The following is a 137,408-nucleotide window of genomic DNA, read 5'->3' on the forward strand; positions in this document are numbered from 1 at the left end:
GGAGCGCTCAACCAATCACAGGCCGGGACCACCCCGGCCTGTAATTGGCTGAGTGGCCTGTCAGCTGACAGGCCATTCTGAAGCCAGAGCGTGCGGGACCCGGGGAGGAAGACAGAGTGGAGGAGAAGCCCTGCAGGTAATGTATGCTGCAAGGACATCTGTAACGATGTCCCTGCAGCCCTCGCTCAACGATCATCGGGCCGTGGAATAGGCCCAGTAAACGAGCGGCGATCTAGCAGATCGGCGCTCATTTACATAGTTGATCGAGCCCTACTTGGCCCGTGGAATAGGGCCCTTAGGCCAATGAATAGATCTGCCATTGCTGATAATGTGGACTGGTTATTTATCACTGGTCCGATCTGCTGGGACTGGTGCCGTTACTACTGTCCCTATGGAGCCGCACATTTTCTGCTCTCTTGGTCTTTAAGAGTCTGAAAGGAGATGGATATCATCCAAGGAAACCTCCTCCATACATGACTTCTCAAGACAATCAGGTACCTTTGAATCTGAATTGGCTCCAAATCTGGATCAAACTGGACCCAGACGGAATCTTGGGCAATCTTCTCATCTCTAGTTTTTAAACCTAAAGCAACAGTCGGTATTTTTCCTACTTGGATTCAGTAAGATGAATATTATAATAAGAAACATGAACCAATGAACATAAGAAATATGAACTTTTATTGATATAATTTTTCTAAGTTTCTGCTAATTGGAACATCCTTGCTGCGACAGCTCTTCTTCAAAACGGTATAACTCTTCACAGGCCTCCATGGAATCCGGCTCCTGGCATTTCATGTCATTTGGCCACCACTCAATCCACGTTTCCTTACTTATCATGTAGGAAAATCTATAGAAGAAAAAGATTAAAAGTATTGGCCATTAGGGTCTTTTAAAGGGGTTATCCAGCGCTACAAAAACAGGGCCACTTTTCCCCTACTGTTGTCTCCAGTTTGGTTGGGGTTTTCAAATTCAGTTCCATTGAAGTAAATGGAGCTTAATTGGAAACCGCACCTGAACTGGAGACAAAGGTAGGGGGAAAAGTGGCCATGTTTTTGTAGGTCTGGATAACTCCTTTAACCTTATATTGTGCTACAGTACATACATGCTGATTTATTTCACTAGGATGTAGTGGATTCAGATGTGTATTTGGCAGGGGCCGGGGACCCACTTATATGGTGGGTCCTATGTACCGTATTTCCCGGGCCCCTGCGGCCCGCTCCCAGCCTCCTGTTCCATTCCCGGTGCAGGCAGTGTGACGTACACTGACTGCGAAGCTCTCCTAAGCAGCCGAGCGTCTCATCGGAGAAGCTCGGAGATGCTCGGCTGCCATGAAGCTTCTGTCATTCTTCCAAAGCTCTCCCGGCAGCCGAGCGTCCTCGACGCAGTCAGTGTACGTCAGTGTACTTTTTTTTTTTTAATTTGGCTGCAATTAACCCCTGCCTGACCGCAGCCCTGCTGTTGTTGACATTTTCCGGCGTATAAGGCGAACCCCTGACAATCTTCTTGAAAGTCAGGGGTCGCCTTATACGCCAGAAAATGCGGGTATATACTGTAGATCACTAATAACAATGGTCTAATGTCCAGCAGACAGATTTGTAACCTGCATATAAATGTTGGCTGGGATGGATAAACCATGTCCTTGCAGTTTTTTCCAGCTCTGGGCAATGTCTAGATAGAGGAATATCAGTGTAGTTTTATCAGTCGGATGGTGCACCTCCACATTTCCATTTGGATGTATAATAAAATTGTACCGGAACTACAGGCTAACGCCGGAAACACTAGTTCACTAATGTTGTGCTGGCCTCCACAATCTAAGGGTTCTATTAGACAAAGTGATTTTTAACGATTAACGATTAATGATTGCAAACAAGATTGTGTATCGTTAACCTGAAAGCGTACACCATATTACACAGAACAATAGTCGTAAGTTATGATCGTTACACCGATCATCTGATCCCAACAGAAGAAGGAACAATGTGGAATTACACTGAACGATTAGTGAATAAATGTGGAATTACAGCGAACGATTAACAATGACTACATCAGACCTACATCAACGATCAATGACACATGAATGATTTTTCCACCGACCCTTCTCCCTGCACAACAGCGCATGAGAGACCGTATTGCCTGAGGAAGGTCCATAGCGGACCGAAACGTCGCACCATATGTTATTTGGTCTCATCTCTTGCATTTCTTATGTACGGTCGGAGTAAATAGCTTGTATCTATTTGCTAAATGAAAATCCTCACTTATTCTTGCAACATCGAGTGCCGTGGTTTCCTCCTATACTGGACTACCACAGAGACTACTGTCGCGTCACTGGGAAATGACCATAAGCCAATTCTCTGCCGATGTTTTCTCCATTTCTCTCACTCTGTTGCTACTGTAAATGATGCTGATTTTCTACACGGAAATTGTAAAATTGAAAAAGATGGCAGCCATGCTTCACTAAAAATTAAGTCCCTCTGTACTTGTACCTGGCTTGAGGGACCTCTCAGTATTTTGCACCCCTTTAGTAAACCCCTAGTTACACCTCTGTACGGAATATATCTAGTCAGTACGATGGTCAGTACACACACAGTCGTTACAATGGTCGTACCTATCCCGAGGTTCGTTATAGGACCCTATGGTCTCTGTATGTGGCCATTATCACTGGTCCCATGTGCCCCAGCTTCATGTCACTTACCCAGAGCCGGTGTTCCACAGATCTTGTCTCACTCCCCAGATCACATAGTCTCGGCCTATCTCCAAGTTTAAGGCTTTTCTACATTTGGTGTGACTGATAAAATTACGTGTGGTGTTCACAGCAGGAACATCCGTGCCTGGAAATGGAAAATTGGAATTGTGATAGATACTGTAGTAGCAGGTCAGGGACGCCATGTTCCTGCAGAGCTGGTGTTAATATTGTAAATCTCTGTGGCCTCAGATAACAAATGAGATTGTCAGCCTCCACATTTAAGGCTCTATTACACCAAAAGATTATTGGCCGTACTTGGCCATATTTGTTTGGTGTAATAGGACATGTTAAAAGACCACGATCAGCTGGAATGCACAATGTTGGCTGATCGTGGTTTTTTAACACGTTGAAAAGCAATGACCATGCACCCCCCACCCCGCCCAAGGACCCTTGTAAAGCAGCCTAGAACCACTTTCCCTATGGCAGGCCTTAGATCTTTGGGTAGACTTGGAACTGATGGACTGGATTTTACCCTGATCTTGTCAACTACTTAGGAGAATACAACAGGAGAGAAAGAAAAGATGATTGGTCTAGTCACTGGGAATAGGAGGATTCTTCTAGTCATTGCTATTCTATATATTGCCAAAGAGTTATCCATATCTTTAGTCAAGGAAACCACCCAAGAAAAGTATCCATCCACAGACAGTTGTTTTGGGGTATTTGCCCCTCATCAGTGTGTAGTAGGATTTTGGCTAGTGGGAGCAATGCCTAGTAAGTGCATGTACTTACTAGGCATTGCTCCCACTAGCCAGAATCCTACTCAACACTGATGAGGGGCAAATACCCCGAAACAGTTGTCTGTGGATGAATACCTTGCTTGGGTGGTTTCCTTGACTGGAGACATTCCTTGGCTTGGTTGTTCCTTCCCAGAGGAAGGTCTGGCTAGCTCATTGACATCGAGAGAGTTTTTTGCATATTATCCATATCTTTGTCTACTCCACCAAATAAAGACTGTGTTAATCCACACCTCCCCACCAAAGCACCCCCCCCACACACACACACACTACCATCACATAGGCAATAGGGAGTGCCCGGGGGAACCCTTATTCCTTTCACAGCACAGACGAAATTGGGGATTTCTATACTACAGTCTTTTTTATGTTACCCACAGTAACCAAAAATACATCAATACCATAAAACACATGTTATGACTTACCTATTTTAATGATTTTCTCAATTTTCATAATATGGGTGTCATACCTGTCAGCCTTCTCAATGTCGGTCAGTTTTACCTTATAGACTAGAAATAAAACACATTTATTAACTTCATGAGGATTTTACATGGTAGACTAACCACAAAAGCTGCGTATAAAGGCAGTCGAAATTTAACAACTAATTTGTTTGTTGTGTTTAAAATTTTTATTTGTGACCTTGATGATGGCATTATAACGGTCTCACCGTAATCCACGCTAGGTTCACAGGCCTTCTTTAATCGAACTAAAGCAGTCACTCCATCTAGCCTTTGCTGCATATAGCAATTCTCTGCAAAAAAAAGGACAATTAATAAATAAATAAATGCATGTACTAAGAAACCGATGGGAGAATTAATTTTTTTTTTTAAAATTTTAAAATCAACATAAAAAATTCTACACTAAATCCTTCACATAAGATAAGAATGAAGAAAAAAAGTTAGAATGTGCAATGTATCAAGCAATAAGTCTTGATTCAGGTTAAAAAACCACTACTAGTACAGGATTGTTACGGTATGATGGTGTTACCTTCTACACAGCGGCACACTTCTCCTTGGCAGATTTTGCCCAGAAGGTGGCTGCCCTCATCCACGTGGTAGAACTTTGTGCAACGGTTCTCTGTTAGGTAAAAAGGAAAATATTTAAAAAAAAATTTAGATCATTTCTTAAAGAGTTGATAGGTAGAGACTGTTTGTCCTCTTATATAGGGCATCAAGTCCCTATATACACTATACTTTTGTTGGCTTGTAACAGGTTTGTATGTCGATATAAGGTGGATATAGAGGTTAGGTGTGATGGGAAATCTCCACCCAACCCTTTTACACTTCCAACTTAACAGCTGACCCCACAATGTAACTAGGGAAAGATTAAACCCCACTGGGGCACTTGTCTCCATATTAATTATCAAATATATTCACTTTGCCTATACTTTATCTTGGCAACCACCACTCTTGGGCGGTGTGGATAAATGTTCTATTGTTGTACCTGCAAAATGATTTACACTGCCTCATTGACTTTCTCTAAAATGCCTGGATGCTCCTGAAATCATTCTAACAACGTTTATAGCATCATTTTCAGTAACTTTTGCAATCAGACATATAAAAGTTACTGATTCCAGTGGGTCTCACTCCTGTGACCTGCTGTAATTCTAGGGTACAGCTGGGGGGAGTGTGTGGCAGTGTGCTCCACTCCCAAACTTGCAGAACTTTGACTCAATCCATAGGTTTTATTGAAGCGAACAAGTCAAAGAGAGACAGGCGCCATCACTGGATCTTGGGCCTCAGTGGGTCTCAGGAGAGAGGTCTGGTGAAATCAGTAACTTTTTACATGTCTGTTGACATATCAACAGTTACTGCAAATGACAGTAAAGTTTTAACTGTGTGTTTCTAGAAGATGACATGTTTATATATAGAGGTCTTAACTTCTTAATAACAGATGATGGGTATACCCTCATGCGGTCATTAAGAGATAGCAGCAGCCGAGTAGCGCTAGGTTTAAATAGTGTGTGTTTAAAGTGGTTACTGAAGCTTGGATCTTACCGGGTGAATAGTAGTCGTACAATGTGACAGATCCGGGGTGAATAAGTCCCACTTCAAAATACTGGTGCAAGTTGAATTTTACTATATAGTCCTCCTTACTGAAAACCTATGATAGAGTAAAAAACAAAACACCTAAAAAAAACATTTTTATGATTTTTTTTATGAGGAGTGACTATTAAGAAATCAAATGCCAATATGGTCTATAGCGCTATAGTTGTGGGGAGGGTGATGTTAATTTCGTGCTGGTATTAGCCTGATATAAATAAATGTACGTTTGTAGAAACTGCATAGGATGTTGCTGGTGAATACTGGTGAATGCTCCAAGTTAGTATAATAAGGTAGTGAATGTTCAAAATACAAAATCCTGATGTATCCATCTCTGACGAGGGCGACCGCAAGCTCGCTGAAACGCGTTAGATGTTCTTTTTTCCTCATCGGCCTCCGTATCCATCATAGTGACGTCACTGAACTGTGGATTCTCCTTGATCTACACTACCACGCCGGGTGATAGGTAGTAGCAGAGCCGCCGGCCGGGGCTCGCTCCCTACCCCGACAAAAAACTTCCGCACCTCCCTCCAACTTTTTGGATGATATCTGCTTTACAATAAGATCGCAACTTAAGGATATATGAATGAGACATCACCACAGCGCAAGACAGGTAGGATTAACTATACCATCTAAGTAGCCACGATCAGCACCACATCAGGATTTTGTATTTTGAACATTCACTACCTTATTATACTAACTTGGAGCATTCACCAGTATTCACCAGCAACATCCTATGCAGTTTCTACAAACGTACATTTATTTATATCAGGCTAATACCAGCACGAAATTAACATCACCCTCCCCACAACTAGAGCGCTATAGACCATATTGGCATTTGATTTTTAGATTATTACTGAGGATGCAGCAAAATAGTTATATATCTGCAGTGCAGTGCTGAGGAGTGTAAAACTCTACGGAGTGCACACTTTTTTATATGACTATTAAGAAATGTTTTCTCTACCCTTCTAAACTGCTTCCAAATTAATGTTTTTCCAGTTTTAATAATTTTTTTCAAAGGCCGGAGATGTTCATTGTGTCTATGCCTGTGAGGCTTGCCATTAAGCATGTCACTAAATGTTGATAAAAAAAACAACAACCTTAGGCAAGATGGTTGCCCCCATGATAATATTTTACAAACAAAATTAAACAAATTACAACCAGAAAAAAAAGGTTCAATACAGTACATGGCTCTAATTAGAAGAAACAAATCTAGGCGATACATTTTGTTTAAAGGGCCTATACAGTGTCATTATCTCTCCCAACCTCCCCATACACATAACCATTCGGCACAGCTGAACATTCATGTATTGCCTATGGGGACAGGAGGGGGAAGCCATGACCAGACAGCTCCAGCTTATTCCATTCAGGACAAAAGGATAAAGCAGTAAAAATCCATCATGCCTGACCCTTCTCTCCACTCTGAGTTGGGAGGCCCCCATACACTTTAAACTGTTGCTGATGACGGGTTTGGGAGACTTCAGTATAAGGTGTTTTGACACCTTTAGACTAAAGTTGGCCAAACTTGCCACATTTTGACTGTATGGCTGCCTCCTGACTCTCCACCAACAGATCATGTCAGTCAAGAAAAAGAGTTGGATTTGTGGTGTCCCACTAGGGATGTTGCGTGTATATATACACCTTTCGGAAAAGTCTGTAATTGTGCTGTTATGGTAATTAAAGTAGTACTAAAGTTCGCCATATTATGTATGTGTATATAGAAGCTGCACAGCTGAAGGATTGCAAAGGGTTATTGTTTTCATGTGTCACCTGAATCTGTAGACCAGTAGTAGTCTAGCTTTCTTTTTTCCTATCATCTCCTCTCTTTCTTCTTCTATTGCACTCTTTCACCCACTCACATCGCACCTAACACGCTGGGGAGGAAGTAGGTAACATGGGTGGAGGAGGAGCTAGGCCTTTTCGTTATGGACATTGTGGAGGAAGGACACACACTAGATAGCTCTCCACAGTGGTCCTATCTGGGCCCTGGCCCTCTGCCAGGTCCTCGTACCTGAAGTCAGTCTTAGTCAGTACCCCGTATGGAAAGCAGCACACTGCTAACAACTTCTTCACTAGTAACACTCCAAAGCACTATGCACTGTTAAAATCCTCTTGAGAGGACTAGACAGAGACAACCTCAACCCAAGCAGTGGACAAGGAGAAGTCACAGAACAGGACAGTATCCACAACAGAGCCAAAGAGCTAGGAACTGATCCAGATAGAGCAAAGTTGCAGTAGCCTATGAACTCTGTCTCGCAGCTTGGGTGTCAGCAGGGAACCCTCAGCATTCCGCTCATCCCAGGTAACAAGGTCTGGGACCTGTGTCACCCTCATAGGATGGGTCACCCGACACTGGTGGGCATAAGGTGGTGTGAAGACTAAAGTAAAGGTCAATACATGGGCACAGGTGTTCTTCTTCTAAGTATTCTACCTCATCCTCCAACATCCTGGCAGAGCACAGTACTACATGGGTTGAGACCCTCACGGCATCCTTCTCTCTGCTACTCTACTTCTTGTATCACTCAGTACAACTCGACCAACACGACTATATCCTACACTGCACTTATACTACAGATCTGGTTGTTCTATTGCCAAGTGTTTATTGGAACTTTGTCAAGTGTGTCTCAGAGACTTTATCTAAAGGAACCTTATGCTGTTGAACCTGCTGCACATTTACAAGTAGTAAACCAAATTAACTATAACCAGAGACTCTGTGATTATTCGTAGGAACAATTGACACAGCACACACCGCAACCTTGAGACATTCTCCCCTTTCTGTGGGTGGTGAGTCCTACTATCCGGGAGGGTCACTATACCACTCTGGCCGTCCGTGACATAACCCCAAGGGACCCAGTAGCAACCCGGCAGGACACTGACCACAGGGGAAAATAAAAGCAGGCGTGCCATCACACCTGTGTGCCCCTCCGGCACTGGCATCACGTGACAACATCCCGGCTGTATCTTGGCCATCCACCACCGGAGTGGTGTCACACTACAACACCTAACAAGTGACCATCCGCTCCTCCGATATAACATCACACCGGGGGTACACCACAGATTTCCACCACACGACCCTCTTGCTTTGGGGGGAATACTCTGGCACCAGAGAAGTCTGGCTGTAGCTTAAAGAGGTTGTCCGAGCAAAATCAACTTTTGAACTTGTAAACTGCGGCTCTATTCATTCCTATGGAGGTGCCATAGAGAGCCGAGTACAGCGTTTTTCCGGCTTACTCGGATCTTTCTGGTGGCTCCATAGGAATTAATAGAGCTGCAGTGGTAGCTGGCAGCTCTATTCATAACAAAGAAGCCAGGCCCTGTAATGAACATAACCTGTATTGAAAAAGCAGCAACAATTCTCAGCTCTGATGGGGCTTTCTCATGTTCATGGCCTTTTGGGGGCATAAAGAAGTCATATAGCGTGGTCCCCCTCTACTAAATGGAATGGAGGGTCATTCCCACAGAGGAGCTCCTGCTCTGGTGGATCCATGGAAAGGAGAGGACTTCTTACCTTGTCAAGGTACAGAATCAAGGTGCCATTGATCATCTCAGAGTTGGAGATGTATCTGTCCTTTCTCTTTTGAAGCTGAAAATAGAGGAAATATTTACTTTTTACAAATCTTGGGAACATCTCAGAAAACATTCAAGAAAATTAAAAAAACAGGCCAATGGATAAAGCTATAGTTCCAAGATAATTGAATTCATTTGCATCTAAGCAGTAAACTGGTCAATCATCAAACGGTATTTAAAGAGAGACATATGATAACTAGATGTCTGCCATCCACACCCTAAGGGTCGTGCGGTGTCCCACCACGGGTGTTGCTATTGGTTACACCCTTTGTAAAAGCCTGTACTTTTAAGATTAAGTGGTAATGTAGTAGTACCAGAGTTTTACCACAAGATGTCATTGCTACAAGTTTGTATATCTAGCTATTGCACAGCTGTAGTACCTGAAGGGTTATTGTTTATTTGTGTACCACATGGGTCTGCATGCCAATGAGAGTTCTTTCTTCTTCTCACTTAACATCTCTCTCTTTACTTTTGCATACACATTCCTCACCCAATCACAGCACACCTTATATGCGCTGTAGGAAGGAAGTCACATGGGTTGAGAAAGTGTAGGGTCTTTTGCCTTTGGATTCTGTAGAGGAAGGACATCAGCCAGAACGCTCTCCACAGCGGTACAGTCGGGCCCTGGCTCCTGCCAGGTCCCCGGTCTAGGTTGTGGTCTAGACGAAGAGCACATGTATCTAGACATATTTTCTTCTCAAAAAAACCTCACTACACACTATGCAGTGTTAGGCTTCCACAAGAGAGGACAAGTCATGGATCACCCTAACCCACACCGTAGACAAGGAGAGACACAATGCAGGACAGTATCCATAGAAAAGCTAAGGAACTGATCCGGATAGAGCAGAGAACCCTTAGCATTCTGCTCATCCCAGGTAACAAGGTCTGGGGCTTGTGTCACCCTCTAGGACGATAGGTGGGCAATAGGTGGTGCAAAGACCAAAAAGTCAAAACACGGGCACAAGTATTCTCTCTACTCTCAAGTATTCTTCTATTTCTACCTCTGAAGTTCCGGCAGAGCACAGTACTACTTGGGTTGGGACTCTCTCAACATCCTCCTCTCTACTTCTCTGATCCTCCCTTCCACCTCTCATCACGCAACTCAGTCAGCACGACTGTATCACTCCATCTACTCTCAGTGCAGATCTGGATTCTAAAGTATTAAGTAACTTATCAAGTGTAAAGTATTGTATCCAGGCAAAGCTGTATGATCTGTTGCCTACCTCAAGTATCCTGAAAGTAAACCAGATTATATTTATGTTAAAGAGGCTCTGTTGTTCCTCGTCAAGCACTGACACAGCACACACATACTCCTTGGGTCATCTCCCCTTTCTGTGAGTGGCAGTACCAATAGTCCAGGTGTGTCACTACTCCACTCCTGACCACCGTGATAAGTACCCAAGGGACTCCGAAACAGCCAGGCAGGTCACTGTCAACAGGGGAACAAAGTATAGCTAGCCCTTTAAAATAAAAGCAGGTGTGCCACAATACCGGTGTGCCCAACCGTCACTGGCGTCACAACAAGTTACCATCACTGGGCAAGGCTATATCTCGGCCAACCACCATAGGACTGGCATCACGCTTAACCATCTGGCAAGTGACTGGCCATACTTCCACATTGGGGGTCACCACAGCTGGTTCACCAAAAACATGTTTAGGGTTTGTGGCTACTCTATGTCAGTATTATTTTCACATTGCATGGAATAAACATTTTGTGTATTCATTGTATGTATTAGCCATGGTGCCTGACAGGAGAGGACTGTGCAGCTATCAGTTGGCCACCCTGTCTGTCAAATATAAGATGCAGTCACATTTTAGCATTAAAAAGTGTGTCTAAATACAGTGTGTGTGCAGTATATTGACTATTGATATGTAGTTATGTGTGCAATATATGTGTGGTGTACCCCCAGAGGTGTTGTGTCAGAGGAGCGGCTCATCACTTGCTAGCTGTTGAGGTGTGACGCCACCTCTGTGGTGGTTGGACGCGATACAGTCGGACCTTGGACTGTTACTTTGTGACGCCAGTGCCTAGTGGGCACACAGATATGATGGCATGCCTGCTTTTATTTTTGAAGGCCGGATGTACCCTTTTCCCCTGTGGTCAGTGTCCTGCTGGGTTGCTACTCGGTCCCTTGGGTTAGAGTGATCACAGTCGGCCAGTGTGGTATAGTGACTCTCCCGGATGATCAGAACCGCCACCCACAGAAAGGGGAAATGTTCCCAGGTTGCGGTGTGTGCTGTGTCAGTGGATAGTGATATAAGAAGCAGAGTAGCAGAGAGGAGGATGCCGTGAAAGTCTCAATCCATGTAGTACTGTCGCAGGAAGAGGAGGGTGTGGAAGTCGGCACTCCTGGACATAGTGAATTAAAATATAACTTTTATTTGTGCATTTAAAATTTATTGGTGGGCATAGCGGGACCCACCACATGGCGCCTGGCCAGCGCTCTGATGATCAAGCACCCTCCCTTGTACTCCATTTGCTGCTGCTGTATTCATCTATCTATTGATCTATCTATCTATCAGCTGTATCTTCTTTTGTTTTTTTTCATATATGCCATGTAGTACTGTGCTCTATTGGGATGTTGGAGGATGAGGTAGAATACCTAGAAGAAGAAGAAGTGCCCGTGTATTGACCTTGAATAGTCTTCACACCACCTTATGCCCACTAGACTCGGCTGAACCTTCCTAGAGGGTGACACAGGCCCCAGACCTTGTTACCTGGGATGAGTGGAATGCTGAGGGTTCCCTGCTGACACCCATGCTGCAAGATAGAGTTCGTAGGCTTATCACAACTTTGCTCTATCTGGATCAGCTCCTAAGTCTTTGGCTTAAGTTGTGGATACTGTCCTGCTCTGTGACACTCCTTGTCCTCGGCGTGGGTTGAGGTTGTCTCTCCTAAGAGGGTTTAACAGTGCATAGTGCTGTGTAGCATTACTAGTAAGAAAGTTGATAGAGGTGTACTGTCTTGCTTCCTTCCCATACTGGGTACTAGCTAAGACTAAACTTTGAGGGTACAGGAACCTGGCAGAGGCCAGGGCCCAGATAGGACCACTGTGAAGAGCTATCTGGCTTGCGTCCTTCCTCCACAATGCCTAACACCTCCTCCACCCATGTGACCTACTTCCCTAGCATAACTCACGTGTGTTGTTAGTGGGTGAACAGTGCAACAGAAGAAATAAAGAGAAAGGTGATAGGAGAGAAGAAAAACTGATTCCTACTGGTCTGCAGATTCTGGTGACGCATAAAGAAACAATAACCCTTTACATCACTCAGCTGTGCTGCTTCCAAATACATATATACGATACAGCGGCATCTAGTGGCAAAACTTTAGTTCTACTTTCATCACCACACAAGTACAATAAGTACAGACTTTTGCGAGGGGTGTATACAACTGTAACACCCCTGGTAGGACACCACATATGCACTGCTTATATTTCGCTTTGTGTAAAGCCACTGCCGGTATAGAGCAATTGGTGAAATATAGTCACTGCTGGTATATAATTATGTGTGCAATATTTTACTGCTGATATATAATTCTGTGTGCAGTAAACACACTGCTGGTATATAGTAATGTGTGCAATATATTTACTGTCTGTATATAATTCTGTGTACAGTATATACACTGCTGGTATATAGCAATGTGTGAAATATTCACTGCTGGTAAATAGTTATGTGTGCTGACATAGGAATATTTAATTGAGACTGGCACCGATTGGCTAATGCTCAGCACCCAGTGTCAGGGAACTGGTCAGCTCACTTTAACTATGGACTTACCTATGTTTGTACATTGAAATGGACTGTGATATATATATATATATATATATATATATATATATATATATATATATATGTATATATATGGTCATTTGTTTGATCGAAATGTCACAATACGTTCGGATGTATTTTGCACCTCTTGTGGATGTTTGAAATCAACATTTCATATTCACTTGAAGCTGTGTGCTGTGGATTCCTCAAAATGGTCAAAAAGAAGGTTCCTCCAACTATTTTTACTGTACGTCAAATGTAATCTTCAAGTAATCTTTGAGTTGTCTCCAAACACTCATACTCACCCTATTTAGGTCATCTATATCTGGTGCAAAACCAGTCATCATAGAAATATCAAGGATAGACATGGTGGAATTATAATCCTTAAGGTATCTGAAAAAAATGTACAAATCTTAGGTTTAGAATATTGCAATGAAAATTTGATTTGTATTTAAAGAGTCACTACCATTAAAAATAACTTTTGAGATGTCATCAGGCATGTCAATAGCATGGCAGAGACCCAATGTGATCAGGAGATATAGCCAGGGAGAAAGCATGGGGGCAGCATGTTGCTCTCCCTGGCTGTACTCAATAATGGGTTGGTCCAACCTTTTGGGCAATTGTGGCTTGTAGACATCAGGGAATATATTCCACAAGGTAAACACTCTCTATAACCAACTTGATTCATACCAGCTTCATTTTTGAGTAGATCTTACTGACTGTTTCAGCACATTTTAAGCATTTTCAATATAGTTACAATCCGGTGAGTTTGGGGACAAAGGCAATGTGAATTCATTGTCATTTTCTTCTAACCATTCCCTAGTCATTTGAGTCCTGTAACATGGAGCCCTGACCTCTTAAAAGATGGCACTGTGGTTCGGAAAGACCTCCTGAAGATATAGTATGGGTGCACATGGTTAACTAACAGTTCCCTATAAAGAATTGTGATATCATGACCAATGTCTTCTAGTAAATTAGGAAAATGCTCCTGATGGCCAGGACACCACCAGCCTGTTGAACCCCACAGACTATAGTAATGGTGCCCCCTTATTACCCCTTCTTGGAAATAATGCCCTTTTTTTGTTGGTATACTGAGGATAGACTTAGGAAATCTCTTAGGTGGGTGACTTGGGAATAGACCACAGCGGACTACCTAGAGGGGCACTGTCCTATATGCACGGCACTCTGTCGGTAGGGAGTCCTGACAACCTTGGTTCAGTTGCAATTACTAGAAGACTTTGAAAAGAAAACCCATACAATGAGAAGAGATCTTTCAAGCTGACATGAGCACATGCAGAAGTACAGGCCCCAGGTAGAACACTAGGAGGAGCTGACCTTCAACATTAGCTGATAGGTCCAGCAAAATGCAGTGGGACATGCTGGCAAGAACCGCTGATTTAAGATGGAAGCACTGCGGGCTTGCAGGACTTTAAAGCGACTCTGTACCCACAATCTGACCCCCCCAAACCACTTGTACCTTCGGATAGCTGCTTTTAATCCAAGATCTGTCCTGGGGTCTGTTCGGCAGGGGATGCAGTTATTGTCATAAAAACAACTTTTAATCCTGCAGCGCTGTGTCTAACGGCCGAGGCTTACATTTGTATATGCATTAGACTGGCACACCCTCTCTGTCCTTCCTCCCCACCTTCCTCATCATTAGGAATGCTCCAGGCAGATTGCTTTCTGTAACCGGATGGGTTTATTTCAGATAGTTAAAGTGTCTTATTCATGTGATAGGAAGGAATGTAGTGTTTTCATGTCTTATTTGTATCTATCTATCTATCTATCTATCTATCTATCTATCTATCTATCTATCTATCTATCCTTAGCTGGCTGTGTAAGTGGGATTGGTTTGTATTTAGCTATGTGCATGGGAATAGGTAGATGTATTGTTATGTCAACTGTTCGGCCATAAACCTCCCCAGTAGTGTCAACATTGGAGGACACAGTTGTTGTTATTGCCCAAATGCATGTAGCTGAAATTGAACAACCACATTGTGCTTGATAAACATGTACAAAGCCTGGGAAACTTCCATTCATGGTCATCAGTGGTCTACATAGACATTTCTGGAAGCACATCACCCCCCACCCAAACTTACTATAAAGATCGGGGGTATGTAGCTTCTAGTCAGCCTCAGCTGGGACCATGGATGGAAGGTGCCCAGCACCCTGTCATCGAGCGAGATGGGTGTATATTAGTCCATAATATACAATGGGGCTCCCCATTTCATTGTGGAAGGAACATCTATGCATCTGTACCATCTGTAACTGCAGCTAAGTATTGTTTTCTGTAATAAATCTCTTCTTTTTCTATAATTCTGTGTGGTTATGGCCTTCTCAGACTATTATCAAAAGCAACCGGTTACATAATGGTGTCAGAAGTGGGATAATAGTCCAGGAATTGCTATAACTATATAATAGAAATATAATGTATGTGTTAGCTGAGATGTGTAGTTGTGGGGTAGATGACAAAGCGAGTCCAGTCCCCTGGTGGGTGTATAGTTCGCGACCCTGGGCACCCAGCACTCGAGATGGTGACACCATTTCAGCTGACAGACCCCAGTCGGCTGGTAGTGCCTTGTTATGTCTCTTGAATGGCGGAAGACCGCAGCAGATGTGGGATGGATCTGTCTGCTGGTGCGAATTGAGAGAGACATACAAGAAAAAGAAGTGAGGCAAGTGGGCTTCATGGATGTGGAGATTGTAGGGTGGGAGCAGGCTCCTCACCAGGTTTTGGCCAATGAGTGGTAGCAGTGTGTTGGTTTATAGGTTTGAAGTAACTCATGTTAAGAGTTTGAGGGATGTGAAACCTGTAGTAATGTGTGCTAAGAGGATGAGTAGAAGTTGTGTGTTATTGGCAGGTAAGAATGGATGTTATTGTATTACCCGTATTGGAACGACGAATGTGTAGAAGGTAACAGTGTGATAGTGAAAAGTGTAACTTCCAGCCATAAATGACGGCTTGTATATGTGTGTTGTAATGGTCCGTATATGACATTGCATGTGTATTTGCACTGCAGAAAAGTTTTTTCTCTCTGTATCTAGGAGAGCAGAGTGAGCAGCAGCTTGTCAGGTAACAGTCTGTATTCAGCCCCTGAAGCTGATGTATGGATTGTAGTAGTAGCATGGAGTTGGTCAAGTTTTAAGTGTAAATATTACTAGATATTCACATTTGAAACTAATGAAGATCATAAATATATTGGCTAAAAAGATATCAGTTGGGGACTCTGTCATTTGAAGGAAAGTTGATGGCTATCTGGTGGTGAGATTTATAGACTTAATCTCTGTACAAAGTGTTGTCCTCTGTCCATTGTTTTAGTGTTTGTATTTTCTGTATGTGGTCCAGTCAGATAAAGGATATAGTCTGATGGAACATGAGGACTTCATGGGATTATTTAATCTATGATATAACTAATATGTCTGTGTTTTATCTGCAGGTTCTTGGAGCATCGCTATATATAGTATGTGTATAACCTGGGATGTAATGGATATCCTTTAACATTAATTTAAATCCACATGGTAACAAATTGGCCAAATGTCAGTACTTTTGTATTGTGTACATGTTGTGTTTTCCTTATTGTTTTGTATTCTGCAGCTGTTGAGAGAAGAACAGAAGTGAAGAGACACCTCCTGCTAATGTATTTCTTCCCCTAATTACAACTAATGATTTGTTTGTTTGCAGGAGTAAGTGGCCATCCTAGCAGAGAAGCCAGGTTTGGTATCACCTGTTGAGTCCTGGCCAGAGTAAAACTTAATGTTCTTTTTTGTAGTACTACCCACATGTGTTTTTTGGGTATACTGGGGATTGTAGTTCAGTGAGACACCAGACTGAATAAAAATGCGCATTTAGGTTTTTGGTTTTTGTTTGGAGCTCCAGTTAGAGTTGATAAGAACTCTTTTGTTTTTTTTGGAAGTGACTTTTGCGCTTCCTGTGAGACTGTTGCGAATGGGCCCATGTATGTCTATTGTTTGTCTGTACTGCCATATGTTATATGTTTCTAAACGTTTGCGCAGCGATTTTGAACTCAGCTGAAAGCAATAGAGTGATCTATTTAGATCATTCTATGAGCTGTATGTATAGTTGTATTACCTGTATGTATAGATGGCTGAGACTGATGTAGAGTTCTATGAGTTGTATGTTGGGGTTATATGACAGATAAAAAATGTAAAAGTAACCTGCCTGCATTGTGAAAATTTATATATGATATGATCTAAAATGAAATGTACTAAATTGAATCAAATTTGACAGATGGTAAAAGAAAGTTGACATATTCTTTATACTCCCTCTTGCTAGAATAGAAATATGTACATGATATTAATGAGATACCTGAAATGCGAGCCTAAGAGTATTTAGCAATAATAGTAGAATGACTAGAGACATATAGGAGGACAATATGTGTTTGTCTTGTTTGTTCTAGAACAGAAATCCTCAGGTGCTGACTGGGCAATGTTACTACAAGAAGGTGTTGGATTGACAAAATTAGAGTGTGACATTTGTTACTGTTGTTTCATTCATGTAATGAAGGGGTGGTGAAGAACAAACAGTATAAAGAGATACAAGAGCCATCAAGGACGCTGCAAGTCATGCTATTCTGCTCTTGTGTGACTGAGACTGAGTTGCTGAGCCCACCCCATACAGCTTGAATGTTTGTTATCTGCTATGGTCTGTCTCTAACTCCATCTTCAGAGGAGGTGCAGAGGAGCCTGAAGAGGCGACAACCTGAGATGACTGTCTGCCGAGGTGCCAAGATGATGGAGAAAGATGACCCTCACCCGGCACAGCACTGCCACAGAAAGGGGCTCTAGAGTCTGCTCCTCCAGCCATATCTGCAACCCCCCTGACCTGAGAGAGAGGAGGGGGAAGGACTGAGACAGACCAATCAACTTGCAAAGACTGTAACAAAAGAGACTTTCAACAACTAAAGAGACATTTTTTCAATGCTATGACTGATAATCCAGCACACCAGTCTTTTCCAGTTTGGGTTTTTAGTTCAGTCAGTGCCAAGGTAATTTCTGTGATAGACAAATAAGAAATAGTGAAATACAGCAACCTCATGTCCATTATGGACCAAGGGGTGGGAAGTGTCATTACTGATATGTACTTGTCATTGTCTCAAGTTTAGTGTATTACACAAAGGTTTAGAAACAGGAGGTGAAGTATAAAATGAAGGGAGAATAGTAAGTGAACAATTAAATGTTTCAATGTTGGTGAAAGAATATTTCTATGACATCACAAATAATGTTTTGTAACTTCCTTAAATCACATCAATAAGACAAGGGGTGGAGTGTAACCGGATGGGTTTATTTCAGATAGTTAAAGTGTCTTATTCATGTGATAGGAAGGAATGTAGTGTTTTCATGTCTTATTTGTATCTATCTATCTATCTCCTATCTATCTATCCATCCATCTATCCATCTATCCATCTATCTATCTTAGCTGGCTGTGTAAGTGGGATTGGTTTGTATTTAGCTATGTGCATGGGAATAGGTAGATGTATTGTTATGTCAACTGTTCGGCCATAAACCTCCCCAGTAGTGTCAACATTGGAGGACACAGTTGTTGTTATTGTCCAAATGCATGTAGCTGAAATTGAACAACCACATTTTGCTTGATAAACATGTACAAAGCCTGGGAAACTTCCATTCATGGTCATCAGTGGTCTACATAGACATTTCTGGAAGCACATCACCCCCCACCCAAACTTACTATAAAGATCGGGGGTATGTAGCTTCTAGTCAGCCTCAGCTGGGACCATAGATGGAAGGTGCCCAGCACCCTGTCATCGAGCGAGATGGGTGTATATTAGTCCATAATATACAATGGGGTTCCCCATTTCATTGTGGAAGGAATATCTATGCATCTGTACCATCTGTAACTGCAGCTAAGTATTGTTTTCTGTAATAAATCTCTTCTTTTTCTATAATTCTGTGTGGTTATAGCCTTCTCAGACTATTATCAAAAGCAACCGGTTACACTTTCTGTTTCCCATGAACATGGGCTGGATCGTGCAAAGCTCAAACAGCAGTAAATGTTCCTGGATCATTCCTAATGATGAGGAGGGTGGGGAGGAAGGATGGAGAGGTGGTGCCAGCCTAATGCATATACAAAAGTAAGCCCCGGCCGTTAGACACAGCGCTGCAGGATTAAAAGTTGTTTTTATGACAATAACTGCATCCCCTGCCGAACGGACCCCAGGACAGATCTTGGATTAAAAGCATCTATCCAAAGGTACAAGTGGTTTGGGGGGGACAGATTGTGGGTACAGAGTTGCTTTAAAGACTAGTGGTTTAGCAGGCCATAGTAAGTGGTCTCTCAGAAACACTTGGAGCTGGAACGATAGCCTGGCCGAAGTACAGCAGCACAGCATCAGGCACTGGCCAGAGGACAAGGTCCCGTGTAAGACACATTCTGGCTTTGATACGACTGGAAACTACTGTCAGTAAAACAGGAACACAGAAGAACTGACTAAGACCCCTAGCATGACACTCTTCACCCTTTTATCTTGCAGGGAGAGGGCTTCCATTGGTGGAAGAGGTCTGTGGAACTTTGATGGTTGCCCTTTACTGGCATTGGCTAACCTAATTCTTCTGGAAGGGCTTAGCAGCAACACAAGCGGGCTCTTAATTTTGTCAAGAGATCTGAAGCAAAGTTTTGTCACTACACAAATTTACCATATGCAAGACAATCACTTATCCATCTACCAAAGAGGGGAAGCTCCTTGCCAATGCTTAGAGCAGAAGTTACTTACATTTCTGTATACAATGATACTATGGTAACAGTTTTATAAATTGTTGAACTTACCTGGCACGGATAGTCATGGATACAGTTGACTTAGCCCCCTCAGGTCTCTTAGCTGTGGAGAAATCGTAAGAGTAAATTACATTTTATCTGATTTCAGATAACAGAGACTGTGGCGCAGGAATAAGTCTGGACCCTACTCAGAGGTCCTCAGAGCGCGTTCACGCCACGCTTTCCAAAGCGTGTCTATGGCAGAGTGCGACTTCCGGCCTTTAATCGACAAGAGACAGAAGAGTGGTCACAGGAGTGGAGGAAGTGAATGGATGCCCCGTGGGACCAGAAGGAATTTGCGACGCGGGTCACCGATCACCAGCGTGTCGGGGGGGGGGGGCAATCAAATAAAAAAAAAAATTGTGAACTGCCTCTTTAAGCTTGGAGATAAGATCCAGCCAAGAGTCCTGAGGCAACAAAGGAGAATGCACCATCGTGAAAGAAAGAGGGAGGATCTGGAGAGCTGGAGACACCACCACAATGCAATGAAAATGTACTACACAACTTCCTGTCAGGGGTAAATCAAGCAAAAATATTCTGAAGCCAGTACTACTAGTGGCAACACTGTATCAGTTAGTTATATGTTTTGATGTGATTTACGTAAACATAGTTTTCTGTTACTGGAATCCCCCTTTGATTTGTTTTGTGGTTGAGTAAACAGAGCAGAAGTCCATAATAGTGACTGGTAGAGTTTTCCATTGAATTGTGCAGATTTCTTACCCTGAGTCTCATCTTCTATTGTCACCGACAGATCGAAATTGTTGCATTCTATCTCCTTCTCTGTTTCAAGAACGTGGTATACGGACAACACCTGGCGGTCAAATGGAATTAAACTTCATCATAAGCAAGATCATAATTATAAAAATTATTGGGAATTGATCATGATGCTGTTCATAGTGGCTTTATATCAAAGGGGCATATGAGAAATCTTTATTAAAGGGGCATTCCAGAAAAAAAAATTTGTGATGTTAAAAATTGCTGAGGGGTAAATGATAGCGTACGGTCCCCACTAGTGATGAACAAACTTGTTGAATGTTTAGGTTCGAATGGACCTGAACACCCAGCATTTGACTTAGTGTAGCTGGAAAAGTTGGATGCATCCCTAGGGAGTCTGGAAGAATATACATACAGCTTTTGGCCATGATCAGATGCTGTATGAACATTGGCCATTGTCTGAGATGTTCACCCGTCTGATACTACAGTATCGGCCAGATGAACATGACTTTATTTGAATTGGAATGTGGACACATTCGGGTCTGCCCGTACTCCAATTAGCCATAGAGCACAATGTAAAGTACAGCCAGGAGCCATACTTTACATTGTGAGAACAGGCTGTTCTGTATGGCTGTTGTTCACTAAATAGCGGCCGCAAAAAATAGATCTGTCAGTTATTTCATGCGGCCGCATACAACACCGGCCGTAGTGTACTGTATACAGCGGCTGTTGTTCTATACACTACACTGTAATTGCGCATTGTTAAAAAATAGCAGCCGTTGTTGCAACTTAATTTGTTGTAAAAATACAGAGTGTAAACATGGCCATAGGATGTATCCGTGTTTTTCAGGACTCTGTAGGGCTGCATCCAAATTCTTCAGCCACTGGGAGTCAAACGCAGAATGATAAGTTTCAGATGGACCAGAACGTTCAGCAAGTTTGCCTATCACTGGTTCCAACCATTAGCTATTACCTCCTTAGGGCACCGGTCATTTATAAACCTATTTAATCATTAATAAAATTTATTTTCCCCTTACGGTCAAAGTGGCCTGACCCCTTCCATTTGCGGTGACTGTAAAGTCTCCAACGATAGAAGTCTGCGAAGAAATAAATTAACCAAGTCAAAGGAGTCCATGTTATTTCTATACAACAAACACGAGTCTCGTTACATCAGTCACCATCACATCCCTGGGTTCTTACCTCCTCTGATCGGGACAGCAGGGCGTTCTGTAGGTTGAGTCGATGAGTTGTACTTTGGGTTCTTCCTGGAAGCTTAAAAGTGATATCCATACTCGTGTCTTTGAACCTTGGTACATCTATCAGGTACTGGGCAAGGGCTTCAAACTGCATTATAGTAGACTACAACCAATAAGAAGAACATAGACGTGGTTAGTACGCCACCCATAACCCCAGCATATAGAATTGTGATCACTTAATCAGAAGAAAGTTTCTATTAAAGGGGTACACCAGCCATGTAGACTTTTTGGTATAGTGCTGGGGCTTTACACAAAAAAAATAATCATCCTATTCTTACATATTAGCCGCCAGTACTGAGAGGGACAAGTCTCGACAGTGGCAGCCCGGTCAGGCCGTTACTGACAGAAGCGGGACAGCACCGCGGCCAGTGATTGGTTGAACTCTGTGGCAGAGAAAAGTCCACCTCAGTGGTTGGTGGTGGGAGAGTTCAGCAGGCATTACAAAGATGCCACATGGCGATCCCAGTGGAGTGCAGGTAGTTATTATTTTCTATGAAGCCCAAGCACTTTTTTTGTTGTTGTTGCTTTTCTTCATTTACGGCGCTCATTGTCCGGGATCGGTGATCATAGATTTTAAAATTTCCATTTACACCGATTTTATTTATATTTATTTAGTTATTTTTTTTACTTATTTTATAATTTTTCCTTTTTATTTTTAGTCCCTTAATTAGAAGAATGTGTTAAGGAGTTTACAGAGGTTTAGAGGCTTTGAGAAAATTCTGGAAACCCATGAAAAAATAAACAAAAACAGATTTTTTATAATAACTAGATTTGCATTTCCAGGAAAATACATAGTGCTTGAAAAGAGCGCCCCTTTACCAGTGACTTCCCTTTAAGAGAAACTTGGATCCCATTCCTTTAAGAGCGACATGGGTCCCGTCCCTATAAGAGTGACTTGGGTCCCATACCTTTAAGAGCGACTTGGGTCCCTTTAAGAGTGACTTGGGTCCCGTCCCTTTAAGAGCTACATGGATCCCTTTAAGAGTTATATGGATCCCTTTAAGAGCGACTTGGATCCCTTTAAGAGCGACCTGGGTCCCTTAAAGGGACCCAGGTCGCTCTTAAAGGGACCCAGGTCGCTCTTTAAAGGGAATCATTTCGCTCATAAAGGGACCCAGGTCGCTCTTAAAGGGACCCATTTAGCTCTTAAAGGGACCTATTTCGCTCTTAAAGGGACCCAGGTCGCTCTTAAAGGGACCCAGGTCGCTCTTAAAGGGACCCATTTCGCTCTTAAAGGGGCCCAGGTCACTCTTAAAGGCACCCATTTTGCTCTTAAAGGGACATATTTCGCTCTTAAAGGGACATATTTTGCTCTTAAAGGGACCAAGGTCGCTCTTAAAGGGACCGATTCATCTCTTAAAGGGACATATTTCGCTCTTAAAGGGACCCATTTTGCTCTTAAAGGGACACATTTCTCTCTTAAAGGGACATATTTTGCTCTTAAAGGGACCAAGGTCGCTCTTAAAGGGACCGATTTTGCTCTTAAAGGGACATATTTCGCTCTAAAGGAACATATTTCGCTCTTAAAGGGACCCATTTTGCTCTTAAAGGGACCCAGGTTGCTCTTAAAGGGACATATTTCGCTCGTAAAGGGACCTATTTTGCTCTTAAAGGGACATATTTTGCTCTTAAAGGGACCCAGGTCGCTCTTAAAGGGACCCAGGTTGCTCTTAAAGGGACCCATTTTGCCCTTAAAGGGAAATATTTTGCTCTTAAAGGGACCAAGGTCGCTCTTCAAGGGACCCATTTTGCTCTTAAAGGGACATATTTCGCTCTTAAAGGGACCCAGGTCGCTCTTGAAGGGACACAGGTCGCTCTTAAAGGGACACAGGTTGCTCTTAAAGGGACCCATTTTGCCCTTAAAGAGACATATTTAGCTCTTAAAGGGACCAAGGTCGCTCTTAAAGGGACGGATTTTGCTCTTAAAGGGACATATTTCGCTCTAAAAGGGACATATTTCGCTCTTAAAGGGACCCATTTTGCTCTTAAAGGGGCCCAGGTAACTCTTATAGGGGCTGAGGTCGCTCCTAAACGGACCCATTTCGCTCTTAAAGGGGCCCAGGTCGCTCTTAAAGGGACCCATTTTGCTCTTAAAGGGACATATTTCGCTCTAAAAGGGACCCAGGTTGCTCTTAAAGGGACCCATTTTGCTCTTAAAGGGACATATTTCGCTCTTAAAGGGACCCAGGTTGCTCTTAAAGGGACCCATTTTGCCCTTAAAGGGACATATTTCGCTCTTAAAGGGACCAAGGTCGCTCTTAAAGGGACCGATTTTGCTCTTAAAGGGACATATTTCGCTCTAAAAGGGACATATTTTGCTCTTAAAGGGACATATTTTGCTCTTAAAGGGACCCAGGTTGCTCTTAAAGGGACCCATTTTGCTCTTAAAGGGACATATTTCGCTCTTAAAGGGACCCAGGTCGCTCTTAAAGGGACCCAGGTCGCTCTTAAAGGGACACAGGTCGCTCTTAAAGGGACCCAGGTCGCTCTTAAAGGGACCGATTTTGCTCTTAAAAGGACATATTTCGCTCTAAAAGGGACATATTTCGCTCTTAAAGGGACCCATTTTGCTCTTAAAGGGGCCCAGGTAACTCTTATAGGGGCTGAGGTCGCTCCTAAACGGACCCATTTCGCTCTTAAAGGGGCCAAGGTCGCTCTTAAAGGGACCCATTTTGCTCTTAAAGGGACATATTTCGCTCTTAAAGGGACATATTTTGCTCTTAAAGGGACCAAGGTCGCTCTTAAAGGGACTGATTTATCTCTTAAAGAGACATATTTCGCTCTTAAAGGGACCTATTTTGCTCTTAAAGGGACACATTTAGCTCTTAAAGGGACATATTTCGCTCTTAAAGGCTCCAAGGTCGCTCTTAAAGGGACCAATTTTGCTCTTAAAGGGACATATTTCGCTCTTAAAGGGACCCAGGTCGCTCTTAAAGGGACATATTTTGCTCTTAAAGGGACCAAGGTCGCTTTTAAAGGGACCGATTTTGCTCTTAAAAGGACCCAGGTTGCTCTTAAAGGGACATTTTTCGCTCTTAAAGAGACCCATTTTGCTCTTAAAGGGACATATTTCGCTCTTAGAGGGACCCAGGTCGCTCTTAAAGGGACCGATTTTGCTCTTAAAGGGACATATTTCGCTCTTAAAGGGACCCATTTTGCTCTTAAAGGGACCCAGGTCGCTCTTAAAGGGACTTAGGTCGCTCTTAAAGGGACATATTTTGCTCTTACAGGGACCCAGGTTGCTCTTAAAGGGACCCATTTTGCTCTTAAAGGGACATATTTCGCTCTTAAAGGGACCCAGGCTGCTCTTAAAGGGACACAGGTCGCTCTAAGAAGGAACCCAGGTTGCTCTTAAAGGGACCCATTTTGCCCTTAAAGGGACATATTTCGCTCTTAAAGGGACCAAAGTCGCTCTTAAAGGGACTGATTTTGCTCTTAAAGGGACATATTTCGCTCTTAAAGGGACATATTTTGCTCTTAAAGGGACCAAAGTCGCTCTTAAAGGGACCGATTTTGCTCTTAAAGGGACATATTTCGCTCTTAAAGGGACCTATTTCGCTCTTAAAGGGACCCATTTTGCTCTTAAAGGGACCCAGGTCGCTCTTAAAGGGACCCAGGTCGCTCTTAAAGGGACCCATTTTGCTCTTAAAGGGGCCCAGGTAACTCTTATAGGGGCTGAGGTCGCTCCTAAACGGACCCATTTTGCTCTTAAAGGGACATATTTCGCTCTTAAAGGGACATATTTTGCTCTTAAAGGGACCAAGGTCGCTCTTAAAGGGACTGATTTATCTCTTAAAGAGACATATTTCGCTCTTAAAGGGACCTATTTTGCTCTTAAAGGGACACATTTAGCTCTTAAAGGGACATATTTCGCTCTTAAAGGCTCCAAGGTCGCTCTTAAAGGGACCAATTATGCTCTTAAAGGGACATATTTCGCTCTTAAAGGGACCCAGGTCGCTCTTAAAGGGACATATTTTGCTCTTAAAGGGACCAAGGTCGCTTTTAAAGGGACCGATTTTGCTCTTAAAAGGACCCAGGTTGCTCTTAAAGGGACATTTTTCGCTCTTAAAGAGACCCATTTTGCTCTTAAAGGGACATATTTCGCTCTTAGAGGGACCCAGGTCGCTCTTAAAGGGACCGATTTTGCTCTTAAAGGGACATATTTCGCTCTTAAAGGGACCCATTTTGCTCTTAAAGGGACCCAGGTCGCTCTTAAAGGGACTTAGGTCGCTCTTAAAGGGACATATTTTGCTCTTACAGGGACCCAGGTTGCTCTTAAAGGGACCCATTTTGCTCTTAAAGGGACATATTTCGCTCTTAAAGGGACCCAGGCTGCTCTTAAAGGGACACAGGTCGCTCTAAGAAGGAACCCAGGTTGCTCTTAAAGGGACCCATTTTGCCCTTAAAGGGACATATTTCGCTCTTAAAGGGACCAAAGTCGCTCTTAAAGGGACTGATTTTGCTCTTAAAGGGACATATTTCGCTCTTAAAGGGACATATTTTGCTCTTAAAGGGACCAAAGTCGCTCTTAAAGGGACCGATTTTGCTCTTAAAGGGACATATTTCGCTCTTAAAGGGACCTATTTCGCTCTTAAAGGGACCCATTTTGCTCTTAAAGGGACCCAGGTCGCTCTTAAAGGGACCCAGGTTGCTCTTAAAGGGACCTATTTTGCTCTTAAAGGGACCCAGGTCGCTCTTAAAGGGACCAAGGTCGCTCTTAAAGGGACCTATTTTGCTCTTAAAGGGACATATTTCGCTCTTAAAGGGACCAAGGTCGCTCTTAAAGGGACCGATTTTTGCTCCTAAAGGGACATATTTCTCTCTTAAAGGGACCCAGGTTGCTCTTAGAAGGAACCCAAGTTGCTCTTAAAGGGATCCATTTTGCCCTTAACCCCTTAAAGACAGAGCCAATTTCGATTTTTGCGTTTTCGTTTTTTCCTCCTTGTGCTTAAAAGGCCATAACACTTGCATTTTTCCACCTAGAAACCCACATGAGCCCTTATTTTTTGCGTCACTAATTGTACTTTGCAATGACAGGCTGAATTTTTGCATAAAGTACACTGCGAAACCAGAAAAAAATGCAAAGTGTGGTGAAATTGAAAAAAAAAAAGCATTTTGTTTATTTGGGGGAAATGTGTTTTTACGCCATTCGCCTTGGGGTAAAACTGACTTGTTATGCATGTTCCTCAAGTCGTTACGATTAAAACGATATATAACATGTATAACTTATATTGTATCGGATGGCCTGTAAAAAATTCAAACCATTGTCAACAAATATACGTCACTTAAAATCGCTCCATTCCCAGGCTTATAGCGCTTTTATCCTTTGGTCTATGGGGCTGTGTCAGGTGTCATTTTTGCGCCATGATGTGATCTTTTCTATCAGTACCTTGATTGCGCATATACGACTTTTTGATCGCTTTTTATTACAATTTTTCTGGATTTGATGCGACCAAAAATGCGCAATTTCGCACTTTGGGATTTTTTTGCGCTGACGCAGTTTACCGTGCGAGATCAGGAATGTGATTAATAGTTCGGGCGATTACGCACGCGGCGATAGCAAACATGTTTATTTATTTATTTATTTATTTACTTTTATTTATAACCTGGGAAAAGGGGGGTGATTCAGACTTTTATTAGGGGAGGGGGCTTTTTACTATTAACAACACTTTTTTTTTTACTTTAACACTTATACTAGAAGCCCCCCTGGGGTTAGGGTTATTCCCCCTGGGGTTAGGGTTATGTTCCCCTGGGGTTAGGGTTATTCCCCCTGGGGGACTTCTAGTATAAGTGCTTTGATCTCTCATAGAGATCTCTGCAGCATAGATATGCTGCAGAGATCCATGAGATCGGCACTCGTTTACTTCAGGCTGCTGCAGCCGGAAGTAAACGAGTGCCGAGCCGGGGACGGCGCCATCTTGGAGCAGTCCCCAGCCGGCTTCAGAAATGGAGATCGCTCCTCCGGGATAAAATCCCGGGGGAGCGATCTCCGCCACTAGACACCAGGGAACGGCTGAATCCAGTAATCGGATGCAGCTGTCATGTTTGACAGCTGCATCTGATTACTGTATTAGCAGGCACGGCGATTGGACCGTGCCCGCTAATACCTATGGTCCCGGGCTACAAGCGGCACCCGGGACCGCCGCGGTTCAGAGCGGGGTCGCCGCGCGGCCTCGCTCTGAACGTCCTTACCGGCATCAGGGCGTAAATTTACGCCCGAAGTCGTTAAGGGGTTAAAGGGACATATTTCGCTCTTAAAGGGACCAAAGTCGCTCTTAAAGGGACCGATTTTGCTCTTAAAGGGACATATTTCGCTCTTAAAGGGACCCATTTTGCTCTTAAAGGGACCCAGGTCGCTTTTAAAGGGACCCAGGTCGCTCTTAAAGGGACATATTTCGCTCTTAAAAGGACCCAGGTCGCTCTTAAAGGGACCAAGGTCGCTCTTAAAGGGACCTATTTTGCTCTTAAAGGGACATATTTCGCTCTTAAAGGGACCAAGGTCGCTCTTAAAGGGACCGATTTTTGCTCCTAAAGGGACATATTTCTCTCTTAAAGGGACCCAGTTCGCTCTTAAAGGGACATATTTCGCTCTTAAAAGGAACCCATTTTGCCCTTAAAGGGACATATTTCGCTCTTAAAGGGACCAAGGTCGCTCTTAAAGGGACATATTTCGCTCTTATAGGGACCCAGGTCGCTCTTAAAGGACCCAGGTTGCTCTTAAAGGGACATATTTCACTCTTAAAGGGACCCAGGTCGCTCTTTAAGAGCGAAATGGGTCTCTTTAAGAGTGAAATATTTCCTTTAAAGGGACCCAGATCACTCTTAAAGGGACCCATTTCGCTCTTAAAGGGACCCAGGTTGCTCTTAAAGGGACATATTTTGCTCTTAAAGGGACCCATTTCCCCCCTCAAGGGACCCAGGTCGCTCTTAAAGGGACCAAGGTCGCTCTTAAAGGGACCAAGGTCACTCTTAAAGGGACCAATTTATCTCTTAAAAGGACATATTTTGCTCTTAAAGGGACATATTTCGCTCTTAAATGGACCCAGGTCGGTCTTAAAGGGACCCATTTTGCTCTTAAAGGGACCAAGGTCGCTCTTAAAGGGATATATTTTGCTCTTAAAGGGACCCATTTACCCCCTCAAGGGACCCAGGTCGCCCTTAAAGGGACCCGGGTCGCTCTTACAGGTACTTAGTTCGCTCTTAAAGGGACCCATTTAGAGCGGCTTGGGTCCCTTTAAGAGCGACTTGGGTACCGTTCCTTTAAGAGCGGCTTGGGTACCGTCCCTTTAAGAGCAGCTTGGATCCCGTACCTGCTACATGGCTGCCTCAGCTCTATTTTACTGACTGACCTCTGCTACTTATAATGGTAAAGATCATTACTCGGTTACCATGACAATCTTACTCATGTCAGGGAGACAAAATGGTTAAGGACCTTCCATATATTACATCTTCTATTGGCCAATAGTGGACATGTGACTGTGGATGGTGTGATACAATGCATGACGAGACCTTAGAGTTCCTATTGGCTGCTATATCTCAGCTATTTGCATATGTGCTGTGATTGGCTGTCAGCGGTTAGAGTGTGGCCATTATTTGCAATGGGCCATTATTTTCTATGGGAATTTAGGGGTCTTTAAACGTAAATTTCTTAAAAACGACAAATCCGATCGAAACGAAAAATAGATAGCACACCACACACCGCCGAGGGCTTCGAAACGCAGTTTGAACGGAGTCTGTGCGCAAAGCGGTTCGGGCTGTATTACGCGCAGAAAAATGGCTGGAAGAAGAAGAAGAAGAAGAAGGGGCGTGGCTTAGCTATGGGTCTGTGAGGTCGCACATTGCCGGAGCTCCGGGCCACCTCGCACAGACCAAAGCACCTTTCAGACGGTTACCGCACTTGCCGCATGTCACGACGGGGAGAAAAGAAGGCTGGGACCCCCCGCCACCCGATGACCCGGTCCGGAGTGACATCCACTCGCATTGACCGCTTCCTCCAGCCTCCCGGAGTCGGCGCGCGGGACGCCGGCGGCAACATGGCGCCGACCGCACCACCCACACGCTCCTCACAGGACACAGAGGGCCAGCATCAGACCCAGAATATCCCCCCGGTGACCTGGGCGGATTCGGATGATGGCGGCGGGGACTCACCCGACTGGCAGCTGACTCCGGGTCCAGCCGGCCGGGACACGAGCACCACGAGGGATCCGGCCCCCTCACAAGGTACCCCAGGCCCCACTGACTGCCAGCTCCTGCGGGAGCTTATTCAGGCGCTCCCCACAAAGCGGGACCTAGACGCTGTTGTGCAGCGTATCGAGACTTCCCAGCAGCAAGCTATCGCTGCAGTGCGGCATGAGGTTGAAGATCTGGCCCAACGCACTGCGGCCACAGAGGACGCCTCCGCCATTTTAACTACAAGGGTTGAGGCCCTGGAGCGTGACATGGCGCGCTCACGACAGCACACTCAGCGCCTGGCGGTTCTCCTGGATGACCAGGAGAATCGCGGGCGCCGGAACAACATCCGCATTAAAGGGTTGCCCGAGCTCCAAGGAGGTGATGATCTGCCCCGGCGGGTGTCTGAGCTCTTTAACCTAGCTGTTGGGAGACCCCTGGACTCTACACACGTCATTGACAGGGTCCATAGAGTAGCAAGGATGCCTTCCCGAGATACCACTGTCCCCCGAGATGTCCTGTGTAGGTTACATTACTACACTGAAAAGGAGAATGTGCTAGCTGCTGTCCGGAACTCCGGGTCGGTGCAGTATGAGGGGGCTATGGTGCGCCTCTTCCCTGATGTCTCAGCTCGCACCCTCTTCATGAGACGCCTGCTGCAACCTGTGCTGGCGGCGATTAAGGATGCAGGTGCCACATACCGCTGGGGGCACCCCTTTCAAGTTATCGTTCGGAAGTCCTCATCTGTGTTTTTCCTTAAGTGCTATGATGACCTCCCCCAACTGTTTGCCTTCCTAGAGACGCAGCCGGTCTCGGTCCCTGACTGGTTGGCCGCCGAGATGCAGATGGTCCCGTCCCAGAACCGACGTCGCCGTTCCAGAGTCCCTTCCCTCTCCGACCATGCCCGGGATGGTCCTTCTCCGGAACGGATTGATCTCTCCCAAGGTCTCCCAATGGAGGCGTAAGAGGTCCCTGGACTCTGCTTACACCCCGGCTTCTGCATAGAGGACTGTTGAGCCCTCATATATCTGACAATCAGGTGGACGTCCTCCTCTGGCCCTCGATATGCTGTGGCTGTGGGTAACCCACGGTTTCTGGTTCCCTGGCGGTTAGCCAGAGACTATTGCCCTTTCATGCTACCGTGAGGGCCCCCCTTCAGCTCGGCCCCTAGGCCCACCAATGGCTGTTTGTCTGTTTTGACCGTTGCACTGGCCTGGGGTGCTCCACTCCAGCCTCTCTATCCCTACAAATACGGATGACTGGGATTCCCGTGTGTGTGTCCGCGGTTGTGCTGCCCTTCTATCTTCCCGCTTGCAGTAGATACACCCATCCCTATGGGTGTGGATGGGCTTGCATTTTGCGCCTCGGCGGGCACACGCAGGGATCCCTCACCATAGTGCCTTACTTTGATTCCCTGTTTGTGTTAACGTTTTTTCTTTCTCTCTGTTCCTCTCAGTAACCTAAGTGTTTACCCTGGGTTCGACTTCCCCCGAGCAATTTGTTCCGTTTGGGGGTCGGGGAACCCAGTGATTGTTCTTTTGCTTTCATATGGTCTGTGCGTTGCGGCCTGGGGCCCCCACCCTGTGGTTTTCTGTGCTCCCAACTTTCTTCCTCTCTTCCTTTCCATTTCCTCCTTCCCTCTTTTTTCTTTGGAGCTTGCTCTCTGTTTATTTAGCATATTTGTGCTATCCAGGCTTTCCCTCTTCCTTCACCACTCTACCTTTCCCGGACTCTTTCTCTTCTATACTCCCAGTTTCCCCGTCTACCGCAGTCTCTTTTCCCTTCTTCTCCGCCACCCTCCCCCCCCCCTCTTTTCCTTCATTTCCCCCCTCCACCCTCCCCTACCTCCCCTCTCTCCCCCACTCCCTTCCCACCAGCCAGATGGCCTCCCGAACTCAAAACCAAATTAGATTGGGGTCACTCAATGTGAAAGGGTTCCATGACAGTGGGAAACGCTCCATTATGATGAACCTGTTTAAGAAACAGAATGTACATATTGCCTTTGTTCAAGAAACGCATATGCTTACCTCTCACAAATTCTCTTTAACTAACTCTTGGTTCCCCTTTGCTTACCATAGTTTCTCTCCAGTTCAGAAAGCCAGGGGTACCAGCATCTTGGTCTCCCGCTCCTTGCCTTGGGAGTTCCTGGAATCTCGGTGTGATGACGAGGGTCGTTTGATCATGGTAAAGGGTCGCATCAACTCTCAGGTACACACCTTTGCATCCCTATACCTCCCCAACTCGGGTCAGTCGCATGCATTGCAGACGTTCCTGGACGACATCGATGAATTTGCTGAGGGGGTCCTGGTCGTGGGGGGTGACCTCAATATAGCTCTCGATCCCACCCTAGACACTTCACGGGGTTTCTCCCACATAAACCGCTCGCAGTTGGCCCGCATTGGTACACTCTTACACGAACACCAGTTGATAGATACCTGGAGACTAGATCACCCAGGAGACAGGGACTTCTCTTTTTACTCTCCTGTCCACGACGTTTACTCCAGACTGGACTATTTCCTCCTTAAACACCGAAACCTTCCCCTGCTTAGCGCGACATCTATTGACAGTATTACTTTCTCGGACCACGCAATGGTCTCTCTAGTCACCACGCTTCCCGACCCGTACCCCACACAATGGCAGTGGCAACTAAACACATCCTTGATACGGGACGTGGTGGTACTAGCCGACCTTAAGCAGACCCTGACGGAATACTTCACCTGTAACACCCCCGGGGAGACTTCGGCCGCGGTGGTCTGGGAGGCGCATAAATGTGTGGCTAGGGGGATCCTGGTGAAACACGGGGCTAGATTTAAGAAAGAGAAAGCGGCCAAAACTACCCGACTGTTGGGAGAACTGCGGGACCTTGAACAGGCCACAAAACGGCCCCGACAGATGACTTGCGTGGGAGACTGCTGGCGGCAAGGGACGCGCTCAAAACCCACCTAATTGATAAAGCAAAAGCCTCTTTGACCAAATGTAGACGTCATTTTTATGAGTTTGGAAACAAGTGTAGCCGCACACTAGAGCGAGCACTACTGGGCCAACGTGCACGCACATATGTGCCCCACATCACCACAGCTGCTGGTGCTAAGGAACACCTCCCGGTGGGCATTGCGGGCGTCTTTAGGGACTTTTACTCCTCTCTATACTCCACCGACCAAACCAACCCCCTGACACTAAGCCACTCCTTCAGGTCTCGCATACAGGATTACATCTCTAGGTCCGGGCTCCCACGCCTCACTGAAGAGGCCTTGTCCTCTTTAGAGGAACCCCTTTCCTCGGGGGAGTTTGGCGCAGCCCTTAAGGCAATGCATACGGGTAAAGCTCCCGGGCCGGACGGCTTTTCGCTCCCGTATTATAAATCCCTGGAAGCCCTCCTTACGCCTCACTTCCTAGCTGCCTTCAACTCCCTGGCCGACCAGACCTCGCCCCCTCCAGACATGACCAGGGCTGTTATCTCTGTTATCCCCAAAGAGGGGAAGGACCACTCCCTATGCGCCAACTACCGGCCAATATCCTTGTTGAACGTGGACTTGAAACTTTTTTCAAAGATATTGGCCTCTAGATTGTCTCCTTTCTTGGGCGAGGTCATTCACCCGGACCAATCCGGGTTCCTCCCGGGTCGAGAGGCCCGCGATAATACCATACGTGCAGTTGACCTGGTCCACAAGGCCTCGATTCAGGGGACTCCCCTCATGCTTCTTTCTACAGACGCTGAGAAGGCCTTCGACCGGGTCAACTGGACGTTCATGGAAGAAACCCTGAAGGCGATTGGCCTGAGGTCCACCTTCTTGGCGTGGATTATGGCTCTCTATTCTAACCCAACGGCGGCTGTCCGGGTGAATGGCGTCCTCTCGGAACGCTTTGCCATTCACAATGGTACGAGACAGGGCTGCCCCTTATCCCCCCTCATCTTTGTGTTGACCTTGGAGCCCTTCCTGAGAGTCATACGAGACTCCGGTGATATACGGGGACTGGGAGTAGGGGACACCACTCACAAGCTTGCCGCGTATGCAGATGATCTGTTGTTCTTTGTAACAAACCCGATCGTGACACTCCCAGTTCTCATGAGAGAACTGGAACTGTTCGCCGCGCTGTCCAACTTCAAGATTAATTATTCGAAGTCGGAGGCGCTGAACATCTCTTTGCCCGTGCCTGTGGTGTCCTCTATACGCAGTTCCTTTAGATTCCGCTGGGCTCCTAGAGCCCTTAAATATCTGGGAATATACCTGACTGCTGACCTGAAGGACCTATACACTGCCAACTTTCCCCCAATACTTGCTGCAATCCAATCATGCTGCGCTGCATGGAGCAAGGGCCTATTCACCTGGTTTGGCCGCTGCGCAATTTTTAAAATGAACCTTCTTCCCAAACTGCTCTACGCCTTTCAGTGCCTGCCGGTTGGAATTCCGAAGTCCTTCTTCCGCGCGGTAGCTTCTACGCAATCCAAATTTATCTGGGGCTCTAAGCCTGCTAGGGTTAAGAGAGCGCTCCTTTGCCGCCCAAAGTCTAGCGGTGGGGTGGCCCTTCCTGACATGTATTCATACTACCTGGCCTCCATCCTCACCAGAGTGGTGGATTGGTGTCGCCACTCCTCACTGAAGCCCTGGGTGAAATTAGAGCAATCATTCACCGATGTTCCCCTGCCTTGCATCCCATGGCTGCCCGGCCTTACTCTGACTGCGCTTAAGTCTCACCCCACGATTGGCCCAACCATCAAGGTCTGCGATGACCCTTACATCCGTACTCACTTTCTTCCTCTACTCTCACCTATGACACCGATTATTGGCCACCCTGATTTTGTCCCGGGCCTTAACGACCCTGGGTTCGGTGCCTGGGCACTTGCGGACAAATTTAGGGCATCACACTTTGTGTCTTCCTCGAGGTGGCTCACGCAGGCTGAATTGGAGGCCCTTGACGACCCAAGGCCGTTGGGCACGTGGCGAGTCTCCCAACTCACACACTTCTTGCGCTCACTACCACAGGCATCCCAATTCCATACCTCCAGGACCTGCCTCGAGACACTCTGTGCGGGTGCTGGTCAGCTGCGACACACTGTATCCCTCCTCTACGCTGCCTTGGTTTCCCCCCCTGACCGGGAGCCCCCCCCATTCTTAGTAAAATGGGAGACCGACCTTCAGCTGACCCTGACTCACGCTCAGAGGACCGATGTAATGTCCCTAGTGCACAATTGCTCGGTGAGCTCTCGTTTCCAGGAGGCGGGCTATAAGCTTTTGTCCCGCTGGTACCTGGTTCCAACCCGTCTGCATGCGATCTGGCCCGAGGTGGATCCCGTCTGTTGGAGGTGTGGATCTGATGAGGGCACAATTCTCCATATCTTTTGGTCCTGCTCGGCCATCACTCCCTTCTGGGATCGGGTGAAGGAGGTCATACGCCGGGTCACGGGCCTGGCGGCTGGCCTTTCCCCGGCTCTCTTCCTTCTGCATCACACGGAGATTTCAACGAAAAAATATAGACGCTCTCTGTTGCGCTTTCTTGTCATGGCTGCCAGATCTTGCATACCCCTTTATTGGAAGCAGGCGACTCCCCCGCCTATCTCCCTCTGGGTCTCCAAAGTCAACGAGATCCTGAGAATGGAAGATTTGACCTGTGAATTACACAGTCAAAATGCTCGGTTTGCCAGCACCTGGTGGTCATGGATTGAGTTCCGCGACACAGATACCTACAGATCCCTGCTGTGTGAGGGTCCACCTGCCCAGGGGTAGGCCTTGGCTGGGCGACCCCCAGGCCTCACGTTTCTGTCCCCTACTTCGGGGGGCCCTCTGGAACAACCTCCCTACCTGTTTTCCCCTATTCACCCTCCCCTCCTCCTTTCCCCCCCCCCTCCCCCCCCTGCCCCCCTGCCCTTACCCTCGTTCTCTCCCCCCCCTGCCCCCCCCCTCCCCTCCTCCTCCCCCATTCTCCTCTACTTGTCCTCCCTGCCTCTGTCTTGGGAGGCGGGGCTCTCTCCGCTCTCTCCTCCTCACCCCCCTTTTTTTTTTCTTTTCTTCTCCTTTTATTTTCTCCTCTGTGTGGTAAAGATGGGGGGATTCGTTGGTGGGAGGATGCCCCAGGCTGTCTACATTGTTAGCATATCTGTCTGACTTCTGAGTAGGTCTTTGACATGCATCATTGCCATTTTCTTGCCCCATGGTCTCACGGACCGGTTCAATGTACTTTGTTGTTTGAACATATGCTTTACTGTCGTTCATATTTGGGGCGTGCCTGTCCCGCTTGCCGATTGCCTCCTGTCCGAAAATTTTGGTTAATAAACATAGAATTTATAAAAAAAAAAAGAAGAAGAAGAAGAAGAAAAAGAATACGGATTACAATATAGGGATTTTCAAGCACTATAATAAAGTTGATGTGTAAAAAGGTTTCTACCATGCAATACATGTCCATTGTCATCCTTATCTACCAACCCACCTGTGCTCCATATTTAGCCTATTACCTCTGTCTGTAATATGTCTGCCCCCTTATGCACCCATTCATCGGAACTTATGTTTTCAAGAAAACATGAATGTTTGGCCATGCTGAATGGTCATATGTATGAGAAGGCCAGGAGAGATAACTGTTGGCTAAACTGTCGTTGTATGGCCACCCTAAGGTTATGGGTAGGACAAGGGTAAACTGCAGTAAAAGTTCTCTGGCCCCAGCTTATTCCTCCAAAAACAAAAGGGTCAGGTGGTAAACATATGACGCGCCAAACTCTTTTCGTAACCAAGATCAGAAGGCCCTAATATTCTTTATACTGTTGGTCAAACCCATCAGTTGTGGAGGTTTTGACAGACTTTAATATAAGGTGCATGGGGACCTTCATTCCTTAGCACATATACTACCTAGTCTGGTCACTGGTTATAGACGAGGACACCACTTCTGTACAGTGTAAACTCTTTTGGGCCCTCAGTCATTGCTCCTGATTGTTAAGTCGAAAGGGAAGAACAACCCTTACGGAGGCCAAAGAATAGCTCCAAGGGAGGTTGTCTTGTTTCCTCTCCCCCAGATGCCGTAAAGAGTTCTAAATCCTTTAGAAACGGAATTACCTGTGTTGACCCCACAATTGCTCCATAGAACCTCTGTTCGGTTATCCATGTCACCAATGGTGCAGCTTTCCCAAACATTCTCAATTTTAAGAGGGTGAGAAGTGCATAGGAGGTAGCCTCGAGGGATAAGACACGGGAGTCTGAGTCATCCCAGTGGGTGTTGTCTGGACATTAAAAAAAAAAAATAGTCACATGATCTACCATAAATGAAATTACATCTAAACAATGGTTATCTATATCACTATAAAAACATATATATTCTATAAGAAAATGTGTTGGTGGTACATTGTGCTGGTACTCTACCTGTAGACGCCGCCATTAGTTTGTTGGTGTCCCTGAGCCTGCCCGCCTTAGCCAGTGCATAGGAGGTGATGGCTACGGAATAAGGTCTCTCCAGGGTTCCATAATGGTCATTTATATATTGTATGGCTTTTTCTATACCTCCAGATAGAGTCTGGATGGATAAGATAGAACATTAGAATGAGCTGTTAAATTTATACACTACGGGGGAGATTTATCAAACATGGTGTAAAGTGAAACTGGCTCAGTTGCCCCTAGCAACCAATCAGATTCCACCTTTCATTTTCCAAAGAGTCTGTGAGGAATGAAAGGTGGAATCTGATTGGTTGCTAGGGGCAACTGAGCCAGTTCCACTTGACACCATGTTTGATAAATCTCCCCCTACAAGTTAAATGGATTGTCAACAAGTGATTCCACAAAAATCTACATATCTGACATAGATTTTTCTTTTTGATTTTTGGCGCTCATTATCAGGGATCGGCAATCATATATTTTAAAATTTTAAACATTCCAATTTATACCAATTTCCATTTTATATTTTTGTGTTCTCCTCTTGGAAAGTCCAGCTGGATAAATGGGGGACAGGACTTTATTTAAGACCTTAAGGTCTTAATAAATGCTCCCCATTGCCTACTTGCCCCATCACTTAATCTTGTAGGCTGCTTTAAAACAGTACTTTAGAATATAATATATAATATAGATTCATTAAAATGGGTGACAGCAGTAAGAAGTGACATGGGTCCCTCTGGTGCCATCAATGTACATGTCTGGCCCGCACATTGAAGTCAGTAGTGGTTAATCTATTTCATGTTGTGTATGCCAGGAATCGATTGCCAGCCATGTCCCATTCCCTCAACCTATCAGGGGAACTTAATCTAGAGGGTCCAACAAATGGGACATGAGTTACCTCAAACACTCCCTGACCAATATGGGATTAGCCCAGTCTTGGGGCTCTATCGAAAAATTGTTCGCGTGTCGTTGATAGTCGATTTATATCTGACCCGTTAATCGTTTGCTGTAATGCCACATTGGTTCACTAACTGTTTGGTGTAATTGCACAAAGTAAAAGAGAGAGAGGTGTCAGATAACCCAAATAGCCAGTGCAACCATCTGCAAGGCAGGTCATATGGTGGTGGTATGTATAGGGGGGTGGCACCATTTGCCTTATATATCTAGGGTGCCAAAATACCTTGTCCCAGCCCTGGTTGTGGAAGGGGATGGAAATTTTTGGACAACTGTCATGGTTTTCAAGGGTTTTTTGAAACCTATTGTATGTTCAGTAAGGGTTCCTTTATCTGAATCGGGTCTGTGTGGGGTATGACTGTATAGTGTAAGCAATGTAAGACCATGTTTTAACAAATTTTACATTTTGATTTACAAGTCATCTTAACCCTAACAGATAGAGGGGTTGTCTCGATCTGAGACTATCCTCCTCACCAGCACTGCACTGTTACTGCTGCTGAATGTATAGAGTGAGCATCCGTGAGTTCACTAAATAGCATGTAAATTAAAAAAAAAAAAACATTCAGCGCAATGGTTTTTTCTTTCATTTACATTTTCATCTTAAGGCTATGTTCACACTACGTAAGTCTCTGGACGTAGCGCGTTCCGTGAATAAGCGGCCGGAGACTTACGTAGTTTGCGTACAATGGAAAGTATACGATCTACAGCCGCACAGTTCACACTACGTACAAACTTACGCGGGGATCGTACGCGCCACCGTAAGACATGAGCCAGACCGTTGTTTGAGGACGAAAATGCCGTAACTTACGCCCGTAGCGTAACATGCGGTCCTGTACGTAGTGGTGATTTCTTCAGTTTTTCTGCTTTTTGTGCCAATCCAAAAGGTTCTGTAGGGTGTCTGGGGCTAGGCGAAGCTTTCCAAGTAAAAGACCGCTGTCAGATCGCTACATAGGGCGCTCAGGAAGCGTACGTAGACTGCGGGTGTAAGTTCGCGGACCGTACATAGCCGGCCGCAAGTAACGTAAATCCCCGGCCGGAGTTTAACGCGTATATGTCCGGCCGCGGAAATATGCGGCCGGACATATACGCAGTGTGAACATAGCCTAAAGGGGTTATCCAGCTCTACAAAAACATGGCCACTTTCCCCCTACTGTTGTCTCCAGTTCAGGTGCGGTTTGCAATTAAGCTCCATTTACTTTAATGGAACTGAGTTTCAAAACCCCACCCAAACTGGAGGCAACAGTAGGGGGAAAGTGGCCATGTTTTTGTAGCGCTGGATAACCCCTTTAACCCTAGTTCAGAGAATGTGGGACTATTAAAGGTGTACTAAAGGTGGGACTAAAATAAACATATTAAATGGAATGGAACAACGTACGCCAACTCGGTTTTGACAGATTGGTTGACTTGTCAGCAGGGCGATGAGGACGAAGGCTGTGAGAGTAGAATGCAGCTCGGCCGAGCCTTTTGTCATACCACCCTATGTAAAAAAGAGAACACATTTAGAAATGTCTGCTGGGCATTGTCTACTTCACAGTTATTCCTACAACAACCACATAAATAATCCACAAAAAATTCTTAATCAATCCAAATTAATTTTTATTGAAGTACAACAACCTGTGATCCCATAAAAAAACATACACACACACAGACAAAATTAAAAACAGGAGGAGTCAGGACAAAAATTATACATAATAATTCACAAAAATTCCATAATATAGTGCAAAAGAACCCCAATAACAACACCCTATGTTATATAGCAGTGTCTGCATATAGCACCAATTGCACTAGAATGAATATGTCTGTATTGCACCAACCCCAAAATAGCAGCAAATGTTTATTGCACAGGCTGGATAGAAGCACTATAGCAGCATATAGTTATTGCACACAGATCCCAATCATGAATGTGTATATATATATATATATATATATATATATATATATATATATATCCTATCCCTGTACGGATATATCCCAATCGTTTTAACTATACTTCTATCTGGGAAAACTGTCAATGCCACAATGCAGGGTTAGTGTATCCCTCAAATCATTATCCAAGTAATACACAGGGATCAATATACTCACCCAATGTCCCGACTCCTCCACTCCACACCCTAACGCGTTTCGCCGCTGCTTTTACCAGGAGCGATGGAATGGAGGAGTATACAGTGCCTTATAAGGAGGAGATACGTCTGGTGGACAGTTAAGTAAAGTATCAGATGTTAACTTACCGGCGCGTCCATGAACGTCCATGTAAGCGTCCATGTAAGCCGCCGGACGCCATGATCCCTTCAGTCACCGCCCACAGATCGGGCGTCATGACGCCGTCACCGGGGGTGGGAGTGTCAGGAGCACAGCGTCCACCAGCGCATGCGCCCATTGATGCGCATCTTGGATCCATCTTGGATGTGGGAAAATAGCCCATATCCCTGTAAACCTAATATTTAGCATGTGAGTGAGTGTGTATGAACTAAGAACCAAACTTACAACTAAAACAAGACATATGTACAATAATAAATCAAAAAATAAGATGAAGTGACCGGTGCACTGAAATCTAAGAGAAAATAATTATGACGTGATCACACTTAAAGTGACAAAATATACTAGTGAATTGGTGTGCATGATTAGTTTTTAAAAAACATGATTGCGTGTGTAAAGTGCGTAAAGTGTGTTCACAGTGGCCCTGTTGGTCATTTGTCAGACGGAATGTCACCAAGTCATTAGGTCTAAGAACCAAGAGAACCATCTTCTCATACCATCTACTATCAACACTACAGGGAGGTTCTTGTACACACCACCATGTTCTGTTGATAGACAGGTGCATCCTCTCTGAATTCGCCATCCGGATTCTGTTTGTTTAGAATGAGCCACTTCACTGAATTGCATATCAAATTATTGTCAACTTCGACAAGATCTGAAGCCAAGGAAAAGACTTTGACCACATAAGCGGTGAGCCTGAGGAGACATATACATGGTAAGAACAGAAAGAACCAAAATACTAATAAGTAAAAAAACACTTCTAGTATGTAGAGGTGGAGCTTAAAAGTCAGTGGGAGGAGCTTCTAGTATGGAGCAGATATCGGGAATAAAGTACAAAGGAAATAGACAACAATACGGACAGGTTTAAGAAGAACCTGTAGCCAACCTTCAATAATTGAGACATTATTATGAAGAAATAGTTTGGGGTTTGAATACACATCTTTACATGGCTTCTTCTTTCGCACATAAAGTCTCTAAATGTGTGAGTTTACATTTTGCCAAATTATTTAATAGTCAGGAAGATTGTATACTCCAGTCACCTGATATTTAATCCTTTTATTAAAAGTTCACACTCATCTAATTATTAAGGGAATCGGCAGACAAAGCATAAACCCACATATCTCAGGAATGGGAGGGCATATCAAGAAACTGCAAGAGGTGTGTCAGGGCACCCTAAGCTATGTGAGAAAATATTATTATACTGAAAGAGTAGTAGATGCGGTTGGTAAATCTACAATAAAAGAATGTAAACCTGCCTGGGATAAACATATACTATTGTGCTCAAAAGTTTACATACACCGGCAGAATTTGGTAAATTTTTGCGCACAACTGACAATAAGAAGGGAATACTAAAAGGGCAGACTAGATGGACCAAGTGGTCTTCCTCTACCAACAATCGTCTATGTTTCTATGTAGTGCACATTAAATTTCTATTGAAGTATTTACAGACATTACTTAAGAACCGTTAAAACGATGGTACATTTTGTACAATACCATGTGCTGGATGGTGAATGCGGCCAGATACCATATGAAGCATTTGATTGTGCAAATGTCTGTTGCCGGACTATACCTGTTCAAAAAGAACATACGTCATATGAAAATACATATACACCGGAGCACTGTAAATATGAGATACCTGTACTCAGGTGCTCGGATGGGACTGGACGTCCAGGTCATGTACAAAGTTTGAATTTGACAGTTTTGATCTGATTTGAATTAGATAGTTATGATTTTGATTCAACTGGTTTGATTTGAATTCAACAGTTCTAATTCGATTTGAAATTGTCAATTCTGGTTTGAATATTGATGGTTTTTAGATGTGGAAACGTTCAAGATGCCCGGAAAAAGGGGGGATATCCGGAAGGTCTCCGAACCCTTATCGGCTCAATTATGCCAGTACAGCATTAGTAAACTGAAAGTGACGGCAAGACATAGGCATGTGACATTATTTAGCTTTTCTAAATTAAGAAAGGATCCAAAAAGTCCAGGGTTCCTAGCAGAAGATGTATAGTATGGAGCATGATAGACAATTCAGGAAATGTGGATGGCTGTAGCAGTGGCAGCAGTAAGATGGAACATGATGGACATAGGTAGGAGTGAGGTGGTTGTGTAGGGTTCCTAATAGTGGTGTCCTGCTGGGTCCTCCCCAAGAGTGGGCCTTCTCCCTATCTTCTGACGCAATGCAGATGGCATCAGTGGACAAGTTCTGCTATGGGGAGACCAGTAGTGGAGTACTGATCTGAGTTTCATGGATGGTCTGTTCCATCTGGATGGCATGACCCACCTCATCATTGTCAGTTTAGTCTGGGGATATCTAATGATTAAATGACCTCCTAGTAGCCTATTTTTAACCTGATTCACTCGACAAGACCATGTTCCTATGGCAATGGAATTAGAGTAAATGTTTTTCTTTTAATTGATTTTACTTTGCACAATAATACATATATATATAATGGAGTCTATATTTCTCCAAGTTTTATGGCTTCTTTATTATAAAGCAACTAGAAGGTAACAATTCAGAATGTGTGCAATAGATATGGGGTAAAGCTTGGTAATGGGTGGTGATGTCTAGGCCACAGCTAAACAGTATGGTTAAGGGTATGTTCCCCCTATGGAATACACACAGAGACCTCAAGCAGCCTTTGCCACCTGCCCTCCACTTGAAGTTCAGCCCGTCTCAATGACTCAATGATGTTCGTTGACTGTCCGCCCAAAGAATTAACATGTCATTTCGTCTGCTACCTCTCTCAATGGGAGGCCTCGCGAGCCTCCGCTCCCCACCACCTCTCCACTCAAAGAATTGACATTCCGTAGTGTGAACACGCCCTAACCCAGGAGAATTCTGTCCCGCTACCTAATCCCCAATAAATATAAATTGTACCATGTATATTGAACCACAACTTCATTCACACACTATGGGATTGCTCAAGAGACAGTATCCGAGCACTGTATTGGGGCCTACATGGAGTGGCACAAAGAGGCTACTGTTACTGAGTGTAGCAATACTAATGGAGAGTTTGTATGGAGATGAGGATGGTGCTGGAGTGAGAAGCTTTAAATGTTTGTCCAGCAGATTGTGTGAAGAGAAGGCGTTACCAAATTGTGAAAATCAGATGAGAGAAGACAGCACTACTGCCACTGTACTGCCACTACTGTTGGGCTTTACACACTTTCGCTCAGCAGGGACCTGGCAGGTCTATTTGCATGATGGATGTGGTCCCACAGCGATGGCAGCAGCCCAACCTCTTTTAATGCTCTCTTGTCTGTCCTCCTCACAGGTTTCTTTCCCGGCACGCTCATACACAGGAGGCCCATCCCCATTATGCCCCTATAGTGCTATGGCCTCAAGATTCAGCAAAAATAATTGGAGAATCTCTTACCATCTCTGATGAACTGGGAGGCCTCTTTTTTGCGCTCTACTCCCACTCTATCCCACTGGTTGCTGACATCCAAGAAATATGTGGCTATCACAGGAGCCGTCATACTCATCATGTTCTGTTCTCCACATCCATATGGCGCCTTAATCAAATGGTTCAGATTGGCACCATCAATGGATTTCTCCACCATTTGACTTATTGGGCTTCCTGGGTAATGTTTAAATATGAGACATTCATGAGACCAAGCACAGAACTGAACCTATTCTTCAAATTAGATATATCCAATATAATAGAAGTTACCTTGGATGGTAATAATGATGCTAACGTCCGTCTTGGGAACAATATTACGAGGTTTTGACGCTGTGACTTGTTCTTCTTGCACTCCGCCTGAATAAGAATAATTCATTAGAACAGATTTTCTATATGAATCTCACTCATTGTCAAAAAAGTACAGCACTAAGTAGGAGTGGTTGGAAATGAATGACATTTTCCATGTGTTATGTAGCGATGATGAGAAATGAAAGTGTACACAATATTAGAGTAATAGGTTAAGGGTATTGGGGATCTTTAGCTGTTGGGTACCTCTAAGCTGGACACAAGGTGCGAAACAGTTCGATATGGAGGATATAGGTTCTGTATGGTGTCCTGTAGCAGATTTGTCTACACATGTTACAGCTGTGCCTTGCACACTATTATCGTGTTTCCCCGAAAATAGGACATTCTTCTAAAATAAGACACCCCAACTAGCCTACCAACTAGCCTAAAATAAGGCATTCCCCCTTAAAATAAAGCACCCCCATCCTAAACTAAGGTCCTCCTTGAAAATAAGAATGCCCCCTGCCACTCACCTAATCCCCTTGTGGACCTCTACAGCGGATCTATGGTCCCCATGTCCTGCCACACATCCAGACGCACACCATAGGTTTCCGCAAGCACGCTCCTGGTCCCTGGTCCTGTTGCACTCCTATACTGAGGACTTTGGTGAGTATGCCAGGGGGATTCTGGGGGAAGGTTGGGGGAGGCTGGGGGGAGAGCCGGGGAAAGGTCAGGGGGAGAACCCAGGGGGAAATAAGGCATTCCCCCGAAAATAAGACATAGTGCCTCTTTAGGAGAAAAAATTTATATAAGGTACTGTCTTATTTTTGGAGAAACACAGTAGTTGTCCTCTACATGGTGTCCCAGCTGATCCTATAAATGCTCGATTGGTGATAAATCTGGAAACAGGACAGGCTGGGGAAATGTTGGAATCTGGTGGAGACCTTCCTGGGAAACCCTTGCTGTATGTGGGTGAGCATTATCCAGATCAGAAATTCCAGTTGGAAGCCATGAGACACAACACATGTGGCCACAGGATATCTTACACATATCACTGAGCTTTTAGTGTCCTCATATAACTACTAGGTGTGACAGACTGTCGCATGTGATGGCTCCCCTCATCATCAAACCAGCAGGGTGGGAATATGTTGCTCTACCCCAGAGGCAGAATTGAGGCACTCACCATGAGACCTCTATACTCCAACCTGACCGTAGTCAGATCCCAAACAGGACCCTAAATTATCCTTAAAGATGATGCGGTACTGGTCCATAGTGTAGTGTCCCAGTAAGTCCTATGCAACCTTTTCACACCTTCACGACTTGGTGTCTCACTGTCTCCTATCTGTTGTAAGCACAGCTTAAAGAGGATGTACCACCAGGTACGTCCTCTTTAACCTGACACAGGGATAGAACGGCGCAGTGACGGGAAAGCCGGTAACCGTGGAAAGAACGGCGCCATATGGGGGAACCGGGCCATGGTTTGAAAAACGTACCACGGTACTGGCTTCCCCATCACAGCGTCGTTCTATTCCTGTGTCAGGGTCCCTGGTGGTACATCCTCTTCAAGGATGAAGGGTTAACTACTTTTTTCTGCTGTTCACTGTTTGACCATTTACAGATGCAGATACCTCACACACAACCCACCAACTACACTTCTTCCCTCTCTTTTCTTCCACACTGTGTCCACCAATAGGAGGTTAGACCCGGTCACTCCTATTTAAGATTAGTTATTTCCTGGTGGGAGGTTTTCTAGTGAGCAATGGAGTTGGAGTGATACTGAGACACAGCTAAAGATTTCTTCTCTGAGAGACTTTAACCCCTTAAGGACCGGGCCAATTTCCATTTTTGCGTTTTCGTTTTTTTCCTCCTTGTGTTTAAAAGGCCATAGCACTTGGATTTTTTCACCTAGAGACCCACATGAGCCCTTTTTTTGCGCCACTGACTGTACTAAATGACAGGCTTAATTTTTGCATAAAGTGCGCTGCAAAAACAGAAAATCGTCTAGAAATCATCCTGGGGTTAGGGTTATTCCCCCTGGGTGACTTCTAGTATAGCCACATATATCTCTTATTAAAATCTATGCAGTATAGATTTATAGATATAGTATAGATATACTGCATAGATCCATGACATCTGTGTTCTATTGTTCCTGGCTGCTGCAGCCGAGAAAAATAGATTGCCGAGCCAGGATTAGCGCCATTACGATGCAGACACCCAGTCGGCTCGGATGGGGGGATCACTCCTCCGTGATCGCTTTGCCGGGGCAAACCCCCCTAGACCACCAGGTACTGGGAAAACAGTCATTTAGATGCAGCTGTCAACTTTGATAGCTGCATCTAAATGGATAATTAGCGGGCATGGCTTCTTAAACGTCAGGACAGCCTGTGAAGTCAAGGTACTGATTCTCAGTAGGACAAAGAAAGTAAGCTGAAGTATTCTTCTGGCAACTCTGGTAACTACTTAACTTCCTTGGGTAATCATGAGGAGTTAGCTTTGCCCAGTTTTAGGTAGCAATATATTAATGGAGACTCTTGAACAAGTACTCCATAGGATTTTTTTTGGTGATTTCTGTGAGCTCAGTGATTGTTGTGTTTTGCTGATTTCTTTGTAGCCATCAACATTTTCAAGAAATGTTCTTCTCCCACAACAGTATAAGGTAACTACACAGGCTGCACAAACCTTTTGGATTCAGAACAACCGATTTGATGGCCTGTGTCAGGACTCTTCCTTCTGGCTGGAGAAAAATAAAACAAAAAAATTAAATCTCAGTATGCTAAGAATTCAAAAAGAAGAAGGGATTCATCTTGTGAGGCTCCAGACTTCAGAGCTACAGGGACTCTCTGTGCTGCCATCTAATGCTCTGTCCTGCACCATATATTCTCGATATTCTAGGAGGGAATAAGACCTTTTACACAGAGCGATAATCTGCCAAGTCTGCCATAATTTGCTGATTCCGCAGATTATCGCTCAGTGTAATAAAGACTACGATCAGCTGATGAAACGATCATCGACGGATCTATGTTGCAAATTCCAGCCTAAAAATCATCGGCCACCGGGCATGCATCGCTGATGGCTCCCCAGTAGGGATGGTCCGAACCGGGTTCATACGGAGTTTGTACGAACCCGAACCAACCGCAATGATTAGCACAGTCTGCCCGCTCCGTGCCATAGGCTGTATCCCAGTTTTCCAGGCGGTCCTCCCGCTGTATCCGCCCGCTGCATGGATCGGCCAGACAGCGGGAATCCGATGCCGAGCGTTCGGATTCAGCCGAACCTCGGCGGGTTCGGACCATCCCTACTCCCCAGTGTTCTTCTTGCTCCTGCCCGATCCCCGAAGCCATTCTCTGAAGTGAAAGAACATTTAGCCAATCACTGGCCAACACGGGACCGCTGCAGCCAGTGATTAACTAAGTGGCCTGTCACTTCAGAGACCGGCTCAGAAGTCCCAGTGGCGGCTTCAGGCAGTAGTAAGAAGAATACTGAAGAGTGAGAAGAATTATGTATACACTTTATTATTTTACACTTGGGCCCGGCTATGTTCACACTACGTATATTTCAGTCAGTATTGCAACCAAAACCAGGAGTGGATTAAAAACACAGAAAGGATCTGTTCACACAATGGTGAAATTGAGTGGATGGCCGCCATATAACGGTAAATAACTGCCATTATTTCAATACAACAGCCGTTGTTTTATAATACCAGCAGTTATTTACCGTTATATGGCGGCCATCCACTCAATTACACCATTGTGTGAACAGATCCTTTCTGTGTTTGTAATCCACTCCTGGTTTTGGTTGCAATATGAGGACCACAATACTGACTGAAATATACGTAGTGTGAACCCAGCCTTAGTAAAGCAGGGGCTGCACGGACATCGCTAACGATATATATACACATACAGCCCGAGCCATGTAATAGTTTCAGTGAGCGAGCACCAATCTAGCAGGTCGTTGCTCGCTCACATTGCTGATCAGGCCGTATAATATGGCCCTTACACTTGTCCTCAGGGCCGGACTGGGACTTAAAATCAGCCCTGGCAATCAAACCCCAGCAGCCCACATACCATATCATGGTATATCAATTCTGCTTCATTTAGCCATGTCCCCCACTACTCCCTTAAAGGGAAACAATCAACCGATCAGTTCCCTGGAGCATTGTATAAAGCACCTGGAGCGGCCGCGACAAATACCGACCACGGCCGCAGCAGGTGCTTTATAACGGAGAAAATGACTTTTATTCCCCGGCTTGTGACTAGATACAAGCGGGGAAGTAGTCATGGTGGTCGGCTCCCCGCTTGTATCTAGTCACTGCGCTCTGCCTGTCAGCGCGCTCGGCGGGATGATTGACAGGCAGAGAGGCCAGTAAGGGACCTCTCTGCCTGTCAATCATCCCCTCTGAGCGCGCTGACAGGCAGAGCGCAGTGACTAGTTACGAGCGGGGAGCCGACCACCATGACTACTTCCCCGCTTGTATCTAGTCACGAGCCGGGGAATAAAAGTCATATCAGCTCAAACGGGCTTATTAGTTCCCTTTAAACATGTGAAACCCACCATCAGCACCTAAAAATAATGCTATAACATAATCTGCTGTGGATTTGATGCGGCATATTTATGCATTCATTTCAACTGATTAAATCAGAAGCATCAAATCTGCATTGGATTAGGTATGAACGTGCCCTTAAAGGGAATCTGTGGGCTCTATACCAGGTACACAGCTGTAGATCCCAGCGTACAGGTCAGGGACCTGACCTTTAGTCCAGTGTAAACCTTTATAATCATTCTTTCCATTACCAGCTGAAGTGTCACATATGTGGAGCAACAGCAGCACCTTCTGCCTCCGCCCCTTCCTGCCCTGACTGATGGACGTATAGGGTGCTGCTGCTGCGGCTGCTGTTGTGAAACTTTAGTTGGTAATGAAAAGGACAATTATAAAAGTTTACACTGGATTAAAGGTCCTGTCAGTGATATCTCCCTCACACCTGTCTGCTGAGATCTACAGCCCTAGACCTGGTATGGACCTCACAGATTCCCTTTAAAGGAGAAAAACATGGCCACTTTCTTCCAGAAACAGCGCCACACTCTTCTTCAGTTTGAGTGAGGTATTGCAGCTCAGTTCCATTGAAGTGAATGGAGCCAAGTTGTAATACCTCACATAACCCGAAGACAGGGGTGGTGCTGTTTTTGGACAAAAGTTACTATATTTTTTTTAATCCTTTTATCCTGACTATGTCTCCATATAATGGCGGTATAAGTAGTAAGGTTTTAATTATTAAAATGTGTCTGCTGGTTGTGATCTCATGTGTAATCAAAGCTACATAATAAGCTGGTAGATAGATAGATAGATATCCAGTAGGAAATATCTATCTATCTATCTATCTATCTATCTATCTATCTATCTATCTATCTATCTATCTATCTATCTATCTATCTATCTCCTATCTATCTATCTTATCTATCGTATCTATCTATCGTATCTATCTATCTCCTATTTCCTATCTATCTATCTATCTCCCTCCCTATCTATCCATCTCCCTCCCTATCTCCTATCTATCTATCTCCTATCTATCTCCTATCTATCTATCTATCTATCTATCTATCTATCTATCTATCTATCTATCTATCTATCGCCCATCTATCTATCTATCTCCTATCTATCTCTCTATCTCTCTATCTATCTATCTAGAACTTTCTGTGCATGATACTCTCATAGTTAATAACACCAGTAAGCAAATATTATCACCATACTGTACACGTTACTGCCATACTGTCACTAAGCAAACCCACCAATATTTCCTATACTACCAGTATATAAGTAACAAATAATATCACCACACCATGAGCACGGCCATTATCACCACATAGTGACTAATACCACTACACTGTGACTGAATACAATCCACTATATAAAACACTAATATTACCAATAATACCAGAATACACAGGACGAGTAATACCATCACACCATGCCCACTACTCTCAGCATACGTTGACTGGATAATACCACTATACCATCACACCATGCCCACTACTCTCAGCATACGGTGACTGGATAATACCACTATACCATCACACCATGTCCACTACTCTCAGCATACGGTGACTGGATAATACCACTATACCATCACACCATGTCCACTAATCTCAGCATACGGTGACTGGATAATACCACTATACCATCACACCATGTCCACTACTCTCAGCATACGGTGACTGGATAATACCACTATACCATCACACCATGTCCACTACTCTCAGCATACGGTGACTGGATAATACCACTATACCATCACACCATGTCCACTACTCTCAGCATACGGTGACTGGATAATACCACTATACCATCACACCATGCCCACTACCTCCTCAGCATACGGGGACTGGATACCACTATCCACCAAATAACAGCCGCTATATAAAGACCAATATTCTCCCAAAGCAGTGACCAGAGAACACAGGTGTCACACTCCGGCCCTCCAGCTGTTACAAAACTACAGATCCCATCATGACTGGACAGCTAAAGCATGATGGGAATTGTAGTTTTGCAACACCTGGAGGGCCTGAATTTGACACCCTGATACAGATGTAGATCCCAGCTGTATAAAGGTTCTGCAGACCTTATAGGTGATTATAGTGCAGTTACATCCTGTCACTCACAGTAGGCGTCTTCTCTGCATGAAGAGACGTCCACTTTTCCTTTTCTTCTCCATCTGGCTTCGGCCATCATGAAGGCTTCTCTGGCCATGACTCCTCTCCACGGGATCTGCCAGACAGACATTTTAGGCTTCATGCTCCAGCAACATCTTCCTCTATACATCCTCATCTATACATCCCTCCATATATAATAGCCTCCCCTCCCCTGCTGCACATCTCTCCATATAGAATAGCCCCCCTGCTGTACATCCCCCCATATAGAATAGCCCCCCCGTGTATCCCCCAATATAGAATAGCCCCCCTGCATCCCCCAATATAGATTAGCCCCCCTGAACATCCCCCCATATAGAATAGCCCTCTGAGCATCCCCCCATATAGAATAGCCCCCCTGTGCATCCTCCCATATAGAATAGCCCCCCCTGCATCCCCCCATATAGAATAGCCCCCCCCGTGCATCCCCCATATAGAATAGCCCCCCGTGCATCCCCCAATATAGATTAGCCCCCCTGAACATCCCCCCATATAGAATAGCCCCCTGAGCATCCCCCCATATAGAATAGCCCCCCTGTGCATCCTCCCATATAGAATAGCCCCCCCGTGCATCCCCCATATAGAATAGCCCCCCCCGTGCATCCCCCAATATAGAGTAGCCACCCTGTGCATCCCCCAATATAGAGTAGCCCCCCTGTGCATCCCCCAATATAGAGTAGCCCCCCTGTGCATCCCCCAATATAGAATAGCCTCCCCTGTGCATCCCCCCAATATAGAATATCCTCCCCCGCATCCCCCCAATATAGAATATCCTCCCCCACATCCCCCCAATATAGAATAGCCCCCCCGTGCATTCCCCAATATAGAATAGCCCCCCCCTGCATCCCCCCAATATAGAATAGCCTCCCCTGTGCATCCTCCCATATAGAATAGCCCCCCCCGTGCATCCCCCCAATATAGAATAGCCTCCCCTGTGCATCCTCCCATATAGAATAGCCTCCCCCTGTGCCTCCCCCCAATATAGAATAGTCCCCCCTGTGCCTCCCCCCAATATAGAATAGCCCCCCCCGTGCATCCCCCCCAATATAGAATAGCCCCCCTGTGCCTCTCCCCCAATATAGAAAAGCCCACCCTGTGCATCCCCCCAATATAGAATAGCCTCCCTCTGTGCCTCCCCAATATAGAATAGCCTCCCCCTGTGCCTCCCCCCAATATAGAATAGCCTCCCCCTGTGCCTCCCCCCAATATAGAATAGCCTCCCCCTGTGCCTCCTCCCAATATAGAATAGCCTCCCCCTGTGCCTCCCCCCCAATATAGAATAGCCCCCCCTGTGCATCCCCCCCAATATTGAATAGCCCCCCCCTGTGCCTCCCCCCCAATATAGAATACCCCCCCCCCCCCCCCCCCCCACCATGGCCACATGTTAAGGGGTTAAAAAAAAAAACCACACATTCTCACCTGTCACCTCGCTCCCGACAGCTTCTTCCTTCCGGTCCCGGATCTTTAGTCTGCAGCCTCTTCTCCCTGCTGCAGCGCGTCGGCGGCGTCTCTTCTCACAGGTCCTCAGCGGCGCGTCAGGGAAGTGACGTCAGCCGCTGGGGTCCTGTTAGAGGTGCCTGCAGACGTGCCTGCGCGCGGCACGTCTGCAGCCCCGGGCCGGCCCTGACACCTTCCAGCTAGGAAGACTGGCCGGCCACAGGAGTGACTGGCAGGGCCGGGGGCCAATGGCTCCCTGGCTCTGTCAGTCAGAGGCAGAGTGCGGCCGCTGCAAGCTGTGAGCGTTCATCTTGAACGCTCACAGTTAAAGGGCCAGGGCGCCGGCTCTCTGCAGAGGCTGAATGAATAGCGCAGCGGCCGGCTGTGCTATTCTTGCAGCCACTGCTGAGGGCCGGCGCACATGGGGGCCAGGACCAGCGGCCCCCGGATTGGTAATACTGGCAGCCCAGCGGGCATGTGCCCGCTTTGCCAGATTACCAATCCGGGCCTGCTTGTCCTTATCAACCAATCACAGCTTAGCTTTAACTTTACCAGTGCTCATGAATATTTTAAAGCTGAACTGTGATTGGTTGTAGTTGCAGGAAACAAATAAGTGTACGACTGGTTGATAATTCCCCAAAACCTTTGTAAACCACCAAAGGCGTAGCTAAGATTTATAGGGGTCCATAGCACAGGGCCCATGGATCCTGCACATATACACATAGGGGGACATTTATTAAGTCCGGCGTTTTTTACGCCGGACTTAAAAATGCCCCCGCAGCTCCAGCGCTATGGAGATGTATGTAGAGGCGGACTGCCTCTACATAAATCCCGTGCGCGCCGGTGCGCACCGCCGAAAACCTACGCCAGCTGAGGACTGGAGTAGGTTTTTGGCGTATATTTGGGCGGAACGGATGGTAAATTCCGTTCCGCCCCCTACATGCCCCCTTTCCGCCCCCCTGGCGTACTTGGCAGAAAGTGCCGATTTGCAAATATTTTATTCGCAAATCGGCCATTTGCGAATAAAAAAATATGCAAATCGGCACTTTCCGCCGAAAATCATCCGTTCGCAGGATGATACATGTGGCCCATACTGTATACACACACATACACACACATACACACACACACACACACACTGATGTACTGTATATATAAACATATACACACACACACTGATGCACATATACACATATACACACACACACATACACACTGATGCACATATACATATGGATGCACATATACACATACACACACACTGATGCATATATATATACACATATACACACGGATGCACATATACAAATATACACACACTAATGCACATATACATACACAATAGCACCATTAACATATATACAGATACACCACTGACATACACACATTTAGGCTATGTTCACACTATGTACGATTCCGGGCGCATTTCGTACGCCGCCGTACATGTGCGGCTGAAAAATCGTGTGGGCGGGGGGAAAATCGGCATGCGGCCGGATGCGTACGAACCGCGAACATACGCCCGTAGTAGAGTTATGCTTCCCTAGCTTTTTTCAAAGCGATCTGAAACAGGTCATTTACTTGGAAATCTTTGCCCAGCACAATAAACCACACAGAACCTTTTGGTTCGAAAAATCAAGTTCAATTTGGCTGAAATAAGTACTTCGTATGGGACCGCATGGAAGTCCACGGCCGTGAGTTTGCACAGTTCCGTCCTCAAACAATGGTCTTGTTCATTTTTCAGGGCGCCGTATACGATCCGGTCGTAAGTTCATACGTAGTGTGAACTGTGCGGCCGTATATCGTATACTTTCAAGCGAACGCATCAACCTCAAAAGTACGTGCGTATATTCGCGGTTCGCACTACGGACGGAATCGTACGTAGTGTGAACCTAGCCATACACTGGAATGTGATGACTCTAGTGCAGACATATATAGACTGAATAGGCTGTACACAGGGAAATAATCTCCCAAGTGTAATAAGAACTGTTGAACCCGAAATAAAATCTGCTGCAGAACATCTTTATAAGCAGATCTGTCAATCACCAGATTGTTGGAATGAGAGACAATATTAGCTGGGGAGCAGTTTCTTTTAGTGGTGGGTTATCTTATTAGAGCCCAGCATTAATAGAAGCTGCTGCAGAACATGTTGGGGAGCAAACCTGTCAATCACTTGAGACTCTGCTGACATACACAAACATAGACACACACACACACACACACACACACACACACACACACACTACTGTCACAGACACTAATGACATACATACATGTACACCACTGTCACAGACACTACTGACACACAAACACACACACATAAAGATGCATACACACACACACACACACACACTGACAAACACATATATACCGATAGATAGATAGATAGATAGATAGATAGATAGATAGACAGACTCACTGACACATACATAGACACAGCACTTACAACTCTCAGTCTTCCTCCTCCTGTAGTCAGGTTGATCTCCACACAGTAGTATTGAGGACCTGCGGGTCATGTGATCAGGACCTTCATCACTCTCCTCTGTGTGCAGACGGCTCACAGGTTCTGCTCCTCTGTTCCTCTTTTGATGTTCAGCCCGCTCACCCTGCACTATAGTGATTGGGCTGAACAGTACAGTGGTGGGTCCCACTCCCTCTCTTGGCCTCTGGGTGTGGTGGGGGAGGCAGTGGGCTGTAGTGGCATACCATAAAGGCATAGGCATACCATGCTTTCCCGGGCCCCCTTACTGCCTGGGCCCCATAGCAGTCTCATGGCCTGCCTTCATGGTAGCTACGCCACTGTAAGCCACCATATGGAGGCATATAGAGGAACATTACAGTCCTATAAGTTTATAGATGCTCTATTATTGCTCCATACAATTCAGAGGTTGTTTGGATCCAAACTATGAGGAATTACTGTTGATCTTGGCTGTAATACATTGAATGCTGACATCTATGTATACAACAACCTGGATGTTGGCAGGATTGGATATTTGTCTAGAACTTACCACAACCCTCAGTTTTTTCTTCACACCATCAGATACACCTGAACCTGCAGATGCCTTCACTTCAATCTCATGTTCTCCTGAGGATAATGGCACAATGATGAATGGCACAGCCTTAGATGAGGAAGGTTGGATGACCACTTCTTGACGATACTTCTTCTTGGCAGTAGAAAGACTGCAGAACTCTTCATTATAGGTCCAGTCTACACGCACCTAAACCCAAGACAACATGGCGGACATTTAAATGTAGAAGAAATAAAATCTTATATCCATGACTATTATCTGGCTTACTTGCCTTAAGTTCCTTGTTGCCGTAGTTGTAGAGAATGGCCCGTATCTCTACCTGCTCATTTCTTACCACAGAATATGGAAGCTTCAGATCAATGAAGAAATTCATCATCACCTGAATGTTATGAGGTTTGGACACACAGATACCTGTCAGGGGGATATAAAGAGAAAAAGAGAATGTCAAATCAAGTAATTACAGACTTACATACGCTGACCAACTCTCTACAATACAGTTATGTGCAGAATAATAGCAGTTTGGGAGCACTGTGCTGGGAGTGCTGCAATGGGAGCGCAGTACTGGGAGCAGTGTGTTGTATACCACCACAGGTGGTTTGTATCTCTCCTGTGCACCTCTCAAAAAGCTCTTTCCTTCAGGTTAAGTGGTGAATGAGGTATTCTAAAAGTTTCACCACTTGGTGTCAGTATTTTCTATTTCTATGTATTGCACAGCTGAGGAAGGTCATGGGTTAATGTTTTATGTGTACCATGTGTTACTATTGACCAATAGGAGGTGCTCTCTACTTTTAACCAATCCTTTCTCTTCTTTCTAATGCACACAATCATCCCCACCACTCACAGGGAAGTTCACTTTAGGCCCCTGTAGGAGGAGATACTGGTGGAGGAAGTGCAGTTTCAGTCTTATCCAACGCAAAAACCTACTGTTCCTGCTGTAGTTAGGCTAGGGCCTGGCTTAAGCCAGGACCCCTGACAAGGACAAGGTCAGTCTAGTCTAGACTTCCGTGTGTAGAGATGCAGCTAGAGAAAATCAGTTCTTTATCTACTACTACGGTCAGTATGCAGTGCTAAGCACTTTAAAGGGAGAGGAGTCCAGGAACACTCTAACCCACATCGAGAACACGACCACAAAGTGTAGGGCAGTATCCTGAACACAAGAGGAACTAGTCTGGATAGGACAAAGCTACCGTAAAGAAGATCTTGCAGTGCAAGTAACTGGGACACCCCCGGACACTTAGCTAAGCCCAGATAAACACAGCTGGGGCTTGTAGTACCCTGACAGGACGGGTCACTCGACACTGTAGGGCACAAGGTGGTCAGACACAGTCTAAACACAAGTACAAGTATTTGACTATAAAGTATTTTTCCAAGTTCCAGCAGAGTACATTGCTACACTGGGTTGGGGCTCCCTCAACAAATTCTTCTCCTCTACTTAATTCTCCAAGCACCACTACAACTACCTCTCTTCTACTCTACTTCTACAAGCACCTCCTTAATAACAACAAGTTTAAGCACTTAAATCTATATCAAAGATTTACCAAAGTGTATTGTACTGCTGAAAGACTTTACAGTAAAGCTGTTCTATTTTTACAACACTGGGACTCTGTCATACGTCATACGCACCAGCAACCATACACACCAACCACACACCTTGGGTTATTTTTCCCCTTTTTGTGGGTGGCGGTACCAATAGTCCGGGTGGGTCAGTAGCCACTCAGGACTACAGTAACAAGAGCCCAAAGGACCCACTACAACTCAGCAGGTCACCGACCATTTGGGGAACAGAGCCAGTCACACCAATAAAGTAGGTACCAACATCTGTGTGCTGGACAAGCACTGGCGTCACGACACTACCACCTTTGGCTGAGCTGACACAACCACCAGTAGTAACATCACCCGGTTGGTCACCACAACTGAACTGGAAACACTGGGAACAGGGGCAGATTAACCATAGGCCCCGGCCTGTTCAGTAGGCCTGGGCCCCCCACCCTATTGTAGCTATGGCAGCACAAGCATGGTGTTCATAGAACAGGATGAATAATGTCATGATGCCCCGATTTGTGCAAAATCGAGGTAAAAAAGCAGCAATTTTTTGCAAATCATGGCAGAACTGTAGCCTGAAGACAATACACCACTGAAAGTATAAGTCTGTTTGGGTGGCCATGGGCCCCCCAGGGGCTCAGGGCCCTGGGCTACTGCCCAAAATGGACCTATTATAATTCGCTACTGACTGGGATGCTGGGAATGCTGCAATTGGCTGTTAAAAATAAAACAGCAGTGTTTGCATTTTCAGTTACAAACTGGAATGAAAAGCCACCCCAAACTATAATGCTGGCATAGTCATATAGTCTTCACAGAGTACTCTGGCTTGAGTTCAGTGTTTATGGGTCGTCTCACAAACTGTCTGCGGCCTTTAGACCCAATAAGAACAATCTTGCTCCTGTCTGTCAGTAGAACGTTGCGTCCCTTCTCTTAAGACCAGTCAATATGTTCTTTGGCAAACTGTAATCCTTTCAGCATGTCTTTTTTATTTTTATTTATTTTTTTTTTTTCATTTTTTTTTTTTACAATTATTTTCTTTCATTTCCCTGGAACTGATCATCTGATGTTTCTTTGCAACTCTCGTTGTTCTATGCTGTACGCGGATGGTAATCTTTATTTTCCGACCATGCGTTTCAAGGTTTTATCTTAATATATTTTCCACCCTGTAATCACCTTCTTGATCAAAGTTCTTACTTCTTCAACACAAAGTCTGAAATGACCCCTTTTACTTACTGAGCAATGGCCAAAACCAGAAGTTACAACATTTGCTGCCCACCTTCTTCCATGATTGACACCTTGTCCAGACCAGCTGTTCCACAGTGAATGGTGTTGGACGCAATGGTCTCTGTTGACTGTGTAGTGGTCACACCGGGTTACTGCATATAGCTGTTGATCACTTGAACAGGAGATGACCTGTAATTACCCGTCACTGCCGTTACACAGTTGATGGAGCCAATTGCTTCTGCCTCATTTAGTGTATAGTGCGGGCACCAAACAGATGGGTCATTGATGGATGAGCTATTCTGTGGTCTACAAACCCATGACCAAATCTTATCATTAGGGGTCTGATCCCTAGGACCCTCATCGATCATGAACACAGGGTCCATTGTTCCCATGTGAATGATGGTCCAGCATGGGCTCTGATGCTCTACTTACTTTTAGACTGCCATGTCCTGCAGATCTAATACAGGCTCCTCACGCAAACAAGTAGAAGCTTCTTACCTTTACTTTGGGATAGACTCACAGCCAAAACCTCCCATGTGGTGATTGAGTCTTTAACGTACAACCCAACAACTTTGGTGGAAATCCTGTTAAAAAGGTAATAAAGATTTATGGGATCATTGATAGTTATTGAATGACCTTGAACAATACAAAGGTGTTGGCTAATAGAAGAACTAAATAAGGTAACATCTATCAGCCACAGAATAGGATGAAGTATAAAAAGTGTCTCCTACTCTGGAGGACCAGACACATCTGAGATAGTGTAATACTTAATTTCCCCTGTGGTGGCGCTGTATTAGAACTGCACAAATGTCCTCCTTATCATCTCAGTGACATGTGACACCAGTATATAGATACCAGTGATACAGACAATAGCTGTTTCTTACATCTCAGCCTCCCTGAAGAATAAATTCTATAAAGATCACTAAATATGGCTCTGAATAGGACAGGCCCTGTTTATAGTTGTCTATGGTCTTTGAGGCTGGCTGTAAAGCATATCTCTAAATGCTGTTAAAATAGCTCAGGCAAGATGGCAGCCCCCATAATAACATACAACAAAATTTCCATTCTCTTAATATCATGCACTTATACTATACTCACCCTTTAATGTCTTGTTTTCCATCCATTATCACTATATCCCATAGCCAGCTTTCGGGGAACTGCGTTCTTGATGTAATATCAGCGTCAGCAATATAATCACTATCTTCATCAGCTAAAAAAAAAAGAAAAAAAGAGTAGCTTTATACATATAGGGGGAGATTTATCAAACATGGTGTAAAGTGAAACTGGCTCAGTTGCCCCTAGCAACCAATCAGATTCCACCTTTCATTTTCCAAAGAGTCTGTGAGGAATGAAAGGTGTAATCTGATTGGTTGCTAGGGGCAACTGAGCCAGTCTCACTTTACACCATGTTTGATAAATCACCCCCATATTGTGTCAAAGTATGAAAATAAATGGAATAAAATAGTACAAAATATCATCCAACATACTCTGTTGTGACAAATAATAGCCTCTGCTATGCTGGCCCAGTGGAGATCTGTGAATTTACATACCTGATATCAGTTCCAAGGCCTCAAAAATAAATTAGTATTTTGCCCCCTAATAAAGCGGTTTTCTGGGCCAATGACATACATCAGTCACACCTGACATGCTCACCGATCAGTCGACATTACACAGTGAACAGGGCTGTAAGCAATTGTGAACGGGACCCGGAATCGGCACTACAGGGCAGGAGGAGGGGGGAGTTCACTTGCTTTTTATCCCCCACCCACCCACACACACACACACCTGCCTGTCAATTTTAATGTTCATGGGACTTCTCCTTTAAGTAAATTCTGGTAATAATCACTATTTTTTATAGTAATTTGCTCCCTGATGATGGCAGACTAAATATATTAGGTTTGAGCTATGATCATTGTGCCCTCTGTCATGTCTCTTTACCTCTTTCATATTCATCATCATCATCTTTTAGTTGTCTCTCGATTGCCTTCTGCCTTGTAATGTGTTCGCAGCAGTCCAGGAAAGCATCAATGCATTTCTGTCCTTCCAAGATGTGGCGAGCCCGATGTTCACAGCTATGTCCCATAGGACTGTCAAGCATACCATCCGCACAGCACTCCTTCTCCACTCCTGTGTATTGTGAGGCTAGAAGGCAAAGATAGACCATTGCAGACATTGTACTTGCTCACAAATAGAAATGATCAAACAGCTCTGATGTTCAGGTTCGTACGAACTCGAACCATCGGTATTTGACTCCCGCTGCCTTCCCGTTTCATGAGGAAGGTGGAGACAGCCCGAGTCCCACCTGGAAAACAGGAATACAACCTATTGCCCAGGCTGTATTCCTGTTTTCTAGGCGGGACTCGGGCTGTCTCCCCCTCCCACACGGAACAGGAAGACTGCGGTAGTCAAAAATCGATGGTTCGAGTTCGTACAAACCTGAACATCAGCGCTGTTCGATCATCTCTACTCACAAACAGAAGATACAAACAAGTTGTTACTATCTGGCCCAATTTTACCTTTTTTGTCCCGCTGTTGAATCAGTATGGCTGAAGATCTCCGTCTACGCTTTAGTTTTGGTTGACATAAAGGCTCTGTAGAAAAAACATGTACAGTAGTTCAAAAGGAACAATATACTACAGAAAGTCTCTTCCAATTCTTACTAACTTTATGCATACAGAGAGACCTTCTTAAGATGGTCACCACCACTGATGAGCTGTGACTTTGAGGAGTCATCTTGTCAAAGACAATTTTCAACATATATGATGAAACTAAACATCAATCAGAGAGACCAGGGTTAGATGAAGAGGTGTCTTTTCTTTTGAAGAAATTTCCAAAGTTCCTCAAGTAAATTTTCCTTATGCTTTGGAAGTGGAACCCATCTCATTGCCACTCTTGGCTAATAATTGGTCTGTGTAATAGACCATGTAACCCACTATACACCAATGAACCCACCATACACCATGGTACACACCATACACCATGGAAACCACCATACACCATGGAACCCACCATACACCATGGTACACACCATACACCATGGAACCCACCATAGACCATGGAACCCACCATACACCATGGAACCCACCATACACTATGGTACACACCATAGACCATGGAACCCACCATAAACCATGGAACCCACCATACACCATGGTACACCCTCCTGTGGAAGTCCTGGGCTCATTGCCAGTGACCTTGACAAGTCTGTGTGAATAAAAGGGTCTGTGGCACACTACAAGACCCAGCCATTATGTAGGTTTCTTTGTTGCTCTCAATCCCCCAACAGCTCATCAGCAATCCCATTGTTTCTGAGCTAAAGTGCTATACAAAGGAGAAAGGCCCTAGTCATCCACTTCCATTATCACTACTATCACCACCACCAATCCTGTCCATCATCCCCTCCCAATCTCCTCCACATATCTGACCCGCTGCACCTCATCCACTTGCTCTGTGGTAAAACTGGAGAATATATGAAGTCTCTAATAATTGATCACCTGCTCTCTGAGGAGTTGTCACTTTGAAGTTCGTCTCTAGGGCAAGGCCGGCATCATAAAACACTCCTGGTGTGTCGGCACCGCTCCCTGGTGTGCAGCCAATGTCGTATTGTTCCACCGAGTCCCAGATCTTAAAGGAGACATGACTTTCAATGGATATTGTAGATTGAACATTGAATATCGAATAATTTTTGGAATATTTGGATCACCTTTTTCTGGGAAATCTTCAGTTTATCATTGATGACATAAACACCTCTATCCACAGCTACCAGTCCCACAGCCGCCATATGATCTGCTCGTAGCTTCAGATTCACAAAGGCTTCAGGTTGCTGAATAGCGTTGTCTATGTCCTTGTCTCCTGTTATCTCCAGCTGTTCGAAAACAGTGGGACATTAAAATATTGTATTCCATCTACATCTTCATTCCAACCCAGGGTTTCGGTGGGGTAGGGTGCTTAAAGCAGCTCTGTACCGGCAAGTAGCCACCCTCAAACTCCTGTAGAGGTCCTAATGCCGTGTCCGGTTTGGGGGTTGGCCTTTCTCCTGATGCTGGTATTTTGAAGAAAGTCTACTTTTATTGCTGCAGGGAGTCAATCTGGCGTGGCCCAGAGTATCCATGCCCTAGGCCTGCAGCGCTTAGGGCACAGATACTCTAGGCCATGACTTGGTGTCAGGACCTCTACAATGTATTGGATTGTAACCTATGTTGCTGGAGAAGCGACTCCAGATTTTGGGAAGCAGCTGGATATGTATCAGAGAAGTACGGCGCTAGCAGAAGCCCAGGTATGTATGTCACATAGAGTATACAATAATTAAAGAACGTTCACTAATAGTGAATTTCCTTACCGTCCCCATGCAGGTATCTACCACATCAACCCATAGAGAATCGGCCACAATTTCCTGTTCTACTCCGGATGTCACAGTATAGTATGCCAAGATGCGGAACGATGGGATAAATTCTTCTGTTATTGGCAGTAACATAATGACAACAGCCTGGCTTTTTTCTCTTTCCTGGGTCCCCACTTTCATTATGCTACCTTTATTTATGATCTATAGAAGGGGAAAAAAAAATCTTAAAATGACTTTTTTAAATTGGTTATACGACTCATCATCCTTTCCGTAAGTGCTCATCAGTGACACACTCACATCTGGGACCAGGTCCATGATCGAATATATGTTAACCATGGAAATATACAGGCCGGTAATATATATTCACACAAAGACCTTCAGAGGGTTTTAAACATGATTTGGGCCTATCCAAAAGTAGAGGAAAGATTCAGTGTTGAGCGGGACATAAATGGTCAAGTGAGATCTGGCTCTCTGCTAACAGAACGATGTCTCGGTTCATTTACACTTCTTCATTTTCAATGTCTGTGCAGTCTGGACATCTGTGGTATGGGTCCTGAGAATATTATGAAATATGGGACCGGCTATTCCATATTAGTAGCTGTACCCCCATCCATGTACAGTATGCATGATGTATCCACAGGATGAGTATTTAAAGGGGTGCTCTGGATAAATTTATGTATAAATACAATTTTACTGGCATGATGTATAATACCTTTATATGATGTTATTGTGATTCCTGTGCCCTGTGCTGTCCACACCCTAGAACCCGCCTCCCCCCTATGGAAGTGGTGTAAATGATGCCATCTGTGGTGCTCTTTCCCTTCCCATGGTTTCATTTAGTGACGTGTATATATGTTATTTCATTGCTTCTTAGTTTGACCCTCCTGTCTTCCTGTACCCTAGCTATGATGTTATAGCTCCTCCCCTCTGCCTCATGTTGGCAGCCATTTTCTCTTACTGTTATTTGCAAGCTTTCTGTATCCTGCTGTTGACCCTGGCCGTTGTATATTCTTTTCACACCATTGTAACCAGCATTTCTACAAGATTTCTGCCTGGAATAAACCTGGAATCTTCCTTTCAGCCTCTGCAATGGAGTTTAGCTATCTGACAATAAGAGGCTTGGTGTAAGTACTGACAGAATACAGATACAGGGGCTATCTCATAAACCCCACACTTACAGCCAGGTTATTGAGGCAGAATACCAGGCAATCCTGAACACTTTGTCAGATGACCCCTTTAATTTCTAATTGGCATGGATTCACCATCTAGTCTCTAAAGTAGTTCAGGTCCTATTACCTGGAATGATTAGGTGCCAAAGCAGGCAGATATCGCCCATGTAATAGAGACAGTGATCAGCCGATAAACGAGCACACGTGTAGTATACCAGAGCGCAACTCCTGCGGCTGGGTTTAGGATGGCACCTATCCACAAGTGGTTTATTGTTTTGTTCTACAAGGTAACATGTTCCTATGTGTAACGACTGGAGTCGTGGATCCTCTGTACCGTCACCAGCGATGGCATAAACCGCAGCAGGGAGCGGAGTCTAAGGGGGCGCTGAGTTTCACCAAAGCCCGACGCTTGCTTGCTGCGGCAGGCGACCCCCAGGTTGCTACCCCTGGCTTGGTTTGCTAGTGACGGCGGGCAAGGTGTAGCAGGAGCATTAGACAGGTGACTGTGCAGGTGGTCTTAGGTGTAACTGCAGGAGGCAGAGGCAATGGACAGGAACAACGGGCAAGGGCAGCGGGCAGGAACAGCGGACACGGGCAACGGACAGGAACTACAGGGAGCTGGGCCAAAACACTAAGGGAAGCATGTAGAGGCTCCAACACAAGGGACAGGGCATGCTGGGATTTATAGGGAGTGATTGTGTGCATACACCAATTAGGAGCGTACTGGCCCTTTAAATCTGTGACAGCTGGCGCATGCGCCCTAGGAGGCGAGGACGCGCGCCGGCCGAGACAGACGGAGACAGGAGCGGGGCGAGGTGAGATGCCCCAGGGGGCCGAACTAGCAGTAGCTGCATAGGACAGAGAGGGGGTGCAGCGGCGGCCCAGAGCACGGGACGCCGCTGCAGCCCTGACACTATGTAAACTGTTTTATGTATTTCCCTGTACCAGGGACAGGCAGGTAGAGAATGGGTTACATGCTTTACAAAGCACACACTACACAACTGTTAGGAAACAGTGACACCTACTGTCCTTAGTAAGAACTGCTCTAGGTAGTGTAGTAAGCCCCTAGAACTTACTAGAAAGTGGGCGGAGTATGCTAATAGGATCCCTATAAAAGGTTTGCAGATGCAGTATAGAGCTGAGACAAGTTGAGTAGCTGCTGAGGAGACAAGATCACCACAGAGCAAGGAGAAGAAATCTGCTGAAAGAGGGGAACAAGGAGAAAGTGAGATTATAAGCTGAGCAGCAAGAGAACAGCTGGAGGTGAAACTAAAAGAGAGACTTGGAAGAAAGAGTTTGTCAGGTGAGGGCCAGCACTTCTACAGTCAGTGGGAATCCTCAGATCAGGAACCTGAGTGGATGGACTCGAGCGTTTAGGGTAGCAGAGTTAATTTAGGCCTCTGTACCCTTCCTTCTGAATTTGGGGGGGGGGATTTATTAAGACCCCTGGATATTTCTAGGACCCGAAAGTTGTGGCTTAAGGCCTGGCCTAGTAACTAAAGCACAAAGCTCCCTAGCTGACAGGGAGGGGAAACAGACTCAAGCACCATTGGGGGAGAGGTCCACAGGATCACAGTGCCCACCAGCGTCCCACATGTACCGACAGACCAAGGTCCGAGGCAGATCATCTCTCCACACACCACCAGACTCTCCACAAGCGCAGTAACCCATTCCAGGCCGTCGGTATTCACAGCTGTATGCCACAGGACTGTAATACGCCTACAAGTTCATCAGTAAAGGAGTTATTGTTACACTGCCTCCCTCCTTGTCTCCCTGTTGTCCTGGTCTACCTGCACCACATCACCATCAAGGGCCATATTACCGGAAAGTAGTATTTGGGGTTGGCCCCGGGGGGGAACTACAGGTCCACACCACTGACCACCTTACACACAGGTGCAGCCCCCCTACAGGAACCTCTGCAGAAGAGAGGGAGAATACAGGAAAGCGCCAGAGAATAACACGTTCCTGTGGAAGCCCTCGTGTTCACCTAAGACCGTGACAAGTCAGTCAGTAAGGTTGCGGTACACCACAAGACCCAGCCATCCTGCAGGTACAGCACCCTCTCACTCTGCAGCCCTCAGTGCATCCCCTCAGGAGCTCAGCGCTACACACAGGAGAGGCATAACCACCTACAAGCCAAAAACTACAACCACCATCATCCTGTCCTCATCCCCTCACTCTCTTCCACACCCCGACTCGCTGCACATGCTTGCTTCTCAGCTGATTGCTTACTTTAAACCTGTCAAAAAATAATCTGCCGCCATCTACCCATCTCTTCAAGTATTCCAATTAAAGGAAAACTGCACAAACAGCTCAGTCCACACCAATATCGCTCCATGTAATGGGATCTTTAAGCAAGCACCGTTCTAGCACAGCAATAGATGACCCGGTTACTATCTCATTTTTGGCCCACTTGTCTAATAAGGCTGGGTTCACACTGCGTTTTTGCAATCAGTTTTTTTCAACGGATGAAAAAAAAAACGGATGCATTTGTGTCCATCCATTTTGATCCGTTTTTCCATTGACTTCCATTGTAAAAAAACGGGTTAAAACGGATCGTTTTTTTTTTGACAGACACAAAAACGTAGCTGACACTACTTTTGTGTCTGTTAAAAAACCGGATCCGTTTTGATCCGTTTTTTTTTTTTTACAATGGAAGTCAATGGAAAAACGGATCAAAACGGATTGCAAAAACGCAATGTGAACCCAGCCTAAAAAGCAGAAAACCCTCTTCAGTGATTATTCTCAACGGAATTCTTAGGCTGGGTTCACACTGCGTTTTTGCAATCCGTTTTTTTCATCCGTTTTTTTTTGTTGCAAAAAACGGATGAAAAAAACGTATGCATTTTTTTGCATCCGTGATGATCCGTTTTTCCATTGACTTCCATTGTAAAAAAAAAAAACGTATCAAAACGGATCCGTTTTTTTTAACAGACACAAAAGTAGTGTCAGCTACTTTTTTGTGTCCGTAAAAAAAAAAAGGATCCGTTTTGATCCGTTATTTTTTACAATGGAAGTCAATGGAAAACCGGATCAAAACGAATGCACACAAATGCATCCTTTTTTTTTGCAAAAAACGGATGAAAAAAAAACGGATTGCAAAAATGCAGTGTGAACCCAGCTTTACAGTGAAAATGTGAATCGCATGTTTTGATGTCATCAGATCATGTATTTTATGTGCAAAGGACAGATCTAGGTCAGGGGCGTAACTAGAAATGGCTGGGCCCCACAGCAAACTTTTGATTGGTCCCCCCCCTCCCTGACTGCTAAGCTGTCAAGTCTAATCATAACTGTCGCTATGGCTGCTACAGTGGTAGTTATGCCCCTGATCTAGGTATCATAAATCCAAAAAATTTATAAGAAATTAAGTCCAGATACCACATAGTTGAATTGTTTGATCTGATCTGCGACATTGGTGTCACTGTTCCGGATAACAAAGTGGATGACTGCATTTTCTCCTGGTTTCAGTTCTCCTCCTGCAACACTGAGATGTAAGTAATTGCCACCAATGGGTTTGTATGCGGTGGCCTCCATGGTGGCAGAAGCTTGTTGTTCCTTGGTTAATGTATCATCTGTTGTGGATACCTAGAAGAGGAGGAGATAGATATCTATGATGGATGAGTAGTAATATAGTGCTAGCACGCTAACATGACAAAAGTCAGAGTAAACAATTGGTTTGTGTAAGGTTTTGATCATCTGCACTTATCTCCATATTGCCATGCTGAACCAATTGTGTGCAGTATCTGTAAAGCCTTAGATGATGCATTGATGTATAAAGGTGCTAATTGACAAGAAAGAAATGGAAATGTCAGGATATGTGGGACCAGCAAGACACAGGACAGGTGCAGCCCTCACACTGGCACGTGCCCCACTTGTCCCTGCCTACTTGCCACAACAGCCCTAAACAGCAGCAGACAACTGGTCGACGGTCCATATCCTATATAAGTGTGAACCCGTAACGAGGACAAGACAGACACAACACAATAAATCCAAGTCAGGGGTCCAAGTCAATAACAAGAGGGCGGCACAGTACAAAAAACGAGATCCGAGAGAGTAGTCAGAGTCCAGAAAGTCATAAATCAGAAATACCAGATATACCAAAATGTGGGGAACGGTAGGTCAAGTCACACTAGTAAACTAGGCTCTATCGAAGGCAAGGAACAAGGGAAATGGGAAGATACTTATGTGGCCCGGAGTCCTTGCCCATGGCATGATTGGGGCTGAGACTCCAGCCCCAGGGCAAATACATATTTCTGATGGGTGGTGCCTGCCGTCAGACAGTCAATGATTACATTCACCTAATGCCGATCGTCCGAAGGCAGTGAAGCCCCCGCCATGGCAACATAACAGAGAAGCACTGTCGTGCCCCCAGCAATCTGGCTGGCTGCTAAGGACGCTGTTGTTGCGCCCCTAGCAACTGGCCAGGCTGGTCGCCAGGGATGCTGTCAGCAGTGTCAGAGAGCCGGCCCGCGCCAGTGTGCCGCCGAGCGTGCACACTGGCGGAAACTTTCCTAAACATACAGTATGTGCGACCAAAGCCTATATAACCATCATACGACAAATCAACACTGCAGGTAGAGATGAGCAAATCAACAGTAGTACAGAAGCGCTTCGTTCCTATTGGGATTCTGCTCATCAGGCTGCGGGGCTTTGAAGTCCACTCCACTCCGTGCCGCTCCTTTCCAGGTGCTGGGAAAAGATGGATCCCGACCTTCTCATAGTTTTCCAGGACCGGATCCATCTTTTTCCAGTACCAGGGGAGGAGCGTCATGGAGCGGAGCAGACTTCAAAGCCCCGCAGCGCGATGAGCAGAATCCCCATAGGAACAAAGCGTTTCGCCTTGTTCCTACTGTAGATTTGCTCATCTCTAACTGCAGACTCTTTGGGTTTTCTATTGATTATTATTCTACTAACAAGAAACCATGTTGCTCATATTTATCTCACATCCATAGTTTTAGTAGTTTATTTTGTAGGGTGATATATACAAGAACAGAATTATTACTGTTATCTGCAGCTGGCTTATGTCTGAGCGGGTATTCAGGCTCAGCCAACTAGTTCCATCTTCCCGAGTTCTCCCTCTCACACTTCCTGGTTCTGCCACAACAGGGACACCATGAGCCGGACTCCCATCAGGATTAGTGACGAACACCTAAAACCGGTAAAGACAAAAATGTGAGTTAAAAAATGCTTCACTCCCTTGAATATTGGAAAACCAAGGGGGACATTTATGAAAAACGATGTACAAGTAAATTAGGACCTGTCCCCAACTGTCCCACTAGATTCATTAAGAGGTGTGCGTCTCTTGGAAAAACCGTCCTGCAGAAATGTACGCCTGCCTAGGATTTGTGCCATGAGTTCTGCCAAGCGTAAGTCATGGTAAATCAGGTGTGTGAGGAGGCTCCTCTGCCTGTCTATTGGGGCGAGCAGGAGATACGGCTGGCATACACCAGGGAGAAGGGCTGAATTTGTGCCTTCTCCCTGGCGTACGCCAGTGGCGCAGTCTTCATAAATGTTCCTTCAAGTTTAGAAGTTAGCTTAAAGGACAACTCTGGGCAAGACAATTTTTTTTTTTTTTTAAAAAGCCAGGGATGGGGAGGCTGAAAAACATAACGTGATCTCACCTCCCCAGCTCCAGCACCGACGCCACGTACCACCGGTCCCTGTCTACTTCCTGGTCTAAGCAGGGACCTGGGTTATGATGATTTAGGCCTGCTCTGCCAGTCAGTGGTCATAGCGGGATCCAAACCCGGACTTCTCCTTTAAAAAAGTGTCCCTTTTTGGGAGCAGTTTCTATAGACACTATGGGGGAGATTTATCAAACATGGTGTAAAGTGAAACTGGCTCAGTTACCCCTAGCAACCAATCAGATTCCACCTCTTATTCCTCACAGACTCTTTGGAAAATGAAAGGTGGAATCTGATTGGTTGCCAGGGGCAACTGAGCCAGTTTCACTTTACACCATGTTTGATCAATCTCCCCCTGTGTCATCAATCTGAGACTGTCACATACCCCTATAGAATCCTCATAATTGGCTATGAGAGAAGAAGGGCTGATTGCATTGGGGTACAAGTGAGGTGGCATCTCAGGACATGTCATTGTCATTGTCATTTCCATTCACGTATATGAACTGCTGCTGCCATTTTGATTTTTATGAATCCGGAACTTTTAGAGCTTTGTTGAATGTTGAATTTAACAAAGCTCTAAATGATTTGGACTCTAGAAATCCAAACACTTTGAGATTTTTGGGTCAAATCAATTTCACCTTTAAATGTTTCGCCAGTCACTAGTGGTAAATAAAAAAAAAATATATAATATTATAAAATATAATATTAACACAATATAAAAATACAATACAACCTAATATAAAATGAATTCACTTGCCATAACTTCGAATGACATTCCCGGCTTGAAATACTTGGATGTTTTTGTGAAGAGAATTTTATATGGAGAAGCCACAATATAAATATCATCCAGCACCGATTCCACCATATCACTGCCTGGAGGAGAAACAGATGGCTTTCATGGTTGTAGAGTACCTTGGGGGGGGGGTGACAGTATAGATATATGAGCCAGAGCTGGGGTATAGGATGAGCATAAGGGTCCTATTCCATGGGCCGAGGACGGCCCGATCAACGATGTAAACGAGCGGCGATCTGCTAGATCGCCGCTCGTTTACTGGGTCTATTCCACGGCCCGATGATCATTGAGCGAGGGCTGCAGGGACATCGTTACCGATGTCCTTGCAGCATCATACATTACCTGGCTTCAGGGCTTCTCCTCCGCTCCGTCTCCTCCCCGGGTCCCCGCGCTCTATCTTCTGAATGGACGGTCAGCTGACATGCCACACTTAGCCAATCACAGGCCGCGGCGGTCCCGGCCTGTGATTGGCTGAGCGGCCATTCAGCAGATAGAGCGCACGGGACCCGGGGAGGAGACGGAGCGGAGGAGAAGCCCTGAAGCCAGGTAATGTGTTCTGCTGCTTCTCAAATCGTCGGTCGCCTGCCGCGCACCGCTATTCAACCGTAGCGATGTGCGGTGGGGGAACGATGATTTTAGGTCTGGTCCTAAATGAACGATCAGCCGATGACACGATCATTGGCTGATCGTTCTCTCTATTTCACCGAATGATAATCGGCCGAATCGGGCCAAATGGGATTAGGTCCACCAAACATCCAATACTTCTTTTAAAGGGGTTATCCAGTGCTACAAAAACATGGCTACATTCTTTCAGAGACAGCACGACTCCAGTTCAGGTGCGGTTTGCAATTAAGCTCCATTCACTTCAAAAGAACTGAGAAACAAAACCCCATCCAAGCTGGAGACAAGAGCGGTGCTGTCTCTGGAAGAAAGTGGCCATGCTTTTGTAGCGCTGGATAACCCCTTTAACCCTTAGAGGACCGGGCCAATTTAATTTTTTGCGTTTTCGTTTTTTCCTCCATAGCAGTTGCATTTTTTCACCTAGAAACCCACATGAGCCCTTTTTTTTTTGCAACACTAATTGTACTTTGCAATGACTGGCTGAATTTGTTCATAAAGTTCACTGGAAATCCAGAAAAAAAAAATCAAATTGTGGTGAAATTGAAAAAAAAAAAAAAAAAAAAAACAACACATTTATTTCGCCTTGGAGTAAAACTGACATGTTATCCCATATGTTCCTCAAGTCGTTACGATTACAACGATATATAAGGCTACGTTCACATCAGCGTTTGACCATCCAGCACCATTCCGTCTACCTTTTCCGTTTTGGAGTAAGCAAAACGGAAACTGTCGGATCCGTTAAAAACCCCTATAGATTCCCATGATATTTTAGTGTGCTCCGTTTGCCCTAATTGTGCTCCGTTTGCATGCAATCCGTCCAAGATCCGTTTTTTTAAACGGAAGAAAAAATAGGGTTTGCAGTGTTTTTCTTTCCGCTTAAAAAACGGATCACGAACGGAAAGTGCACTTCGTTTGTTTTTTTTTACATTGTAGTCAATGAGAATGGATCTAAAACGGAAGGTATTTCTGTTCACATCCATTTTTTTTCATCCGTTTTTGCTCTGAGCATGCGCAGAAGCAGCAAGAAACCAAAGAAGAAAAATAAACGGATAGAATAACGGATGCTGACTGATGTACAAAAGACTGAAGCCAAAATACAAACGGACCATTAAAAAAAGATGAACATTTTGCAATCAGTTTGCATCAGTCTGCTCATCAGTTTATGCTCATCCGTTTAATTAATATAGACAGATCCGTTAGAAACAAAGAAAAATGCTAGTGTGGCCGAGCCCTAACATGTATAACTTATATTGTATCTGATGGCCTGTAAAAAATTCTAATTGTTAACAAATATACGTTCCTTAAAATCGCTCCATTCCCCGGCTTATAGCGCTTTTATCCTTTGGTCTATGGGGCTGTGTCAGGTGTAATTTTTTGCGCCATGATGTGATCTTTCTATCGGTACCTTGAATCTGCATATACGACTTTTGATCGCTTTTTATTACAATTTTTCTGGATTTGATGCGACCAAAAATGCGCAATTTTGCACTTTGGGATTTTTTTTGCGCTTACGCTGTTTACCGTGCGAGATCAGGAATGTGATTAATTAATAGTTCGGGTTATTACGTGCGCGGCGATAGCAAACATGTTTGTTTATTTATTTATTTACTTTTATTTATAACCTGAGAAAAGGGGGGTGATTCAGACTTTTATTAGGGGAGGGTTTTTATTAAAAACAACACTTTTATTTTTACTTTTACACTTATACTAGAAGCCCCCCTGGGGTTAGGGTTATTCCCCCTGGGGTTATTCCCCCCTGGGGTTAGGGTTATTCCCCCTGGAGTTAGGGTTATTCCCCCCTGGGGTTAGGGTTATTCCCCCCCTGGGGTTAGGGTTATTCCCCTTGGGGTTAGGGTTATTCCCCCTGGGGGACTTCTAGTATAAGTGCACTGATCTCTCATACAGATCTGTGCTGCATAGATATGCAGCATAGATCAATGAGATAGGCACATTGATTGCTTCCGACTGCTGCAGCCGGAAGCAATCGAGTGCCGAGCCGGGATCAGCACCATTACGGTGCTGACCCTGGACGGGGTAAGATGTGTGGATCGCTCCTCCGGGACAACGTCCTGGAGGAGCAATCCTCCCCACTAGACACCAGGGAACGGCTGCATCAAGTAATTGGATGCAGCTGTCAACTTTGACAGCTGCATCCGATTACTGTATTAGCGGGCACGGCGATCGGACCATGCCCGCTAATAGGCGCGGTCCCGGGCTACGAGCGGCACCCGGGACCGCCGCGGTTCAGAGCGCGGCCCCGCTCTGAACACATAGAGGCGGACCTGGACGTACGGGTACGTCCAGGGTCACCTAAGGGTTAAGGACTAGTAGTCTTACCAGTGTGACTGATAAAAAGTAAATTCCATACAATATACCAGAATTGTACTTCAAGGGTACAAACAGATACGGCGTATACGCTGCGTATTTACTGCTGCGATACGCAGCAAATACACAGCAGATACGCAGCAGATTAGATCTAAATAACTAAACGCAGCATCAAATCTGCACATCAAATCTGCTGCGTATACGGTGTGTGTGTTTGTACCCTCAAAGTACACTGGTATATAGCTATTAATAGTCAGTTATATCCACAACTATCCAAAAAAAAGCTTTTTAGGACTAGTAGTCTGTCAGTGCGCCTGATAAAGAGCTAATTCTATACAATATACCATTATTGTAGGGAATAGTATACTGGTATATAGCTAGTAACAGTCACTCAGTTACATCCACAAGTATCCAAAAGTGCATTTAGGACTAGAAAATAACTAAACAGAACAAAAATTCTGCCATACAGTATAGTGCTAGTATTTTACAGTCTAACCAGTGTCTAACTAGTGCGACAGTCTAGTGGTGCTCACTAAGTATACGAGGTTGTATGCTGAGGGTAGTTAAAGACTAGTGTAAAGGGATGAGGAGTTGGGCGTGATGATGAGGGAGCCATTGGCCTGGTCATGATGAAACAAGAGAGCAAGAACACGGCTTATGCAGGATCCCTGGCCACTGCTCCCAGTTAGCAGGGATGCCCAGTACGCCACTACTGAATGCAGAGCCTCACGAGACAGGGTTAGATGGCAGATATCATGGCCAGTCAGTGTGCCACCACGCAGCCTTAAATAATGGTTCACAAGGCACTGGAAGAAAGCATTCACCTTCTGATGTGTCTCAGGGTAGTGGGGAGGGGTGGACGAAGAATTACTTTACTGACAAAGTAGTAGAAGTTTGGAACAAACTTCCAGTAGATGTGGGTGGTAAATCTACAATAACTGAATGTAAACCTGCCTGGGATAAACATCTATCTATCTATCTCCTATCTATCTATCTATCTATCTCCTATCTATCTATCTATCTATCTATCTATTTATCTCCTATCTATCATCTATCTCCTATCTATCTATCTATCTATCTATCTATCTATCTATCTATCTATCTATCTATCTATCATCTATCTATCTATCTATTTATCTCCTATCTATCTATCTATCTATCTATCTATCTATCTATCTATCTATCTCCTATCTATCTATCTATCTATCTATCTATCTATCTATCTATCTATCTATCTATCTATCTATCTATCTCCTATCTATCTATCTATCTATCTATTTATCTCCTATCTATCATCTATCTCCTATCTATCTATCTATCTATCTATCTATCTCCTATCTATCTATCTCCTATCTATTTATCTCCTATCTATCATCTATCTCCTATCTATCTATCTATCTATCTATCTATCTATCTATCTATCTATCTATCTCCTATCTATCTATCTATCTATCTATCTCCTATTTATCTATCTATCTATCTCCTATCTATCTATCTATCTATCTATCTATCTCCTATCTATCTATCTATCTATCTATCTATCTATCTATCTATCTCCTATCTATCTATCTATCTATCTATCTATCTATCTATCTATTTATCTCCTATCTATCATCTATCTCCTATCTATCTATCTATCTATCTATCTATCTATCTATCTATCTATCTCCTATCTATCTATCTATCTATCATCTATCTACCTATCTATCTATCTCCTATCTATCTATCTCCTATCTATTTATCTCCTATCTATCATCTATCTCCTATCTATCTATCTATCTATCTATCTCCTATCTATCTATCTATCTATCTATCTATCTATCTCCTATTTATCTATCTATCTATCTATCTCCTATCTATCTATCTATCTATCTATCTCCTATTTATCTATCTATCTATCTATCTCCTATCTATCTATCTATCTATCTATCTATCTATCTATCTATCTATCTATTATCTATCTATCTATCTATCTCCTATCTATCTATCTCCTATTTATCTATCTATCTATCTATCTCCTATCTATCTATCTATCTATCTATCTATCTATCTATCTATCTATCTATCTCCTATCTATCTATCTATCTATCTCCTATCTATCTATCTATCTATCTATCTATCTATCTATCTATCTATCTCCTATCTATCTATTATCTATCTATCTATCTATCTATCTATCTATCTATCTATCTATCTATCTCCTATCTATTATCTATCTATGTATCTATCTCCTATCTATCTATCTATCTATCTATCTATCTATCTATCTATCTATCTATCTATCTATCATCTATCTATCTATCATCTATCTATCTAAAGACAATAGGAGTTCTTTTTCTGCAGACAATCTTCTGTTTCTAAGCAAGTGGTCCACCTGGCAACCGGACCCAGCATTTCAGAGGGGCAGCAGTGTGGCCAGAGGGATAAGCTATTTGAACGAATATTCGATCCCATTATAGTCTATGGGAAAAAAATTTGCGGCGCTTGGAAATCCAAAATTGACCACTTGGAGGTCACCAACTCCCCCATGAAACCTCCCTAAATGATGGCAACACCTCCAGAATTACACTGTGACATCAGGGGGAGCATGCCTGGGTGCACCCAACACCCCAAAATCGCAGTATAATGCCACTCTCCGCAGTTGTGAAGGAAAAATATTTGTGAACGCTTTATGAACGTTTACGGCAATGTTCACACATTTTGTTCCTATTTCTTGCGCAGCGTTACATACATGATTCCAATGTGCGTCCGCAGAGCGTCATGTTATTCTCACGTATCATGCGTCATGCTGTACGAACGTTACTGGAACAGTATGTATGACGTGCCTTTTACTGGGCCACTGGAACAGTATATATCAGGTGCCCTTAGTGGGATACTGGAACAGTATATATCAGGTGCCCTTAGTGGGCTACTGGAACAGTATATATCAGGTGCCCTTAGTGGGCCACTGGAACAATATATATAACGTGCCCTTAGTGGCCTAAACCAGGGACAGTATAAGTCACTTGTACACACAGGGTACTGGAATGAATACACCTGCTGATGCTGCTGCTGCTGTTATATCATCTATTTCTTAGCACTGAGAAGCTTTGGATTCAGAGATGACTTTTTCGCTGTGTTCTGGGTTTTGTAGTAAGCCTGCCTGACCAAAACGCTACTAAAACCTATCTCTCCCTGCTCCAAGATCTCTCCCTGGCTAGGTTAAAAGCGCATCTGCAGTCGAGAAGCGGGAGCCAAGTAGTTAAAGGAGAAGTCCGGCCAAAATTAATTTTTGATATGTTGTTACTTATGAAAAGTTATACAAATTTCTAATGTACATTAATTATGGGAAATGCACATATAGAGCTATTTCCCTTAATTTAGTAGATCAGGAAGTGTTAGAAATATCTCTGAAGAAGTGACGTCACGACCCAGGGTGTAATTCCTATGGAGTGTCCAGCAGGGGGCGCTCTCTATATAGAAGTCTATGGGACTTTATTGTTTCTATGGGTTTCTATGTAATGTAATGTAATGTAGTGTACAGTGCTTTATTGAATGAATACATCTATGGAATACTTTGGGGAGCAAGTGTCCTTGCTCCCCAAAGTATTGCATAAATGTATTCATTCAATACACAGTAAGCCCGCCGATCCGCCGCATTCCCGCCGATCCGCCACACGCTGATCCGCCGCATTCCCGCCGATCCGGACCATATACATTGAACTACAGCTCCCATCATCTGCTTCTAGTATGAACAGGTGATGGGAGCTGTAGTTGGGTAATGGATATGACATGCCGCCGGGCGCAGGGGGGAGCCGCTCAGTACACAGGAGCTCCCCCCTCCTCCTCCTCCTTCCGTGATAACTTCCGCCTATACCAATGCTGACTCCCTGCCTGGCCGCCGCTCTCCGCTCACATATACCGGCTCCCGGCATCAGCGCGGACACCAGGATGCATCGGGAGCCGGTATGGGGGGGGGAGAGCGGAGAGCGGCGGCCAGGCAGGGAGTCAGCATTGGTATAGGCGGAAGTTATCACGGAAGGAGGAGGGGGGAGAGCTGCTGTGTACTGAGCGGCTCCCCCCTGCGCCCGGCGGCATGTCATATCCATTACCCAACTACAGCTCCCATCACCTGTTCATACTAGAAGCAGATGATGGGAGCTGTAGTTCAATGTATATGGTCCGGATCGGCGGGAATGCGGCGGATCAGCGTGTGGCGGATCGGCGGGAATGCGGCGGAAATTCGGCGGAAATGCGGCGGATCGGCGGGCTTACTGTGTATTGAATGTATTGAATGAATACATTTATGCAATACTTTGGGGAGCAAGGACACTTGCTCCCCAAAGTATTCCATAGATGTATTCATTCAATAAAGCACTGTACACTACATTACATTACATTACATAGAAACCCATAGAAACAATAAAGTCCCATAGACTTCTATATAGAGAGCGCCCCCTGCTGGACACTCCATAGGAATTACACCCTGGGTCGTGACGTCACTTCTTCAGAGATATTTCTAACACTTCCTGATCTACTAAATTAAGGGAAATAGCTCTATATGTGCATTTCCCATAATTAATGTACATTAGAAATTTGTATAACTTTTCATAAGTAACAACATATCAAAAATTAATTTTGGCCGGACTTCTCCTTTAAGATTTGAGGTCATGTGGTTCAGCCATCCAATGAGGGTAGACGCCATTTTCGCGCTGCGTACATACTCCCAGGGTCCCTCACGGCCTCCCTGCATAGAGATTGGATTAAAAAAAGCGCCAACTACGATGGGAGGGCTTTCAAATGTTTCCCGCGTATTCGTCACACTACTCGATTGAATTCGAATCTTTCGAATACTGCAATATTAAATCGAATACCATCTCGATCGAATCGTATTCGCTCATCTCTAGTGCATGGGATTCCCTCTTTCCTTTTTTTGGCAGCCCTTGGTGCATTGGCTTGATGAGTCTCCAAGTCCATCCTTCAAAATTTAAACAGGAGGGGTCCAACCATGTCACACACATGCAATGACAGTTACCAGTGGGTGTAGTTTGAGTTCCCTCTCTTCTACGGCATATATGGTTGTTAGAGATGATGAGAACTCTGCCGAATAGGAGGCCCTTGAAAAATGCTCACGTCTCCCACTGACTTTAATGGGGTTAGTTCGAATCGAGCCTCAAGTATCAGAAAATACTCGACTAACAAGCATTCGAGTATTTCAGTACTCATCTCTAGTGGTGATACTTCTTACTCTTACCTGACTCAGTAATGACGGTAACAGACACGAATATTCTCCATTCTAACATGTCTTTCTCTTTTGTAAAATATGTCTCCAAGTCTTTTCTTTCCAAAACAGAAGAACCTTCTCCTCTTGAGATCTAGTTGAGAGTCGTAAATCATAAAATATTATATTTGTTTATGCCTGGAGGAGGTTAAAGAGGTACTCCAGTGTTGGAGCCCTTTTTTCTGGGACTGGGGAGGAGGTGGCCGAGGAAAAAGACGTCCTCTAACCTCCCCGGCTCCAGCGGCGGGTCCCGCATCGCGGCGCTCTGGTGCCCGGTTCCCGGCCGCTTCCTGGTGTCTGACGCGGGCCCGAGACGTTACGTCTCAGCTCTGCTCAGCCACTCAGTGAAGGATTCGGGATCTGAGCGGACTTGAAACGGATCCCGCCTCTTCACTGAGTGGCTGAGCGGACCTGAGACGTCACGTCTCGGGCCCGCGTCAGACACCCGGAAGCGGCTGGGAACTGGGCACCGAAGCTCCACGATGCGGGACACGCCGCTGGAACCGGGGAGGTGAGTGGACATCTTTTGTCTTCAGCCACCTCCTCCCTGGTCCCAGTAAAAAAGTGCCCCAACACTGGAGTACCCCTTTAAATACATTTGTCTGAAGAGAACCCATCCATATGCTCTATCCAGGCTATTCGGATGTTATAGAGTAGGTGCCCCCATGTGATATTGAGCTGCTCTAACTGTGGTCAACTTGAGCCAAGCATGTTCTATAGATGACCATTCATCTAAATGACTGCCATGTACTGCTACATATGGCTGGCTGTGGCCCTGATAGACTGTACATTCATATTCATAATTCATGGCATCAGCAGCCTAACCAATTACAATCAATGAGATCAGAAATCGGTCTGCTTCTTTTTATAGAAACAGCACTCCACCATTCCATGGCCTTTGTCTGTTATTGCAGCTCATCCTCACTTACTTAGGCTATGTTCACACAACTCCTCACATTGGAGGGTGCGGCTCCAGCCACAAGCTACATTGTGTGCAGCGATGAATTGGGAGGCGGGTGTCAGTAAAGTTTATCCCAGCCGATACTGCAGTACTAGTCAGATAAACTTCAATTCTATTGAATCGGGATGTGGGTGCACCCGTGTGCGCCCACATCCCAATTCACCTTTGAACACAATGCAGGGTGCGTCCGGAGCCGCACTCTCCATTGTGTGACCTGTCAGGCTTGTGCGGCCGCTATTCAATGAATAGCGGCAGCACAAAACTGACATGACAACTATCTAAATACAGACGTATCAACCCAATAGATTGTGATGAACTGATTGGAGGATGGTGGTAAATCTATGTGTAAGATTAATAAAAGGCTAAAATTCAATGATAAAGTATAATTACCTCTTCTCTCCTTAGGGTATCTGGTAGACTTATCTTCTCATTGTCTCTCTTGACTCCAAAAAGCACAAAGGCCTTGCCAGTGACAGGTTCACCATAGAGATACCTGATAAGACAAAACATTACATCACTTTACTGTGAGTCACATTATTACAAGAACATAACTGCTTTATTTAAAAAACAGCGCCACACTGAGGAGGGCAGCCAAACTAATAAAGGGACAAAGCATCTTACTTATGAGGAAAGATTCAAATAATTATAATTTATTCGTTTTCAGAAAAGATCTATAAGGGGAGACATGATCGAAATATCAAATTATGGCCCATACAAGAAATATGGGGGAAAAGATGTTCCAGGTAAAACCCCCTCAAAAGGCGGGAAAATAACATTTAAAGGGCTATTCTTTTCAAACATAACATTTGATATGTTGCTGCCCATGGTCAGACTAACAATTCCTTTCATACTTGTTATTATCTATTTAGTCTCCTTCCCCCAGTTCTGAGCTGCTGCTTTCTTCTGAATACACAAAAATCTGTGTGTGAGCCTTTCTGTCTCCCCCTCCTCCCTTCTGAGATGGCTGGTGTAAACAAGTCCCTGGCAGGCTTTATCTGCAACACTGTAGCTACTTTGTAATGCTGGGAGAGTTATTCAAGTTGCTGAAGAACTCACTGTGATTATTCCTGCCAGCATTACAAGGAAGCTACAATGTTGCAGATAATGCCTGCCAGGGACTTATTTACATCAGCGTCTTAGAAGGGAGGGGGAGGGGGGCGGAGGGGGAGATGGAGAGAAAGGCTCACACACAGAATTTTGTGTTTTCAGCAGAAAGCAGCATCTAAGAACTGGGGGAAGAAGACTGAATAGATAATAACAAGTATGGAAGGATTTGTTAGTCTCACCATCATGGGTAGCAACATATCAAATGTTATGTTTGAGTGGAATACCCCTTTAATCTCCAGAGACAAGATGTCTCTACTGTGCTTCTACTCACATTGCCTTTATGTCCACCTTTAGTTCTTCATCTTTAATGTAGAAAAATTTCTTAGATGTAGTTACTTTTATTTCAAAGCTTGGTAGAACTGAAAAGCATAAAAAAAATACATGAAATACATAAACCATGAATTCTGACAATTATAAATGACAGTAAAAAAATTACTCTTGTAATCAAAATTGCAAAAAAATAAAATTCAAAAAGAATAACTTTATTAAAGAAGTACAGTAAATTTAAAAATTTGTCAGCAGACAAGGGAACATAATAAACAAGTGCTACTTACCTCTTCCCATGAACGCTATGTGCCGCATCACAGGCTCCAGGATCCCAGCCCGGAACTCATTTTTCCCTGAGTTGTAATGTTGTCATCAAAACTCATACCCAGCTGATGGATTTCCCTATCAGCCAATCAGTGACTGCAGTGGTGTCCCGCCCCAGTCACTGATTGGCTGAGCAGGCAATGTATCACCTGGCATCGCTGGAGTCAGGGATCCTGGAGCGGTAAGCCAGCACTGCAAAGGTATAGGGAGATTAAGGAAGTTAAGCTTGTTTATTATGGTCCTTCCTGCCCCTACCTGCTAAATATCGCCGGACTTCTCCTTTCAACAAATGTGAAAAAAAAAAAACCTGTTATTTGCCCAGATGCCTCTTTGGGCCGGGTTCACACTACCGTTGTCTGCGCAATTACGGCCGGTTTCATGAATTACGGCCGTGTTTTTTACGTAGTGTGAACCCGGCCTTAATGTGCACCATGTAACACTTAATTTCATGTTGAGAAGATAACAGGCTCTCAAGGAGATCCCTATTGGTACATCCCTATTGGTCATGCCTCCTCCCGTCTTTACGAACCCCCCCCCCCCCCATGACCCATTTGGCGAGAGGAGCATACAGCAGCCGTACACCAGGGGGAAAGGGCCAGCTTCCTGGCGTATGCAAAATTGATAAATTGACAAAATGTCCCCCATAATACTTAATTTCCCCATGGGCTGTAACTAAACATTTATTGCCTTGTGAACGTATCATCAGGTACATTGCTTTGTTTTTTTATACCTTAATGGATCGGCACTGGCGCTAGGATGCCGTGGCATGGTGTCCTTTTTTTGAACTGCGGTCCAGTTCCCGTGCATGGTGCCGATCTTTTCGGGAGCACTGGCCAACCCCGGAGCACTGGGGGTCCGTTAAGGTAAAACACAAAGCGATGCACCTGATGGTACATTTACTTTAAGTACCATTAAAGGACAACTCCGGAGGGACCCCCCCCCCACAAAAAAAAAAACACAGACACACACAGACACCATACTCACCATCCCTCCGGTGACGATCGCCACTCCATTCGCCCGCCGTCCGCCTCACCGTCACCTGCGTCCGCCGTCCAGCGATGTCTCTTGCTTCCGGGCTCACCGGCAGCCTTTTCATTGGCTGGAGCGCATCACATGGCTTCCAGCAAGCTCAGCCAATCAGGGCTGAGCAAGCTGGAAGCCATGTGATGCGCTCCAGCCAATGAAAAGGCTGCTGGTGCGCATGTGCACCAGCAGCCTTTTCTCTCCCATTCACTCTCAATGAAGACGCCGAAGAGGAAGAAGACCCGGACCGCCCCCCAGCTCTGACGTCACTCGTCACCAGATGCCGCCCGGGAGAAGAGGACCGTGACGACCGTAATAGGTAATGTATACATTCTTTAACTTCCGGGGTGGGGGTCAGGGGTCGGAAAGTGGGGGAAGGGGGTCAGACCGGGTATTTAACCACATTACAAAGTTATATAACTTTGTAATGTGTGTTAAATAAGCCAAAATAAATTTTCGCCGGAGTTGTCCTTCAATGAAAACTCTTGGATCAGCTTGTTTTGAAGGACCTTTCTAAAAAAATCAGATACACCCAGACTACAAAGTCCAATAACAGGGGAACACAATTTGGCAATGGCTAACTCTAGGACTTTTCTTTGCTCCAGTTCTTACCATATTCCTTCACTTCAAATTGTGTGGTGTAACTCTGTACCGAGTTGTCCCTGTACTTTGCTGAAATGGTCCATAGTCCCAAACTGTAAAATACAGGCTAAGAATTATCATCTTTATCATCGTCCTCATGATCCCTGAGGTTGTTACCTCTTAATTCCATGTAGTTGCTTCTTACCTTACAAGTTCGGGCAGTTTATAAGACAAGGAAATAATTCCGTCGATTTTGTTGTATTTAATTACATGTAGATCTTTTTTAACCATGACGTTACCTGGAGTCTGTGAAGAAAAGAAAGGATCCAAATGAAGATGCAGATAGGATGGGCTTAGTGATCTAGCATATGGTGGAATATAGTGTAAATGCTGCCCCATTAGTCTAATGTTCCATTAGAAAATACCTTATCCTGACATGTCCTAGATATACAGTATGTATTGTTGCCCTGTCTGTTCCTTATACTAAAGTTGGCCAAACCCTCCATCACTGGCAGGTTCGGCTGACAATATAAGCTGTATGGGGGGCTCCTGACAGATGATGTTGGCGAGGCAGGGTTTGGGCCTATTGGGAGCACATGATTGGTTGACTGTGCTAAACGTTTATGTCTATGGAAAGGACGGGAGAGATAACTGTGGGCAGAATAATTATTTATTAAGGCTATGTTCACACTACATATATGTCCGGACGCATATTTTCGCGGCCGGACACATACGTGTTAAACTCCGACCGGGGATTTACGCTAGTTGCGGCCGGCTACGTACGGACCACGAACTTACACCCGCAAACTATGTAAGTCTCCGGCCCCTTATTCATGGAACGCGCTACGTCCGGAGACTTACGTAGTGTGAACATAGCCCCCAGGTGTAAAGGCACAAGGTCACAAGTCTGAGACCCTCAACTGGTTTCCAGAACGAACAGGCTTTGTAAAGTAGTTAAACCTTATGTATTGAAAGTATGGGATAGATTTTTGGACACTACAAAAAGAACGGCCGCTACGGCATACTCTGTAGTAAAGCAATACAATATAGGGATTGTATGATACGGTAATTTCTGATCACAATTTCTACATCTATTGCAGAAGAACACAGTCTTACCAGGAATTCAACAGTCACCGCCTTGCTCACTGGTTTTAGATTCGCCGTCATACTAAAAATCCTGTACATAACTTAAGAAAGAAATATACAATCAATCACTAGCTTACTACATACTGGCCTTTAAAGTAGATGTGGTCCATGCCAGTCTGTGTACGGGCAAGTTGACACCTTTGCCTGGCAAGAACCATCATGGTGTGTACCACGGTGTGCCTTACACAACATTCAATCAAACTTTATACTGTATTAAAAAAATAAAAACAAACTATGGTTGGTTTCTATTTTTCCAAGACAAAAACAGACATATTTGTCATTGTCCTAATCATGAGAAATAATCACATGGTGTTCATTGGTTCATCCCCCTCTGACACCATCACATGACATTCACTTAGTTCATCCTTTTGATGTCATCACATGACTTCTACTTGGTTCATCCCAATCACTAGCTATCACTGACACCATCTCATGACTTCTACTTGGTTCATCCCACTTCTGACACCATCTTATGACTTCTACTTGGTTCATTCCAGTTCTGACACCATCACATGACATTCACTTAGTTCATCCTTTTGATGCCATCACATGACTTCTACTTGGTTCATCCCAATCACTAGCAATCACTGACACCATCTCATGACTTCTACTTGATTTATTCCCCTTCTGACACCATCTCATGACTTATACTTGGTTCATGCCACTTTTGACACCATCACATGACATTCACTTGGTTCATTCCCCTTCTGACACAACGCATGACTTCTATTTGGTTCATCCCACTGCTGAAACCATCTCATGACTTCTACTTAGTTCATCCCACTGCTGAAACCATCTCATGACTTATACTTGGTTCATTCCACTTTTGACACCATCACATGACATTCACTTGGTTTATTCCCCTTCTGACACCATCTCATGACTTCTACTTGGTTAATCCCACTGCTGACACCATCTTATGACTTCTACTTGGTTCATCCCACTGCTGACACAATCTCATGACTTCTACTTGGTTAATCCCACTGCTGACACCATCTTATGACTTCTACTTGGTTCATCCCACTGCTGACACAATCTCATGACTTCTACTTGGTTCATCCCACTGCTGACACCATCTCATGACTTCTACTTGGTTCATTCCACTTCTGACACCATCACATGACATTCACTTGGTTAATTCCCTTTCTGACACCATCACATGGCGTCTACTTGGTTCATGCCACTTCTGAAACCTTCACATAATATCTACTTGATTCATCCCACTTCTGATATCATCATATGACATTCATTTGGTAAATCCCCTTTTTTCTGATTGTTTCTTATTTACTTTGAGATTGTATAAGCCCGCATCTTTGATTTATATTTATATTAACTCATGTATTGTCCAATTAATCAAATAGTATTTTATGTTACTGTGGATGGCGCCCCACCGGAACTACTTTTCCCCCAAGTTTCAATGTCATCATGACTTGGCCAAAAAAAATGGTATGGCTAATGGACTGCCTTCTCAGCCAATCAGTGACTGCATTGGTGTCCTGCCCCAATCAATAACTAAATGCCTAAGTGATCAATCCATCAGCTGAGTCGTGACATCACTGGAGAAGGAGATCAAGGAGCCCGGTGGGAGTCACAGGGAGAGGTGAGAAGAGCTTGTTTATTATGTTCCTCCCTGCCGCCTCGAAAATGATCAATTTCTCCGAACGTCTTCATTAATATAAATGTCACTGTACCTGTAGATCCTGGAGTGTAGATGGGTTTGTCGGTCTGTATAAAGATATATCCACTTTGAAAGGACACCAGGACAATTTTTTCTAGATTGCAAATCGAAGAGCTTAAAGAGACATACACAAACTGTTTCTTATTAGGGTCCTTTTCCAAATTTGTTGAGGGTATCTGAAGAAAAGAAATCATCATCATAGACATCAATGGAAAGGATAGAAAGGGGCACAACAAAATGATTTTATACATATGTTATATGGTAAATACCTTTGTATATTAGGTGTGATACCTTTATCGGCCAACAAGGAAAAATCATTATATTTATCGACATGCAAGGACATCTTCATCAGAGGAATTACAGATGAAGAAACTTGGATGTTACATAGAGAAATCTGGGGGTAGGGGGAAAAGAGGGAATAAATGCATAAGATTCAGGAGGGGGTGGTTATATACTTACCTCCCCGGTTCCAGCGCCGAGTCCCGGATCGCGCCACCCCGTACACCCGTCCCGATGCCTTGAGACGTCATGTCCCATGCCGCAGCTCACACCAGGAAGTGGCCGCGGGACGGGTGTACATTGTGGTGTGATCCGGGACCCGGCGCTTGAACCGGGGAGGTAAGTGACCGCCGCCATCCATAACTACCCCCTCCCCGGCCATAGCTTAAAAATACCCCCGGGCCGGAGTACCCCTTTAAGTTTGCTGTTTCTTCAGTCATTTCACCTGTAACTCCTCTGATGAAGATATCCTTGCACATCGAAAGCTAACGGAACATAATGATTTTTTTCTAGTTCGTAGATAAAGGTATAAGACCTAAAATACTTTGTTGTTTTGGGCCACAAAATTATTTACAATCACACAGCTCCCCAGACCAACCTAGGTCTGCCTGACCGAAACAGCTCCCCAGACCGACCTTAGTGTCTGCAAGCCTGAAACAGCTCCCCGAACCGACCTAAGTTTGCTTGACCGAAACAGCTCCTCAGACCGACCTAAATCTGCCTGACCGAAACAGCTCCCCAGAACGACCTAAGTGTGTGCCTGACCGAAACAGTTCCCCAGACCGACCTAAGTCTGCCTGACCGAAACAGCTCCCCAGACCGACCTAAGTCTGCCTTACCAAAACAGCTCCCTAGACCGACCTAAGTGTGTGCCTGACCGAAACAGCTCCCCAGACCGACCTAAGTCTGCCTGACCGAAACAGCTCCCCAGACCGACCTAAGTCTGCCTTACCGAAACAGCTCCCTAGACCGACCTAAGTCTGCCTGACTGAAACAGCTCCCCAGACCGACCTGAGCGTCTGCAAGCCCGAAACAGCTCCCCAAACCGACCTAAGTTTGCCTGACCGAAACAGCTCCTCAGACAGACCTAAAACTGCCTGACCGAGACAGCTCCCCAGACCTACCTAAGTCTGCCTGACCGAAACAGCTCCCCAGACCGACCTGAGCGTCTGCAAGCCCAAAACAGCTCCCCAAACCGACCTAAGCCTGCCTGACCGAAACAGCTCCCCAGAGCAACCTAAGTCTGTCTGACCGAAACAGCTCCACAGACCGACCTAAGCCTGCCTGACCGAAACAGCTCCCCAGACCGACCTAAGTCTGCCTTACCGAAACAGCTCCCCAGACCGACCTGAGCGTCTGCAAGCCCAAAACAGCTCCCCAAACCGACCTAAGCCTGCCTGACCGAAACAGCTCCCCAGAGCAACCTAAGTCTGTCTGACCGAAACAGCTCCACAGACCGACCTAAGCCTGCCTGACCGAAACAGCTCCCCAGACCGACCTAAGCCTGCCTTACCGAAACAGCTCCCCAGACCGACCTAAGTCTGCCAGATCGAAACAGTTCCCGAGACCGACCTAAGTCTGCCTTACCGAAACAGCTCCCCAGACTGACCTAAGTCTGCCTGACAGAAACAGGTCCCCAGACCGACCTAAGTCTGCATGAAATTGCTTAAAAATTCTCTGATTAAAATGAATAAAAAGATGAATGAACTGGATGATTTATTAATTGCATTTGTTATAAATGATCAGCTTAGCTAACTGTGTCAGCTTTATGTTTCCTTTGTTAATTAGTTTTGAATAAATAATTTTCGTTTCAAATGACTATTGTCGTGTTACTTAATAAATGTATAGAGCCGGGGCGACTCCTGACTGGTTTATTCCATCATTTCCCTGACAGGGGTCAGTGATTTGATCAAATCACTAACTTTCTTCAGGGAAATGATGGAAGAGCTCGGCCATTCCATAATTTCCCGGGATTTGATCAAATCCCTGGATTCTATCATTTCACTGCGACATATACATGAAAGTCATAGCTAGAAGGTGAAGAAGAATTAGAACCTAAAGATAGAGTCCAAAGATGTAACCAGGAGAAGGGATTTGGAAAGGAACTGAAGCAAGAACCAAAAGGGTGTTGAGAATCAGGACCAATCATGATGTAATGCTCGAGGACAAGGAAATCATGTGTTATTACTGGACTTCTATCCACTTACTTACCGTCAACTTAACATTTCCAAAGAACTGGCTACTGCCGTTCACAGAGACTCTGATTGTAGCTAAATTTAGTTTCCTTCGGGGAAAGTCTTGGACTTTGATGTCAGCAACAAATGCAGAGCCATGTCCATCTACTACAATGGTCTCTTCACTGTCTACACGCAGCACGCTGGGGGTTATCAGGGTGCATCTAGTGGAGGAAACACATGGAGAGAGAGATCAGTATTTCCTATCTGCCCCAGTTCTTGTACCTGTCATAAAAAACAACATTAAATGGCATTCTCAAAGATTAGAAACAGTGGGGATTTTTTTCTAAAAAAAAAAATTGCACCTATAGCTGTGTCTGGTTTTACAGATCAGATACTAATCCTTAATATTTCTCGAATACACATCAGGGTGAGGCACGGGGACACAGCCGGGGGCAAGGTATAGAAGTCCATGGCATATCATAATAAAGGGTTGAGGAGTATGGACACATGCAGAGTTGGGGTATAGAAGTCCACGGCATATCATAATAAAGGGTTGAGGTGTATGGGCACATGCAGAGTTGGGGTACAGAAGTCCACGGCATATCATAATAAAGGGGTGAGGAGTATGGGCACATGCAGAGTTGGGGTACAGAAGTCCATGGCATATCATAATAAAGGGTTGAGGTGTATGGGCACATGCAGAGTTGGGGTACAGAAGTCCATGGCATATCATAATAAAGGGTTGAGGTGTATGGGCACATGCAGAGTTGGGGTATAGAAGTCCATGGCATAACATAATAAAGGTCAAACAATTATGAAAATGATACATATACTGTACCCCTTAGTGATGGAGTGTCACATTGTTTTGAAAAGCTAGCAATCTCATACTATACATCTCATTATAAATTGTCTTTTTTTTTGTCCCCAAACATTTTTATTGAAAAATGTTTTCATATAAATAAAGGCATAGAAGAAAAGTGACAAAATGAACAAATGTCAGCAGGATAACATAACTTTCATGTACAATTTAAAGCATAGCAAAGAGAAATATTAGAGAGCCCGCTCCGTACGCCTCCAAGTACTATTTTGTATTTTTCAAGAGCCTTACCACTGTACAGATTTTGGACGGGTCTAAGAGGGTAGTTATAAACCTCTTCCATTTCTTGAAGAATGGTTTAGCCCTCTTTTCCTGGCAAGGTTCCGCCTCCAACTGAATTTTAGGGCCACACAGAAGATCAAACCAGCGCATGAACACCCTGATCGGCTGATCTCTGGCACTTTTAGGTGGGAAGATTATCAGCTGAATAACTATTTCTAAAAACACTGGTTAGCCTTAACTGGCCTGAGTAAAAAGGGACTTAGAGGAGAAGTCCAGACATTTTTCAGCCGGGGAGGAGGTGGGTGAACATAACGAATCTCCCGGATGTTAGGACCCGTCACCCGCGGAAAGGGGAAGTGTCCCAAGGTTGCGGTGTGTGCTGTGTAGGTGGATTGCAATAAATCGCAGAGTCTCTTGAGTATAGTTAAGCTGGTTTACTATTGGCAAATTTGCAGCAGGTAATACAGAATAGGTAGTATAAAGTTCCTTTGGGTAAAACACTTGATAATAGACTTGACAAAGTTCCCAATAAATACTTGACGAAACAAGGACCAGATACGTAGAAACAGAGTAGCAGAGAGGAGGATGCTGTGAGAGTCTCAACCCATGTAGTACTGTGCTCTGCCGGGATGTTGGAGGATGTGGTAGAATACTTAGAAGAAGAAAAAGAAGACCCTTGCCTGTGTATTGATCTTGGCTTAGTCTTTACACCACCTTATGCCCACTAGACTCGGCTGAACCTTCCTAGAGGGTGACACAGGCCCCAGACCTTGTTACCTGGGATTAGGGGAATGCTGAGGGTTCCCTGCTAACACCCACGCTGCGAGATAGAGTTTATAGGCTTGCTGCAACTTTGCTCTATCCGGATCAGTTCCTAGCTCTTTGGCTTTCATGGATACTGTTCTGCACTGTGACTTCTCCTAGTCCATGGCGTAGGTTGAGTTTGTCTCTGGCTTGTCCTCTCCTAAGAGATTTTAACACTGCAGAGTGCTTGGTAGCGTTACTTATAAGAAAGCTGTGGAGGTGTACTGTCTTGCATCCTTCCCATATGGGGTGCTAGCTAAGACTGGACTTCAGAGAAAGGGGACCTGGCAGAGGGCCAGGGCCCATATAGGACCACTGTGGAGAGCTATCTGGCTTGTGTCCTTCCTCCACAATTTCCAGGACGAAAGACCCTATGCTCCTCCTCCACCCATGTGACTTACTTCCTCCCCAGCGTGTAGGATGCGTTGTGAGTGGGTGAAGAGTGCAATAGAAGAAACAAGAGGAGAGGTGATAGGAGAGAAGAAAACAAGGATCCTACTGGTCTACAGATTCTGGTGACAAACAAGGAAATAGTAACCCTTTACATCCTTCAGCTGTGTGGTTTCTAAATACATAGACATAATACAGCAACATCTAGTGTGAAACTTAGTACTGCTTTCATCACCATAATAACACAATGGAGGAGATTTATCAAAGGGTGTAAAATTTAGACTGGTGCAAACTGCCCACAGCAACCAATCACAGCTCAGCTTCCAGCTCTGAAGAAAGGAAAGAGGAGCTGTGATTGGTTGCTGTGGGCAGTTTGCACCAGTCTAAATTTTACACCCTTTGATAAATCTCCCCCAATATGTACAGACTTTTGCGAGAGGTGTAAATAAATGTAACACCCGTGGTAGGACACCACCTATCTCCTATCTGACTTCAATCTATTATCTACCTATCGCCTATCTGACTTCCATCTATTATCTACCTATCTATTAACTACCTATCTCAGACAGACAGACAGACAGACAGACAGGCGATACATGTGTATATAATATATGGTATGTCTATGTGTAAGCTGTATATATATTTGGTAAAATTATACTCACAGCTGTTCTGCATAGGATCCAATGAGTCCATATAGTAGAATGAGACACAGAGCTCTGCACCCCATGATGCCTCCTGGGGTATGTGCTATCCTGGAGACATGGAGGGGTTATATAGGTATTTAGCCTGCGCTCCTGCACCCTGACCCCAGCAGTCTCTTTAATAAGTAATAGGAGAGATATAAGGGCTGAGCTATGTAAATAACAGGAGGCCGCACAATTGCATGAATGTCTAGGTCATGATCAGCCTGGACTGGAAATCAAGTCATTGCATAATCCAGAGTGAGAACGAGAGATGAGAGGATTATATAGGTTATACTGCTATATACAGTAACTGTATGAAAATACATGATATACAGATGCAGTGCAGGCCAATGAATGCTACTTTGTGGTAACACAGTAAGTCAGCCTGATATCCTTCCACAGGGAGGGACTGGGACTAAAAAGCAGCCCTGGCACATAAACCACTTTTCCAGACGGCATAAAATATCACCCCAAGCGTAACCGTCATTTCAGGGTCATTTTTCTGAACAGTACAAGCGATTTTAAGAAACTCTGTGATAGGTTTTATTAACCAAAAGAGTTTCCTTCTTTACTGAAAAAGCAATCTCCCAGCCTCCCCCCTCACTTCAGAAGAAGCAGGATTTCTGTGTCCATTATGTGGCTATGGAGAGGGGAGGGGCTGTTAGGAGTGAGTGAGTACGGAGCAGTCCTGCACAGCACAACACCCTGCAATCTTCTCTCAGTAAGTTCAAAGATAAGCACTGACCTTTCTGAAACCTGAATCCAGCATTTTAGGTGCCCAGAGGGTCTACAAACAGCTGACCTTCATGTCACCTCTTCCTGCTCCCTCATCTCCCTCGGCCCCTCCCCCCTTCATAGGCTTACAAGGGAGAGAGCAGAACCCGTCTTCACTGGCTTCTCTGTAATGAAGACGGATTTGACTGATAATGCACAGATAAGAAGTCAGGGGGGGAGGCTGGGAGATTGCTTCTTGAGTACAGAAGGAGGCTTTTTTGGCTGATAAAACCTATTACAGAGTTTCTTAAAATCACTTAGACTACTGATTTCTGCAATAAAAAAAAAACATGACAGTTACGCTTTAAAAATAAAAATATTAAAAATGTTTCCCAAGTAAACTAACCCCTCCCCCCATAAGCAATCCCCTCACTTGTAGGTAACCCCCTATGCTCAATAGCCCACCATTACATAGATATCTCCTTATAGGTAATCCACACCCCTGTAGGCATGCACATAGTTACCTAGCTCCTTGGCAAGTCCACTGCTATCTTCTCTTCCTCCAAGCCATTCTGCGAGGGGACAAATGTCACCCTACCCTTGGGCCTGCCTGCCCCTGGTGGTATGTACTGAAATAGCACATTACTAGGAATCAAACAAGACCAGCCCTAGAAGAGGACCAGCCCATCTGGCATTTGCCAGGGATGCCAGATGGCCAGTCTGGCCCTGTCCTTCCATCTAACACTCTTGTCTCCCAAAAATCTTTTTTTTTTTTTTTTTTTAAATCCTGAATTGATGATTTTTGTCACCTCTTATGTAAGAAAGAAAAATTATTAAAAAGAAAATAAAAATTGTATGGCCTCCTAGTAAATCTTTATGGGTATGAGTAATCTATATTAAGAACCGGCATACTCTTACGCCATTCTTCATAAATGTCCCCCTGAGAGGATGATAAGCAAGAATGATCTAAAGAGCAATGGAGGTTCATGAGGGTACATTTTGTTCGGAGTGCCTTATACAGTGTTCTGCCTTTTTGCTCTATTTCCATGTACGCGGCTTATCAGGTGGATATAGGACATGTTTGTCTGTACTCTCTTCTTATACTGGAGTTAATATTAAACAACGCTTGTCTGCTAATCTCTACCTCGCCTCTGTTCCTATAGCCACATATACCAAATAAACATAACTGTTTAAGGCTAGGTTTACATATACAGGTTGCATGCTTTTTTTTTTTAGAAGAAACTGACCACAACTGATGCCAAAAAGGCATCAGTTCCCATCAGGTTTTCTATCCTTTTTTACAAAAACCATTAGTTGGCATCAGTTAATATTAGTTTATTACATCAGTTGTGATCAGTTTTTTCCTTTACATACAGGGGCTATCTATTTTAGGGGGCATCAGTAAAGGAGGAGAAGGCCCCCTGTGAGGTGTACCCCTAATGGAAGGAAATTAGAAATCTCTGGCACTTTCTGACACCAGTTGATTTGAAAGAATTAGAATTTTATTTCTGTTTTTCCCTAGATGGTCTACTTTAGGGGTACACCTCACAGGGGGCCATCTACTATAGGGTCAGCTACTACAGAAGGCAGCATCAGTGCAGGGGGAGGGGCAACTCACATTTTAGCCCTGTACCTGGGGACATCTCCTATAGGGTCAGCTGCTACAGAAGGCAGCATCAGAGCAGGTGAACTGCCATAGGTGGGAGGGGGGCAACTCACATTGGGGGCAGCAGGACACAGGGACATCTCCTATAGAGTGCGGCACCTCCTGCCAGGGGCCCCTCTGCTGCAGGGCTGGGGTCACAGGGGTAAATGGGGGCGCTGGGGACACCGGAGTGCCGGAGGAAAAAGCCAGACGGTGCATAAATGCATGCGTTGGTACCGGCGTTCCATAGACTGCAATGGATGCGGCTGCTGCAGCCAGCGGTGCATCAGGACGCTGCAGGATAAGTTCTGCTGCAAAGATGACCGTCGATGAGGCTGCACTACTTGCCCACCACGTGCTTTGAACGGTCCCATTAAAAACAATGAGATCAGTTCAAAGATGCGCTTCCCTCTGGCTCTTTTCTCCTGCACTGGAGGGAAACACCGCCGCAACACCGGATGAGTGTAAACCCGGCCTAATCCCGCTCTCAGCTGAACTCCTTGGTTGTGTCTTTTCTCAGCATTACTATGTGACCCCCTTAGTGACCGACCATACCTGTTTTTACGATGGTCACCGAGGGGCTTTATTCCAGGCCCCTACCTTTTTATGGTGGCAGTTTAGTAGCCTGTTGCGAGTCTCCAGTTGGTCACACTGGCAGCCGGGCTCCTGCACTAACTTACCAGGGTCAGGGAAACTTCCAATTCCGTCAATTAACCCGTTACATGCCACGGTCAAATATTGACCTCAGCATGTAACACATCAGCTGGGCTCTAACACATTATAAATACATTATAGTATTCACTCAAGTATGGAGCTACTCGAAAGTACCTAATACTTAAAGAGGATGTACCATCAGGTACATCGTCGTTTATATGACCCACGGATAGATCGGCGCCGTCACAGGGAAGCTGGTGCCGCGGTCCGTTTTTTGAACCCGTGTACGGCGCCGTTCTATCCATGGGTACCAGGCCGGGGTTGAAGCACTGAAGGCGCTACTATTGTTTTGCTGTTTTATTGAAATTCGTTAAGATTCGATTATAAGGTAACAAAAAACTAGCAATCCTGGCATTCCCCCCCCCCCTCCTCTTTATTTACGCTGTTCAGTATGCGGAAAAAAAATTATTATATTTTAATAGATGGTATGATGATACCATATATATACTATTTGACATACCATATGAGATATGGTATATAATATGTTTATTTAATTATTTTTACATGATTTATTTGTATAATGGAAAAAGGGGGTAATTTTAACTTACCGTATTTTTTCGTTTTATAAGACGCACTTTTTAGCAAGAAAATATCTTGCTAAAAAGTGCCTGCGTCTTATATTGAGGAGATAGGGCAGCGCGACACTATCAGACCACCCTGACTCATTCCCTGATGGTTGGAGGGCTGGATAGGCTGTGCAGTCCTCTCCCTTCTCCTGTCAGTACTGATCAGTGAGATCAGTGCCCTACAGGAGATCAATCTGAAAGGAATATGCACGACAACTTACCGAGCTGAAGGACCTTTGGTGATGTCACAGTCATGTGATTAATCACATGACTGACATCCCAGAAGGTCCTGCACTTAATGTACGATAACTACATTACCTGTACAATACTGGAGGTAATGCTGTATAACGATTGCATTCTATTGCTGTAATCTATTATGTTAGTGAAATATGCAAGAAAAGTTTAAATCTCTATGTATGCATACAAATATATAAATTGTGTCTGTTGGCAGAACCATTGTAAATTACTTTTAGGGTACGTTCACACGTACCGGACCAGCTGCAGGTCCCTGCCCAGTAAACTCTACGGGCAGACAAACTCGCAGAAGGGTATGTTCACACTGCGGATCACTGCCCAGTAAACTCTATGGACAGACAAACTTTCAAACCGGAGCGGGGACCAGGTGATGTATACGCTCCGGTGGACGGGGGGTTAACGGGGCGGGCTGTGGACAAACTCGCAGTGGGATGTCCATACTGCTGCGAGTTTGTCTGCCCTTAGAGTTTACTGGGCAGGGATTCGCAGTGTGAACATACCCTTACACTATATGTGCAGTAACACTGTAATAATGCAGGGAAATACAAGATGTATTTAAATTTGTCTGTCTGTCTGTCTGCATTTTGCAGAACTTTTTTTCTATGGTGGTATAGCAGAGGTGTGTGTGTATTGATACAACATTGTGTGTGCCTGTGAATATGTTTTTACAGCAGAGCCGAGTGTGTATGATGTAGCTGGGTGTATATGACGTAGCAGAACTGAGTGTGTATGGTGTAGCAGATTTGAGTGAGTATTGTACATGCAGCAGTTGTGTATGTGTAGGTACAAGGCACTGTCATTTCAATAAACTTTGACCCCCTTCACTGCAATATCTTCTTCATGGCCTTAGGCCACCAGGGAAGTTTTATTAGCATTAAATATTTTTTCCCTGTTTTCTGTGGTCTAAATCAGGGGTGCTTCTTATAAAGAGAAAAATACGTTATATTGGGGAAGGACATTGGCATGTTTTAAAAAACATTTCTATTATTTTTTTTTTTATAAGTTCCCCCGGAGGACTTTTACATGCAATCATTGGATTAAATATACCAATCAATGCTTTGCCATTGCATAGCATCGATCAGTGTTATTGGCGATCTTCACTTAGAGCCTGTCTGTGGCAGACTCTATGAGAAAAACGCTAATAGGACTGCACACAGGTAAGAACTCCAGGGGTCAGGGAAACTGATCGGGACCCCCCACAATCACACAAACCCAAACCATCATTTGAATCCCGCTCTCTGCCTGCCCCGTGTGGAAGGTGGACACAGCCCAAGTCTCCCCTGGAAAACATGCATTCAGCCTTGATCATAGGCTGTTTCCCTGTTTTTCAGATGGGCCTGAGCTGTCTCCAACTTCTCCACGGACCAGGAAGACAGCAGGATTCACATGCAAATGATTTGGGTTTCTAACAACCCGAGCCTCAGCCCAGCTCGCTCATCTCTAATAGCATCATTATGACCAAAGTGATGGCTAGAACCTAGGGATGGTCCGAACCCGCCGAGGTTCGGGTCCGGCTGAGCCCGAAAGCTCGGCATCGTATTCCGGCTGTCTGCCCGCTCCGTCCAGTGGGCGGATACAGCGGGAGGACCGCCTGGAAAACTGGGATACAGCCTATGGCTATGGCTGTATCCCAGATTTCAAGGCGTTCCTCACGCTGGATCCGCCCGCTGCACGGAGCGGGCAGACAGCGGTAATCATTGCGGAGAGTTCGGGTTCGTATGAACCCTGTCCGAACCAGGTTCGGACCATCCCTACTTGAACCCACGCCAGCCTTCTGGAGCTGGGGCGCTAAATGTGGCATGGTGTCAGGATCCTGGGCCAAGTATTATACCACCACTAATTCCTAAAGCAGTGACTATGAAGAGGAGCAATATTTGTCTCTCACGGTCCTATGGAAAACCTTAGTAGACTTTTCAAGGACAATAAGAGGCGAATGATCCGAAAAACAAGGAAAATAAAGTCAATAGTAAAGTACAGTACATTTTGTTAGGGAGTCTGATATACGGCATTATGCCTTCATTTCCATGTAAATAGCTTATCAGCTGTATGGGTGTACGGGTGTGTTTGCACTCTCTTATCACATACCTATCAAGTAAATATTAGGCAACATCTGTAAGCTGGATTCAAGTCCTAATCCCCCTGTTCTGTTTCAGTAGCTACATATACCATATAAACATATCATGAATTGTGTCCCTGTATCCTAAATGAACTCTCCCTTAAAGCGAATTTACCATCAGGTACATTCGCTTTAACATGACCCACGGATGGACCGGTGCGGGGAAGCCGGTGCCCGGGTCCATTTCTTGAACCGTGGCCTGGAAGGCTGATGAGCTGGGATTTGCTGACATGACAGAGATTGTACCCACCTTGTCTCCCCCGCTCCCCCTGCGCACAGCAATAAAAGCCGGATGGTCTGAATACACTGCTGGTGAGTGCCTCCTTTTATCCTTTATTCATTGTTCACAGAGATTGTAGGATAGCCAACTTGGTCTTTTACTAGATATCTAAGAAGAGTTCACAATAAGAACCTCGGAGGACGCCGGGATTGGTAGTGAAACACGTGGGTGTGGCCATAAACAATGGTCAAAATAGACACTTCAGTTTCTATCTGTTGGTGTTACGCAAGGCCATGGAGAGTCCTTTAGAGATGAACACTTTTGTAGCTGCTTTTCTCTCATGCCTGATAATGGACCGGTGCTATCAATATGAAGTTGTGAAGGTGACCATGAAGGGTTAATACTTTTGGAAAAACATTGTATTCCTTGAAATGCCTTCAGCTTTGGAACCGCTTCTAGCTGGACAAGACTGGTCTACGAGACATGCTGGAATGTTGGCAGCCCCCCCTGAGACGATACCACCCTGAACACACAAAAGAAGAAGATAATGTCTAATAAATAACCACTAAACAGCTCACTGCGCCGGACAGGACATAGCTAACCATTTATGGAATAACCAATCACAGTATTACATGTATACTCTTTGTGACTTGAAACTCCGCCTATAATGAAGGAACATATAATCAATGTGAAACTAAATAAAGAGTAGTATATACTCAAATCTCGGCTGAGAGAGAGGTTATACCAACTATCTGTGTCTGGTGTTATCTACTCATCGCTAGCACTCAGCTCAAATTCACCTTATCAAAGTCACTATCAAATCTCCTGTATTTTTTATACCCCAAACCAATGGTCTATATATGTTATATGTGAGTCCAATAAGAAGAATGTGAGTCTAGGTTAATAGAAGTGACATGAAACCAATGGACAGAAAGAACCTTTATTGATGTATTCATTATATACAAAAAGAATACGAAAAGGAGAATATGGCGGGGTCCGAAATAAGTCATCAGGTACAGCCACGGTGCTCTAGTTCATCTGCAAACCGGAGGAGGTCTTCACAGTGTGTAGAGTATTCAGGTTGCTGGCATTCCCGATCACTCGGCCACATCTCAATCCACGTGTCCCTGGTTATCAAGTAGGAATATCTGTAAAGGAATCAAATAGTAAAAAAAATTAAAGAAAAAACAAATAGCACATGTAATGTAAAAAGTCAAAACCCAGTCCTGGACCTTGGAATATAGCCACAGCCCAGTATGGGAACTTTTAAGGATGGAGCCCAAAATGGCCTTAAAGGGAACCTGTCACCCCCTGTGACGGGGCAGAGCCTGGCCGACCCCCCTGGTGGAGACCCTTATACTTACCCCGCTCCTGCCACCGAGATATCGCCGTCGGAAACCCAGCGCGCTTTCATCAGAGATGAGTCCGAAGCTCATAGAGAATGATGGCTCCATTCATTCTCTATGAGGGTCAGACTCATCTCTGATGAGCGTGTGCTGGGCTTCTGACAGCGATATCTCGGCGGCGGGAGCAGGACTAAGTGCACGAGGTAAGTATAAAGGTCTCCAACGGGGGGGTCAGCTGGGCTCTGCCCTGGCACCGGGGGGGGGGGGGGGGTGACGGGTCCTCTTTAAGGACCGCGCCAATTTACAGTTTTGCATTTTCGCTTTTTTTCTCCTCGCATTTTAAGAGCTATAACTCTTCTATTTTTCCATCTACAGCCATGTGACTGCTTGTTTTTTTTCAGGAACAGGTGTACTTTGTAATGAAAGTTTTCAATCTACCATAACATGTATGACAGAACCCCCAAAATATTATTTCTGGGGTGAAATTGGGATAAAAAAAAAACACAACTGCAAATTTTTGGGAGGTTTCGTTTTTACATAATGCACTTTACAGTAAACTGACGTGATATATTTATTCTGTAGGTCAGTCTGAATACAGCGATATGCAGTCTTTTTAGCTTTTCTAATGTTTTACTATTTTTATTAACACCAAAACCTTTTTTATGCAAATAGGTATGATTACGATGACCCTATTGTGACTCTTATGGCGCTTTTTTTTATTTCACATTTGGGGCTGTATGGGGCATCATTTTTTGCGCTATGATCTCTAGTTTTTATTAGTACCATATTTGTGTAGATTGGATATATTGATCAATTTTTATTAATTAAAAAAAAAATAATAATAAAAATCATCAATCTTGGCGCTTTTTTTACCGCTTTTTGTTCCTTGCGGAACAATAATGTTTTATTTGAATAGATCGGAAGATTACGCACACTACGGTGTATAATATGTTAATTTTTTAATGTGTTTTATTTATAAAATGGGAAAAGGGGAGATTTCATTTTTGATTGGGGGAGGGGCACTTGTGTATTTTTAAAAACTTTAAATTTTTATGTCCCCTTAGGGGACTTTAACATCTTTACATTGGATTTCTAACACTGATCACTGCCATGCCTTTGGCAGACTGTATTCACTGATCGCCGACCTGACTACCAAGAGGAAGGTAAGGGACCTCCGGCAGTCAGATAAAACGATTGGAACCCCAGCATCACACTGCAGGGGTCCCCATCGGATAGTGACGGGAGCTGCAGCTACTGTCACTGTGTTAAATGCCGTGCGGCACTGCAGGGATAATGGCGGGCGGCTGCGTGATCGCATATAGCAACTGGTCCCCACTTCCTATGAAGTGAGCTCAGCTCCTGAGGTCACTTCAAAGCGCAGCTGGACCCACTGGTGTACATATACGTTATGGGTCCTTAAGTGACAGGATTCCATACCTCTACTTCATAGGTTCTTAAGGAGTTAAAGGGGTATTGCACTCAAGCATAACTTTTGATATGTTGCTGCCCATGGTGAGACTAACAATTCCTTCCATACTTGTTATTATCTATTCAGTTTCCTTCCCCCAGTTCTCAGCTGCTGCCTTCTGCAGAAAACACAAAAATCTGTGTGTGAGCTTTACTCTCTGTCTCCCCCCTTCCTTCTGAGACGGCTGATGTAAACAAGTCCCTGGCAGGCTATATCTGCAACATTGTAGCTTCTGTGTAATGCTGGGAGGCTGTGATTAACCCTCCTAGAATTACAAAGAAGCTACAATGTTGCAAATAAAGCCTGCCAGGGACTTGTTTACATCAGCTGTCTCAGAAGGGAGGGGGGAGGAGGGGGAGGCAGAGAGAAAAGCTCGCACACATTGTCTCACCATGGGCAGCAAGATATGAAAAGTAATGTTTTAGCGGAATACCCCTTTAAGTAAATATATAATATATATTTCTGTTGCTCAGCTGTATTAGGGCCCTATGTTTTCTGACCATTTTCGTCATGTACTATATTCATAAGTCGAAAAAAAAATTCTGTCACTTACCCAGAAGCAGTGCCAGTGTTCCACAGATCTTTGGTCACCCCCCAGATCACATAGTCTTGGCCTATCTTCAAGTTTAAGGCCGTCCTACATTTAGCATGACTGATAAATTCCTGTTTTTGTTCAGAAGAAACTTCATCTGTACCTGGAAATATTGGAACATAGTAGCATATAAAAGATATATAAAAGTTGTCTTCACATGAAGAATTATTTAACAGGAGGGCAGAACATTTTCTCTGAACGCATGAAGGTTAGAAACAAACACCCTGTGTAGTTTATTACAGCATGTATATTACATCATTGTGTGTACAAATATATCAGGACATGAATTATGCACAGTGTATAACTTACCATGTTTAATGACTGTTTTAATTGTCATCACGTAGGTGTCATAGTTATCGGCCTTCTCAATTGCGGTCAGTGTTGTCTTATAGACTGGAAATAAAATACATGCCGTCAATTCAGAGGATTTTATAAACTTAATATGATATACTAGAAAATGAACCTGGCGCTGCCCGGGTATAAAGTGTCAGTGTGTTAATTAGATTTGTTCTAAGGTGCCCAGGAGGCCAAGCTAAAGGTATTGTTTCATCTGAGTTAATCAGTGAAATTAGTGTATACCTGTAGTGCATAGTTGGAGGGGTTCTGTATACCCACAATGTATAGTTTTTAGGGGTCTCGCATATCTGTAGTGCATAGTTGGGGGGGCTGTATACCTATAGTGTATAGTTGGGGGGGGGTCCTGAATACCTGTAGTTTGTAGTTGGGGGGGGCTGTATACCTGTAGTGTATAGTTGAGGGAGGTCCTGTATACCTGCAGTGTACAGTTGGTGAAGGTCCTGTATACCTGTACTGTATAGTTCGGGGGTCCTGTATACCTGTAGTATATAGTTGGTGCTGTATACCTGTAATGTATAGTTGGTGGAGGTCTTGTATACCTGTAGTTTATAGTTTGAGGGTCCTGGATACCTGTAGTGTATAATTGGTGGAGGTCCTGTATACCTGTAGTATAGAGTTGGTGGAGGTCCTGTATACCTGTAGTGTATAGTTTTGAGGTCCTGTATACCTATAGTGTATAGTTTGAGGTCCTATATACCTGCAGTATATAGTTGGTGGAGTTCCTGTATACCTATAGTGTATAGTTTTGAGGTCCTGTATACCTGTAGTGTATAGTTTGGGGTCCTGTATACCTGTAGTATATAGTTGGTGGAGGTCCTGTATACCTGAAGTATATAGTTGGTAGAGGTCCTGTATACCTGTAGTGTATAGTTTTGGGGTCCTGTATACCTGTAGTATATAGTTGGTGGAGGTCCCGTGCACCTGTAGTGTATAGTTTTGGGGTCCTGTATACCTGTAGTGTCCTGTATACCTGCAGGGTCGTATTTACCATTAGGCACCCATAGGCTGGTGCGTAGGGTAGCACCTTGCAGAGGGGCAGTACCCTCCCGTTCAGACTTGCCAGAAAATCTGGTGCCTTTTTGAGGGGGGTATGGCGGTGTTGGTCAGGCCCCATTCACACGTCCGTGTCAGTTTTTACTGTCAGGAAATCCTGATCAGGAGACCTCAAATGTCATCAGGATAGTATCAGGATTTCCTGACAGTAATCCGTTTTTACCATCAGGAAACCATCAGGAAAAACCTTCAGGATTTCCTGATGAGATAATATTGTCTAGTATGCCAACATAAATCACAGGTACCCGTGTACCTGGATGGCCACAGGCTGCAGAACTACAACTCCCATCATGGCCTACCAGCAGAGCCATGATGGGAGTTGTACTTCTGCAACCTGGATGGCCACAGACTGCAGAACTACAACTCCCATCATGGCCTGCCAGCAGAGCCATGATGGGAGTTGTAGTTCTGCAACCTGGATGGCCACAGGCTGCAGAACTACAACTCCCATCATGGCCTGCCAGCAGAGCCATGATGGGAGTTGTACTTCTGCAACCTGGATGGCCACAGGCTGCAGAACTACAACTCCCATCATGGCCTGTCAGCAGAGCCATGATGGGAGTTGTAGTTCTGCAGCCTGTGGCCATCCAGGTTGCAGAACTACCACTCCCATCATGGCCTGCCAGCAGAGCCATGATGGGAGTTGTACTTCTGCAACCTGGATGGCCACAGGCTGCAGAACTACAACTCCCATCATGGCCTGCCAGCAGAGCATGGTGGGAGTAGTAGTCCTAAGGGGTAATCTCACCTGTCCCGGATCCTGCTCTGTCGGGGCCGCGAGGTTGGGGTCCGGGTCAGAGTGCAGTGCTGAGGTCCGGGCAGCGGCGGCGGTCGGAGGTGCGGAGCATCCGGCGGGCGGCCCGGTGGTGAGGGGGGGGGGGGGGGGGCGGGGGGGGGCAGAGTGTCAGATGCGGCGGGGGCGGGGGGGGGCGGCGGGGGCGGGGGGGGGCGGAGTCGGCGGCGGGGAATGGGCGGGGGGCGGGGGCTTGGGGTGGTTGTCGGAGGTACTGGGGGTTAGGCGGGGGGGGGGATCTGCACCGCACTCTGGCCGGCCAGCCCTGTAGTGCCGGGCAGAGTGTGCGGTGCGGTGCGGGGGGGATGGGGGTGTGCGGGTGATCGGACGGCGGCCGGGGCTGGCTCTCTACCAGTCCGGAATCGCGGGCACTTTCCTGATATACATCAGGAAAATGCCCGTGATTCCGGCGCTCCCATAGACTTCTATGGGGGCGTCCGTGCCGGATTTCCGGACGAAAATAGGACAGGATCTAAAAAATCCGGTCCTATTTTCCGGAACGGACACCCTTCCGGAAAAATCCGGAAGGGTGTCCGTGTCTAATGTTAGTCTATGAGTCCGGAAATCCGTCCGGATTTCCTGATAGGAAATCCGGACAGATTTTCCGGACGTGTGAAGGGGGCCTTAGTTCTGGTATAGCGGTGTTATCCAGTCACAGTGTGTCGTATTGGTCAGGTCTGGTATGGCGGTGTTATCCAGTCACAGTATGGCGGTATTGGTCAGGTCTGGTGTGGCGGTGTTCTCCAGTCACAGTGTGGAGGTATTGGTCAGGTCTGGTATAGTGGTGTTATCCAGTCACAGTATGACGGTATTGGTCAGGTCTGGTAAGGCAGTGTTATCCAGTCACAGTATGGTGATATTGGTCAGGTCTGGTATGGCAGTGTTATCCAGTCACAGTATGGCGATATTGGTCAGGTGGGGTATGACAGTGTTATCCAGTCACAGTAAAGTGGTATTGGTCAGGCCTGGTGTGGCGGTGTTATCCAGTTACAGTATGGCGGTATTGGTCAGGTCTGGTATAGCAGTTTTTTCCAGTCATAGTGTGGTGGTATTGGTCAGGTGTGTTATGACAGTGTTATCCAGTCACAGTTTGGCGGTATTGGTCAGGTCTGGTATGACAGTGTTATCCAGTCACAGTATGGCGGTATTGAACAGGTATGGTATGGCAGTGTTATCCAGTCACAGTATGGCGGTATTGGTCAGGTCTGGTATGGCAGTGTTATCCAGTCACAGTATGGTGGTATTGGTCAGGTCTGGTATGACAGTGTTATCCAGCCACAGTATGGCGGTATTGGTCAGGTGTGGTATGACAGTGTTATCCAGCACAGTATGGCGGTATTGGTCAGGTCTGGTATGGCGGTGTTATCCAGTCACAGTATGGTGGCATTGGTCAGGTCTTGTGTGGCAGTGTTTTCCAGTCACTGTATAGCAGTATTGGTCAGGTCTGGTGTGGCAGTCTTACCCAGTCACAGTTTGGCGGTATTGGTCAGGTCTGGTATGGCGGTGTTATCCAGTCACAGGATGGCGGTATTGGTCAGGTCTGGTATGACAGTGTTATCCAGTCACAGTATGGTGGTATTGGTCAGGTCTGGTATGGCGGTGTTATCCAGTCACAGGATGGCGGTATTGGTCAGTTCTGGTATGGCGGTGTTATCCAGTCATAACCAACCAAAAGAAAGAAACTGAACCTCAAAAAGAATTATCACAAAGTGAGAAAACTTTATTGATTAAGAACATACATGAAAACAACAAAAGGCAAGGAACAATGATTTGTGACTGGAAAGATGTTAAAAAAAAAAAAAAAAAAAAAACGAACATAAAAGTAGGGGGAAATGCAGGTGGACTACATAGGGTGTGAAAGCAGTCTAGCTGTATTCTATCTATTCTGAATATAAAAAAAATAAAATAAAATAAAAAAACACACACCTATAGACTTGTATAACAATAAATATAAAGTGCTACTATCAATAAAGGTATATTACCAATGTACAAATGAAGTGTGATGTCCACCGGCGGCCCCCACCCCGACGCACGTTTCAGCTATCCGCCTTCTTCAAAGGCTATCCGTTTCTTCTTTTTTTTTTTTGGTCTTGTGTGGTATGACAGTGTTATTCAGTCACAGTATGGCGGCATTGTTCAGGTCCGGTATGACAGTGTTATCCAGTATGGCGGTATTGGTCAGGCTTGGTGTGGCGGTGTTAAATGTGACGTCTGGAGCTATTACCTACCTATCCTGATGCTAATTGGTGAGTGAGGATGGGGCACCTTCAGGTTTAGTGCTTAGGGCAGCAGCAGCAGCTGGTAATACTGCCCTGTATACATGTACTGTATAGCTGGAGTAGGGGGTCCTGTATACATGTACTGTATAGATGGAGTAGGAGGTCCTGTATACATGTACTGTATAGATGGAGTAGGGGGTCCTGTATACCTGTATAAATGGAGTAGGGGGTCCTGTATACATGTACTGTATAGATGGAGTAAGGGGTCCTGTATACATATACTGTATAGATGGAGTAGGGGGTCTACCAGTTATTTCTGTGAATGTTGTGAGGCAGCTTCCCTAGCAACCATTCAGATTCCAGCTCCCTGTGAAAATGAAAGCAGTAATCCTATTGGTTGCTAAGGCTCCCAACTGCCGTTTACTGCTGGAGACATGCAGCTAATTATATCACCTGTGTGTGCAGTAAGGAGATTTTCCCATTCATCTCTATGGGGCGCCGCTCTTCCCCCTCCCCCTCCCCACCTGTACATCTGGCGGGAACGGGACCTTCGCAATAACCTTCCCGGGCACCCATTGTATCTATGTGCCAAATTTGGGGTCAAACGGTTCAGGCGTTTGGAAGTCTATACGTGACAGATAGACAGACTTTCATTTTTATTATATAGATGGAAAATCTTCAGAGGAGCATGCCGATCACTAGGGATCAAAGGAAGGCAAAGCTACAGAATGGAAAATTGTGGACAAGAGTCTGGTGGTGACCCTTCTTATTAATGTGGGTGAGACCCTGATAGTGACCTTCCTTATAATTTTGGGCAAGAGCCTGTTGTCTTTTTTTTCTTTATAAATTTTTTTACTTCCAACAAAGTTAACATTAATAAGCAGATTATTTAAAATGTTCAATCACAAAGACATCTCCCACCCACTACCACCCCAGAGAAGAGAGAGGAAAATACAAAAAAATAAAATAAAAAAGAACCTGGTGTTTAACCACCCCAAAATTGTGGGCAAAAGACAGGTTTGACATTCTGAAAAATTGTGGGCGAGACCCTGGTGGTGACCGTTCTCATGATTGTGGGCAAGAGCTTAGTGTGACCCTATGAAAGATTGTGGGTACATCAATACCCTCTCTGACAAAACACTAGCGGCAGGGAAGCTGTAGATTTCAGCGCCAGCCGTATGGCAGGCGCAGGTCAGGCCGGTTTTACTAAGAGGCGTGCACCGCTTGGTGAATCCACATTTGGGGCGGAGCCTAATGTAATTATGCTCTTTATAAATGTCCCCCATAGAAGCAAAGACAGGCGGGGGCAACAGTCACACCGGTGGGGCCCAGATTGCCACCTGCCGCATAGGAGACTTCTAATCTTACCCCTGGCACAGAGTAGGATGGGGGATCCTTTTACAGGAATAGATGTTTTAATCTTAGACTCAATATTAAATAATTTAATAATAACATTATAAACATCTCACCATAATCCACACCAGGATCACACGCCTTTACAAATCGAACACGAGAGTCTACTTCTTCCAGCTGCTGCTGCATAAAGCAATTCTCTGCCAAAGGAAAGAGGAAATAATTAGATTGAATTTTCACACAGACCATCCTAGTGCATGCAGTTTTTTTTTCTTAAATTTGCAAATGAAAATTTTGGATGTATTCGATGTATCAACCAACTAATCTTTCAACAAAAATACTGGGGGAAAAAAAAAAAATTGTCAGGTTACCTTCTACGCAGCGGCACACTTCTCCTTTGCAGATTTGTCCCAGGAGTTTGCTGCCTTCCTCCATATGGTAGAATTTAGTGCAACGGTTTTCTGGTGGGCAAAGTTTTTATGTAAAAATATTGTAAAAAATAGTTGTGCCAGTACCAGGGTAAATCCGGACCCATCTCTGGTTTAAAGGAGTTGTCTGGCATGTTTTAATATATTGCTTCTGGTGCGTTTAAAACAATAAACATGTTATACTTACCTGTCCGGGTTCCCTCCCCACTATCGAAAAAAACTTGTTTCGGGAGTAGCACGGTGGCCCAGTGGTTAGCACTTTAACCTTGCAGCGCTGGGGTCCTGGGTTCAAATCCCACCAAGGACAACATCTGTTCGTATGTTCTCTCTGTGTTTGCGTGGGTTTCAACACAAACAGATAGGATCTGTGCAGAATCTGTGAGTGCTATACAAATAAACAATTATTATTATTATAGTAATAGCCCACTCAGCCAATCACTGGCCGCAGGGCTGTCCCATCTCGGTCAGTAATTGGCTGACTGGGCTGTCACTCCCGAGACAAGGCTTTGCAGTCAGCGGGTGACACCGCCCACACCAAAAGAGGACACCTGGGGAGTGCGGAGAGGTAAGTATAACATGATTAATGTTGTATATGCACCAACAGCAATATGTTAAAACATGCTGAATGCTGGTCAACCCCTTTAAGACTCATGCAACTCATGACCTTGATTGAACACAGTCTTAGGTCGTACACTGATAATGGTGAAAACTGAAAAATCTAACCCTGCAGCTAAGCGTAGGTGAAAACTGTCAAAATATTAGAGGCAGGAAATACTAAATATACTGTAGAGTTAAAGAGGTTTTCCAAGATTACAAACCTAGTTTAAAATTTTTTTAGACAAACTTCTCCATATACTTTTTATCTCTATTAGCTCCTCCTGTCATGATAGAGCTTTGTTTACATCTTAAATTGTTTGTTTACATTCTCTTCTGCTTGTTTTCTTACACAGCACACCTAGTGGCCATAGGTGGAACTGCAGTGTATACTTGTCCCAGGCAAACTGCAGTTTCTGTTGTCTGTTACTAAGCATCTGTTTTAGTGTGTTCCTGTGTGTTATTGTGTGCGTGTTTGTGTGTGTCTGTGTGTGCTACTATGTGTTGTTGTGCGAGTGTGGTACTGTGTGTGTGCATGTCTGTGTGAGTGTGTTACTATGTCTTTTCTTTGGGAGGAGGAGGGGGGAGTTCTTTACAAATATTTATTAAAACTGAGTGAACTTCTATGTTTCCTAATCCCTTGCATATACTATGTGCCCCTTACGCTCATGCTTGCTCTCTCTATTTATAGATACTGTGGGGATGAGTTCAAATGGCAATCTAAAAGTCTTTCTCAATATGCAGTTTAGCCAAACAGCAGTCCTTTTATTTTCAGCATAGAAGGGACAGCAAACTAAAACACTAATGGCTTGACTTCAGCAAAACAGAATATAAAGTCCAAGTGGACGTCACAAACTCACAAGTCCTTTTCAGTTGCGGGTTCACCCGCTAGGATGTGGAAAGGTGGGATGGCACAGCTTCCAGACACCCACCAGCTTCCCAGCTGACACACTCCAGCACTGCAAGACCCACAAACTCCAGAGTTGGGACCACACCCCCAGCTCTGCTGAGCTACTTGGATTCTATCCAGCCACAGAAAACCCGGCCTGGAATCTGTGGGAGCAGTCATCCCACCCAGCTCTAAGACTGCTCCAGTGAAAGGCCGGCCCGGATCAGCTGTGCAAACAGCCATACTATTCAACAAAAAGTGTCAGTAACCTAGGGTTACTGACAAAAGCTACCAGCTCACTTCACCGAGGCCAGGCACCTCGGTGACACGTATCGGTCATCTACTATGACCCCTTGTACCTTCTCACATACCCCCCCCCCCCCCCCCCCCCTCTGTCCAAAGCCAGGGGCTTGGGCACCTTCAGCCACCAGACTATGCACCCTTGACAATGCATCTGCATTTCCCTGCATTTTTCCTGGTCTGTGTTCAACTGAAAAGGAGAACTCTTGCTGGGTAAGGAACCAGCAGGTAACCCTGGCATTATTTCCTTTTTTATCTCTCATCCACTTAAGTGGGGCATGGTCCGACACTAGCCTGAATCTCCTTCCCAGTAAGTAGTACCTAAGGGAGTCTAGTGCCCATTTTATAGCTAAACACTCTTTTTCGATGATGGCATAATTTCTCTCTGCTGGGGACAGTTTTCTGCTAAGGTAAATTACTGGGTGGTCCTCCTCGTTCACTACCTGGGACATCACTGCACCTAGACCGACATCCGATGCATCAGCCTGGACCACAAACTCATGGGAAATATCCGGAGCCACCAACACTGGCTGTCTACACAGAGACTGTTTTAGTTCCTGAAAGGCCCTCTCTGCCTCTGGGGACCACTTCACCATGGCCGACTTTGTGCCCTTTGTAAGGTCAGTCAGGGGAACTGCTATCTCCGCAAACTTGGGGACAAACCGCCTGTAGTATCCCACAATACCCAGAAATGCCCTGACCTGTTTCTTCGTGAGTGGGCGGGGCCAATTCTGAATAGCTTCCACTTTATTCAATTGCGGCTTAATTTCTCCTCTGCCAACTATGTACCCCAAGTACCTGGTTTCTTCCATCCCTAGGGCACATTTATTTGGGTTTATAGTAAAACCAGCCTTCCTTAAGGCGTCTAAGACAGCCTGAACCTTAATGAGGTGACTTCCCGAATCATGGCTGAAGATGACAATGTCATCTAAATATGCAGCAGCATACTTCCTATATGGACGTAGAACATGGTCCATGGCCCTCTGGAAGGCGGCCGGAGCCCCTTGCAACCCAAATGGCATCCGGAGGTACTGAAACAACCCCTCAGGTGTGGAGAAAGCAGTCTTCTCTTTAGCTTCTTTGGACAGTGGGATTTGCCAGTATCCCTTAGTGAGGTCCAGGGTGCTGATGTACCTAGCTGGCCCTAGTCGTTCCACCAACTCATCTACCCTTGGCATGGGGTAGGCATCCACCGTGGATACTTCATTAAGTCTGCGGTAGTCATTACAAAATCTCTATTCACCATTTGGTTTTGGCACCAACACTATTGGGCTGGACCACCCGCTTTTGGACCTCTCAATCACCCCCTGTTTTAACATTCTCTGGACCTCTTTGGCAATGACCTCCCGGCGGGCCTCAGGGATCCTATATGGCTTTAGGTTTACCCTCACTTGGGGATCTGTAAGGATCTCATGTTCTATTACACAGGTGCACCCGGGAGTTTCCGTGAAGAGATCTTTATTCTTCTGCAGCAGTTCCCTACACTGTTGTTTTTGGGAGGGGGACAGGGTCTCTGAAATTTTAACTGTCTCAAAGGTGGTCTCTGGTTGTGTCACCAGGCAAGAAACTTCAGGGGGGGTTCTCTCCTTCCACGGTTTTATCAGATTAATGTGGTAGATCTGAAAGGGCTTCCTCTTCCCTGGTTGATGGACCTTGTAGTTGACCTCCCCTATTTTCTCCACTATCTCGTAGGGATCCTGCCACTTGGCTAGGAACTTGCTCTCCACAGTAGGGACTAACACTAGTACACGATCTCCTGGATTAAACTGTCTCAGACGAGCAGACCTATTATAGACCCTGGACTGTGCCTCTTGGGCTTGCATAAGATGCTCTTTTACCATGGGCATCACCTTGGAGATCCTTTCCTGCATTTGGGCTACATGCTCTACCACACTTTTGTAGGGCGTGACCTCACTTTCCCAAGTCTCCTTTGCTACATCTAAGAGACCCCTGGGGTGCCTGCCATACAACAATTCAAAGGGGGAGAACCCTGTAGAGGATTGGGGCACTTCTCTAATGGAGAACAACAGGTATGGTAAAAGACAATCCCAGTCCCGCCCATCCTTCTCCACTACTTTCTTTAGCATCGCCTTCAGGGTCTTATTAAAACGTTCAACAAGGCCATCTGTTTGTGGGTGATAGACCGATGTGCGCAATTGAGTGACTTTCAATACCTTGCACAGTTCTTTCATTACCTTAGACATGAACGGAGTTCCCTGGTCTGTTAAAATCTCTTTAGGAATGCCTGTTCAGGAGAAGACATGGAATAACTCCCTGGCGATGTTTCTGGATGTGGGACTTCTTAGGGGGACAGCCTCAGGGTACCGGGTGGCATAATCAACAAGTACGAGGATGTATTGATGCCCCCTAGCTGACTTCATCAACGGCCCTACCAGATCCATTCCTATCCTCTCGAAGGGAACCTCAATAATTGGTAATGGGACCAGAGGACTACGAAAATGGGCTACCGGGGAGGTGACCTGGCAGACAGGACAAGATTGACAGAAATCCCTAATCTCTCTGTAACATCCTGGCCAATAGAAACGCTGTAGAACCCTCTCAAGCGTTTTGTCTGCCCCTAGGTGACCACCCAAGACATGTGAGTGGGCCATATCCATTACCATACGCCTATATGGTCCTGGCACCAGTAGCTGCTCCACCACCTCATCTCTTATCTTGGTCACCCGATATAACAGGTCACTATTCATGGCAAAATGTGGGAACCGGTCATCTGCCCTAGGCTCCTGGGGAACCCCATTAAGGACCACAACATTCTCTAGGGCGCCTTTCAGGGTCAAGTCTCTGAGTTGGGCTGTACCGAAATTACCCCGGGACACCCCCAAGTCAGGGACATTATCCTCTGGGGTAACCTCAGTCTCATTTTCCCCTACTAGGGCGGTCATAGGGAACTCCGGGTTTACCTCCTCTTCCCGACCCCCCAGGTTGTCTGAACCCCCTGGACGATTTGACATAGTGGTCTTTTCCCACAGGTCCCAGAACAGGGGGCAGTCACGACCAATAATAGCTTCATGCATCAGTTTTTTAACCACTCCCACATTATGTGACAGGGTACCCCAGTCTGTCTTCAGAACCACCTGTGCCACAGGATACACCTTGGTGTCCCCATGGATACATGTGACCCCCAGATTTTTTCCAGGGAGCAACACATGAGGGAGAGAGGCTGAGATAAGTGTGACCAGGCTTCCTGAGTCCAATAGTCCTGCGGCAAGAGTCCCATTAACAGTTAGGGTACACATTTGGGGTCCCTCCCCATTGGTGGGAACAGCGCTGCATGCTGGCTGCGCAAAGAGGGAACTGCGGCGGCCTGCAGAGCAGTCCATTGGCTCTGTTGTCAGTGGGCACTGGGCTGCCATATGACCTGGACCCCGACATCTCCAGCAAATGATCTCCCGAGAAGGCCCTTTGGTTATGGGTTCCGTCTCTCCCCTGGTCTTGGGACGACCCTCTCGAGAGGATTTCGGGCCAGATAACTTACTGTCCAAGTCCCTCTGGGCTCCCCAGTAGAGAGACTTATGGTTCTCTGGTCCCCTCAGGGATTTCTCCACAGTGTGAAACCTCTCCACCAGTCCCACCAGGTCATCTGCAGTCTGGGGGTCACCCTGTGCGACCCAGCACTGGATAGGTCGAGGAAGAGAGTGCATGAACCTGTCCATGACTACACGCTCCACCATTTGGGCTGAGGAACATAGCTCAGGCTGCAACCACTTCTGAACTAAGTGTAACAGGTCAAATAGCTGGGATCTTGGAGGTTTGTCCATGTGGTAGGCCCAATGGTGTACCCTCTGAGCCCTGACAGCCAATGTGACACCGAGCCGTGCCAAAATCTCCGCTTTCAACTTGGGGTACTCTTTAGCGTCCTGCAAAGCCAAATCATAATAAGCCTTTTGGGGCTCCCCGGTTAAATATGGGGCCAGGACTTCAGCCCACTGATCCGGCGGCAGCTTTTCCCTGTCAGCCACCCTCTCAAACACGGTAAGGAAAGCCTCGATGTCGTCCTCTGGCGTCATCTTCTGTAGAGCTTCCCTCACAGTCCTCCTGACTTTATGTCCCTCATCCAGCATGGCTCTGGGTGGATTTTCCCGAGCATGAATGGCATCTGACAGCACAGCCATCTGCTGGATGAACAGTTTGTTAGTCTCCTGCTGGGCCTGCATTGCCTCTGTATGCGCCCTCTGTTGTTGGAGGTTGGCTTGCATTAGCTGTTTGATCACCTCCTCCATGGCTGCTGGTGTGGTCTGGCTCTGTACTGCAGCCTTGACCCAGGACATACAGAAAGTTCACAGGATTGCTGCCCGCATCCGAAACACCATATGTGGGGATGAGTTCAAATGGCAATCTAAAAGTCTTTCTCAATATGCAGTTTAGCCAAACAGCAGTCCTTTTATTTTCAGCATAGAAGGGACAGCAAACTAAAACACTAATGGCTTGACTACAGCAAAACAGAATATAAAGTCCAAGTGGACGTCACAAACTCACAAGTCCTTTTCAGTTGCGGGTTCACCCGCTAGGATGTGGAAAGGTGGGATGGCACAGCTTCCAGACACCCACCAGCTTCCCAGCTGACACACTCCAGCACTGCAAGACCCACAAACTCCAGTTGGGACCACACCCCCAGCTCTGCTGAGCTACTTGGATTCTATCCAGCCACAGAAAACCCGGCCTGGAATACGTGGGAGCAGTCATCCCACCCAGCTCTAAGACTGCTCCAGTGAAAGGCCAGCCCGGATCAGCTGTGCAAACAGCCATACTATTCAACAAAAAGTGTCAGTAACCTAGGGTTACTGACAAAAGCTACCAGCTCACTTCACCGAGGCCAGGCACCTCGGTGACACGTATCGGTCATCTACTATGACCCCTTGTACCTTCTCACAATACATACATACATACATACATACCAAGGGGAGGAAAAGTCTTACAGAAGATATGCCCTCCACTTATAGCCAGATGTCCCCCCCCATTACAGCCAGATATGCCCCCAGTTGCAGCCCAATATGCTCCCCACTTTATTACCACATATGACCCCCACTTGTAACTAGATACCCTCCATTTGCAGCCAGACGCCCACTAGTTTTAGCCAGATGCTCCCAGTTTCAGACATATACCACCCAGTTCCAGCCAGTCGCCCCCCAGTTACAGCCAAACACAACTTGCAGGTAACGGTAACTCTCCCTGCTTATTGGCTGGCCAGCACCGTTTCAGCCACTCAGACTGCAGCTTCTACCAGCCAATAAGCTTTAGCTGTAAATAAGGCCTGGCACATGCGCATTGATGTGCTAGGTCTTCTGAGTACAGGTAGGATGATGGATCCATACCTAGATAGCCATACCTAGATTGGAGCATGCATTGTTCTCCACCTTACCTGGAGAGTAGTAGTCGTACACTGTGACGGAGCCCGGCTGAATAAGTCCTACTGCAAAGTACTGATGAAGGTTGAATTTTAGACAGGCTTCCTCCTTATGGGAAATCTAAGAGTAATAATGAATAATAGGGATTATCTAGTGGTTTGAGGACAAAGGCTACTAGGGTTATCAGATTTTCCCCATAAAAAAGCCATGTTGGGGGCATTCGGGAAACAGATCCCTGATCTCAGGGAGACCAGCCAAAGATAATACTGTCAGCTGCTGGTTAAAGCGCTCAATACAGTGAAATCCCAGGTACATTGCTCTGAGCACTGCGGGAAAGCATTTTGGGAAATCCGAACTCAAAATGGTCACAAGAGAAATTCAAACAAACTTAGGCTACTCTTACTCCTTCCCAAACCCTACGAACTTAAAGGGATTTTCTGGGAAAAATATACTGATGAGCTATCCACAGGATAGGTCATCAGTCACTCCCTGATGAGCAGGTGTTGATACCTGACACCTCGCCATTCAGAGGTAAGGTGCCTTCACGACCCAGGTAAATGTTCACCATTGGCTCCGTTCACCATGTAATAGCTGTATAGGAGCTAAGTGGCAGTTACAAACAATCTCCGGAAGGCCAAATCACAAGGAAACTACTCCTTGCTGATCCTCCTGGATCTCTCAGCAGTGTTTGATAATGTTGACCACTAGCTTCTCCTCTCCATGCTCAGCTCTCTTGGCCTCAAGGACTCTGTTCTCTCTTGGTTCTCTTCCTACCTCTCTGACCGCTCCTTCAGTGTACCCTTCTCTGGCTCTACTTCTTCTTCCTTACCTCTCTCTGTTGGGGTTCCCCAGGGATCGGTCCTTGGTCCCCTCCTCTTCTCCCTCTATACAGCCCCCATTGGACAAACCATCATCAGGTTTGGTCTTCAATACCATCTCTATGCTGATGACACCCAGCTATATACTTCTTCCCGTGACATCACCCCTGCCTTCCTTCAAAATACTAGTAACTGTCTATCTGCTCTCTCTAACACTGTGACCTCTCAAACTCAACCTTTTTAAAACAGAACTTCTTGTATTTCCTCCCTCTAACAGACCCCAACCCAACATCTCACTCTCAGTCTGTGGTAGCATCACTCCAGTGCATCAAGCTCAATGTCTGGGGGTCATGCCAGACTCTATCCTCATGAACTATCCTTCACTGCCTACATTCAAGCTCTGGCAGGTTCATGTCACTTACATCTCAAAAACATTTACAGAATCCGCCCATTTCTCACCACTGACACCGCTCAGATTCTGACTGTCGCCCTGATCCATTCCCATCTTGACTATTGTAACTCCCTACTTATCGGCCTTCCTTTCTCTGAGGTCTCCCCTGTCCAGTCTATCCTTAAAGGAGAAGTCTGGCAATTTTTTTTATTACAGTATTGTATTGCCCCTCAAAAGTTATACAAATCAATATACACTTATTATGGAAAATGCTTATAAAGTGCTTTTTTTCCCTGCACTTACTACTGCATCAAGGCTTTACTTCCTGGATAACATGGTGATGTCACTTCCTGGATAACATGGTGATGTCACTTCCTGGATAACATGGTGATGTCACTTCCTGGATAACACGGTGGTGTCACTTCCTGGATAACATGGTGATGTCACTTCCTGGATAACATGGTGATGTCACGACCCGACTCCCAGAGCTGTGTGGGCTGTGGCTGCTGGAGAGGATGATGGCAGAGGACACTGAGGGACACAGGGCACTGGAGGGACACTGAGCATCCCTCTGCCATCATCCTCTCCAGCAGCCACAGCCCGCACAGCTCTGGGAGTCGGGTCGTGACCTCACCATGCTATCCAGGAAGTGACATCACCATTTTATCCAGGAAGTGAAGCCTTGATGCAGTAGTAAGTGCAAGGAAAAAGCACTTTCTGTGCATTTCCCGTGATAAGTGTATATTGGGGATTTGTATAACTTTGGGGGGCAATATAATACATTAATAAAAAATTTTGCCGGACTTCTCCTTTAACGCAGCAGCCAGGCTCATCTTCCTCTCCAGCCTTAACACTGACGTCTCCCCTCTGTGCCAGTCACTGCACTGGTTACCCATTAAATCCAGAATACAACTCAAACTCCTCCCCCTCCCCCATAAAGCTCTCCACAACTGTGCCCCTCCATACATCTCCTCCCTAATTTCCACCTACCATCCTTCCCATGTTCTATGCTCTGCTAGTGATCTAACACTAACATCCTCTATAATCAGAACCTCTTACTCCCACCTCCAAGACTTCTCTCGTGCTGCACCAGTTCTCTGGAACGCCCTACCCAAAGACCTCTGACTTATTTCCAACACTCACAGTTTCAAGCGTGCCCTGAAGACTCATCTCTTCAGGCTTGCTTATAACATTCCCTAATCTTGTTCCCCCTTCTGTTGTCTCCTCACTTTCTACTATATCCCTGACGGTTCCATGCACTTTATACGTTTTACCTGTAACAAGTCATTGGCATGAAACTTATCCAGCTCTTTCTATGTACAATGGCTGGACAAGGAGCAAATAAAGCACTTGTGCCTCATGTCACCCCCAGTTCATAGTCTGTACGCTCTTGAGAGCAGGTCTCATATTTATGATGTATTTTATTCATTCTAATTTAATTTTATCATATGTAATTGTAACCTCTTGGGGCTAGGTTCAGACTATGTAATTGTGCGGCAGTATAATTTTTTGTCCCGCACATATCCGGGTGGTGTTGCGGCCGTGTTTGAAAAGCACTTACGATCTCATCGTAAGAGTACGTCCGTAGTGTTATGAGGCTTCCTGGCTTGTTTCGAGGCGGCCGAAAGCATGTAATTTATTCATGAATCTGCCCCCGGCCCAAATAAGCACACCCACATCCCTACAAAATCTACGCCCACTCGCGAAGTGCGCCCATCTGTTTTTTGTCTTCGCCCCAAACTTTGAACAAATTAAGATGTCTGGGAATAATACTCCTTATGGTCCGGGAGACGAATGAGGCTTCGACGCAAGCACCAGCCCCTGGTGCTTGGTGTCTTGTGGAACCTTCGCCATTATTATCTACGTTTGTGTGTAAGTGTTATAATTTATATATATATATTTTTTTTTTATGTCAAGCTTTATCCAACTGTTTTATAAATAGCGTTACTAAATGTTTAGGATTAGAATCAGTAAACATTGTTTTAATTTAGTTTTTCAGCAAGCTCCCTTAAGTACTGTTGACAAAAGGTCCTTAAATGCACCAGTTGAATACCTTTCAGACTAATTAACATGAGTAAAAAAGATTATTATATATTTTTATTCTCAGAGGCGAAAAAACGAACTGCCTCGCCGTCAGCATGTTGGACGGCGCTATTGGGTGCACCCCATAAATTTAAGGAGGGAGACCCGTGGCCACATTGGTTGCCTGTATGATGATTTGCGCCGGTAGGTATTTTTTTTCAAAATGCTGTTTAATATGTAAAGATAATATCATAATTTTAACTTTACTGTAACAGAATTTCTGTAAAAAAAGTCCATATTTTTTTTTATTTTTTTTTATTTTTTTGGGCCTTACAACGTTTGATGTAAATGTCAGCATTATGTTCCCTATGACATGTTCCTATGATCTGTGTTTGTGTGTAATATTTATGAAAAATATCTTCATTTGTTGCAGGCATCCAGATAAATTCCAGGCCTTTGTGCGGCTGCCTATGGAGGCCTTTGATAAGTTGCTTTCTATTTTGAGCTCACATCTCCAGAGACAGGACACCCACCTGCAGAAATCCATCCCTCCTGTGGCCCGTCTGCTCATAACGTTAAGGTGAAGCGGCTTTTGTTGATGTTTGACAATTTGTTCATGTATTAATGTAAATGTAAGAAAAAAGAAAAAAAAAGAAAAAACATTTTTAATAATTTTTTTTTTTCCCCCCAGATTCTTGGCGACAGGGGAGAGTTATGCATCGTTGCACCTCCAATTCCGGGTTGGTAAGTCCACCATCTCTGGAATTGTGAGGTGCACGTGCGGCGTGATCTGGGAGCATTTGCAGCCCATCATGATGCCCAGTCCGACCCGGGAGATTTGGTTGCGGTCAGCAGCAGGCTTTCAGTCTGTGGCCAATTTCCCCAACTGTATAGGGGCGGTTGATGGGAAGCACATACGTGTGAAGCAACCACCGCGATCAGGATCACAGTATTTCAATTATAAAAATTTTTTTTCTGTGGTCCTGATCGCGGTTGTTGATTCCACGTATCGTTTCTTGCCATCGACGTCGGCTCCTATGGCAGTACTGGGGACTCCCGGGCGCTACTGAGATCAGAGTTTGGGAGGCGCATACTGTTAGATCACGTGACTCTACCTCCTCCCACTCCTCTTCCGGGTACCACGCATCCCGCTCCATTTGTCATGGTAGGGGATCAAGCCTTCCCTTTACTGAACAACCTGCTGCGCCCTTACCCACGGAGAGGGCTGGATGAACGGGGGAGAGTATTTAACCGGAGGCTGAGCCGGGCACGTAACTTCGTGGAGTGCGCCTTCGGAATCATGACTAGTCAGTGGAGAGTGTTTACCACTGCCCTGCAGTTGAACTTGGGCACAGTTGACATGGTCATTAAAGCTGCCTGTGTTCTCCACAACTACCTTCGGGACTATGCCCCCACCCCGGATGTGGATGTGGAGACACTGCCAGCTTTTAGTGCCCCTCTCAACTATGGCCAAGGGAGACAACTCAACCGCGGGATAGTGGTCAGGAACCTCTTTGCTGACTACTTCATGACTCCTGAAGGCGCCGTGCCCGTGCCCCTTTCACAGCCTCCGTTATGAGCCACGGCCACAGGACTGATGTATTTCCGCATGTGTGTCACCTGTCTCTGGGAAGTGTCAGCTCTTTTATTTTTATTTAGAATATTGATTTGCTTATATTTTATTTCTGTGATATTTATTTAAAAAAAAAAAAAAAATATCTCTAATTTATTTAATCCTAAACAATGTGTCTGCCTTTTCAATGTATGTCAACCATGTAGTGTCTGGCCACATAGTTGTAGTGTTCTAAAATACACATAACCTCACTAGATCGACTAATGTCCAGGAATTAGCGAGCATGGTCAGATCCTGCTAATGTTCAGAATTGGATAGTCCTTTCAACCTAGTGTGCAGAAACATTGATGTGAGGCAAACATTTGTGTTTCCTATGGAGTGACCAGCAGGGTGCGCACTATATGTAGAACTTTCTAGTCTGGGATATGTAACAGGATCTGATATCTTCTAGGGACACAGCCCATCTCACTTGTTACCAATCACCATTAACACACCACATATATCCCTCCACCCATTACCCAGGTGCGTCAGGTGGATGGAGGGATGGATGTGGTCTACTTATGGTGCGTTTACAGACACACATTTATCGTTGAGATTTTGGATGCCAAAGCCAGGAATGGATCTAAAACCTTGAGAAATCTCAGTCTTTACTTTATCACCTGTTCCCTGTCTACAGTGTGCTCCTGGATTTGGCTTCCGAAATCGGTCACAGAAATCTGCCTGTGTAAACGCACCATTATGTAGTTGGTTGTGTGTATGTTTATATATCGTCCACGTTTGTAGCTAATTAGCACATGCTGGATGTCCTGCAGGAGGATAGTTCTAATAAGATCTGACACATTGCTCTATGTCGAAATTAGTGTGGCCTGGTCATAAAGATTAATGTAGTAAACTATTATTGATCATCCCAACCCTCTCCTGCTCTGGGCGCTTCCTGCCTTGCCCACAGATGTCAGCAGATTGCAGTGTCACACTGCTCTCTGCTGACATCTGTGGGCAAGGCAGGAAGTGGCCAGAGCAGGAGAGGGTTGGGATGATCAATACTAGTTTACTCCATTTTAATCTTTATGACCAGGCCACACTAATTTCGACATAGAGCAATGTGTCAGATCTTATTAGAACTATCCTCCTGCAGGACATCCAGCATGTGCTAATTAGCTACAAACGTGGACGATATATAAAAAAGTTAAAACACACAATAGCAACATTCACTACATCTTCGTATGCCAAAAAAGTATAAAATGTATTGTTTGTAGGATTTCGCTGTTCCTTTGTGGCACTCAGTAATTATTAATGTGTTTTTAAGGCTTAAACACTGAAAACTAAATAACTAAAACACAACAATTACGCTAACAAACATATATCTCAAAATGGATTTATTACATGTAAAACAAAAACATAGATCACATGATCGTGTGTCTGGGTGGATGTAGCAGAGGGTGTGTGCCCACTACTTTTTACCATGTTGACAGGAGGTTGAATAGTGTGCAGAGGCAGTAGTCTGGCCATTATGTGAAGGCCACAGCCAGCCTGACTGTAGTCTGGCAACACAACCATCAAAGGGACATCCCCATCCCCCAAAGCTCTTACTGGCATCCGTAGCTAATGGGATGCCAGAGCTTGTAAAGAGTCTGTTGTTCATGTGGTCCTGGTGCGCACAAATATTATGAAAATATTAATGCTAGTAATCCTAGCTTGGCACAAGGTCCCACAGTCTAGCAGACAAGGGGTGGTGTTGGTGGAGGTGAGGAGAGGGAGTGCGGAACGCACACAAATGTTGTTTGACGGTCAAGGCAGATGTGAGTGTCCCTCGCCAGGCTCCACAAGGCCCTCTTGCCATCTTGGTGGTGGAGTCATGGCCAGTCCCTCTGCCAGATGAGGTTCTTCATCCGATGAGGCCTCTGCTGGTTGCTGAACTAGTTCTGCTCTGAGGAGAAAACAACACTGGTCACAATCTAAGATTCCAAAATAGGTTTTCGACTTTTGTGGAAGTCAAAATAAACAATATTCATCCAATGCAGTATGTTACTCTGCCTGGTTTAGGAATCTTTTCTTCAATATGTTCAATGTGTCACACTTGAACTTTGATCACTACATTCACAGACTGGTACCCCAAAATGCTGGTCTTCACAAACCGACCAGAGTGGAACATTGTTCGGTGCTATGGACACATTCGGTCCAATGTTTCACCATTATTACTACAGTCCATGCTATTGTCATAAATTTTACTTACAGTTAAGTATTCTATCCTGGACTGATCAAAAGCTGTTCCAAAGGCGGTTATGGCACGCTGCATATGTTAGTTATCTTGTGTCCAGCAGGGGGCGCATGATCTGACCTAAGTATATATTACTCTAAAGTGTTCCATAAATATAGTTCTCCCCCTGCAGGACCCTCAATGTATATAATCTCAGTAAAATATAACACATGTCTATGTCTGCACACATAAGACACTGACCTACTTCTGTCATCATCTGATCCTACCATGGACACATGCAATTAACACACACACTTACTTGGGCCGTCTGGCGGAATCCAAAATGAAACGCAGCATTGGGGCAAAACGCAAAGAGCCACGTTCTTCTTGTGAGGCCCCACGCCTCATCAGCTGCCGTCGCTCCCTGATGAATCTGTCCCTCACACTGGACCACCTGGTCTCCACATGTTTGGCTGAAAGAAAAAAGCGTACAGACATTACTAATATATGAGCGTCAGGTGACCATTACAGTAGAGTTTCTTGTTTGCCATAGTGGCTAAACAACTTACCAATTATCCATTTCTGTAATCTACTATGCTTGTCCCAATCTGGGTATACAATGCGGGCAACCTCCCTCCATGCGGCACTCCGCCTTAGCCGGCTTGTGTACCCAGGCGCAGGGCCGTGGCCGAGCATGGACCTGAAAAGAATCAAACATTACAGTAAGGTCTTGTAAACACTGATAGATTAAGGTCATAGCTAGTCCACCCATTTTCCATGCTACACGCCATGTTTCAGTCAAAATCGTATGTCACTTATGTGGGTGGGTTCTCCAGCTTCCCGTGCAGCTAACTCCCTCCCGACCTCCCGACCTCCCTCCCTCCTCCCTCCATGATGTCTGCTGGCGGCACATATCATATACACAGTACACTACTACTCACATCATGTCTTCATAGTATAAGGCTAAAATACATCTGCTTACTACTAGGGAATGGGACCACACAATCCGCCGCGGGGGGCTGGTATCGGATAGCGACCTGGGGGGACACGCCTCCTCTCTGTAGTATCGGCACCTCAGCACTGGGCCTAGAGGGGGGCTCACAATTGTGTGTCCTGTGATAGGGTAATGGCAATGTGAGACCATGTTACGCTGCTCAGCGTTGCCATTTCTCCGCCCTTGTCACGTCGTAAGCAGGTGCACTACAAGTGCCATAATGGCCGTGCACGCCTTTTTGAACGTGGCTGGTGCGTATTGTGTGTGCTTCCGAGGTTACAACGGATGACAAAGTAGAAAGCAGAGCAGCGCAAAAAGCATAAGTAGCCATTAGCCTAGCACTGAACACAATTAGCACAGCACACCAAACACTCCCGTTAACCCCCCCCCCCTGTGACGCACACTGATGACGTGCATGTACTACAGAGAGGAGGCGTGTCCACGCTGTGTCGCTAGCCTATACCATCACCCCGCGCCGGATGGTGTGCTTGATTTGCGTGCTATTAAAGCGAACTCGTTATGATGACACTATCAGCACATGATGGGAGCATTTGGTACTGTGTATGTGCTATGTGCCGCCAGCAACCATCATGGAGGGAGGGGGGAGGGACTTAGGTGCACGGACATCTCGCAAACACAATACATAAGTCACGCCCTGGTTTCCCATCAACATGTGCTCTTACAAGGACAATTCCTCGAGTAGCCATTACTTAGAAATATCGCGGAAAATATTATGTGTGTGACCTCTGCAAAAATTGCTAACACATTGCCAGATTTTTTTGACACACACACATAGGAAAACACAAATCCATTAATTTATCGATTTCAAGCGCCCCCTGATGGCAAACCCATAGGAATTACACCCAATCGTACTTACATTAAGTACTATGACCGATGTATCCTGCCACTAAATCACAATGGACAATCGGTCCGATTAAAGAAATCTTATATACGATATTGTCGTCATCAATATTTTTTATTTTTTAATATTTTTTTTTTTTGTCTAAACAACAGTGTGAATTACAGATCTTAAATTTTGACATTAAATCACCCGGGATAAAATCTAAGCATTCGAACTAACATGCATGTAAATGTTATTGACACAAAAACTAAAATTCATACATGAAGTCACAGGCACACACCTCGCTTCTCACCCTCCAAAGGAGACTATAAATATGTGTATATCGAAGAGCTTAAATATCTAGAACGGACTCACAACACCTCATTAAAAAACTTACTTCCAATATTAGCTTGAGGACGTCTATTAGAGAGCGATCAATAACCATGTCTGGGTCCATCGATCAGCCTCTACTGTAAAACAAACTTATTCAGCCAGGTCGTGTTTCAATGTGCAGATATTCAAATACAGACAAATCATAAATAACCTTGGCTTCTACCCATAGGAACCAAAAATGATACTTTTTTTATCTCCATCCAGTCACACCACGGCCTAGCTGAAGCCTGGGCACAAAGGCCTCTTACATTCATCCCTGTAGTTTCTGCTATGTTGGAGAAAGTAACCAAAGCACAAAAGAGATAACACCGTGAGGAATGTTTCACAAACCGCATTTATATAATGTCTAATCTTAGAAAAGCAACAATCTTTCTTCTATGAGGCTATGTCAATGCAAAGTGTCAATCCTGCTCTCATCACATAGGTGCAACTATCAAGAGTGCAGGGTGGCACACTGCAAAAAGCACTACCAATGCTATATAGCATTAGCCCACTCCTACAAGAAATGGGCCACCAACACACACCATTCCTTTCCCTTCCGGCCCAAAAGGCACCTGCAAAGATCTAGGACACATGTCCACTCTCAGACAAGGCCGACAGCAGACCTGTACCAACGATACCTCATACCCAGCCCTCAGGCCAAGCACTCACTGGTCATCAGTTACTATACAACAAAGGTGTTGTCTCCAGAAGGAGAAAACTGGTGCGCAGGGATGAAATCACCACAGAGCAACAGGTTTGTTATTCCTAGATTCATTCCTTACACCCCTTTGTTTGCACCATGTCCTAGCTGGTTGCGGCTTAGGCCCAACTATTTCAAGGTTCCTTTCTATATTGAAGCTACCGAACCTGTGGATCAGCCCAGCCACTATGGCCATATGTGAGCGAGAACAATGATTTACACATGCAAATACCAAGGCGTTGGCGGCAAAGACCAATGTTGTTAGGAAATCTACGCTAGCTTTGAGCTTTGTTACTGACAGGGTTAACACATTTGTGATTAGCATATGAAACTGATGCTTTCTATTCACTCATAAAAAGTGTGGTAATGTGGATACACGGATAATAGTGATGTCGCATTAATGCAAATGATTAAGCTAAAAAAACTGCACAACCAGCTTAGTTTTTTGGAGGACATGTGAAAACCTGAGACATTATATATAAATACACATGGAATTGTATTCCGAAACATTGTCAGACTTGTCAAGCAATAGGAGGTCACAACAGTAAAGTAAAAGTTAGATGTTGACAGAGGGGGAAGGGCGCAGGAAGCTCCAGCTTACTGCATACAGATCATTGGATTCTGCTGCAGTCTCACAAACAGCAATCTCGTGGTCCAGACTCGGAGCAGACTATCATATATTCCTCCAATACACACCATGAAAAAAGTCTTTGTCACGGATTAGCGTAGTGCCAGAAGATGCTTAGAAAAGGCTGACACTATTGGGAAATGTGACATATACATCGTGAACACACATCCATCAACTGCACAATGCGCCAAGCCAAACAATCATCTGCATAAGAATAAATCTAAAAATTGGAGTTCTCTTAACACATGTGAACATATCCTTGATGTAGCATTGTAAAGGCTTTAGGCCTGTCCATATTGCAAATGGCCACTTTATAGCATAGCCAACATTGAGTCAGCTCGATTTCCTTATAACGTTGAGGAAAAGCGCTACATTCCACAACCCAATCGAGAGACAATAACGCTGATGTGTGTCGAAGAATGTAAATAATTAAAAAGTCCTAGACAATGTATCAGTGTATTTTACAGCAAATATATACTAGCGAGTTTCTTTAGGATCATGAAGATAGTTATCATGTGGCTAAAAATAGAAGTGAGATGTGAATTATTAGTAAAGAAATTGATCATGTTCTCAATCAAATATCAGATGCAAGTGATTATAGTAGAGAAAGACACAAATAAAAAAGCAAATTTTACACACAAACATTAGGTGCCACATTATCAACATGTGTAGAAGGAATAATGGAGTGCACTCACCGGAATGATCTTCATGGCTTTATTTTCTCAAAAAGGAAAACATATAGAACTTAGTGCATACATGGACAGGGTGAACGCTAGGAGACAAACAGGGCGGTGACAGGCTGTTTCGCGCGTGACCGCGCTTCTACGGACCTCAAGGTCCGTAGAAGCGCGGTCACGCGCGAAACAGCCTGTCACCGCCCTGTTTGTCTCCTAGCGTTCACCCTGTCCATGTATGCACTAAGTTCTATATGTTTTCCTTTTTGAGAAAATAAAGCCATGAAGATCATTCCGGTGAGTGCACTCCATTATTCCTTCTACACATGTTGATACTACTGAGACTGTCTTTTGCTTTTGGGAGTTTTTTGCACCACCCTATTGGAATCTCACAGCAGCAGACCGCTTCTGCCTAATATATTTTCTGCATGCCGTCTTTCATCCAATAGTCTTTAGTGCCGCCCGCCTCTGGTTTCTGTTTTATTAGGTGCCACATTATCAGTCAAACATATCAATCCAAAGGCAGGAATGGATTTAAAAAGAGGACAGATCTGAGGCTTTCATTTATGAGCGGATCTCTGTTTTTAGAGTCCATTTCTGTCCTTGGCCTCAACATTTTTTCACATACTGTTTCAGGTTCAAAGGTCCCCTACACACAAGAAACAGGCGCCATGGAGATCTGAAAAGGCAAGGTTTATGATTGTACATCTTTCTAACTTTGTTTGTTTAAATGAGGATCTTAGCAAACTGTTTTTTCAAACAGAGTGTACCATGTCACCACGGTAAGGTGTCCTCAGGGACATGGACCCTACTCTAACCTAACACAAAATGACCTCTCTGGCCCAGAAGAAGCAGACCACTTGCCATAAAAATTAAAAAATATATAAAATAAAATTAAAAAAGAAAAAGAAATTAGATAAAATAAAAACTATGATGTATTGCCTCATACATTACATACTATAAATCATAAAGGTGGTAGGTGACGAGAAGCCCGAGAGCGCCGTCCACGCCGTGGCTGGCGCCTAAGAACGGCCCTAGTACCCTCAGATGGAGGTGGCATGGCACCAGGTGGCTCTGGGGAAACTGCTGGGGGGACAGAGGTGGGGGCTCAGTGGTCTCAGGGAAAAGGTTCACCTCCTCCGGGATACGTGGCCTCCGTAAGTGTAAACCATACACAGTTTGTAGGAGGTGGCCCACGTAGGAAGGGTCGGGGAGAGTTTCCGGGTCAATCTGCTCGTGGCACGACACTACGAAGTCAGTTACGAGCCTCGCACTCCGTGCCACATTAGTAGGGAGATTCCGTAAACGGGCTCCCAGATAGTTGCAGAAGAAGTCATTCTAGTCATCTCATCCATCAAACCGCCTCACAAACTCGATGAACGAATGATCAACCTCAGTCAATGCTGACTCAGGTTCTTCTTGGTCCCGGCGCCTCCTGGTGGTGGACCGCGTCAGTGGCTGACGTGGCCTAGCTGCCAGGGGCACACCACTGGGAGCTGCACCAGATGTTGACGGTGCTGCAGCCTCCTCCTCTTCGGGCATGGAAGTAGAGCCAGAAGGTCCTGGCATCTGCTCCGTGCCCTCAGAAAGAGTCGGGCTGGCTGGGTCCTGTGATGGCGGTGGCGTGGCACTCTCCCCCTCCTGCTGGGATGCTTCAACGTCAGCACCACCAGCATCCTCTCCTCCAGCTGGCTCCGAAAAATTGCCACTGGTTCTGTGGAGAGACAGAAAGGTTAGATAATCTAGACACATTCACAAAGTCACTTAATATTTATTTTTTTTCCATTTGCTAACATACAGTATGTTTACATTTGTTATTTGTTAACAGGAATACATTATGTAGTACTATCAGCATCCTAGGTCAGGACATACAACTGTTTATTCCTAGTCGTTCGGATTAGTGTGTTCTTAAATATCCTAAAATGCATATTGTTTGAATAATTGCCCCTTTCTGAGTGTGGAAACAATGCTCTCATCTTCATGGCATGTTGTGGCCATGGAAGCATTCTGGTGACAACACAATAACAAGTGTTTTCTCATCTCGCACATCATGGAGAGGGGCGTGAGTTAGTCATGTGACCCGATACACAAGCGTCCAGTAACAGGGCTCTGTACCTGTCATTGATCCCCGCAGGCCACACTGACAGTGACAGAGCAGCAGGCCGGCCAGCAATGAGTATTCAGGAAGTGAATAGTGTGGGGCGACCAACAGCTTTCTGACTGCTTTGTACAGTAGGACACAAAAGATCCAACATTATCCGCTGCATGGAAAAGGCCATTTCATTCATCATGCTTACTGGCTCGGCCACCTACAGCACACGCTGAACAACTGAGGGAGTGACTGTGATCTGCAAAATGTACTATAATTGGATATGTTGGTCTAGCGCCATGACAGAAAGTAAGATATTTGACTTAAATTACAGGATGTTGAAGCATGAGTCAGAGTGGTGTGTAAGCATTTGGTTGACTGTGAGCAAAGGGGCCTATTGGGATTGATCAGGATACATTAACCCTCTCTGTACAGTCCCATACACCATCATGAAGGCTAATAAACATGACACAACTAGGGCGTTAGAAAGAATGGCAATAGTGTATGTCGCGAAATTATATCTATACATTTCAGAGAATTGTCTTGGCATTCATAGAAAATCTCTACATAAAGCAGAATGTGGTGGAAAGTGGATGACATCAGCTGCCACTGAGTATCGAGCAGGTTCAACTGAATATCCCAAGGCAGACTTTGTAGAGAATAGGGCCATATAAGATTGGATATCATCAATTACATATTGGACACTATATGATACTATATACATTAGCTAATAAGGAAAATATCCTTACAGCCGTTGACTCCGGCTCGGGAGAAAATCCAACAGGGGCGCATAGCGCATAGAGGTCGGCTCCCCACCCCTCTCCTCCGTGCGTATCGCCCGTTGGTACTGGTCCCTCACACTTGACCAGCGGGTCTCCACTGCTTGGACTGACAAAAGAAAAAAAAAAAGGATAAGCTGAAAAAATAATAAAATAAATTATGTTATATTTCGATGGCTTATTATGAATATCGGCCATTCTTCAAAAGATTTACATTCATACATGATTTGACAATACGACATACCATACGCATCTGCTCCGAGTCCGTCACCTCGCCCCACTGTGGAACTACCAGAGCCGCTATAGTGTCCCACGTCTCGCGACGCAGGACGCGGTCGTGGTAGCCACGCACAGTCAAATCCCACAAATGGGGACGTGACCGCACCTGAAAAACACAAATTATGAACACATAAATGAATACACATCTACATCTGACTTCACCTCTCTGTGTGTCTAGATCTATTTGAAGAATAACCACACGAATAACATGTTTTCCATAATGAAATTACATAGAGTGGTGTTGGGATTCCAACAGACCACCTGTGTAATCTAATGCACACAGCCTAATAACCACTGAGCCAAGACGCACAACACAAAGGAATGCAAGAACTCTTTGAAGACACTTAGGAAAAGATACAAACATTTGTGTGCAATTATTTATTTTAGGAAAGGCTTTGTATCTTAACTTGCACTAATTAGTAGTAGTCCACAAGACAAGCTCAATGACAGCTTTGTATTGACACCTGATGAAAAAGCTAATCAACATTGCTTCGAAAAAACCTCTACACATGTGCTAACCAGTGAAGCTAACAATTTCACTAGTGCGGTGGTTGTTCTGGGGTGTGTGGCAAAAACATGTCCCAACGAATATGGTCACAGATATTGCTATTTGCCCATAAGTATGGTCAACATTTATCAATAAAACTGTAATTTTAAAATGTTTACAAAAATATATCTGCCAAATTAAAGACATAGAAGGTTAGGTATTGCATTAGGTGAAAGATTCAATGAGGGACAGACAATAACATTCAAGAACGTCGAAAATAAAGCTACATGAAAAACGCATCAATAACGCATCAGTTTTTATACTACATGAAATATGCAGAAAATATAACCGTTACATATCAGGCAACATGACAAACCATTACAAAACCCGAGCTTTTGAAAACACAAAATTTACAACGCCAAATAATATTGACATTCACAATCTAAAATAAAAAACGCATCAAAAACGCTTGAGTTTTTATAATACATTAAACATGGCGATAATCTAAGACTTACATATCAGACAACATTAAAAAACAACCAACAAAACACAGTAATCACTGAACTCAAGGAGAACAGCGAAAAAAAATTCCAATGAAGTACTCAATCAAGAGTCTCCACTGATGCCCCCAAAAATTTAAATATGCAAAACAAGAGTCCGTGGAGCCTCAGTTACGAGTCTCAAAACACGGGATGGATAGCCAGATATCTCTAGCCTGTTGCCAACGGGGTGCCTCCATGATGGGGAGAGCACCACACCACCCTGATAAATAACCCCTTAAGTCCCACTCGGTTGCGAGTATTGGAACATAGACAGGGAAACAACAGGGTGGCCCCTTTTGTCAATGTCTAACTCAAGGTGCGAGTATTGCGATCATGACAAGGGCTTGCAAAGTCAGGCTTCCACCCACAGACAGCCGTTTTGGGGTTTTTGCCCCTCATCAGTGTGGGGTAGGATTCTGGCTAGTTGGGGCAATGAAAAATCAACCAACAAAACACAGTAATCACTGAACTCAAGGAGAACAGCGAAAAAAATTCCAATGAAGTACTCAATCAAGAGTCTCCACTGATGCCCCCAAAAATTTAAATATGCAAAACAAGAGTCCGTGGAGCCTCAGTTACGAGTCTCAAAACACGGGATAGCCAGATATCTCTAGCCTGTTGCCAACGGGGTACCTCCATGATGGGGAGAGCACCACACCACCCTGATAAATAACCCCTTAAAGGGGTTGTCCGGCGATAAAAAATTATTCACAGAATAACACACATTACAAAGTTATACAACTTTGTAATGTATGTTATGTCTGTGAATGGCCCCCTTCCCCGTGTCCCACCACCCCCACCCGTGTACCCGGAAGTGTGGTGCGCTATACATTACCTGTCACGTGCCGACCACGGTCTCCGATCCTCAGCAGTGACGTCTTCTTCGGGAGGCCGGCGGATCTTCCCGAGTGCCGGCCGCCCTCTGCAGCATCATCCGAAGCTCAGCCGCGATTGGCTGAGCATAACTGTGCTCAGCCAATCGCGGCTGAGCAGCTGATGACGTGGCCGCGTCATCAGCCGCTCAGCCGCGATTGGCTGAGCACAGTTATGCTCAGCCAATCGCGGCTGAGCTTCGGATGACGCTGCAGAGGGTTGCCGGCACTCGGGAAGATCCGCCGGCCTCCCGAAGAAGACGTCACTGCTGACGATCGGAGACCGTGGACGACACGATATGCGGTGAGTATAATGCACCACACTTCCGGGTCTAGCGTGGGTGGGGGGAAACACGGGGAAGGGGGCCATTCACAGATATAACATACATTACAAAGTTGTATAACTTTGTAATGTGTGTTATTCTGTGAATAATTTTTTATCGCCGGACAACCCCTTTAAGTCCCACTCGGTTGCGAGTATTGGAACATAGACAGGGAAACAACAGGGTGGCCCCTTTTGTCAATGTCTAACTCAAGGTGCGAGTATTGCGATCATGACAAGGGCTTGCAAAGGCAGGCTTCCACCCACAGACAGCCGTTTCGGGGTTTTTGCCCCTCGTCAGTGTGGGGTAGGATTCTGGCTACATTACATTAACATAACATTAAAAAACATTAAAAAGAAATAGCTTTAGAAAATAATACATTTATAACGCTAACTAATATTGGCATTCACAATATAAACTACAAAACCCTTCCAAAACGCAAGTTCACTCATTTTGCAACAATATTAAATAAAATAAAAAAATAAAAAAAATTATAAAAACGACACAAGAATAACTAGAAGAACGGTACTGTCCCAACGGCTCACAAATTAGCCATATATAAATTGTTAATTAATATTTATTATTTTCTCAAAATAAATAATAGAGCATATAAGGACATACATCACGCTACAATATGCAGATTGTTTGCGAAGTTAATAATCAACTTTTTAACTTTTTGGTAAGGCCATATTCACACTCCCGTCTCGCATAACAAATCCGCAGAGATTCCACACGACTAAAATAGTTATTATATTCATGTGTCTTACATGTGGCTTAGGTGCGGGTTTCTTGGGCGAGACGACCGTGTGAATTGCCAAACCAAAATATACATTGATTACATTTACAACATAATATATATATAAAAATATATATATATATATATTTTTACACAAATAAAATAATATATTATATATTCTATATATATAGAGATAGATAGATAGAGAGAGACACAGAGAGAGAGTATAAATCCTATTTTGAGACAAAAATACAAATATAAATAGTAGTATAATTTTTCGATAACATTTACCTCTGCGATCAGCCGGGAAACATCAATGTCCCTCTGCCAAGAACCACGTCGCCCACGACGGGCACCACCATGCTCCGCTACTCGCCGTGCCATAGCTCCAGATCGGGACATCTAAAAAGGAGGTCACCTATTGAAGCCCATTCACTTGGGCCTTTTAAACTCAAGGGGCGTTACGCATTGATAAATTATTCTAATCAGAATGCGGATTTATCCGGCTGTAATCAGAGGTTCCGTCTGGGACAAATGTTACTTCCTACGGCCGACTTTGACCTTTTCGGGCCGGAAATAATGGTCTTGCTCATTTTTTACGGACCCGGATACAATCAGGCCTGAAACTCATACGGAGTGTGCCCTTGACAGCCTCATATCCTATACTTCCAAGCATACACACGAACCACCAAAAATACCGCCGCACAATTACTGCCGCATATACAGCCGCACACTTACATAGTCTGAACCCGGCCTTAAGGTGGTCTCACCCTTCTGCGGCTCACCTGTATGTGTTGCAGCAAAACGTTGGCCTCCTCACCACTTCATATCCTATGCCTGCTATCACTTGGCACAGGCTGAAATGGTGGCACACTGGATTCTTCTCTATATTATATATTATATTATGCATTTTAGACACTTTTCTTTAATACAAAAATGGGCATGGTCTAAATTGCACTAAAATGTTGCTGAATCAGGCAAAAAAATTCTGGCAGACTTCAAGTCCTAGTCAGCCCTATTTGGTTGGGTAAAATACAAATGAATATTCAGAAAATTTAAAGGAAATCTGTCACTAGGTTTATGCTGCCTTAAATGAGGGCAGCATAAACTAGTGACAGAAATGCTGAGCAGATCGGTGTATTACTTACATCATTCTGTTCAGCCGTTCTCCTAATATGCAGGAGAATAGGATTGTTGCCATACCCCTCCCCCACACTCCAGTTGCTTATTGACAGGTGACTGCCTATATACAGCATAGAGGATAGCTGCCCATCAGCAGCTGGTGGGTGGAGTTTTCTGCTCCTCATGAATATTGAGGACTACTTGGCTCATGCACATAATAGGGAGGACTACTTATTGTCGATGTTATTCAGGAGGATATCTCTGGATCAGCTGCACAGAACAATGTAAGTGATACATCATTCTCTTGTTTATGCTACCCTTAGATAGGACAGTGTAACCCTGCTGACAGAGTTTTTTTTAAAAAAATAAGGTAAAACTATCAGTAGGTTAGACGAGTCTAACCTCTTGCTCATGGGATGCTGAGGATGAAGATACTGTATGCCTCTTACCTTCATCCTCGGCACCATTCCTATGCTGTTAGCAGTCTAATCTTGAGTCCCGTAAGACCATTTGAGGAACTGGTGGTGGGGCTACTGCTCCCAGAGAGCAGATCCATTAATAATAATTAGGAGGGGCAGGCTGGGATGACTTTGCACTCTGTGGGCAGTAGTCCGGCCCCTAGTGCTCCAAGCCTTAGTGGACATGGGATTACACTACAAACAGCACAGAAACGGTGCAGAGGATGAAGGTAACAGACATAATTTCATCCTCCCCACCCTGTACGCAATTGGGGGCTATCAGCAGACTGATTTTGATCTTTCTAGAGAACAATTGATAATCTGGATGTCACATTACAGGAACTTCACTGGATATTGTCTACAGAATTGGCAATGATATATACTGTATCTCTCTTACCTGAGTCAGTAATGACGGTAACAGACACATATATTCTCCATTCTAACAGGTCTCTCTCATTTTTAAAATATTCCATCAAGTCTCGTCTTTTCATAACACTAGAACCTTCGCCATCCGAGATCTAGATGAGAGTCAAAAAACGCAGAAAGTCAACATAGTCCATGCATGGGGAGCCAAATTGCTAAGCTCTCAAATTTTTTCCTCCTCGTGTTAAAAAGGCCATAGCACTTGCATTTTTTCATTCACATGAGCCCTTAGTTTTCGTGACACCAATAGTACATTACAATGACAGACTTAATTTTTCCATAAAATATGCTGGGAAAAAATTATTTGTGTGGTGAAATTAAAAAACAAAAAAACAAAAAAATTTCATTTGATCAAAAATCTGCAATTCGGCACTCTGGTGTTTTTTTTTTTTTTTTGCTCTTACGCCCTTTATTGTGCGAGATCAGCAATGTGATAATTTAACGGCTGAGGCAATTCCGCAATGGTTGATAGCAAATATGTTTTATTTTTATTATTATTTTATTTAAAAATTGGGAAAAGGGGGGTAATTTAAACTTACTATAGGATGGGATTTTTTATTTATATAAAAAAAAAAAACTTTCCGTGAATAAGCGGCCGAAGATTTACGTAGTTTGCGTACAATGGAAAGTATACGATGTACGGCTGCACAGTTCACACTACGTAAGAACTTACGCCAGGATCGTACGCGGCACCGTAAAAAATGAACCAGACCATTGTTTGAGGACGGAAATGCTGTAACTTACGCCCATAGCGTAACATGCGGTCCCGTACGTAGTGGTGATTTCTTCATTTTTGCACTTTTCTTTGCCGATCCAAAAGGTTCTGTGGGGTGTCCGGGGCTAGCCGAAGATTTCCAAGTAAAATACCGCTGTCAGATCGCTACGTAGGACGCTCGGGAAGTGTAAGTAGACTACGGGCGTAAGTTCGCGGACCGTACGTAGCCGGCCGCAACTTACGTAAATCCCCGGCCGGAGTTTAACACGTATATGTCTGGCCGCGAAGATATGCGGCCGGACATATACGTAGTGTGAACATAGCCTAATACTGTAATTTGTAGTCCCCCCAGGAGACTTGTATGAGCAATGTATCGATTAGCCTCTCTTGAATGCATCGGGGAGGCTGATTACTACACTATACCATCAACAATAGCTTTTTAGCAAGATTTGAATGGTTAATTAGCCGACAAAGCATGACCCCTCTCGATACCCTCTTAGGGACCTATATTCTTATGGTTATCTATATGGGTATATCATGGGTCCTTAACCCCTTAGCGACCCATGACGTATCTGATACGTCATGGTGCCGCGAGGGGTGTTCAGAGCGGGGTCCCGCCGGGACCCCGCTCTGAACGGCGCTGATCCCGGCTGACATGTGCAGCCGGGCAGTGCCTCTGTTAGCCGGCGCGGGTCCCGTTGCCGCGCCGGCTAATTAAGCACTTCAATGCAGCTGTCAAACCTGACAGCTGCATTGAAGTGCTTTATGCACAACATCCCTGGTGTCTAGTGGCACGGATCTCCCCCCCGCGATGTGATCGCGGGGGGGAGATCCGTTCTTCTGCCTGTGCCGGGCCTCAGTGTCGGAATGACGCTGATCCCGGCTCGGCAGTAGATTGCTATGGCCTGCAGCAGGCCATAGCAATCTATGACCGATCTGATGGATCTTTGCTGTGTATATACACAGCATTGATCTCTATGAGAGATCAGTGCTGTCTATATACAAGTCCCCCAGGGGGGCTTCTAGTCCATGTAAAAAAAAAAGTAAAAAAGTGTTTTTATTAATAAAAAATCCCCTCCCCTAATAAAAGTCCAAATCACCCCCCTTTTCCCATTTTATAAATATAAATTAATAAATAAATAAATAAATAAACATGTTTGGTATCGCCGCACGCGTAATCGCCCGAACTATTAATTAATCACATTCCTGATCTCGCACGGTAAACGGCGTCAGCGCAAAAAAATTCCAAAGTGCAAAATTGCGCATTTTTGGTCGCATCAAATCCAGAAAAAATGTAATAAAAAACGATCAAAAAGTCGTATATGCGCAATCAAGGTACCGATAGAAAGAACGCATCATGGCGCAAAAACTGACACCTCACACAGCCCCATAGACCAAAGGATAAAAGCGTTATAAGCCTGGGAATGGAGCGATTTTAAGGAACGTATATTTGTTAACAATGGTTTGAATTTTTTACAGGCCATCAGATACAATATAAGTTATACATGTTATATATCGTTTTAATCGTAACGACTTGAGGAACATGCATAACAAGTCAGTTTTACCATAGGACGGACGGCGTAAATGCAAAACTCCCCGAAATCAAAACAAATTGGTTTTTTTTTCAATTTGACAGCGCAAATGATTTTTTTCCGGTTTCGCAGCATATGTTATGGAAAAATAATGGCGGTCATTGCAAAGTACAATTGGTTTCTCAAAAAATAAGCACTCATATACGTCTCTAGGTGAAAAAATGCAAGCGCTATGGACTTTTAAACTTAAAATGGAATAAGCAAAAGCGCAAAAACGAAAATAGGCTTTGACCTTAAGGGGTTAAGGAGTTAAAGGGATACTCCAACATGAGGTAAGTAAGTAATAAACATGCTGCTGAAGCAGATAGCATTGTTACATGTCTGCTTTAGCTCCAAAACCATCATACCATATATTTTTTTTTTACCACAATTTAAATGGCTTTAAGACCCATCACCTGGTGGTCTAGTGTCCCGATCACCCTCTAAGTGCAACACCAAGACAGTTTTAGTAAATGTGTGTAGTTCTTCTATTCTCAGTGTGGATGCCCTGAAGCCAGTACTATTAGTAAACACACTATATTAGTAAGTTAAAGAAGTTGAGCTGTTTTAGGGGAAAAACAAGGAGGCTTTTTTAATTTTTCACAATATCGTAAATATCTAAATAGTATCATTTTAATGGGTCAATGGATGCATCATTTGCAAGATGATGGTCAACGTATTAAAGGGGTTGTTCTGCATTAGCAATTTTTTTTTATGTAGCTGCAGTTATATAGAAAATAGTAAACATCTTATACTTACCTCACCAAGCTCCCCACCAAGCTGCAGTGTTGTCTCATCTCAGGCAGTGATTGGCTGAGCGGGTTATCACTTTCGAGGAGGATGTAAAGCGTTCACAGTCAGCAGGGGACGACTGAGATGCCGCCAGCAGGACAGGAGGAGCACAGGTAGGTAAGTATAGGATGTTTATTTTTATTTTGACTGCCGCTATATAGGAAAAATTTGGTAACACAAATAACCCCATTGAAGGATTTAGTATCATTACCTCTATTCTTCTTAGGGTATTTGGCAGACTTTTCTTCTCATTGTCCTTCTTCACTCCACAGAGCACAAAGGCCTTGCCATTTACAGGTTTACCATTGAGATACCTGATGAGATAAATTACAACATGTCATTACCAGTCACATTAATAACGCCTCAATAGTCACTGGTCCCATAAATGTTTATTTTATTTTTTAATAAAAATGAAACAATAACAGGATGTAGTAAGTACAATGTGGTTGCAATGGGAAAATAAAATGTCTGGGTATGATAGAAAATATAGTGTAAGATGCTGGTATCGATGAAATAAGCCTTAGCGTGCTTAAAGGGTTTATCCAGGGTTAGACAAGGCTGCTTTCCTCCAAAATACTGCGCCACACTTGTTCTCAGGTTGTGTGTAGCATTAAAATTAAGCTCCATTCACTTCAATAGAACTGCCTGGATAACCTATTTATCCTCTTTAACCTCTTTAGGGCCAAAACACTATAATATATATATAATATATATAATCACCATTTTCAACATGAAATTAAAGCTGAAGGTCTCTCTTAAAATGTCACTGTCGTTATAACTTTCAAAATCTAAATCAGCAATAGATGTGATATAAAGAATGTTTGCAACTTACATTCTTTTTTTTTTTTTAGTTATCATGGAGAACACTGCACTTCCTGTTTTCTAACTTTTTTTTTCTCTAAAAACAGGAAACAGTCAACAAGAAGTGTTTTATTTATTAGTGTGTATCCCAGGCCATCTGAGTGCTCACAGAGAGAATGTAGTCATGTCATTTATGGACACAGTGAGCCATGACGCTCTGTACTGGATGGAATTCTTGTGTTTAGTCTATTTTTTTTTAACCAGCACAAGTCAGAAAATCTGCCTTCAGGAGACTGGACTTGGATACAGTAAGTATAGCTGTTATATAGCTGCCTTCAGGAGACTGTACCTGGATACAGTAAGTATAGCTGTTATATAGCAGCCTTCAGGAGACTGGACCTGGATACAGTAAGTATAGCTGTTATATACCAGCCTTCAGGAGGCTGGACCTGGATACAGTAAGTATAGCTGTTATATAGCAGCCTTCAGGAGACTGGACCTGGATACAGTAAGTATAGCTGTTATATAGCTGCCTTCAGGAGACTGGACCTTGATACAGTAAGTATAGCTGTTGTATAGCTGCCTTCAGGAGACTGGACCTGGATACAGTAAGTATAGCTGTTATA

At 44.8% G+C, this 137,408-nt stretch overlaps 1 protein-coding gene across 1 annotated transcript; it reads right to left on the reverse strand.

Moving 5' to 3' along the window:
- Positions 1 to 661: 661 nt before the first annotated feature.
- Positions 662 to 90,663, reverse strand: LOC138769616 (venom factor-like). Its single transcript, XM_069948210.1, has 41 exons — positions 90,572 to 90,663; positions 87,651 to 87,837; positions 85,174 to 85,336; positions 83,453 to 83,523; positions 82,542 to 82,642; positions 82,367 to 82,449; positions 80,412 to 80,499; positions 79,424 to 79,526; positions 78,046 to 78,166; positions 69,831 to 69,946; positions 68,452 to 68,598; positions 66,828 to 67,034; positions 62,278 to 62,481; positions 61,642 to 61,803; positions 61,433 to 61,562; positions 60,455 to 60,529; positions 59,877 to 60,080; positions 59,037 to 59,148; positions 58,437 to 58,522; positions 55,444 to 55,583; positions 55,152 to 55,361; positions 46,708 to 46,762; positions 44,014 to 44,100; positions 43,717 to 43,920; positions 41,831 to 41,906; positions 40,873 to 41,032; positions 39,456 to 39,557; positions 37,121 to 37,271; positions 36,818 to 36,981; positions 21,550 to 21,708; positions 21,387 to 21,446; positions 20,356 to 20,446; positions 19,648 to 19,699; positions 13,151 to 13,238; positions 9,022 to 9,096; positions 5,469 to 5,574; positions 4,459 to 4,548; positions 4,139 to 4,222; positions 3,897 to 3,980; positions 2,690 to 2,825; positions 662 to 847 (listed from the first exon to the last, which is right to left on the reverse strand). The coding sequence occupies exons 1-41, from the start codon at positions 90,634 to 90,636 to the stop codon at positions 706 to 708; spliced, it is 4,941 nt and encodes a 1,646-aa protein (XP_069804311.1). The 5' UTR covers positions 90,637 to 90,663; the 3' UTR covers positions 662 to 705.
- Between the last annotated feature and the right edge of the window lie 46,745 nt (positions 90,664 to 137,408).

Source organism: Dendropsophus ebraccatus, chromosome 1 (assembly GCF_027789765.1).
Source record: "Dendropsophus ebraccatus isolate aDenEbr1 chromosome 1, aDenEbr1.pat, whole genome shotgun sequence".
NCBI lineage: Eukaryota > Metazoa > Chordata > Amphibia > Anura > Hylidae > Dendropsophus > Dendropsophus ebraccatus.

Bases quoted from the DNA above. Each gene is read 5' to 3' on its own strand.
- LOC138769616 (XM_069948210.1), bottom strand. From the start codon at position 90,636: ATGGGGTGCAGAGCTCTGTGTCTCATTCTACTATATGGACTCATTGGA. The intron at 46,763-55,151 runs GTAAGTTCTAGA...ATTTTTCTCCAG, and splicing joins AGAAAAAACTGAGGGTTGTG to CCAGAAGGAAGAGTCCTGAC. The intron at 44,101-46,707 runs GTTTGTGCAGCC...ATTCTTATTCAG, and splicing joins GGTTGTTCTGAATCCAAAAG to GCGGAGTGCAAGAAGAACAA.